This window comes from Sapajus apella, unplaced genomic scaffold (genome assembly GCF_009761245.1).
Source record: "Sapajus apella isolate SASKATOON/1434 unplaced genomic scaffold, GSC_monkey_1.0 scaffold36, whole genome shotgun sequence".
In the NCBI taxonomy this organism is placed as follows: Eukaryota; Metazoa; Chordata; class Mammalia; order Primates; family Cebidae; genus Sapajus; species Sapajus apella.
In genome coordinates, this window is record NW_022436976.1 from 29208275 (window position 1) to 29352453 (window position 144179).

A 144179-nucleotide genomic window follows, 5' to 3' on the forward strand; every position below is an offset into this window, starting at 1 on the left:
ATTACTGTTCAGTGACATCAAATGCATCACAATTATATGTGGAAAGGCTAGTAAGGATGCCAGCAACTTGCTTAAATGAAGTTTTTATAATTTTTAAAGCTCAAACATAAGTACATTTCAAAGTTTTATAAGGTTTGGGAGAAACTATCAAGCTAATAATTATTAGGTGTTTGTAAATTAGAACTATTCTCTATGAAAATATATCATCTACTATAAATACAAAATGAAAAATTATCAATCTGCATATGAAATTTAGATAAACCGAATTCAGATACTAGTCAAAAACTATAACAATTTAGGTCAGGGACTAGGACTAGATTTTTTTTTTTTTCAGACAAAGTCTTGTGCTGTCGCCCACGCGGGCATGCAGTGGCGCCATCTTTGTTATTGCAACCTCTGCCTCCCAGGTTCAAGAGATTCCTGTGCCTCAGCCTCAAGTAGCTGGGATTATAAATGGCCTGCCATCACACTGGCTAATTTTTGTATTTTTAGTAGAAATGAGGTTTCACCATGTTGGCCAGGCTGGTCTCGAACTCCTGACTCAGGTTATCCACCTGAGGATCCCAAAGTGCTGGGATTATAGGCATGAGCCACTACACCTGGCCTAGTATTCCTTTCTTAAAAATGATTGTGCTATGAGAATCACATAAAATTATAAGAAGAATCATGTCTTAAAGTTTCTTCAGTATTTTAAGCACCCTCAATAACTTAGAAATATTTATAAAAACCAATATGCTAACAAATACTTCAGATAATTACATCTCGTTAGTACAGTCAACTGGTTCAAATAATTAAACTAAAAACTATTTATTTAAGACTACTTTATGCCACTCTAAGACTTGAAAGCAATACATCTGTGTTTATTTTTATTACTCAACCACTCTGATGTTTTATTAATTCAGACGGTTCTTCCCCAGAGGAAAGGTGGTTTCCTATAAAGAGCAATTGATCACTGCTGAATGCCTGCATGGCGTTAAAGCTCTATGAACAGCTTTCTGGTCCTGCTTCCTCATCTGGAAATGGCAAATATGCTTTTTCTGGTTACCTCACAAACTTATTATAATATTAAACAATATGGAGGGTCTCTAGATCGAAAAATCATTATCAAAAATATATGTAACACTTTCATCACTCCAAATTTGTAATGCTTTGCTTCATGCCAAATGGACATGGTGTTTCACCACGTTTGGTTTTCTGGATGATTTTTTGCCATTTGCATTCCTCTGGCAGCTGTATTTAGAAAAATATTCAAGTATATATACCTTTGATATGCCTTACCAAATCAAAACAAACATTCACACTAGTATAAAAACTCTAAATATATAAAAAGTGAACACTAACACAATCATATGAAAAAGCAGAAAATAACTTTAAAGCTCAAAAGTACCTTAGAAGTGTTAAAATCTACCTCTCCCATTTTAGGAGTTATAAAAATGGGGCCAAACATAGGATGTGTCTTACCAACAGATTGCACGTATCCCTCATCCAGAGTTTTTAATAGAGTCTTCGAGAACTACTATTAAAATAAATTACATTCTCTATTTAAAAAGCTATAGGGTGACACAGGAGAACCAAGTACATAAATGCCGGATTGAAAATATTTGGGTCTTTAAAAACAAACAAAAACAGACAAAATTGTGAACGTATCTAGCAATTAGATACTGAGATTTTACAACCATTAATGGGATGTAAATTATTAACCAGTGAACAGACAAAGTGGTATCTGTGGCAGGCATGTTCCAGGTGTTTACATTTTATAAATGGAAGGTGAAGTGCCTACATTAACTCAGTACACTGCACATTATTAGATGGTACAGATAAATCCAAATAGAGCAAAAATCTATAATAGCTGTTTATGATTATTTTCTAAACTATGTCTCATTTAACAGTAAAAATCAATTTGTATTCCCTGAGTACAAACTGGCTAGGGAATAAAAAAAAGCAAACCCAGAATTATAAAGCTGTCCTGAAAAACGCATTTGCAGAAAATGGAGAATTGTTTGTGCTACATATAGCCAATACCCTGACATAGAAATACAATTATTTGATTAATTTAGGCTCCCGGATTCTCTTTACAGATATCTAGTATCAAGGAATGTAAACACTAGAGATTACAAAAGTGTCTCTTAAAAGGTTTGTTAATCAAAACAAAAACCCAACTTGCAAATGGTTTGCCCACTTCCCTCTCTGCATGTTCAGTCTGAGAAGGTATCTACCTATTCCTACATTGAAACATAACAGGAATTAGATCTTCATACGGTATCATAAAGTATTTAGAAAATGTTCACTGACTACACATTTTAAAAGAATCAGTGACTTTTTAAAAGTAAGAATAAGTGACTTCTTTTAAAAGTAAGAATCAGAATTTATCATCCACAGAGCCAATAAGCATGGGTCACTAGTCTCTCAGACTTTTTTAACAAGTAATCTTGTTACAGGCTTTTCAGTCACCCATCCATTAGAATAATGTTGCACTCAAAAAATAACACAAGCTGATTAAGAAAACCAAGATGTCATGCAACAAGTTGGAGACATAAAAATTCTATTTAGTCCAGCATTCACTCATGATGAACATGTCTGCAAGTTAAAACAAAATGACTCTAATTTTCAATCAGATTCTTCCCAACAACTGATAAAAGGAAGTGCTAACTTAATTATTAACTACCCTAATTATGGCATTCTGGGACAATACTTTCCTAAAAATGCATTGGATATTAAGTTTTTTAAAATGAAAAATTTGACAAAGCAAACTTCAATAAACTTATATCGTTTTCTTTTTTTCACAGAAAGACCTGTCAAAGTCTTTAATGCTTAAATCCATTGTCACCTTTGATGGGAAAATTGCATGCAACATTTTTCAAACTTAGTCCATGCAATCATTTTTTCTGTGGAGCATCTCACAGGATATACTTTGGGAAATGCAGTTCTCGAAGCACATGGAGTCCATTTCCATGATATAACCAAAGCCTTATCTGTAACCTAATAATAGAAGCTCTCCTCCAGAGTCTTAACTAGAGTAAATTATTCTTAGCCCACATCTACTTACCGCATCCATAGTTTAAAAGACTGAAATGTGGAAATTTTGGGTTAACAACTGATTCTTTCCCTATATCTGCCCACAAACAACAAAAAGGCTGCCGTAACAATGTTCTACCTCTTATTGTGCTGGACTATGTCTCCTGAAATATTCTTTAAAAACCAACCACCTAGATTCATGAAATAGCTGTTTTAAAAAGATGCACATAAAAGAACCCAAGCTGTGACCATTAGTTCTCCCAAAATTCAGTAAATATCAAACTACAGCTGTTCATAAATACTGGCAAGATTTAGAAAACGGTAAATAAATTAACTCTCAAAAAACATGACAATCATCCATATAAGGTAATTTTGATATGAACAAATTTTTAATATCTATTAGACCAATGGAGCTAAAACACCATTAGATTCCTTCTGCCTTCAGAATTTTTGTGTATTTTGTCATTAGGGTTAAGTAAGCTGATTAGTTCATTTTTTCTAAGTTAATTCCATTCATAACCAGGCAAATATTATGAGGTGGCCCTGTTTTTCCCAAAAGAGGTATGTACCCATTTGGAGAACCCAAAACTATCCCATATCTATAATGCACATCAGACTAACACAGCAGGACTGCTTTTCCCTATACAAATAATCACTTAGTTACCCTTTGGTGCCACAAGATGGCAATCTTTCAATAATTAAACCTTAAACTATCTCAAACTGCAATCTGCCCTCTTTCCCAAATTGCTGAATGATTCTCTTATTTTGATATTAAGAAGTTGAACTAATAAGTTATTTAACATCAGTTTTTAAAAGATCTGCAAAGTCATATGATGTGACACAATGCAAATTCCTGATTCAAAGAATGTTTAAAGACAGACACGCCTGTCTCACTAACACAGAAGAAACTAGGTCTAATATTGTCATTTGCCTCTTGGTAGAACATACATTATTTTTGGCAAAGAGAAATCTTTCAAGGTAATGTCATTTTTCTGTTTTCAAGAGCTTAATGTTTTTAGGGTAATTCAGGTAAATAAGATGGTTAAAATAACAAATGAATAAATACAAATTAGATAAATCACACATAATTTAAAAATATTTTAAAACAAAACATAATCAATAAACTATTATCTACCCTACTATATATAGCTTGTGTTTTTTAAATATGAAAAAAATATGCACAAAGCAAAAAGAAAAACTGTTTGGTTTTTGCTTAAAAGCACTGGTGTGTGAATACGTGTGTGTATATATATATATTTACTTATTTTAGAGAGAATTTTTTTCTTGATGTTCAAAGCTTCCCTGCCCCATCAGGTTCAACAGTAAAGGTCATAGCCTATCAAGCTTTGAAAGTGTACAAAAGCCCTTAGGTCCAGAACAGTGTTTTCAAACTTGAAACTAGAAAAAAATTCAAAAGCTGTATCATTCAACCACTGAGGATCACACAATAAACAAAGACAGTAGTGACTAGGATAGGTGGAGTGAAGGGAGTGGCTTCCAATGAAGAATCAGCATTGTGAGATGCACCAGGACCCTAAAACTTGACACACAAAGTAAAGATCAAAGAGAATTCTCATTTAAAGGACTGTTGATACTTTAACTATTTTATCACTGTTGGTGAAATGCAAAAATCAACAGAGCCATAAAGAATTTGCGAAAGGTAAGTTTTGAAGGCATTTTTTAAATGACGTAAGTTTATGTAAAAGACAAAAATTGTTGCAATTCCAGATGTTCCAATACTAATTTGAAACTTGAAGGCTCTTAAGCATATTATTCAGGGAAATCGCAAACTAAAACCCTGAGTTAGTTACAGCTGTTTTTAAGGAATCTGAAAATTGTGTTTACCTGTTACATGACCCCCGTCTTCCTGTTGAATATACTAGGCAGTATTTGTAAAAATACTGTCAGAGTTGGCTTCTGAAATCTTGAGGGCAGGTTTTTAAGATTTCAACATTTAAATAATATCTTACTAGTGGTTCTTTTACTTTTTAATCGTTTTTTGTTAAAAAAAAAATTGGGGGCATAAACACAGCAGAAAGCCTACTGAAATTTAGGAAGTAAACTAGATTTACCTACACTAAACAGTAAAGCAAGGAGGTGTTGCCAAACCACCTTTACATTGAGATGGTTCACCAGTGTGGTGTGTTAATCATCTGTAATGAACTCTTAATTGTAAATTTAAAATCCTCATCGATATTAACCTATTAAAGATACTGCCTATGTGAATTTATCATAGGCACAATAAAATTACAGATTTCTACAAGTAAATAAGATGTCAGATATTTTGTTTTCAGTAATTTCAATAGCATTGTGTGTCCCCTGGAGATAATTCATGTCTCTCAATTAGTATTGCAGCAGATGTTACCCAAAAGCAATACAAAAAATTTAAAGAATATATCTGATTTTCATAGAGCTATAACAGAAAGAAACTAGAGACAGATCATCAGCGGGCTAAAGTAGTGATCAGACTGGCACACATTTCAAAAAAATCCATGGTGTGACTGCCCAGGCGAGGTGAAACTGAAGACAATGTGCTTCCAGTCAAAGAGCCAGTGAGAGAGCCAGACAGTGAATGGCTCTCTGCAGTTGTGGAATCAAAACTTGATCTTGGTCTGTGTAAGCCAGCAGCAGAACAGGAACGCTGAGGTGTTGAGGAGCCAGACCTCTGCTCCACTACTTCATCTGAAATAGGCCAAAGAAGAGCAATTTATATTAAAAGCATATATGCCCAAACCCTTCCTATGAAATTATGATATCCAGAATATTAAGTAAACACATCTGAGTGAGGGCAACTTAATACTGAATGTCATGTTTCACTGTTTTAGGAGCACAGTCCTCTTCTTTCCAACAGTCTTAACAAACATCACTACCAATCACAACACTTGCACACAGTCAAAATGTGGTCCCTACGTCCTTCTTAAATTGGAGTATTTGATATTAGAATCAAACTGATATCTCTGCATGTGAAGAAAGTGTATTCTTGACAACTTATTTTCTTCTGGCATATCAACAAAAAAAAATCATTAAGGTAAAAATAAAAGTTACCATGATACATTGCCTTGGGAAGACAGGGTGCAAAGTGAGAGAAATCTTTTTAAAATTGCAGATTCAACGATTCCCAGGACCAGTCTCCAGAAACTCTGATGTAATAGGTCTGGAGTGGTTCCCAAGAATTTGCAATTTAATAATAACAACATGTAATTTCAATGGAAGGGGTCTGGGATCCATATAAACACTACCATACATAGTTGATGGTAGCTCAAGAGTAAAATTTAAATGCTTTGTTTAAAACAGCTTCCCTAACTCTAAACTCAGTTCCATTCTTGTTCCATCTATCACCTGACCCTTGGTTTATTCTGGTTTTATCCCACTTGGGCCTCTGAAATGAATAGTCACATTTAGTTTACTCAGGTTTAATCCTCGGCACACACTAAGTTCTTGGATGTGACAATTTTCCCTGACGCCTTTGGCTCCTTGATTACCATGGGTACCTAAATCCCAATAGAGACCTATTTGGCCATCCTGGCCACCCAGGATGAGGAAAGGTGATGAAGGGGAAAGTGTAGACATTACAATACGAACTAATAAAATATGAATGGAGAAATGTGACGAAGCCCTGACAAGTCAGTTAATTTAAAAGGTAAAGCCTGCCTCCCTGTTGTTCCTTACTTGTGCTCCACGGCCAATACTTCAAATGATTCTTTTATGCCATGGAGATACTTCTTGTGGAAAGATTCCAGGTAAGGGGTATTCAACATGTCTTTCATCCTTTTCACTTCACTTACATTTTGGTTAAGTCTAGATTACTTAAAAACCAGTGCAGGACCTACCCACCGGATGTCTTCGAGACGATTTTAACATCTGGTCAACTAGTGCCAAATTTTATCTTCTGAGAGCTCATGCATGCATAGCTTCCTTACCATCAATGCTTTTAAAGTCCAAAAGATAGCTCCTGTTATCAACCAGGTAAAGTTGTAAGCTCATTTTCACATAATTGCCAGTCACTGGATTTTTTCTTCTTACACGAAGATGGTATGCATTCACTACCTAAAGTGAAAAATTAATTAAAAATAATAAACTACAAAATATCTCCCTTTTCACTGCAAAAAATGGCAAAACAAGCAATTAATATGTGTGAGGTAGGAAAGGAATATCTGAATAATTTTCATATTACTGGTAATTTAGCATTTATTTAATCCCCACTAGTAGTACCAAATGGCAATTAAGATTTAAAGGAAAAATTACTTGAATAAATTTGGGGTACTGAAAAAAAAAAGAGAAAGATAAAGGAAACAAAGAGAACCCACAGATTGCATAAAGTCTAGCCTTCACTCTAGATAAACATCAACTCTAAAATATTGATTATAATTTGGTTGCCCAGTCTCTGCTTAAACATGTTCATGGATGATTATGGAGTAGAAGGAACAAAGAGAACCAAGCACAGTGGCTGATGCCTGTAATCCTAGCACTTTGGGAGGCAAAGGTGGGTGGATTGCCTGAGCCCAGGAGCTTGAGACCAGCCTAGGCAACTTGGTGAAACTCTGTCTCTACAAAAACATACAAAAAAACAAAACAAAACAAAAAAAAACCACTGCATCGAATATTCTGGATTTTCAAAACATCTGTGATACTAGTTTCAAAAATGTTTCAGTACAGAATTTCAAAGATGTTAACATCTCTTTTTAAACTAACTAAATAAAACTACTTCAAAACAAAGAGATCCGTTTTTTATATAATTTTAAGAAAATATTCATGTACAAATAATAAAATGAAAATGACTGATTTATTTGCACATGTCAAATCTATATTTATATGGTAAGTTGGAACATTTTTCTTCTTCCTTTAAAAGTTCATGATCCTCAGGAAAAGAACAAGAGTTAAAGGCATATCTGAAATGGAAAAATGCCCCTCCTCACACATATATTCAAACAGAACTAAAATGAAATTGAGTACTAATTTTTAAGAAAAGCAAACTGTGGGCTGAGAGTAAGGAAAATGACTATAAGCATTAAAAGCACTAGCCAAATAAGAGAGAATATCAGAACTTAGAGAAAAATGTTTATTGACTGAATAAATATGTGTGATGGTATAATTTGTATTGACTACTAGCTATTACAGCCACCTGCCTCTGTCCCCTAAAAAAGAAAAAAACCTCCCTAAAAAAAGAGGAAGTAAAAACATACTATCTTTGAAGACACTCATGATTTTCCATCGCTATGATGCATGCTGAAACCAGTAAGATGATTTCTAGTTGATTACTTGTTTTCTTGACCAAGAACACTATTCTATAAAGCAAAATATGTTGTTTTCCAGCATCAACTGGTTTTCATCCTTATAGAGGTTATTTTGTTTGTTTTTAATGTACATAGTATATTACTAGAAAAAATTGTGCTTAATACTCAACTCGGCAGTTCAGAACAGCTTATCATATAGAAAAAATGGCTTCTACACATGATCCTAATACATTATAATTTCCTACCTTCCATTCAAAATCCAGTTGCTTCATAGCTCGATAAACTTCAGCCATAATGTCATATGGTTTGCTCTGACTTCGGATTCCAAGATGCCACTTGGCTTTTTTCACAGCTAAAGATTTGGGCTTAGTCGTATTCAGTGCATCCAATGGACATCTTGCTTTGGGGCTGTCTGCTATAAGAGGTGGCATCCTTTCTGGATGAGGTTTCAGGCCTGGAGGAATATGCATGGCACTATCATCCATAAAAGAACCAGATGGAGGACTAGAGGCGAGGTAGAACTCACTGGCTTGGTTCATTATTCTCCGATTATCAATGATAAGATGATAAGCCACTGCAAGCTGGTCTTGAGGGTCACCACTATATAAACTGTTCATTACTTCTGATTCTGTACACTCAAATTTTTCACATACTTCTTTCACAGCCTCATCATCAATGACATTAGCATCATAGGAAGGGTCTTCAGGAAATAAGTAACTGGGCAAATCTTGTTTAAACCATTCATGCTCTCTAGGAAAAACACAATACACTATTGTAAGACATGCATTGGCAAGTCCAAATAATTTAGACATTGGGCAATACAACATAATAGAATCAAAAGATCTGGTCTCTAGACCTAGCTCTGCCACTTACTAGCTATGTGACCCTGAGCAAGTTAATTACCCACTACCCTTGAATAACTATGGTTATAAAGACTTGAGGATTTGGCTGACATTCTCTCAAAAATGAAAAAAGCAAGCCCATCACTTTAAGGAAAACAATCAGCAATATTTGTTGCCAATGACAAAATTCAAGCTTTCAAGCAAAACTTTAAAATTTTGTATTATTTGTATGAGTTTAACAGCTTCCCAATACTTAAAGACTTTCTGATAAAGTTGGTGTTAATAATAATAAATATGTTTTTCTTTTCCAACCACTTATCTGAGTGAAATCATATCTTCTTTACACACTTCAACTTATACAAAATAATGCAACAGATTGAATGAAGAAGGTATGAGAACCTAGCTGTCTTTGATATAAAATAATGTCTCTTCTCAGAATTTTTTTTTTGTTTTGGAAGATATGGTTATTTTTCATGAAAGATGTATTATTTAACATATAGTGGGTTTATAGTTATTTTTAAATGAATTAAATGTTTTCTTAATTTCTCAGTTTTAATTGTAATATAGTAAATATTTATAGATATAACCTACATTAAAATAAATCCCCCTTGAGGTCCTCAGTAATATTTCAGAGTTACAGGATTCTAAAATCAAAAAGTTTGAGAACTGCTTTCCTAAGCCATATTTTCTCACACTTCTGGGGGTTTGCACTTGATGTTACCACTGTTATCCTAGAATATTAAACCCTTTTCATCTAACACAAACTACTTCTTCAAGATTATTGCTACCTGGTGGAACTGGGCTTCCCCTAAGATAAGTGCAAATGAAGATATGTTTTGACTGAATGTCTTCTATTCGCTGACTATTTATAAATATTTACTGAGGAAAATACCATGGACAAAAAGAAACACTCTTCCTCGCAAAGATTATATTTTAGCTAAATAGAGATTAAACAAATATACATAGAAATATAGTTACAAATATGCAAATCCTGAGATACATATTGCAGTAGAAACTGCATAGAGTAAAATGAGAGTGTTTAATTTAGAATGAGAAGTGGGTGATCAGGGAAGCCACTCTGAGTAATATTTAAGCAGACACTAGAATGATCAGAAGTCAGCTATGCAAATAGTTGGGGAACAGATATTCCCAGCAAAAGAAACATTATGTGCAAAAACCATAAGACAAAAAAAGAGTTGTGCTGTGCTCTAGGAACTGGAAAGAGCTCAACATCATGAAGGCAGAATGAGTTGAGATGGAGTGCTAAATGAAATCAGGTACTTCTAAGAATCGAAGGCTATAAAAAGGAAATCTCACAATTTGAACTGGTGGCTGATGAAAATCATTGAAGGATTTTAAAGAGATGGGGTAACATAACCTAATTATCATTCTGTAAAGATCATTTTGTTTGTGGTATAAAAACTGAATTGAAAAGATAAAAATGATGATGATGATGATGCTAGTTGCAATAGTCCAAGTGAGAAATGATGGTGTGTCAGGCCCTGAGGATATGTACAAAGATAAAACTTCTATATCTACTAGATTTTTCGATCACAACACATTCTTATAGTTGTTTTTTTTCTTAATCTTGCCCACTAAACTGAGAGCTTCTTGAAATAGTGACCACAAGTTATTTAGCTCTATCCCACTACCTAGTGCAGAGTAAATGCTCAATAAATGCTGAATAAATACATGAGTTAGACAAAGTATGAACACAAAAATTCATTCATGTATTTATTTGCTATATAATAATATTAAGCACCTATTAACGTTTAGCAATAAAAATAACTGAGATAGAAAGTTTCTATTTTTTTGGTTTTTTAAGACAGAGTCTCACTCTGTTGCCCAGGCTGGAGTGCAGTGGTGTGATCTCGGCTCACTGCAACCTCCGCCCCCCCAGGTTCAAGTGATTCTCCTGCCTCATGGGATTACAAGTGTGCACCACCACACCCAGCTACAAAAGAAGTAACAAAAGACAAAAAAATTATGTTACTTGTCTAATATTTTTAAAATATCAATGACAAATAGAGAAGTTAAACACTTTCAAAATAAACTCGAAAAATCTATTATTTCATAAAACAAAATACCAGCAAAAACAGTCAAAGTCAACTTTTTCAGAATCCTGGAAATTAACCAAAGGCTTGTAACAATCTGAAGACTATCTATTCAAGAAAAATGGCCGAATTTCAGTAAGAAAGGTGAGATTTGTGGCTTTTTAAGTTGTCCTATGTCCGCTTCCCTTTGTCCAGTTCCATGGCAGCCTTGAAAACCAACAGCCTCATAATCACAGAGCTGCGAAAACCAGGAGCTTAACAACCACTGGGGCATTGGGGTGGGGAAAACAGACGAGCAGAATAGTATATAGCCGCCCAAAACTCCTACCATGAGAGAACTGTCATTATTTTACTTACCTAGCAGTTCTCTGGAAACCTCCCACTCACAAGCCTGGTTTTTACATGACCTGACTCAGAGCTTACTCTCACACAGCCTTCTCCCAGGGCATTTGTTAAAAAAAAAAAAAAAAAAATCAATGACAACTGTCTAACATCCTAACATGCCTGAAGCAGCAGTGAAAGTTGGGTAAATGAAAAGCTGACCAAGACACTTAAAAGGAAAAATCAGGAAATACAAGTTCCAGAGGGGTCTTTGGAAAGCTCTGATGTATTTCTGGGACTCAGGCCAGAAACAAATGCAGCGTTGTGTGTTTGCCTGAGAAAAAACTGAAAGGGCCCTCATTTGTCTTCACTGGTAGATTTTGAGGCTCTGCACAAGCAGGAAATGAAGGCTAAGGCAGAGTTACAAACTGCCTGTTGGAGCACTGAGGATATAGCCCAACATGCACACAGAGCCCATCAGCAAAGGATGGGAGACTTACTAGATCACGTTATTTAAGGAAATTTTTGTCTAAGCTGATCATTAAGCTAACCAAAGAGAGATTTCAGTAGCCATATAAAAAAAAGAATACAGATTTTGCAGAATCAGATCAGGAAATCACCAAACAAATAGGAGCAGCAGCAACAACATATGACAATTATAAACTCTAGGTATATACCCAAGAGAAATAAAAGCATAACCATACAAATTTTGTGTGTAAATGTTCAGGGCAACAGTAGTCATAAAAGCCACAAATTGGAAAAAACTCAATCTTCATCAACTAATGAACAAAATGTAGTATATTCATACAGCGGAATATTTTTCAAGCAAAAAAAAAAAAAATGAAGTACTAATACATGCTACAGTAGGAAAGTACTTTAAAAACATTTTGCTAAATGACAGAAGCCAGATACAAAAGACCACATGCAGTATGATTCCATTTATATGAAATGTCCAGAACAGGCACAAAGACAGAAAGTAGATTAGTGCTTGCTAGGGAGGAAAGGGAAATGGGGAAGGGATGACTATTACTGTGTATAGTTTCTTTCAGGGATGATAAAAAAAGTTCTGGAATTACATGGCTGTAATGATTGTGAAACTTTGTGAATATACTAAAAGCCAGTGAATTATACACTCTAAAGGGATAAATTTATAATATGTGAATTATATTTTTTAAATTAATTTTAAAAAACAATAAGGAAACATCTAAATTTTGATTTCTAATTCATTAATTTAGTCAAATGACCATAATTTCTTGTAACAACTGCCAATTTTAAAAGCTTTTAATTTTCAGGAGTCAGTTTCTGAACTAACTCTACAAAGTGATCAGTGACTAGGATGTTTATAGAAGTTCATCTGAGACAAAAGCAGTTCACTTCACATGGGTTATTATACAGGCATCAGAAATTATGTATTTCTATCACTACTACCTGAAATGTGAAATTGATATATGACTTAAGGTTAGATTATAAAGACTATCAAATTTTAGAAACCCTATGATATGCCCAAATTTCTTTTAAGTACAGCTAAAATGTTAATAGCTAACATTATGTTCTAGACATTGTTCTAAAGGTTCAATTATATTAAGTTGAATATTTGCACTTTCTGATATTCATTTTTAGACCTACTTAAATGGCAATTTCACATGGTTCAATCTATGACTACCTCCCCCAAATTCTAATGTATGTGGGAAGTAACTAAAGTGCTCATAGCTAATAAACAGAAGCACTGGGATTTGTGCTCAGTTGAACTTCAGACCTCTCACTTTAATTATAATAACATTAATACTATTACTAAGTTAAGGTGCCTGGGGACACAAAGATGTATTTTCTGTGAAGACAATATCTGTCTTGTTTACCACTATATTCCCAGCACCTAGCACAAGACCTTGCACAGAGCGGATGTGAAATATTGCTTGAATGAATTAAAGCAAAAATGGTTAAATAAGCAAATAAATACAGAGATATATTTTTCAACCTCCAATGGCTATCTTACAAGAAAATAATAGATGTACAAAATAATATTAAGATAGTAAGTATATAGTAGCATAAGATATAAATAAAATGATAGATTAACAGAAGGATAGATGTCATTGAATTGATGTAACAATCTGAAATAGTGGAAATAGCACAGGTTTTGAATTCAGTTTAAGTTCCAAGTTGAGCCCCAGTTATACTCCTAATTAGCTGTGTAATTTTCAACAAACACAGATTTACTCAACGTTTTAATATGTGCTAGATTTTGTGCATTTTGCTATGAATTAATAATTTGTTCCTAATTTAAAGTAATTTATAATTTAATAGGGGCAAACAGATACATAAATCATGACATAACCCTTCTGAGCTTCAGTTTCATGGTTTGTAAAATGGTTTATAGCTACCTATGAAAAGTCAATGCAATAACATAGTCAAGCCATACAGCAAAATGCTTGCTATTTTGTAATTTTTCAATAATTAGTAACTATTTTCTCTATTGAACTCTATTTTATCAAATCAAAAATTCCCCAACATTGGCCAGGTGTGGTGGCTCATGTCTGTAATCCTAGCACTTTGGGAGGCCGAGATGGGGAAATTGCTTGAGGCTGGGAGTTCAAGACCCCAGCTCTTAAAAAAAAAAATTTAAAAAAATAAAAAGAATCCGAAAACACTAAAAAACTGAATATAGATAAGTAGAAAAAAATGAAAACTATAGATTCAAGTTATATTAAAGTACAGAGATGAATGATAGTTTCATGCCGTCTACCTATGTACAAATTAACTCTTACCAGTAAACATATGACATTTTTCTTAGTCTATAAGTATACAAACACTGCTTTAAAGTAACAAATAAGTGTTATTACCACCTGACATTTTAAATAACTTTTTGTTTGTTTTTTTGAGACAGAGTCTCTCTCTGTCACCCAAGCTGGAATGCAGTGGCACAATCTCAGCTCACTGCAACCTCTGTCTCCAGGGTTCAAGCAATTCTACTGCCTCAGCCTCCTGAGTAGCTGGACTACAGTCCTGTGCCACCATACCTGGCTAACTTTTTGTCCTTTTGGTAGAGAAGGGGTTTCACTGTGTTAACCAGGAGAGTCTCGATCTCTTGACCCCATGATTCACCCACTTCGACCTCCCAAAGTGCTGGGATTACAGGCGTAAGCCACCAAGCTGGCAAAAAAAAAAAATTTAATATAGATGGGCTCTCACTATGTTGACCAGGCTTGTCTTGAGCTCCTGGGCTCAAGTGATCTTCCCATCTCAGCCTTGCAAAGTGTTGGGATTACAGCGGTGAGCCACTGCACCGAACCTATTACTATTCTAAATGTATATGCTGATACAAGCAGCTGCAAATACATCAGCATGTCTAATTTTCTTAAAAAATAGTCAATTCAGAGAACTATATATGCTAAAGAACTATAAACACAAAGGGCTTTATTTCCTCCTAAGTTCATTTTTATAATTAAATCTGATGGCTAATTTACACTTTTATATTTTTGTGCATGAGGTTTGGAACACTGAAGAAAGGCTGGAAAAAGAAAGTGATACATAAATGCAAAAGGAATCATCAGTCCTTGCTTGCAAGAAATCAGCAGCAGTCACATAAACAGCTACCGCAGCCATCATTTAAATATTCCAAAGGTTGGCTGGGCACTTTGGTTCATGCCTGTAATCCCAGCACTTTGGGAGGCTAAGGCGGGCAGATCACAAGGTCAGGAGTTTTATACCAGCCTGGCCAACACAGTGAAACCCTGTGTCTACTAAAAATACAAAAAAATTAGCTGGGTGTGGTGGTAGGTGCCTATAATCCCAGCTACTCGGGAGATTGAGGCAGAAGAATTGCTTGAACCCAGGAGGTGGAGGCTGCAGTGAGCCAAGACTATGCCATTGCACTCCAGCCCAGGCAACAGTGCAAGACTCCGTCTCAAAAAAAAAAAAAAAAAAAAAAAAAAGAAAGAAAGAAATTCCAAAGGTCAGAGGTCTCAAAAGAGTCTTTTCTGGGACTGGGTGCAGTGACTCACACCTGTAATTCCAGCACTTTGGGAGGGCAAGATGGGTGGATCGCTTGAGCCCAGGAGTTCAAGACCAGTCTGGGAAACATGGCAAAACCCCATTTCTACTAAAAATACAAAAAATAATTAGCTGGGTGTGGTGGCTTTCACCTATAGTCTCAGCTACTCAGGAGGCTGAAATGGGAAGATCATCTCAGCCTGGAAAGTTAAGGTTACAGTGAGCTGTGATCACACCAGTGCACTCCAGCCTGGGTGACAGAGTGAGACCCTGCCTCAAAAAAAAAAAAAAAAAAAAAGTCATTGCTGGCTAATGAAAAGAGGAAGAGTTCTGGAAAGATGTCAAAAGAATGTGTTTGTAAACAAACATGGATGAAATCTTAGCTAAGAACAAAAAACCTCTAAGAAACATGCCTTGATAAGTAATAAGCAGAATGCAATGAATCATCTTGCTACTATACAAAGGTATGTGATATACAAAGGTCATATTCATAGGTGCATTAGCAATGGCACTTTCCAAAGTTTCTCACGTGACACAAGAGCCTTCGCAGTAAGCCCACTAGCAGCTATTGAATTCAAAAACTTAGCAAAACTTTTTATGCTTTATGTTTTTAACCATATGTAAAATACATAAATCTCACTCTATTTATCCATTTGAAATTTTTTCAGGCATTTTCTAAACATACCATATTTCCAGGTCTTTTAGCATTGCATAGGCAAAGATGAATAAGATACACTCTTTAACCTAATATCATAATTTAAGAGAGAAAAAAAGACACACTGAGAAACAACTAGTTACAGGATGAGAATTAAATAAGAAAAGCATGAACAAAATGTTGATAAAATAGAAATGAAAGCACTTGTGCAACGTTAATGAATGAATGGAAGTCTATCAGGTCAAAAAAGAAAACAGAAAAGGCATCAAGGCAAAGAGAATAATATAAACAAAGATATGAAGACATAAAATCTATGTTAGGTTTAAGAAACAAGGACAAGTTCAATGTGGCTGAAGCACTGGTATTTCCCCTTCTCTTCGTTGGCTAGGGGTGAGGTGGCGAGGGCAGGAAATGAGACGTTAGGAGAATCATTCAATTAACATCATTATTATTCCTATGAGAAAATATACGTAAAAGAAACAAAAAGAATAATCACCTTATGTCTTTGATAGTTGCGCGTTTCAGTGGGTCAACCTGAAGCATATGCATCAGGAGAGTGGCGACAGAACGATTGAGATATTCTGGGATATAAAAGACACCACCTCGGATCTTCTTAAATAACGTAGGTACATGCTCATCATCAAATGGGAGGGTGCCACAAAGGAGGGCATACAAGATAACACCACAGCTCCAGATATCAACTTCAGGACCCGCATACAATCTAAGAAAAAAGATGACAACACAAACCTAAAATGCAAGTATCACTATTTCTCTCTATATGTATCCTACTTGTATATATAGGTAGTCTACCTTCAGTACATATTCATTTCCAAGGTCTTTATTGAAGTCCATGGCCACTCCCCAATATTCAATCGTTGCTCCTCAAAGGGAATAATTAGTCTAGCCAATTACTATTCAAGTCTGCCAAGTGAATAGGGTATTTTTATTTGTCACAAATTCATTTAACTGAAACATACTAATTAAAAAATATAATACTTTCTGTGGTTGATTTTTGAGGGAAACAAAAGTAGATGACCATAAACTTGAAAAAATACTATAGTGTATAGGTTAAATTTTTTTCTTAAAGAACTATTACAAGAAAATATACATATAATAGAATTTTTAGCCCTGGTACAGCTTTAAAGAATATTTAAGGCCAGTCACTGTAGCCCACAGCTGTAATTCTAGCACTTTGGGAGGCTGAGGTGGGTGGATTGCTTGAGGCTAGGAGTTTGAGGCCAGCCTGGGCAACATGGTGAAACCCTGTTTTTACTTAAAATATAAAATGTAGCCAGGGATGGTGGTGAACACTTGTAGTTCCAGCTACTCAGGAGGCTGAGGTGGGAGGATCACCTGAGCCTGGGAGGCGGTACAGTGAGATAAGATTGTCCACTGCACTCTAGCCTGGGTGACAAAGATGTTCTGCCTCAAAAAAAAAAAAAAAAAAAAAAAATTAAACATTAAAGTACTTAATTAGTACTGTGTAGACAGTATTTATCCTGTATCACATTATCCTGCGTATTTACCACTTGCACTCTCATCACTTCCTAGCTCATATGACTAAAATTAGCTTTGATCCAGATAACTTATGCTTATAGTGTTATTCCTTTTTTTCCCTCTTACCTTTCTACAGCATTACAGTTCTCATGACAGCATATTATCAAACTCAAACCTGGGTCTGGGGTAACAAAGTAAATCTCTACTATTCCAATAAAAAGGATATAATGTTTACATAAAAATGGCAATTGTTTACATCATTTGCTGTATTGTTCAAACTCTTTGCAATGGACTGAATGCTTACAGCCTCCCAAAATTCAAGTGTTGAAATCCTAACACCCAAGGGGATAGTATTAGGAGGTGGGAACTTTAGGGGTGTGATTAGGTCACTAGCGCAGAGTTCTACTGGTGCCCTTGTAAGAGCAACCCCAGAGAGATCCCCTCTCCCTTTCACCATGTGAAGTTACAGTGAGCATACAGTAGTCTATCAGGAAGCAGACCCTCACCCAGATACCAAATCTGATGGCACCTTGATCTTGGACTTCACAGCTTTCAGAACTGTGACAAATAAACTTCTGTTGTTTATAAGCCATCAACGTTATCGTATTTTTCTTACAGCAGGCCAAATGGACTAAGATAATACTGGATCTGCTATTTGCAATAATACTTTTACCAATTTTCTCTCATAGGATTCTGTTAACTTTTAAAAATCACACATTGATCACTGTAAAAAGACTTGAGATTACCATTGCAATCTGTATAAACATTTTTATAATGTACCAATGAATAAGTTATATGAGTAATTACACAATCTCTACTTGTGTAGTTTAATTTCATGAAACAATATTGTCCCCCAAAGTCTCGTTCTTCCAAAGACAAAATATAAAACAATGCTGTATACATTTTGAAAAATATGCAAGTTAAAGAACTGTATCTAATAAATAAATAATGACACTAGCTTATATTTTGCAAATTCTTACTTTCTTATCTGTACTTTTCTAAAATAAAAGAGATGTTAAATCAGGATGTACTTCAGCTATTTTTCAATGGGGAAAACTTCATAGGTATATTTATAATGATATCTAAATGAAATGTTTAAAATTTTTAATATAACCATTATCCCTTCAACGATTGAAAAATAAATGAACAATTCAGTTCTGCCATTTTAAAATCTTACCTTCCAAAGAGAATACATTATAATGAAATGTTATCAGAATGCACACAAGATTACAAAAAGTTTACACTTCACTGATTATTACCTGCCTGAGATGACTTCAGGTGCCGCATAATTTGGAGATCCACAACTAGTTCTTAGAAATTCACCATCTGACATCATATTAGATAATCCTAAAAATAAAAGTAATGTTTACCTGGTGCTAGATTTTTTTAAAAGTAAAGAAAGTCATATAAACAGGAGCAAAATTTCCAGTCCTTAACCCTCCACACATCGTTTATTAGTTGTTTTATTTTTTTAAAAAAGGCAGTGGAAAGCATTTGACTGAAGCAGATTATCTCAGAGTGCTTATACTATAACAAAAAAGCTAAAGAACATCTCACGTATGAGTAAAACTAAATTTCCTTTCCAAATAAAAATGTTGATTCCCTTCACAGAAGAGGTTATTCTGAAGCACATTAACTTTCCCAAACATGAAAACATCAAAATATTATTTATCTATTTCCATAGTTGAAAGAATAAAACAGAAACTACTACTTTTTTGTTCTACGCTTTCAAAAGCCTCTTTAAATTCTATAATTAGAAGCCAGATGGCCTCCAACTCATAAAGAGATTATGTTCCAAAAGTTTTTAATTTAGAAATATTTAATTCAACATAGAAAATATAATCTATTGAACCAAAAATCTAGTTGAGCGATAACACTAAATGAATTTCATGATTCAGAGAAGGAAGAGAAACTAGAGAAGTAGTTTCCTAGATTTTAGATTAAAGACAAGGTAAAGACCACAATAGGTAGCACTAGCCAGCACCTGAATATCTTTCTAATCTCTCACTTCCTAATCTTTTTCTCAAATACCCTATTAAGGCATCCTTTCCAGGTATGTTTAACCCAAAAAGTGTTTGAAGTATAAAAATTACATTTTATGTACCTTTTACCCCTGACAAAAACTATGCTCTAATTAAGTTATGTTACCCTAAGGACTCTTTGTGGATCAATTCAGAAGGGCTTTTTTCCAAAACTACATGCAAACTTTCAGATACCTCTGTTTATATGCATTCATCAGAGAAAGTGCTCATAATTTCATGAGATTTTCCAAAGAAGTTTGGGACTCCTCCCTTCTCTTCAAAAACAAAACAAAACAAAACAGTTATGCATCATTTTCCTAGGAGAAAATGTAGATTGAATGAATTTATCTTGATGACAGCCTTCTAACTTCTCTAGAGGTATCCACATTTTTAAAGTGTATTTAAATGAATAGAAAAAGCTACAAAGGAAATTTCAACTAATCCCTTTACATGGTACAGGATGCACAAGTTTGAAATGGAAAGTTCTTAGTTCTATAAGTTGTTATTGACATGCTTTAAAAGGTAGCTAGTACATTCCTAAACAACCTTGGAGTTACATACCAAAATCAGCTATCTTGGCATTCATATGTGCATCCAACAGGACATTCTCTGGTTTCAGGTCTCGGTGAACAACCATATGCCTATGACAGTAATCCACAGCAGACAGAATCTGCTGAAAGAGCCGCCTGGCTTCCATCTCTTCAACCTATCAAGCATAAAAGAAACTGCATTAAAATATCTGGGGCTGGGAGAGGTGGCTCATGCCTGTAATCCCAACATTCTGGGAGGCTGAGGCAGGTGAATCACCTGAGGTCAGGAATTTGAGACCAGTCTGACCAATGTGGTGAAACCCCATCACTACTAAAAATATAAAATTCAGCTGGGCATGGTGGCACGTGCCTATGGTCCCAGCTACTGGAGAGGCTGAGACAGAACTGCTTGCACCTGGGAGGTGGAGGCTGCAGTGAGCCTAGATCACACCACTGCACTCCAGCCTGGGCAACAGAGTCAGGCTCTGTCTCAAAATAATAATAATAATAACAATAATAATAATATTTGGGACATCTATTTAACAAGAGTTTTAATTTCATAATCAAGCTAAATAAAATTAAGCCAGCTAGAATTATGCTGGAATTCTCAACAAATCAGACAAAACATCCAACCAAAAGCTTGTCAAAGCTCAACATGTCAACAGACGAGTTTTTGTTTATTGCTAAGCAGTAATATTTAAATTTCAATTAATATCATTAAATGTGCACAATGTTTTGGGGAATTGACAGTAAAACAAACTAAAACAGAACATACGTGAAAGTGCCAAGAAAAGGAAATAACTGATCCTCAACATGATTTTATGAAACAGATTTTGAAATGCATCAGCATCATGTTGGCAATTAAGTGGAACATGTTTTCTAAAATCAGTATTTCAAAAGGTATACAAGAAATTTTGTCTAACACCGTATATGTTTAGTTGAGCATTATTATAGAAACAACTTTAACCTTGACGATATCTTTGCAGTGTGCTATTTCCCAATACTTTCCTCCTTATTAGTTTAGAGGTTTAGTGTACCAGATAGTATGTTACTCACCCGTCCATGCTTACAGATGTAGTCAAATAATTCGCCTCCAGACACATATTCCATTACCATAAAAAAATCTGTTGGAGTGCTGATCACCTGGTATCTTTTTGGTTAATAAAAAAAAATTAACAAAATATGTTACTTTGACCAAAATCAACCGGGCATTTCTACTCTGGCTACAATTTTATATTTCAATGTTTTATAATACTTTAAGATGACTTATATTATCAAAATAATCATAGAGCTATAAACATGGAGCATTACAAAATTATTCTACTTCTTGAGGCTCATGGCCATTCCTTCAGATCCTCCCTTTCATGTTTACTAATTTTTGAAATCTTTCCCTCTGAACAACTAAGTTAAGCATTAATTTTTCCATTTAAACAAAATTTGTTTACAGGCAAAGAAGATGAGGTATCACATATTTAAAGATAAGTAGAAAATATATTTGGGCCAGACATGGTGGCTCATCCCTTTAATCCCAGCACTTTGGAAGGCCGAGGTGGGAGGATCACTTGAGGTCAGGGCAATGTTTCGGGGAATTGACAGTAAAACAAACTAAAACAGAACATACATGAAAGTGCCAAGAAAAGAAAATAACTGATCTTCAACATGATTTTCTGGAACAGATTTTGAAAAGCATAGGCATCATGTTGGCAGTTCAGTGAAACATATCCTCTAAAGTCAGTATTTTACCAGCCTGGGCAACATAGCAAGACCTCATTTCTGTGAAACATGTATATATCATATATATTTTTTCCTGGACATGTAAAATGATACTACAGAGATATATTCAGCAAAATCCAGAAAGTGAAAAATGACCATTTCTTCAACAAACAAAATGCAAGAAAAAAAGGGAAAGGATAAACTATATGTTAAAAGTAACTCAAGAGACAATTTGACCAATTATACTATATAGACTTATTTTGATTCTTATTCAAACCAACTTTAAAAACCATTTATGAAATAATCAGGAAAGTCTACATGCTGATTAGGCGGTAGATAATGTTGTTAATTATTTTAATTAAGATGTGATAATGATGCTATGTTTATGTTATTTAGAATATAAAAAGTATTTTCTAGAGTAGCTACTGAAATGTTTACAGATTAAAAAGATAATGTTGAGATTTACTTCAAAATAATGTGGTGTAGGGGAAATGGGAGGGAAGCAGACAAAACAATGAATTGACTATTGTTGAAGCTAATAAAACATACGTGGGGTCTCACCGCTTTACTTTTGTAAATGTTAATTTCTCTCATGAAAAATTAACTCTGTGTGTGTGTCTGTCTGTGTTTCTAGGTACCCAAAGCTGGGCACATTAAGAAATAATTTTTAAATGTAGCTTTATTTGGTAAAATAAAATATTTTCCCAAAAACTACAACTTACACCCCTACACTCAATTTTACCAAACCAAGTTTTAAAGACTTTAAAATTAAATATAATATTAATTTTTATTTAATTTTGAAACAGACTCTTGCCCTGCCACCCAGGCTGGAGTGCAGTGGCAAGTTCTTAGCTCATGGCAACCTCCACCTCCTGGGTTCAAGCGATTTTCCTGTCTCAACTTCCAAGTAGCTGGGATCACAGACATGGATCGCCATGCCTGGCTAATTTTTATATTTTTAATAGAGATGGGGTTTCGCCATGTTGGCCAGGCTGGTCTCAAACTCCTGACCTCAAGTGATCTGCCTGCCTTGGCCTCCCAAAGTTCTGGGATTACAGGCATAAGCCACTGTACCCGGCCTATAATATTAATGTTTTAACTTAAGGTTGCATTAGATATTTACATAAATGAACAATTATGCTACTTTTTAAAATACGTTGTTTGCCTATAAAGGTTTATCTATCATCTGGTTGATTATGAGCAGTATCTAATTTATAATTAGTTACTACTTAGGGCCACTAACTATATAGCTGTGTCATTTTTGCATGGCTTAAAGGGCCCCAGCAGAAGGCCCAGATAGGAGCTGATGCTCTGCTTCAAGTAGTGTGTCATGACATAGGATGTGTCAGATACAGGAGAGCCTTTTGATAATTTGTCCAGCCAGATGGGGCACCTTGTATTAATGTACACAGATGCTGGTATGTGCTAGTTCATGGGCCTGGTTACTACTTCCCAATAAAGAGGAGGAGGAAATTGGCCAGAAAGTTGGTAATATAACTATATATTTTAAGAGAGCACATATCATGTATAAATTAATGCATGAAAAAAGCAAAGTATTAGAGCTATAATACTGAAAATAATTATAATTTTTCAGAATGAAAATATATATTCTTTTTTCTTTTTTTTTGAGGGCTGGAGTGCAGTGGTGCGACTTCGGCTCACTGCAACCTCTGCCTCCCAGGTTCAAGTAATTCTCTTGCCTCAGCCTCCCGAGTAGCTGAGATTAAAGGCACGGCCCCACCACACCCCTGCTAATTTTTTGTATCTTTAGTAGAGACAGGGTTTCACCACATTGGCCAGGGTGGTCTCGAACTCCTCACCTCGTGATCCACCTGCCTCAGCCTCCCAAAGTGCTGAGATTACAGGCGTGAACCACTGCACCCATCCAGAAGAAGTATTCTTAATAGCAATCATGAGTCTTTGGGAAGAAACATGGCAAGGTATCCTAATTTATGTAAAATAAATGAATATAACTAAAGAATAATTCAGATTATTTCAAATGAACTTTGGAAAGGTAATTATACCGAGAACTCTAGAAGAAATAGTGTGTGTGTGTCTGTGTGTGTGTGTGTGTGTGTGTCTGTGTGTGTGTGTGTGTGTGTGTGTGTGTGTGTGTGTGTGTAGGCTTTCATAGTTTTATAAAAGCTATCTTTATAGGCATCAAAGTGATCATGTAAACTGAATAGTGTAGGGCAGGTGCATCTGCTATCGCACCTCACTGTAGGCTGGTTTGATTTAGTAACAATTCTCAATCATTTCTGTGTTCTGTACATCCTAAATGGGGCACAAAAGAAGTGATAACATTCTAATAAATAAATTTGGCTATCATTTCTGAGTATATCATGGGTCTTCAATCGATATTCTTGGAAGAAATTATTTTATGAAACTTCTAAATCCTTAGCAGCCACTGTCTTACACTAAAGGCCAGTCTAGAACAATGAAAACTGTAATATTACTAAGCACTTACTGTCTACCAGACACTGAGCCATTATATGGTGATAGAACATTTATTGAGTACCTACTTGTATTGTACTTGGTGAGATCAAAAGCAGGTGCCTTTACTTGTGGAGCTTACAGTTTAGCCAGAAAGACAGACATTAAATAAACAGTCTCTTCAAATACAAATATGATCTCCAGTAGCCTCCCAATTTAGGATTCTCAGAGGTTTCCCATTGCTCTTAGGTCCTGAATAAATCAGGCCCTTGCCATCTCTATTGTTTGGTCTTAGCTTTGTGTCACAACACTGAGTCATACTACTTTTTTCAATGTTAGTCATGCTGTACCTCCTCCTGCTACAGCTCCTTTGTATAAGCTGTTTTCACTGACCTGAATCCTGTACTATGACCCAAGCCCTGATTAGATCTCAGCTTGAAAGTCACTTCCTAAGTCCAGGTGAGGTGCCTTTTTGCACTCACAGATCCGTTTTCCTGAGCTTCAAAATACACACTTCAGTTTGTAATTGTATGTCTTTATTATTACAATAATTTGATTAATGAATATGTACTTAGCAAAGTACCTATAACAAAGTAGGTATTTAAGTAAGTGCACAGGTTAGCACTTTTAAATAACGTGAGTGCTTGGAGCCAAAACCAGAGTAATCTGAAACTGAAAAGTCATACCAACATTATAGCAAAACTTCAACCAATAAAATTTCCTTTTGTCTCTATCCCTAAACAGAATGGGGTGGGGACAAAGGGAAACAAATTTCAGAAGAAAGAAGTCTGAAGAAGACAGTTTCACATTAAGGATTTAGAGGAAAAGGCAAATTCCAAGATTACGTTCTAAGACTGGCCTGAGTAAGTCAAATCTCTTGTGCTTTCTAAAATACAAGTATATTGAAGTATTTTAAGAAATTCAATCATGTATCACTCATATGTGTCAGTATTATTTTCTTAGTACAGCAGAGAAGTAAACTAATGTGCTTTTAAAATTTTTCAGAAACAGCATTTATAATTGGTAAAAAATTAATTATTCAGAAAAGTCCTATGCATTTTCCAATTGACCAAGTTATATGCATTTTTAGGCAATATCCACATAAAATAGTATATAAAAATTAAAAAAAAAACATCTTTCTAAAGTTAGCCAAAAATCAACAATCATGAGTACACCTTTGTGGTGGTCAAATCTATTAAGATTTTATAATATTATTTATGTATCTACATACATACAAGATTTTTCTTTAGTTAGAACTCAGTTACATAGAAATGTAGCAATCATCCTTGGTTCATGACACTTGTCTTCAGTAGTCCATGAATAACCTTTTATTTAATTACTATTTTTAATAAGGTAATACGGACAAACCCATCACTCAGACAAAAGGCCAAGACCTTGACAACAGCTCCATCTAATTCATACAAGGATCTGCATTCCCCATCCCATCAGTACATGTCAAGGAGAAAATCTGCTTCTCACCCAATGTAGCTGTCATCCTGAATGCTGTTTATCCTTTCCTTCCTACCTCTTTTATACCATTTATATAGGTACATATGTGTGTGTATCCCCTCTCTCTACATATGTATATTTCATATATAAGAATAACTCATATATATGTTACACTGGTCTTTGCTTTAAAAACTAGGTATCATGCTTTATGTAATATTCTAGTAGTTATTTTACTGAGATTCATCCATATTGTGTTTGCTATAGTTATCTGATTTGACCATTAATAAATACAATATCCTATTGTATTTATTCATCTACTCTACCACTAAAGAGTAGGTTGTTTCTACAATTTTGCTATTATTTGCTGCTGTGAACATTGGTATGGTTTATATGTTTGTCCCCTCCAAATCTCACGCTGAAATGTGATTCCCAATGTTGGACATGGGGACTGATGGGAGGTGATTGGATCATGGGTGCAGATCCATCCCTCGTGAATGGTTTAGCACTACTGGCTCAGTAATAAGTGAGTTCTTGCTCAGTTCATGAGAGAGCTGGTTGTTTAAAGGAGGCTGGCTCCTCCTTCTTCCTCTGTTGTTCCCCCTCTCACGATGTGACAGCTTGGCTCCCAGTTGCCTTCTGCCATGATTGTAAGCATCCTGAGACCCTTACTAGAAGCAAAAGCCAGCACCATGTTTCCTGTATGGCCTGCAGAATTGTGGGCCAATTAAACATCTTTTCTTTATAAATTACCCAGCCTTCAGTATTCTTTTATAGTAATGTAAAAATGGACTAAGACAAACATTCTTCTACATGGCTAGATTTTCTCCTTGACACATACTGGTGAGTCTAACTGCTGAGTCACAGTTATTGTGTATGTTCCAATTGAAAAGATAATGCCAACTGCTTTCCAAAGAAAGTTTGGCAATGCTAAAATCTTTAGAAAAGTGGTGAATTCATATATTCTTCAACACTTGCAAAACATCATATACATTTCTTCTTATAAAATGCTGTGTCTTTTGCCCATGTTTATTGAGTTGACAGTGCTTTTCTTATTTATGTATGGTCATATAGAATAACTCAAATTTTCTATAACAATCTAGAGTCTAAGTTAATTAATGCCTTGGTTATTAACTTTGTAAAAGTATGTTTTACACCATCATTTCACAATGAATTTGGCTTTCACTTCCTCTGTAAAGAAATCCATACATATCTCTAAAGGGTAACTTTAAAAAATGTGTGTATGCATGTGCGTGCACAATATGCAATACTGTTATCATGCATAAATTTTAAGACTCATGAATGTCATCAAATATCCAATCAGAAGATTTCATGATACAAACACATTCAATATATTGTAATTGGTTGATTTGTCTCTTATGTCTCTTCTAATGCATAGGTTGCTCCTCCATCTATTTTTTTTGTTGTTGAAGAAACCAGTTAGCTTGTGTTAAAGAGAATTCCAAAGTATTAGTTTTGTTTGTTTCCTTTCTAGCAGGAGAATGTACAACTTCTAACCCACTGTTAAATCTAGAGATTTAAGAGTGATCAGGTTTCGGTTTCATTTTTGCAATTTTTGTTTTCATTTGAAACACTAGGTAGTGTAGTGTAAATCCAGCCAAAATATATAATGTATCTCTTTTTCTGATACATTAGAAGCCATTGTTGGTCAGGGGCTAGATGCATTAATTCACATTAATTTAATGAAATGTTAAACGCTGGCAAATTTGCAAAGTCTAGTAATGAATGAATTCTGATCTAAAAGAAACTCTTACCCAAAACTTCCTCCCTCAAAAATCTCATTATCTCTGAAGTGCAGGCCATCAGATAATACCTCCTAATACCTTTTCACATTGTAGTCATCAATCAATCTTCTTACTAACTCCCTCTCATTCTGAATTAATGTCTTTTTCCCTATTGCTACTACTGTCACTGCTTTAGGTAAGTGATATCCTTATAGATCATCTATGATGTAAACATGTAAACAGACATGTTAACATGTCTAGAGTTCAGTCCTTGGACTTCTTGTTTATCTATACTCATATCTTTGGTAATCTCATCCAGTCTTAAGACTTTAAATATCTTAACATATGGCCTTTAAGTTATTTGAACACCTCATTTCTAATTATCTTTTCCCACACTATACACTGCCAACCACTCTATGGTCATATACTTTCGAAGACTAACTCCTCAAGCTATGCACTGGATTCTCTCCCACACTTACCAAAGGACTTGGCTTCTATAATTAGCCCCTCTTCCTTTTGTATCAATTCCTTCCTCTTGACCGAATCACTCCTTTTGGCATACCAGCATTCTATAGTATCTCCCATTTTAAAAAGCAAACCTTGTTTAGACTCCACATTCCCTTCTGGTTGCTACCTATGGTTATTATCTCTCCTTTTTTTAATCTCATATTCTCTCTTAAACCCTTTATATCAGGTTTTTGCCCTCATCATTCCAATGAAATGATTCGTTTCAAAGACAACAGCAACCTCCACATTGCAAAATCAAACAGTTAATTCTCTTCTTGTCTTACTCAATATTCACCAGTAAAAGGGACGGTCGGTGATTTTTCTTAAAACACTTTCTTCTCCTGGCTTCAAGATACCTGATTCTCCTAATTTTCCTCCCACCTCACTGACCATTTTCATTCCCTTTACTGGTTCCTTCTCATGTTTCAGACATGTTAGCATCATAGTATTTTAGTGCTCACTCCTTGGACTTCTTGTTTATCTATATTCATAACCTTGGTGATTTCATCCAGTCTTAGGCCTTTAAATATATTAAATAGAGTCTATCTGCTGATGGATTTCAAATTTCTCTCTCTAGCTTATACCTCTCCCCTGAACTCCTGATTTCACATATTCAACAGCCTACTTACATCTCTACTTGGATGCCTAATTAAGCATTTCAACTTCATAAAACCAAAATTAAATTGTTGAAACCACCCCCCTAACATCCCACCTCAAACCTGTTCCTCCTACAATCTTCTCCACTTCAGTTACTGGCAACTCCATCCTGGTTTTTTTTTTTTTTTTTTGCCGAGGCCAGATGCCTTGGAGTCATCCTTAACTTCTTTCCTCTCACAACCCACATTTTATCTTTTAGCAAATGCTGTTGACTCTACCTTGAAAGTACATACAAAACATGCTTACTTCTCAACACTTCCACACTGTGATCTATTTCAAACCAACGTTATCTACACAGATTACTGCAATTGACTCCTAACTGGTTTCCCTGCTTCAACTCTTGCTCAGCTACGGTCTAAACATATGTCAGATCACATCACACCTCTCATCAAAGACTTCCAATGGCTTCCCACCTTACTCAAGAGTAAAAGCCAAAGTTCTCACAATGCTCTATAATGCCCTACACAACTTGGCTTTATGTCTCTGACCTCATCTCTTACTCTAATCCTCCTAGATCATTCTGCTCCCTTGATCTCCGACCTGCAGGAATTTCCACTTTCCTTTGTATTTGCTGCTCCCTCCATGTGTAACGTTCCCCCTACAGATATCTACATGGCATATCCCCTCATCTCTTCACTGTCTAATATATGACATATTATATAATACGAGATTTATTGTCTATTTCCCCACTGCCCCTCCGCCACACACTAATACAACCTCCATTACAGCAAGGATTTTGTTGTTGCCTTTTTGTCTGCTGCTGTATCCCTAGTGCTTAAATGGTGCCATTCGTTAAATGAATGGATCAACAAACAACCTGTCTTTCTGGCCTTATTTTTCCACTTTCTTATATGTATTCTGTGAACCAGTCAAACAAGACTGTTTGTTCCCAATATATCACATTCCTTACATTTTCACTCTTTTGTTCTTGCTTGGGCTCCTAGAGCCATCAGAACCTTGTTGAAACTCTATATGGAGCTACAAGTAATTACTGAATACCTACTATTGTGCTAGATGCTGGAGAGATAAAGACAATATATGATGTCTCCATTACATGTCTAATGGGATTCTTAGCTTACCATGGCCAAAACAGTATCCTTCATGTTCACCCCTCTCTAATGTTTCTTTTCCATTCTTCCCATCTCAGAAAATGACACCACTACCTAGTTGCTCAAGCTGAAGCTCAAAATCCCAGTTGCTTATGCCAAAATAAATAAATTCCTTTCTTTCTCCTCCCTTATCTAACCCATCAGTAATTCATTAGTTCTCCCTCCAAAATACATATCAAATCCATCAATTTCTCTCCATCTAAACCAGGGCTGTTTAATAGAACGTCCTTCAGTGACAGAAATGTTTTTTTTTTATCTGCTCTGTCCAACATAGTGGCCACTAAACATATGCAGCTATTACGTGCTTCAAATCTGGCTAGTGTGACCACAGAACTAAATTTTTCATTTTAATTAATTCAAATTTACACAGCCACATGTGGCCAGTGGCTACTGTATTACACAACACAAATCTAGATTACCACTTTGGTTAAAGCCACCATAATCTCCCAGGTAGAGTACAGCAATAGCTTCCCAAATGGTCTGTCTGCTTCTACTTCTGCCACCATACTCATTCCATACTATACTTGTATATTGTCACTTCTCCAACTCTCTAAAAGTTCCCACTTAGAACACAATCAAGTCTCTCAGCAAGGTCTTCAAATCCCTTTGTTATCTGGTCCCCACCTGCTCTTTGAATTTCTGAACTACTTCTCTTCTCACTCCACTCCTGAGATTACATAATCTTCCTTTGCCTACGACACTTGAAGTTTGTTTCACCTCTTGGACGTTGCTCTTCCCCTGGCTTTGAAAATACTCTGTCCCCAGATTTTCAAATGTCCAGGTCTTTATCATACTTTAGGTCTTAGGTCAAACCTATCTTCTCAGTGAGGCTTCCTCATACCTAATCTAAATTAGCCCTTCTTCCTTCCTAGTCACACTCTGTGACAGCACCATGTTTCATTCTCTTCATGGCACTTATCTTTGCCTAAAGTGATCTTGTTAATTTGTTTACTTACTGTACAGAACATAAAAAACACAAGAAAGAGACTTTGTCTTTCACAATTATATCCCCTATGCCTAGAACAGCACCCATCCCATAGTAGGTGCTCAACAAAAATTTGAATAAAAGAAAACAAAACCATAATTCCTGCTCCTAAGTACTTCAGTTTTGTGGGAAATACCAACAAGAAAATGTGCTATTACAACACACTTTAAGGGTTTTGGAAAAGGTGAACATTGAGTGCTTTGGGAGCAGAGGAGTTAGAGCCTAATCCAGTCTTACTGGGTAAAGCAGGTTTTCAGGGGTACAGTTGATCCTCAGACAATGTGGGGGTTTGGGTGTCAACCCCTGTTCAGTCAAAAATCCATGTTTAACTTTTGACTCCTCCCCAGCTTAACTACTAATAACCTACTGTTGAGCAGAAGCCTTACAGATAACATAAATAATTAACACATATTGCATGTTAAATGTATTAGATATTGTATTCTTATAATAAAATAAGCTAGAGACAAGAAAATGTTATTAGGAAAATCATAAGAAAGAGAAAATATGCTGAATGCTCATTAAGTGGAAATGGATCACCATAAAGCCCTTATCTTTGTCATCTTCATATTGAGTAGACCAAGTAGGAAGAGAAAGAAGAGGGGTTGGTCTTGCTGTCTCAGGGCAGCAAAGGTGGAATAAAATCCACACATAAGTAGACCCATGTGGTCCAAACCCATACTGTTCAAGGGTAAAATGTAATTGCACTTAGACAAGTTGGAATTGGCAGCCTAGGGAGAGGGAGATGTGGATAAAGTATTCCAAGCAGAGGAAACAGTGAAGTACAACAAATAAAAGATGGTAACCTGACAGAGCAAAGAAAAATGGAGAAATTCAGAGGACGCTTAGGAAAAAGAAGTGTAGACCTTAATGATTTACTGTATGTAAGAAATAAGGGAAAAGAAGAAATTAAATATTATGCCCAAGTTTTGGGCTTGGGAAACTGCATGAATGGTATTTTCATTTACTTCCCTTCCACTCCCCTGTCCCCCAAAAATAGAGGAGGAGTAAGTGTGGAAGAGAGAGAAAAAGTTAGCTTCAGATGACTCAGTGACTTTAGAATGTGAACATCCAGAAGGCTGGGCGCGGTGGCTCAGGCATGGAATCCCAGCACTTTGAGAGTCCAAGGCGAGCGGATCACCTGAGGTTGGGAGTTCAAGACCAGCCTGATCAACATGGAGAAACCCCGTCTCTACTAAAAACACAAAATTAGCTGGGTGTAGTGGCATATGCCTGTAATCCCAGCTACTTGGGAGGCTGAGTCAGGAGAATCACAAGAGCCCAGGAGACAGAGTTTGCAGTGAGCCATATCACGCCATTGCACTCCAGCCTGGGCAACAAGAGCAAAACTCTGTCTCAAAAAAAAAAAAAAAAAAAAAAGTGAACATCCGATAAACGGTTTGATAAATGTGTTCAAAAATCAGGCGAAATATAAGGACTAGAAATCATAAAGATTTGGAAATCTTTAGCATAGAGATGACAAACAGCACCATGGTAGTAGATGAAATCATCAAAAGAGGGTTCACTAAGAAAATAAACTCAGTGTACTTAAATGCATCAATACTTAACAGCCAGGAAGATAAAGAGGGGCCTATAAAAGAAAGTTTTCAGAAGGAACAAGAATGAAAAAAAGAAAACAGAAGCCTGAGGTGTCATGGAAACCTAGAGACTACAACATTTCAAGGTGGTGGTTAATGTTGTTAAAAGCTGGCCATAGGTTAAATAAGACAGACTAAAAAGAATTAGACAGGCAAAATCTTTACCACCAGACCAGCAAGCATTCATCTTTCGATCAAGTAAAATCAAGTTGCATTAAGAACTATGAAGAAAAGAAAAACAGGGACAAAAGTCAATTCAACAAAGTCTACTTCATGGGAAAGTTTGGATTTTTCTTTAAATCCTATTTCTCCTCTTAACTTTCTACCACTGGGTTTTAGCCTATTCATATGTAATTATTTTCCCAATTTGGGTTAATAAAGAAACCATGCAATAAATATCCTTCATTCTTGGTATTCAGTGCTCAAACTTTCTTACTAATTCTAGAGGCTCGTTTTTTGCAACAAGAAAACTATTCCTGACAATTAGGCCAAGACTACATAAAAGAAAACCACTGAAAGGATACGGTTGCTCTCTCTGTTTAAATGACTAACACTATTAGAGACTATGTCAATAATTTGTTCTGTAGTAAGAATACATGCATTTTTTGTTTTAGATCAGATCTACAATTAAAGAGGCAATGTAGCTGAATAAATTAATCTCAAGTCTAGAAGCCAAAAGCTTTAAGCTGTAAATTCACCTCTGCCAATTAATTTCTGAGCAACTCTGACAATCTTCTATAATTCCTTCAGAAAACAGCAATTAAATAATTGCTATATACATCAGAATAATTGCTCCATATCAGAATGAGATAATTATCAAAAATAAAATGATTGAAAGTAAATATAGAAATGGAGGCAAGAAAACACTGATAAATATGACATCAAAAATAAGTCTTCGTGCCCAGGTGCAGTGGCTCGTGCCTGTAATCTCAGCATTTTGGGAGGCTGAGGCAGGCCAATCACTTTGAGACCAGCCTGGCGAAATGGCAGAAAGCCTGTCTCTACCAAAAATACAAAAATTAGCAGGGTGTGGTGTGGTGGCACATGCCTGTAGTCTCAGCTGCTTGGGAGGCTGAGGCACAAGAATCATTTGAACCTGGAAGGCAGAGGCTGCAGTGAGCCAAGACTGCACCACTGCACTCCAGCCTGAGCAACAGAGCTAGACTGTTTGAAACATAAAAAAAAAAAAAAAAAAAAAGGAAAAGCAGCCTTAGAATCCTCATGACAATTGCAACTGCTTATTAATAACATCTGATTTGTGTTTTTAGGAACTGTACAGATAGTAGGACTCATACCCAAATGGGTAAAATTTCCTGAGAGTCTTTCAGGGTTGGCATTGTAAAAGTGATGAGATCAGGTATAAGGCAAATACAGACAGATCTTTCCCTTCTCCACTTCCATTCTAGCCTATGACACTTTCAGTCTGGCCATTTCGCCTTTTTCTTCTCATAGGAAGTGGACACTTAGTGGGAAAGTGCAAAGAGATTTAGCTTAGATGTTACCTAGTAACTACAACAAAGTCATTAATAATATGGAGCTGAAGTCAGAGATGAACTGTTTCAGTTAAGTGAAAACCACTTAAAATAATGAAAGAGGACTGCAGTTAGTTTGTAAGTTGCTAATTCCTGCTGTGGGCCAATGCTCATTAAATACTAGGCATTACATCAATGCCAACACATTTAATCCTCAAATGAGGTGTCCCATTTTAAAGTCAAAGAAACAAAGGATAGGAGAGGTGAGTCACCAAGCTCATAGGTAGAATTTTAATTCTTACGATAATCTTTAAAAACCTCTATATACATACTCTGGACCATCTAATACATGGGTCCTAGATGATAACCTTATAAGCAAGTACTGCCATGCAATTTCAGGGACCTCAGTTTTTGTTTATGTTTACGACTGAGTGAATGTCAAGTGAAGACCATATGACATTGAAGCTTACTCTAAGAATGAAGGTTTCACAGCAGTGATATGAGAACTGAGTCATCACCGGTCATCCAATGGAATGCCAATTCCATAAAAGCCTACTCTGAACAATCAGTGGCATACTCATGCTGCCGGTAAGATGCATTGCATGGGTCCCTTCATTAAAAACACCAATTAGCCATAGTTCACTAATAATAAGTACAGCAGTAAAGACTAAATGAATGTTCCAAGTCTCAGCAATAATTGGACCAGCCACTTATTTAAGGATTTTAAGAATGATGCTGTATTAGTTTCCCATTGCTGCCATACTTCAAACTCAGTGGTTTAGAGCAACACAAATGTATTACCTTACAGTTCTTTATCTTAAAAGCTTGACATGTCTCAGTGGGCTAAAATCAAGGTGTCAGCAGAGCTGTGTTGCCTTCTGAAGGCTCTGGGACAGAATTTCTTTGCATTTCTCAGCTTGTAGAGACTGCCTGCATTCATTGACTCATGCTCCCCATTCTCCATCTTCAAAGGCACCAATGGCCAGTTGAGTCCTTCTCACATTTTATCATTCAGATGTTGTTTCCATGTTCAGGACTTTTTCTCTGACTCTTTTCTTCTACCCTTCTCCTTTACTTTTAAGAACCACTATGTTAATATTGGACCCACCTACATGATCCAGGATAATTTCACTAGTTTAAGGTCAGCTGGTTAGCAATGTTACCCTTTGCCATGCAACTTAATATATTCGCAATTTCCAGGAATTAGGAAATAGATATGGGAGTGCGGGTATTATTCTGCTTACCACACTTACAACGTTCCTCTTGTCATCAAGTAAACAACATAACTCCACAGGGTTATCAAGTTGTTCCCATTAATGCTGACATTCAAAGACTGCTCACTGACAAAGGTCAGCCTAAATATAATGTCTGATTAATGAACTATCAAAGAACATCTCAGAGATATTAATACTGCTTTTTTAATAGTATATATGAACACACTTTTTCTGTACCAATCTTATTTGAATCACAATATAAATTTAGTATTTGACCTCCTCCTCCTGTTTCTACTATTCAACTCACTAACAATGATTTGGTTGTTACAAAACACTACTATTTGTCACATTATACTATTGATACTGCTTTGAATTCCATTGATTACATTGTGTTTTTTTGTATTTAAGTTGTGAATTTCTTTTGGTTTCATAATTGTATTCAAACTACATACATATAAAGTTTAAACATAGGGCTTTGTTTCTAAACACTTAAGTAATGGTATATTAAAAAATAATTAAGTCAAAATCAGGGATCCATAAATTTATTTTTTCTTTAAAAGGAATTTATATAACTCTCAATTTTAAGAAAAACTGGAGTGCTGGAGCATTAACAGCATGGCATTTGAAATCTGGTTTGACCTCAACCACCAGCTCTGTGACTTACTAGCAGTGTGGCCTTGGATAAGTTACTACTACTTGTTAGATAATGCAGTTTCCTCGTCTATAAAGTAAGCCTACCTTAGACACTGATCATGAAGATGATATCAAGTTATATATGTAAAATGCTCCATACATTCAGCAGAAACTTGACAAAAAAAAAAAAAAAAAATGCTTGGTACAGTTCCTGGCCACTATCAGGTGCTCAATAAGTAAGAGCAATACTTATTTTATAAAACTGTATCCAAGCTTAAAGATAAATAAGACAATTTTCAGTAACATAGCATGTTACATTTTCTCAAGAAATACTAAACTGCAACTTCAAATGATTGAAAGAAACACATTATTGCATACTTAATATTTATATTTTCTAGAGTCTAGTCAATTTTAAAATGATTATTTATCTTTCAATTAATTATCTTATTTATCTCCAATTTACTTAACTTTTAAGTTTATAATATATCCCAAGAAGAAAAAAAACACATTTGCCTTTCTAAAAGCTTTATGATTATAGTACTACTTTCAGTTCTACAAGATACTATGTGAAATAATCTTTGACATATACTTTCTATATTTCCAAAGAGAAAATACCCTGGTATGTTAGTGAAAACTGACTAGAAAAAAATAAAAAATAAAAAAGAATCTAGAAATATCAAAGCCCTGAATGACATTTAAAATTGGATAAGAATCAACTTCTAAGGCTTCATTCATCACTTGAAAAGAGTACCAATTTAGAAACAATGCCTGTTCATTCTAACCAAGAGAATGCAAAAAATGATTGATAAAGGTTAAGTGAATTAATACTTGCTGAATATATAAAAAATCATAAAAGATTAACAATAAACAATTATAAAATCCTTAGAAATGTTTTAAGACAGGTGCCTCTTTGATATTATAACATACAAAAATACTTACAGTTTGATAATATGAGGATGACGAAAGAGTTTCAGATTTTGAATTTCTCGTTTTATTTTTCCAACAACATCCAAGCTGCGAATCTTCTGTCTATTTAAGATTTTAACTGCCACTTTATGGCCTGTTAATTGATGTTCTCCAACTAAAGGAAAGAAAAAGGAAAAAAATGTGCTGTCGTATCAACATAATCATTTATTCGTGCTTCCTTCCATTGTGCCCTAAATGTCTTTACTCATGTATACCACCTTTATGTCACTGTACAAAACTAAAGTTCTTTGTACTTCTATTTCTTCTATTAGATTATGCACTCTTTGACGACAAAAACTATATCTTAGTCATCTCTGTATCTTTTGCACCTAACAGAGATGTTCATATTTATGGAATATTTGTGAAAATGATTACTGAATTCTATATTGTAAAATATAATCAACTTGAGAACATCATTTGGACAGAAGAGAACTCACTGTTTCAATAATCTCTTCTCTTCTTCTGCTTAATGCCAGTCATTGTATTATAGAAGAATAAATAGTGTGATAAATCAAAAATTCACAATACAGTAATTACTATTTCAACAGAAAATTCATATTAGCCCTTTTTTGTGCCTTTTTCATAAAGTCCTCTTATTTTCCCTCTGTATGATGAAATCTCTATCTCTTTCAAACTGTTATAGTATGTTTATAAAACTCATGTCATTTACCATTTTTAATCTATTATAAACATTTGCGTTTGTGACAAATCATATGACCTAAGCTATTAGCTCATACTCTTCTTGGACAAGATGACCAGTGCTCATCTGAATCACCCTGGAAGTATAGGTGCAAAGTGCTTTGTACACAGAGATGCTAAATGAATATATGCTATGTTAAATATAGTCTTTCTGCTTTCTCATATAATACATTCATGGCATCCACACTAACAGGAATATCTTTCAATACTGTTCAGATGAAAAATCCCTCAGTCAGGAACAAATTTGTCAGCTACCTCTCCTATTTGCCTCAATTCTATTCTAAACTTTCACCATTCTCCCCAAAACATCTCTCTAACCCTCCTTTCAGTGACAAACACCCTTTTGATTTCTTTAGAGAACCTGAAGTCATTAGGAGTGACTTTTCCTATCTTTTTATGTATTTATTTATTCTGAGATAGGGTATTTTGTCATTCAGGCTTGAATGCAGTGGGTGTGAACATAGCTCACTGCAGCCTCAGCCTCCTGGGCTCAAGTGATCCTTCTGCCTCAGACTCCCCAGTAGCTGGGACTACAAGAATGCATCAGCCTCCCCTGCTAATTTTTCCTTAAATTTTTGTAGAGATGGGGTCTCACTATGTTGCTCAGGCTGATCTTGAATTCCTGAGCTCAAGTGATCTTCCCGCTTTGGCCTCCCAAAGTGCTGGGATTACAGGTTAACCCTAATTTCCTCTATCTTAAAGACTTACTTCTATCCATACCCCTCCTCCTGTTCAAGGCCAGTCTCATCAACTTTCACCTTTAACCCATCTTTTCTACACTCTCCTCATATTCAACTTTTTTTCTTTTCTAATAGCTCTTTCTCTTAAGGCTGCCCAAGTCGTATCTCTTCCAAAACTCTTCCATTGATCCTGTATCCTCCTCTAGTTTCCAACTTGTCTCATCAAAACTTCTCAAAAGAGTAGTTACAGTAGTTACATTTGTTGCCTTCTTTTCCTCCCTTATCACCATCCCTAAATTCACAGCTATCTGGTTTCTACCTCCACTCTAAGGACACCAAAGAGTCACAAAATACCATTATCAAGCCATGGATGCTTTTCAGTTCTCAGATTACTATAATCTCTGTTTCATCAGACACCATACCTCTTTTTGGTGATATTTCTCTCTTCTGTTTCTCCTACTAACTCTCAGATGGTCTCGTTTGTGTCCTCTGCCTGCTCTTTGAAGGTTAGTGTCCCCAGGTTTCAAACCTGGCCCAAGGTATACCCTTACATTATGTCATTCATCTTCCGTAGTTTTAATTATCACCCATATGCCAGTGACCTCTGTCTCTCCTTTAAATTCGTATTTCAAGATTAATATCCCACAAACACCTCAAATTCAACACACTTAAAACTAAATTCAAGGGCTGCACATGGCAGTTCATGCCTGTAATCCCAGAACTTTGGGAGGCTGAGGTGGGCTGTTCCCTTGAGCCCAGGAGTTCCATATCAGCCTGGGCAACATGGCAAAACCCCATCTCTACTCAAAATAAAAAATTATCTGGGTGTGGTGGCACATGCCTGTAGTCCCAGCTACTTGGGAGGGTGAGGCAGGAGGATCCCTTGAATCTGGGAGGCAGAGGTTGCAGTGACCCTAGATGGCGCCATTGCAATACAGCATGGGTGACAGAGTGAGACGCTGTTCCAAAAAAAGATAAACCAAAAACAAAACAAAAAAATTACATTCAGCATTCTCCTCCTTCTTCCTTGCCAAATCTGTGTCTTCTATTTCGCTTCATAGCACATAGCATATATGCTACAAATGAAAGAGTCGGCTGACATAATCTCCTAAATACTTCTTGGAGTCATATTTCAACTCGTTATGACAAAAACATTAATGAAAAAGGTGATCGTTAATGACACTTACTGTTTATTATGTACTAAGCTTTATTCTAAGTGGTAGCTGCCCTGCTCTCTCAACCCTACCACAATTCTATGAAATATTATCATCCAGTGTACAGATGAGAAACCTGAGGCACAGAGAAATCAAATAAGTCATCCGAGGTCACACAGCAAGTGGTGGCACAACATCTGACCTGGGCTGTCTGCTTTCACAGCCAGCATAACCACCACACAGTAATAACCCCAGTCAGAGTACTCCAAACATGTAATGCGATGATTTAGAAAGAACTGAGTTTCTGTCACTGGAGATTATTTTTATCTTAATAACTTTTGCAAACTGTAAATTATCTCAAAAAATTTAATGAATCTTGAAAATTACTTTCTCAGCATATAAAACAAACAAAATGAGACATATCAAGTTCAAGCAATGTAACTTACTAACACTCCGAAATATTTTTCCAGGACTCCAGAAAAACCTTATCGATTTCTAGGAACTTTCTATTAATTAAAATAAGCTAAACAGTTTATTTATGCCTGAGTAGTTTATTACTCATCTTTGGGAATTTTATAATACCCAAACACCTTGCCAGGGTGGTCTAACAAATCCATCTCTCTCCTCAAATCCCCGGTAGCCTCAATGAAATAACGAGAACTGAAATCCCTGCTATATAGAAGATTAAATTCCTCCTTTCCCACTTGACGATTAAGTTACTGACTACTGAGAACATATGTGATCTTTCCTGATCAAAGAAGTAAGACCAAGGACTCTAATAGCCAAGCAGATGGGTGTTTTGTTTTTTTAATGACATGTGGTTAATCTGGAGAACATGCAAACAAAACAGTAAGTGAATTCACTTAGAAAATAATGATAAAGTACTGCTTTGCCTATGATAGTTGAGGAAATAATTGACTCATTTAGCTTTATACATGAAAAAAATTTTCTTTATGAAGCAGTGAAAAAAAATGACATTTTCCCTTGAAACAGTTAAGCATACTGATAAGCTAATCAGGTATCTGAGGTTGAAAAAGCCAAGTGCATTAAGAATCCCCCTTTTTTGCTGAATTATACTAGCCTTTTTTGCCTATTAACACCATAATTGGTACTTAAGCATAATTAAATCCAAACTTAACCACATTCCACCTGAAAGCTGAATGAATATTCCTGAAAATCTTGTAACAAATACAGATATAAGGTCAAGAATTTCCTCTATACACATTTTATAGACATAAACTCTTCTTTGTGTAAATCGAAACAAAAATAAAAAATAAAAGAAAAGGCTTGGATGCCTCAATGTTTTATTCCCATTCATTTATTCAATCTAAAAACATTTGCTAAGCATATGCCAGAAATGTTGATCATAGACACATGAAAAGAGATTTTTTTTAACACACCTCCAAGTTTTAGGTGGGGGAAAAAAACAGTAATAAATGAACTGAAGTAAATCTTGTACAGCGTTACATCTGCCTGAAGATTGTCAGATACACCACATTCATAAAGAATAGATGAAAAATAAAATTCTAAAAACACTAAGAATAAATAATCTTGCCATTATGTATCATCTGTATAAGTAAATATCCTGATCAATACCTACTTTGACAGGAGAAATTAGAAACATTCATCCATTGAACAACTATTTAATGAATGCCTACTCAGGTAAGTAGCTGTACTAATGACATTACACTGCTAGTTGTCTTCCAATATCTTCTGCACCTTTCTTTCTCCCTGACATGAAACTCCCAAATTACAACTGGGTACATGGCTACCCAGCATACAGCCTGCATCTTAGTCTCTCTTGCAACTGTTAATAGATGTGGCCATATGAGTATGTTCCAGTCAATGACATACAAAGCAGAAATGTCCCTGGCAACTTCTTCCTCATCCCTTCCTTCATCCTGAAGCCTGGAATATCAAAGCCACCATTGGTACCTTGAGACCAGACTTCAGAAGGGGAAAGCAACAGGAAAGAGAAAACCATATTTTTGTCACCATCAGGTATGACAACAGTCTACATCACCTGCTCAGACTTTTATAAGACAGCAAAATACTTCTGTTTAAGCCACTCTTATTTTGAAGATTTTTGTCACTCAAAGCTGAATCTAAATAATACACTATTTAGAATATTTAAAATTCAAATGGTTTGGAATCTACTTCAAATTTTCAATTTTGCTGAGTAACCATATTTGAGTTGATGGAAATAAATTGTAATTTATAGTCTACACAATTTTTAGATTAAAAAATTAATCGAGAGAGATCCAAGATGGCTGATCACTAGCAGCTCGGGATTGTAGCTCCCACTGAAAGCGCAGAGAACGAGAGGACGCCACACTTTCAGACCAATTTTTGTTGCTCATGCACCAGGAGATTCCCAGTGGAGGAGCCCCACGTGTGTCTCCAGCGCAACTCTTGAGGCTGGTAAGGCAGTTTTGCCGCTGCCTTGGAGCAGAAAAGCACCATCAATCTTAAAGCCGCTGTTTTGACCGGCACAGTGGGTTGCTTAGATTCTAGTGCCGGGAATCAACAAGTTGGACGTCCATTCAGAAACCCAACTATAAAGACGGTAATTATAAAGACCACAGATGGATAAATATATAAAGAAAGGAAGAAAACAGCCTAAAAAGGCTGAGAATACCCAAACTCAGAATGCCTCTCCCTCCACAGGGGATCACAGTTCCTCATCAGCAACAGAACAAGGCCTGATGGAGAAAGACTGTGTTCCATTAGCAGAAGCTGGCTTTAAAAAGTGGATGATAAGAAACTTCTGGGAATTAAAAGAACTTGTTCTAACCCAATGCAAAGAAACTAAGAACTTTGAAAAAAGGTTTGAAGAAATGTTAAAAATAACACATAATTTAGAGAGGAATATAAGTGAATTAATGGAGCTGAAAAATACAACACGAGAACTTCGCGAACTATGCACAAGTTTTAACAGCCGAATTGATCAAGCAGAAGAAAAGATATTAGAGGTCGAAGACCAACTTCATGAAATAAAACAAAAAGACAAGATTAGAGAAAAAAGGATAAAAAAGAACGAGCAAAGTCTCCAAGAAATATGGGACTATGTGAAAAGACCTAATCTACGTTTGATAGGTGTACCTGAATGTGACGAAGAGAATCAATCCAAACTGGAAAATACGCTTCAGGATATTATTCAGGAAAACTTTCCCAGCCTAGCAAGGCAGGACAATATTCAACTCCAGGAAATACAGAGAACACCACAAAGATATTCCTCAAGAAGACCAACCTCAAGGCACATAATCGCCAGATTCACCAGGGTTGAAATGAAAGAGAAAATACTGAGGGCAGCCAGAAAGGTCAGGTTACCCATAAAGGGAAGCCCATCAGACTCACAGCAGATCTCTCAGCAGAAACCCTACAAGACAGAAGAGAGTAGGGGCCAATATTCAACATCCTTAAAGAAAAGAACTTTCAACCCAGAATTTTACATCCAGCCAAACTAAGCTTCATAAGCGAAGGCAAAATAAAATCTTTTGTGAACAAGCAAGCACTCAGAGATTTCATCACCACCAGGCCTGCTTTACAAGAGCTTCTGAAAGAACCACTACAAATAGAAAGGAACAACCAGTATCAGCCTTTCTAAAAAAATGCCAAAAAATAAAGAACATCAACATAATCAAGAAATTGCATCAATTAACTGGCAAAACAGCCAGCCAACATTAAATGACAGCATCAAACTCATATATATTGATATTAATTCTAAATTTAAATCGACTAAATCCCCCAATCCAAAGACACAGACAGGCAAAAAAAAGCCAAGACCCATTGGTATGCTACATCCAGATCCATCTTACATGCAAGGATACGCAAAGACTCAAAACAAAGGGATGGAGAAAAATTTACCAACCAAATGGAGAGCAAAAATAAATAAATACAAAGTAGGAGTTGCAATTTTTGCTGATAAAATAGACTTCAAAGCAATAAAGATCAAAAGAAGCAAAGAAGGATATTACATAAAAGGATCAATGTAACAAGAAGAGCTAAAGATCCCAAATATATATGCACCCAATACAAAAATACCCAGATATATAAGACTTATAAAGAGACTTGGACTCCCACACAATAATAGTGGGAGACTTACAGATCAATGAGACAGAAAGTTAACATCGATATTCAGGACTTGAACTCAGATCCAGAACAAGTAGACTTAATTAACATTCATAGAACTCTCCACTTTAAATACACAAAACATACACTCTTATCAGTACTACATCACATGTATTTACAGGTTTAAATGAAATATTGGTTGGCTGCTTGTTAATTATTTTCTTCCTGTCTCTATTATTAAACATAATTACAGGCATACCCATTTTTAGACTGCATTTTAGCCCGGGCAATAAAGCAACACCCCTGTTCTCTCTCCCTCTTCCTCTTCCTCTTTCTTCCTTTCCTTTATTCTTTTTTTTCTTTTTCTTTTTTTTTTTTAATTCTTTTTCTTTCTTTCTCTCTTTCTTCCTCAAAAAAAAAAAAAATGTTCAATTTGTTTCTGCTCCAATTTCCTGCTGCTGTTTAGGAGGAGGTGGACAGAAAAGAATTGATCATATTCAAGAATATAATAACAATGAACATATATTTATCAGTGCAGGACTTTAAGACTTTAGGTCTGGTCTTCTTCCTTTCTCTGCTTTTCAGTCTCTGGCAACAATGGCAGGGAGTTGGGGCAGACAAATTGAACATTCCTTTTCATGCTATTCACATTAAAACTGATCAACTAAAGATTTAAAGAAGTGAAAAAAAATGGTAAATAAAGCATTACACAACATAAAAGTATAAAGATTCTTAAAGCTGTACATGTTTTCATATATTGGAGTTTTTATTTGTATTGGGGTTTGTAGGTCCTTACCTCTATTCTAAATCTATACTAATTGCTCTACCTCTTTGAATTTTTTCTGTTTATGTTTGACATTCAAAAATTTTGCAAATAAAGCAAAGATACCAATCAGGAGGGGCTCTAGTCAGAGAATTGACATAGTCTCTGGAGGTGAAATGTGTTAGTCCTGTATTTGACGGATCCTGAGAAGTCTGAGTTAGGAGGTGGTTCTCAGTGTCTTTAAAGTTTTCCCTAAAGCAGAGTAGCCAGGTGGTAGGGACAGGACATTGTGGCAAATTTGAAAGCAGCGAATGCAAAGTAGCCATATTATACTGGTAGGTCCACAAATGTCGCTTCTTACTGGTAGATAAAAAAAAAAAAAAAAAAAGTTAAAGAGCTCTACAAAATTATCACCCATTAGTGGTTCATTTTGTGTTTCCCAAATTTTAGACAAAATACACAAAATACTCTCTAAAGCTATGGAATTTTAAGGGGGAAAAATTCAAGTTCACCAAAACTATACCTTTTATATTTTATATTTGATAAGGTGTAGAGTTGTCACACAGAAGGAATTAAACTGATTTATATGGTTCTAGAAGGCAGAACTGGGAATAGTCAATAGATTCTCCTTCAACTAACAGACTTGTCTGATCCATGAAGCCTCCTCTAAAGTTCCTTTTCACCACTCTGGTCCACACTGAAATTTTCATTTTTTAAAGGTAACTACTGTATGCTGAATATACTTTTTTTTTCTACCAGATGTATAACACTAATATTTGCTTGATTCTCAGTTCAACTCTCAATACTAGATGGGAGGGGGTCAGAGGTTAGGTCCCTTGGGTCAGGGACACAGGTGCTGGCAATAATAAGACAGGACATGGAGCTGATTAAAAATTTGCAGAGAGGTTAAGAATTTGCCCATGGTCACTCAGCTAGTAGGTGAATGGCCATGGCAGACCCCAGTAGCCAGGGCTAGGATTTGAACCCAAGCAGCATGTCCCCAAAAACAGCACTTTTTTTTTTTTTGAGACAGTTTGCTCTGTCACCCAGGCTGGAGTGTAGTGGCACCATCTCAGCTCACTATAACCTCTGCCAACCAAGTTCAAGCAATTCTCCTGCCTCAGCCTCCTAAGTAGCTGGAATTGTAGGCATGCACCACCAGGCCTGGCTAATTTTTGTATTTTTAGTAGAGATGGGGTTTCATCATGTTGGCCAGCCTGATCTGGAACTCCTGACCTCAGATGATCCACCTGCCTTGGCCTCCCAAAGTGCTAGCATTACAGGCGTGTGAGCCACCGTGCCCTGCCAAAATCAGCACTCTTAATGCACCATTCAGTATTCAAAGAGGGGAAGCTCAGCCATTTATCAGGATTATCATAAGATAAATCCCTGCATTAAATAACAGGTTGGAGTAGATCAAGGCTAATTCCCCTTCCAACTCTGACTTTTCTAATGATATCCCTGAGGATCATTCCACAGTGAAGGATACAAAGCTTTTTAGCTACTCCCACCTCTTGATGACTTTAGTTGCCACTTTCTGGATGTTTTTCAGTTTTGACACATTTTCCTTATATGCAAGACAGAACTTCACACAGCTGTGTTATATAGGTATAAATACGCAACTGTTTTACACAAAGATCATAAGTTTTCAAATTTCCAATATCATTCCCATATGAAGTCCAGCATTTTTTACCACAGGCAAGACCCTATAGTTTTATAAGGCATAGTTCGGAACACTTCTGTATCTGTACATCATCCCATAGTAATTCATATCAAATATATCTTCATTCTATTTTAATAACCAGTTTAGAATATTATCATATCTAATGAAACAATCAAAAGGAACAATTAAAAAATAATTATTTTAGGCCTAAATTATAATCTATTTTCCCACTAGGATCAAACAAAGAGTTGCCAAAATCTAAAAGCTATGGGAATACTGCATAATAATTTGAACTATGCCAAATAAAGCTTTAGCCCACACACACACAAAAAAAAAAAAGAATCTAAGTACTTAATTTCACATGCTCCACTGAACAAGGAGCTGAATGTGGTATTTCTTACACCTCTAAAGACTCCCTGATTGGTGTACAGCATTGGTTTGTAAGGCACTTTTTTGGTGCTTAAAAAGTTTTTCTTCTCTCTGGAATTGTGGCAATCATAGTGCTCCCAGAAAATTATCAGCCTATATAATAAGTAGAATCAAGTCTATCATCATATTTTATCTATATAAATAAAATCAAGTCCACCATTGTATTACCATAGCTAAAAAAGTTTCTTAGAATTTTTGGGACATCTTGGGGGTGATCTGACTTAAAATCTAGACTAAAAAAATGTGCACTAAATCCTTCAGGAGGGTCTCCAAGTGAAGGCACAAGAGAGACTACCAAGAAATGGACATCATCCTTCAGGGTGTCTACAGGAATCAATTTATAACCCAGGTTTGTAGCAGGGGCTATTTAATGACAATTATTCTTTCTCACAAATCTGTGAGGGACACCTAACAGGTGTGTATCTATATGTGTATACACATGTTTAATATTTTACATTGCTTCATTTTAAACTTTTAATGACCCTATGAGGAAATTTTATAGATGTGGAAACCAAGGCTTAGAGAAATTCAAACTGACTAGGAATGAACAAAATCAGTATTTAAATCCAGATCTGATTCTAAAGCCTTTGTTCATAATGATCATACTACCCTTCAATCTATGGTTACGCAAATAAAAGATTTAACTCATAATGTCTAAAATAATACTTTTACATTAAAAGTGTTACAGAATGTATTAATATACGCCATGTGTAATAATTTGGGTTTGGGAAAAGTGACATTCAGAATTCCAAGTTTAGATGCTACAGACATAGCCTTCCAGTGAGAGTGGTATTTTTGCCCACCAGTTACAACGTTCCCCTCATGATCCTAAACAGTCTGAGGACTAGACCTTTAAATTGACCCTAAGTTTAAGAAATGGAAGAAAAAAAAAGTTGGGAGCAAGAATGAATGATATGAGTAACAAGCATGGATAAGTTGTGGCTCTGAAGGAAGGCATGTGTATCAGTCCTCAGCCAGCTCCACTATCTCCTTTTCTGTAAACCCCAGGATTAGAAATATCTCTTTCCACTAATTGCTTTTGACCAAAATGTCCATACCTTATGAAATACTTTATTAGTAAAAAAGATTAGTCTTCTGTACACCCTCTAATTACTGATAAAGCAAGCTGACTAAATAAAAAGCAAGGGGAAGATTCAAGAATTTTGTATGATGATGTTAGATAGAAGCTCTGGGGGTCAAGACAAATTATGGTACCATACAGAATGGAGGCTCCACTGATGTTGGGAAATTGAAACCCATTCTACACTTAGAGCATATTACACACCTAATTGGAAAATTGGGATAAGAAGGTAATCAGAATGAACTTCATATCGTGTTATAAACACATAGTATTTACATTTATATACATCTGCCTGTCTTTCCTGTATCATCGTTCACCATTCCCTCACCTCAACTGTTGTATTTCAGTCATTTAGAACTATTTGGAACTTCCCATAACGACTCTGCGTTTCTCATTTCCAGAACCATCGCATGCCCACTTTATGGTAAACATTCAGCAAATTTCAGTGGAATTGTATTCAGTGGAATAAATGAATGCCATTAAATATGTGAATCATTTAAATTCCCATTCACCAAATCTCCAATGCATCACATGTCTATGTGTCATTTGTCTTTCAAAATTCAGCTGAAGTACCATCTTTCAGTAAGTATTCCCTAACTAACACCCCAATCCCTAACTCAACAGTCTGAATTAAGTGATGCTCTAATGTATTCCCACAGCTCCTCTCCCTGGTGGCACTTAACATCAAGTGCTGTAATTACCTACTCTGTTGTTGTTACTGATCTCCTTTACAGTGGCCAGCTACTTCAGAACAGCGTCTGTGTCTCATTTATCATTGATCCTTAGCATCTGGCACAATATCTGACATATAACTAACAGTAACTATTTACTGTATGGAAAAAATGTATGACTAACGCTAATATGGGGTACATGAATATATGATATAGGCCTAATAATCTACCGGTATCGTTGCTTTAGAATATGAGGCATATGTAAGTTGGGTGTGCTACACTCTCATATCTGAGCAAACCAACAAATATCTATTAAAGGAAAGTCATCTATATATTCCAAGTCCCAAGGAATGGTATGTAGTGCTGCATTCCAGAAGCTCCTAAATATGGAAAAGAATTGATAGAAAAAAACAATAACCATCAGCACCAGAACTACAATTTACTCAAGGTCCAGGCATTACAAAAGAAGGTATATGTCTCACAGGAAAACGGATTTTGAAAAAGGGAAATCTAGATGATCAATAAACTAGAAAAGGTGCTCAATATCATAAGTCATCAGAAAAAAGTGAATTAAGACCACAATGCAGTACAATACCATAATATACCCACCAGAACAGCACAATAAAAAAGACAAACAATGCCATGTATCTGTCAAGATATAGAGCAACTGGAAGTTTTATATGTTGCTGCAGGAACGTAAATTAGTGCAAACACTTGGGAAAACAATATATTGACGCAAATTACATAATAACTACTAAAACTATATACTCTATGACTCAGTGATTCCACTCCCAAGTATTATAACCTCCAGAAATGCATAAATTAAAAGTGTTCAAGTCCTTTGAGGTATTTATAAGCAGTTTTCAACGCTGCTAATCTATGGACTTAAACTTTATGTAGTAAAGATCTAAGAAATGGAAAGAAAAGTACTTATACGCTGTACTTTAGAAAGGAACTTGCTAGGCCGGGTGCAGTGGTTCACGCCTATAATCCCAACACTTAGGGAGACCAAGGTGGGCAAATCACTAGAGGTCAGGAGTTTGAGACCAGCCTGACAAACATGGCAAACCCCATCTCTACTAAAAATACAAAAACTAGTTGGGTGTGGTGGTGGGCGCCTGTAATCCCAGCTACTTGGGAGGCTGAGGCAGGAGAATCATTTGAACCTGGCAGGTGGAGGTTGCAACGAGCCGAGATTGTGCCACTGTACTCCAGCCTGGACGACAGAGCAAGACTCCGTCTCAAAAAAAAAAAAAAAAAAAAAAAGAAAAAGAAAAAGAAAGAAAGGAACTAGAGTGGGTATTAGGCAGGAAAGACCAGACAATTCTGGGGCCTAAAAGATAAAGTAATTGAGGAAAGGTGGTTACGATATCAATAAAAAATAGGTAATTCTGAAAGGCAGATATTAATAATGGTAATGTGTGTCTCATACATACCAGGTTGTTGGTATGTATGTGTGTGTGTAGACATATACATATGCACATGTGTTTGTATATCTCCATTAGCACTTTATATCTTTTTATTTAAACTCTACAAGAGTTCTTGTAGAAGAGAAAATCCAGACTCACAGAGTTTAGAAACTTACCCAAAATTCACATAAGCAATCAGTTTTAGAGCTGTGATTAAAACCTATATCTTACTATCTCCAAAGCAATCCTCAATGGGAAAATGGTTGCTCTCTTTGCATTTCCTAAGAGTCCTGAACAGTCCTATTGCTACTGTTAAAAACAGACAATACAAACTATACTACAAGGCTACAGTAATCAAAACAGAAAAAAATAAATAAAATAAATAAAAAAATAAAAAAAGAGTAAATTGTACACACAAACATGCATGAAAAAAAGATAAAATATTTTTTAAAGTTAAAAATAACTTATTAAATATAAATAAGTAAATAATAGACCAGAAACAACATTTGAACTAAAAAGAGAAAAAAATTCAAAGCATTCATGGAAATGCATATTATGAAAAAACTATTCATGGATATCAAAAAACTTTTGTGCTAAAATAAACGATTACATGTTTAAACAGGACCTAGTTTGAGGCACTGAGAATAAGACATCAGTTGGAAGAGTCCCTATTAAAGCAACATGAATTCTGCTAATGTTAAAGCAAAAACAAACATCAAATTCATATTGAAGCTTTAATGGAAGTACGGTGAAATCATTGAGGTCTTCTGAAAAGTTTACGGGAACAATGACTCAAAGAAATCAGCAGTTTACAAATGGGTAATTCGTTTTAGGAAGGGACAAGAACAGTTTTTTGTTTTGTTTTGTTTTGAGGCAGCGTCTCACAACTGCCCACGCTGGAAGGCAGTGATGCAATCACCACTCCCTGCAACCCCGACCTTCTGCATCAAGTGATTCTCCCACCTCAGCCTCCAGAGAAGCCGTAACTATAGGCGTGCAGCACTATGTCCAGCTCATTTTTTATTTTTTGTCTTGCTATGTTGCCAAGGCTGGTCTCAAACTCCTGGGCTCAAGCAATCTTCCTGCCTCTGCCTCTTAAAGTGCTGGAATTACAGGGGTGAGCCACCACACCTGGCTGACAAGATGATTTTGAAGATGAAGCCCACAGCAGCAGACCACCCACATTGGTTTGTAAGAAAAAAAAAAAAAAAAAAACGAATCTTGTTCATGCCTTAATTGAAAAGGACTGACAATTACCAGCAGAAATGATAGCCATAGCCAACATCATAGACATCTCAGTCGATTCAGTTTGACACAACTCTGGCTAAAAAATTAAAGTTGAGCAAACTTTCCACTCAATGAGTATCAAAACTGTTGAACTCAGATCAGCTACAAACAAGAGCAGTGCTCTCAATGGAAACTTTTAATAGGTAGCATCAATATCCTGAAGCATTTCTTTGAAGAGTTGTAACAGGAGATGAAACATAGCTTTTCCAATATGATCCTGAAGACAAGGCACAGGCTAAACAACGGCTACCAAGAGGTGGAAGTGGTCCAGTTAAAGAAGTGTACTGGTGAAGAGGAAAGGTGGGCTGGGCGCAGTGGCTCACACCTGTAATCCCAACACTTTGGGAGATGGAGGCGAGAGGACTGCTTGAGCCCAGGGGGTCGAGACCAGCCTGGCAACATAGCAAGACCCTGTCTCTTCAAAAAAATTGTTTCAAATTAGCCACGTTTGGTGGTACAGGCCTATAGTCTCAGCTACTCAGGAGGCTGAGACAGGAGGATCACTTAAGTTCCAGGCTGCAGTGAGCTGATTGCTCCACTGCACTCCAGCCTTGGTGACACAAAGACCTTGTCTCTTAAAAAACAACAAACAAACAAACAAAAAACAAAGCAAAGTTCATGGCAACAGTTTTTTGGGATCCTCACGCATTTTGTTTATTGACTCTCTGGTGGGCCAAGGAACACAATATCTGATTGTGAGAGTGTTTGGGGAAAGTTAGCCAAAGCTTTAGCAGAAAAACTCCCAGGAAAGCTTCACGAAAGAGTCCTTCTCCACCATGAAATGCTCCTGCTCATTCCTCTCATCAAACAAGGACAATCTTCATGAATTTTCAAAAAAAATCATTAGGCATACGCCTTACAGTTCTGATTTGGCACCTTCTGACTTTGTTTCCTAATCTAAAAAAACAAACAAACAAACAAACAAAAAAAACGCTTTAGAAGAAACCCATTTTCTTTTAGTTAGTAATGTAAAAGAGACTACACTGACATGGTTAAATTCTCAGGACCCTCAGTTTGGGCATGGTGGTTCATGCCTGTAATCAATCCTAGCACTTTGGGAAGCCAAGTTGGGAAGATCAGATGAGCTCAGGAGTTTGAGACCAGCCTGATGAGACCTTATAGGTATTTAATTTTTAAAAAAATCATCCCTAATTAATTTTAAAGATGAAATTAAAATTATTTTTATCTTTATCTTTATCTTTTAATTCCATTTTTCCACGAATTTTTTGAAGTGCTGTCAGATCTTTTTCTCAAAGGTAAATAGTCCCAAACATAACCTAATGGTTCTTTTCTTCATCAAAAGTTAAACTTCAGTAAAAAAGGGATTCTTCCTAAGTTCAAGTTCTCATAAATCTTTCATCTTAAGAAGACACTTTCTAAATTATTTTGAACAACCAATGACTGTATGTAAGACACACTTGCCTAACAAATGTATCAGTCTTTACTACATGGGAGAAAACTTCTGATGGAATCAGTAACAACAAAAACCTAACATATCAAGGATATGGCAGTATAATTACCCCTGAAGAATGATTTCACACTTACAAATGTAGAGTATCATTCTAAATAAATCTTTTAAAGCTCCTTTAAAAATTAGTATACTAAGTGGTTACAGGATAGTGAAGCTTATAACTCAAAAAGACAAGTGAAAAAAACTCTAGCTGTAATGTTATATTAGCAGGTACCTGTTACAGTATTGTATATGCATTCAAAAGTATTGGATCTCAAACAAATAAAAATAAATATGGTAATCTAAAGAGCCATGGTAGATAACTGAAAAAATACTCCTAGTAATGACAAGACTCTGAAATGTGAGAGCAGATAAAACATTATTTTTAAAATAACTTTTACATATATGATTTCAAATTCATGTATTTCTAAAATAATAAAAATAGAAAAAAGACATATACAGGAATGTGTAAAACAGCATTAATCATAATAACCAAGATGTAAAAACCACCCCAGATGCCCACGAATAATAGAATGGATAAATAATAGTATGGTCTTAATGCAATACTATATAGCAATGAGAATGAATTACAACTACATGCAATGACACAGATAGATCTCAGAAACATAAAATAGATCTCACAAGCCAGATACAGTAGCATTCTGTCTCTTTAAGTTCAAAAACAGGTGAAATTATCCATGGATAGTAGCTCCCGTTGGTGGTGTGGAAGATGGAAATAGTAGCTGATATGGGACACGAGAGGACTGCTGGGATACTGGTCATTTTCTATGTCTTGATCTAAGTGGTGGTTACATGGGTGTGTTCAGTTTGTGAAAATTTATTGATGATTTACGTAAAAGATGCCAGTACATTTTTGTATATGGAGTACAATAAAAAAGTTAAGAACATTTGGAGGACACTATATACCTAAGCTGTGACGAGCCAAGAGATTAAACATGTAACAGCCAGTTGAGCCTCATGCAGTGGTCAGCAACGTTTACTCACTTATGTCAAGAGCCGTAACTCTGGCGGTCAGTAGCGTTATATAATACACATATGTTCTGACCCCTACCATCCCCAGACTCCTGCCAGAACGACACAAGGCTCGTTTCTTCTTTGTCCATGGTGAAACAAAACAATCTCATTGCTCTTCTCCAAATTTCCTTTCCCTGAAAATCCTTTAAAGTTCTCTAGGCTGGAGAGGCAGCTTCTCCGCTCTTGGAATCTCCACCCAGTTCAGCCCACCTGGCTCCACTCCTACCTCCACCATGTCCATCAGGGTGACCCAGAAGTCCTACAATGTGTCCACCTCTGGCGCCCAGGCCTTCAGCAGCTGCTCCTACAAGAGTGGGCCCAGTGCTTGCATCAGCTCTTCAAGCTTCTCCTGAGTGGGCAGCAGCAGCTTCTGGGGTGGCCTGGGCGCAGGCTATGGTGGGGCCAGCAGCATGGGCATGGGAAGCATCACCACTGTCACAGTCAACCAGAGCCTGCTGAGCCCCCTTTACCTGGAGGTGGACCCCAACATCCAGGCCGTGCACACCCAGAAGAAGGAGCAGATAATGACCCTCAACAAGAAGTTTGCCTCCTTCATCGACAAGGTACAGTTCCTGGAGCAGCAGAACAAGATGCTGGAGACCAAGTGGAGCCTCCTGCAGCAGCAGAAGATGGCTCAGAGCAACATGGACAACACGTTCGAGAGCTACATCAACAACCTTCAGTGGCAGCTGGAGACTCTGGGCCAGGAGAAGCTGAAGCTGGAGGCGGAGCTTGGCAACATGCAGGGGCTGGAGAAAAAGTATGAGGATGAGATCAATAAGTGTACAGAGATGGAGAATGAATTTGTCCTTATCAAGAAGGATGTAGATGAAGCTTACATAAACAAAGTGGAGCTGGAGTCTCGCCTGGAAGGGCTGACTGACGAGATCAACTTCCTCAGGCAGCTGCATGAAGAGGAGACCTGGGAGCTGCAGTCCCAGATCTCAGACGGGTCTGTGGTGCTGTCCATGGACAACAGCGCTTCCTGGACATGGACAGCATCATTGCTGTACGAGGACGTCGCCAACCATAGCTGGGTTGAGGCAAACATGTACCAGATCAAGTATGAGGAGCTGCAGGCGCAGGCTGGGAGGCATGGGAATGACTTGCGGCATACAAAGACTGACATCTCTGAGATGAACCAGAACATTAGCCGGCTCCAGGCTGAAATTGAGGGCCTCAAGGGCTAGAGAGCTTCCCTGGAGGCCACTATTGCAGATGCCGAGCAGTGTGGGGAGCTGGCCCTTAAGGATGCCAACGCCAAGCTATCTGAGCTGGAGGTTGCCCTGCAGCAGGCCAAGCAGGACATGGCGCGGCAGCTGCGTGAGTACCAGGAGCTGATGAACGTCAAGCTGGCCCTGGACATTGAGATCGCCACCTACAGGAAGCTGTTGGAGGGCGAGGAGAGCCGGCTGGAGTCTGGGATGCAGAGCATGAGTAGCCTTATGAAGACCATCAGTGGCTAGGCAGGTGGGCTGAGCTCGGTCTATGGGGGCCTCACAAGCTGCAGCCTCAGCTACAGCCTGGGCTCCAGCTTTGGCTCTGGGACAGGCTCCAGCTCCCTCAGCCACACCAGTTCCACCAAGGTTGTGTTTGTGAAGAAGACTAAGACCCACGATGGGAGGCTGGTGTCTGAGTTCTCTGACATCCTGCCCAAGTGAACAGCTGCAGCAGCCCCTCCCAGCCTGCCCTTCGTTTGGCTGCCCTGCAGCCTCAGAGGGAGGCCGCTATGCAGGGAAGCACGGGGAACAGGAGACCCACCTGATGCTCAGCCCTAGCCCTGAGCTCAACCACTGGGGAGTTTACTCCCTGGAGACCTCCCTTGCCCATGCCTCCAGCTGCAAAACAACTCAATTGTTTTTTTTGTTGTTTGTTTGTTTGGTTTTTCGGTCCAAAATAAAACCTCAACTAGTTCTGCAAAAAAATAAATAAATAAATAAGTTCTCTAGGCTAGGCACGGTGACTCATGCCTATACTCCCAGCACTTTGGGAGGCCGAGGCGGGTGGATCACGAGGTCAGGAGCTCAAGACCAGCCTGGCCAAGATGGTGAAGCCCTGTTTCTACTAAAATACAAAAATTAGCCAGACATGGTTTGGGGCACCTGTAATCCCAGCTACAGGAGGCTGAGGCAGAGAATTGCTTGAACCTGTGAGGCAGAGGTTGCAGGGAGCTGAGATTGTGCCAGTGCCCTCCAGCCTGGGTAACAGAGTGAGACTCCATCTTAACAAAAATAAAGTTCTCTAAAGGATGGTTCTGACAAGGAAGCAAGAGGCTTCCTTTCCTTTTGATCTATGACTTATCAAATAAGTACCATATTTATTAAATAGCACTTTACATACACATTTATTTCCCCAAACTCCTGCAAGGTAAATATTATTATGCCCTATTTACAAGTGAGCAAACTGGAAATTAGAAATCAGTGAGTGACAGGATGGTGTGTCTGCCTCTAACATCCAAGCTCAAAATTCAGCAATTTTACCCTTCAGTAATCAGGCTTCCTTGGTTACAATGTATCAAGGGTGCTCACTTGCATGCTTAAGAGGATAAACATTATCTCTGGCACTAGCTTTGAGAAAGGAGGTCACAGTGAAGGGATAGAGTCTAGTAGTGACAGGCTAAGGAGGGAGGAACAATGCATGAGAATAATCAAGTATGGAGAATTGCTGTGTTCAGTTAGAGAGTAAGACTGGGGTTGGGCTGTGGCCTTTGTATGGATCAGATATACTAAAGTTGTTCATCAAGAGATGCTGTAAAGACAAGAAAATAACCCATGGACTGAAAGTCTTAAGAGTCTCTAAATCTCCTAATAAACTGTGTAAAATGAACTTAAATTTTATTAAAAGAGTGAACTTGTATATCCTTGAAGACTTTTTTTTCTCCTAATTGTTCTTACCCCATTAGTCTAGACATTCATTTGCTCATTCATTCAACAAATATGTTCTGAGTGTCTGATCTGTACTAGGCGTTGCCTTGAATTGTGAAAAAAAAATGGAACTTGCATTCTGGTGGAGAACATAAATAATAAATGTATAACATTATAGTTGTTCTTGGTGTGTTAGAAGGCAAAAAATAAGAAAATTTCCTAAAAGAAGAAACATAATGATGTAAAGATGATACATGAAGAAAGCAGAGTGACAAGGTGACAGGAAAATGGCTATTTTAAATAGATCAGGAAAGACCTATGGAGATGATTTTTTTAGTAAAGACTTGCGCTATACCTAACTTCTTTAATTACATGATATGCTGTATTCTGCTTTATTTATTTATTTAGAGACAGGGTCTCTCTGTGTCATACAGGCTGGAATACAGTGGCATGCTCACAGCTCACTGCAACCTCAACCTCACAGGCCTAAGCAATCCTCCCCCAAGTTGACCAAGTTGCTGGGACTACATGCAGATGTTGCAGTGAGCCAAGATCATGCCATTGCATTCACGCCTGGGGGACAGAGCAAGACTGTTTCTCAAAAAATAATAATAACAACAAAATAAAGAGGAGGCAGGAGGATCACTTGAGCCCCAGAGTTTGAGATTACAGTGAGCTACGATCGCACCACTGTACTCCAGCCTGGGAGACAGAGTGAGACCCTGCCTCAAAAAAAAAAAAAAGAAAGAAAGAAAGAAAAGAAAAGAAAAAGAGGGGAAGAAAGCTTACCAGTACAAATTTTTTAACACTGTTGACAATGTATTAGCGTTCAGTAGACTCTGCCAGCAACACTTATCCCAAAGCTTCATAAACCATGCCCTCTCTCATGTCTTTCCTACTCTAGTCTTTATGTGTCTATTTTCCTTCATATTCCACATGCTTCATCTCCTTCTTATTCATCCTCCTTTATTTTCCTGTCTTCAAATGACTCCCCTTTCATTCTCATTAACTGCCTCTGAATGTTTCTTTGTTGACTACGTAATTTTATATTCCATAAAATTTCTTTTTAAAGTAGAGTTGTGGAATGAGTTAGAATTCTCTCCAAAACAAAATGAGAAACATGACCCGTGTTTTTTTTCTCTAGAGCCTCAAGTTTCATTTTAATGGCTACCCCAGATATTACAACATGCATCCTTAACTTACCTCAGTCTAACAAAAATTTGTGTTTTTACATTTCCCAAACAAAGCAAGGACTTTAGAATACCATAACACTATTTTTTCTCATACCTTTTCTGTTCTTGCATTTCATTCCTACATATTTTCAATCTCACAAGATGATATTATTTGGTATAGCTAGTAGCTATTTAGCTACCCACATACTTAGACTTTCCAACACCCTTCATTTATTTTTGCATTTCTTGCTTCCACCTGGGATCACTTTCTTTCTTCCTGAAGAATTTCCTTTGGTGTTCCCTTTACTATGTCTTCTGTTGACAAACTGTCTCAATTTATGTTTGCATAAAAATGCATTTTGCCTTTATTTTTAAAGAACATTTTTGCTGAGCATAAAATTATAGGCTGGCAATTTGTTTCTTTTACCTCTTTGAAGGTATCATTCCATTTTTTTTTCTTGTTTTCATTGTTTTATTTGAGAAGTCAACTTATTATTGTTCCTATGAAGATAATGTACTCCTTTTTTCCCCTCTGGCTGCTTTTAAGATATTCTCAACTTCTTCCCCCCATTTCTACAAGGATAGATAGAGTTTACACCAGCATAAGTGAGACTCAAGGAAAGCGAATTTGTTACAAGCAATTTCACAATGATATCTCTAGGGATGGTTTTCTTATATTTATTCTGCTTGGGACTTCTGAATCTGTGGCTTGAGGCATTTAATCAGTTTTAGAATACTTTCTGCCATTTTCTCTTCAAATGCTGCCTTTGCCCCATTCCCTTTGTCCTCTTGTTCTGGAATTGTGAGTTACCTACCTCTGTATGACCATCAGTGGTCTTTGATTCAAGATAACATTCATACTCCAGGACACAAAAGGTGGTAATGTTACATCAGTTTTACTTAGCTTTTTATAAGAATTTAGTACAGAAACACAGAATGTCAGGATGGCATAATCAAAAACATCTTCATTGGGAATCCTTAAAACATTCAGATGCTACTTCCACGCCTCCTCATCACACAGGGGTACACAAAGTTGTGAAGCCGATATGAGTGGATACAGTACACTCCAGCATACACAAGCCTCAAACTGGAAATACATCCTATAATAAGCCCATTCTTGGAGCTTCTAAGCATCCCACCAGGAGGTGCTTGAATTTGGAGAGACACCTTAAAGGGAAACTGAAGGTCTGTTTCCCTGTAAGTTTTATGGTGGTAGAAACGGTAAATCCAGTTCAGATGCAGTTAACCAATCACAGGTCATTTTTACAATATTGCTGTTTGGCAATAGAACTGATAAATCACATTCATCTCGGTATATGTCCAGAGAAACTGTATTGAAAGAAGGTAAACCTGAGGTTATCGTTTTATAGAAAAAAAAAATGGAGGCCAGCAATTAACTTTTTCTATATGGGTTCCAATAATACCTGTGTTAGACTTTTTATTGTGTTCCCATATATGCCTTCTACTTTCTTTCTATCCTTTTGTCTCTCTGTCCTTCAGTCTAGATATTTTCTTCTGACCTATCGTCCAATTCACTAATCCTCTCTTCAATGGAATCTAATCTGGTATTAAAACATCTAAAGAGCTCTAATTCAATTATTGTATTTCTCAGTCCTAGAATTTCCTTTATTTTTTATAGATTCCAGTCCTCTGCTAAAATTCTCCACTTTAAACAAAAGTATCAGTAACTTGAAATTCCGTGCCTGATATATTTACTATCTGCATCCCCTACAAACCTGTTTCTGTTATCTTTGCCCTGTCTCTTGGAATGATGAGCATTATGTGTGAAAATCTGTAGAGGCTCTGACCGTTCTACTTTTCCCCAGAGAAGAAAGGTAAGAGGCAAATAAATCTGGGATTAAGCTTATTCTAAGCAGCATATCAGTCTTTAGAGGGTTGCAACGAAAAACCCAACTGTTTATCAGACTCTCCTCGAAACTGTGAACTCCAACTGTTGTCTCCCAAGACTTAAACTCTGCTTTGTTCTTCTGCCTTATAGCCACTTCACATAGTCTGAATATTTGTCCTATCCAAATCTCCCGTTGAAATTTGATCTCCAGTGTTGGAGATGGGGCCTAATGGGAGATGTTTGGGTCATAGGAGCAGATCTTTCATGAATAGATGAACACTGATAAAAATATTTTGCTTAAAATCTAATGTGGCTAAACACAGCAAATATATATATGGATTGCATTATTCTATTAATTAAGGCTGGAAAAACAGAAATCAATTATGGAATACCATGTAGTCCCAATTTATACTCAAACATATTTAAAAAAAAAAAAAAAAAGAGCTGGGCATGGTGGCTCATGTCTGTAATCCCAGCACTCTGGGAGGCAAAGGTGGGTGGATCACTTGAGCCCAGGAGTTTGAGAACAACCTGAACAACATAGTGAGACCCTATCTCTACAAAAGGAGAAATAACAAACAAACAAAAAAGTGTGTATCTGCAGTTAGAAACAGTAAAATAAATTTTAAAAAAAGAAAATGAAAATAACTTACACTGATCATATTGCCCAAGAAAAAATGTATGGGCCAGGCACAGTGGCTCACACATGGAATCCCAGCAGTTTGGGAAGCTGAGGCAGCCGGATCACAAGGTCAGTAGAAAGAGACCAACCTGGCCAACATGGTAAAACCCCAACTCTACTAAAAAAAATACAAAAATTAGCTGGGTGGGGTGGTGCACACCTGTAGCCCCAGCTACTCAGGAGGCCGAGGCAGAAGAATCACTTGAACCCAGGAGTCAGAGCTGCAGTGAGCCGAGATCATGCCACTGCACTCCAGCCTGGTAACAGAGTGAGACTCTGTCTTAAAAAAAAAAAAAAAAGAAAAGAAAAAGAAAAAAAGTATGGTATATTTAAAATTTTTAGCTCTATTATGACAGCCAGTTTTAACTTACCTTATAATTCATTTATAATTTAGAAACTGAGATATTGAATAAGAACATACTGTTCATCATGTTTTTAATAGTATGTAAAAATATAATTTGAAGAGAAATGGCTCTGAAAAAACAAAGGATATTAATAATATACTAACATTTAGAGTAAGAGACATAGCAAAATTTTATGTTATCTTTATTCATATAAAGGGCTGTTTAAAAAGACCTAACAGCAGATTAAAAAGAGAATTATGAATACTTTAAAAACAAAGGTATCACCCAAAGAAATACACAAAATTTATCAGAGGCAAACACTGTCAAATATAAGACACCACTTAAGCAAGATTACTGTTCCCTTGCAGGGGTGAAGAAGCCTTCTATTATTAGCAGAGATAACTGCCTGAAATTCCTTCCTTAATAACACCATACTAAAAATAAAAAGGTTCATCATATTTCAAAATAAACACATTGCTTTTCATATGCATTTCAATCACTTCAATAACAGATAAAAATATAAGCCTGATTTAAGGTTTACATTTCTTATATTTGTAGCTGATAAATACACTAGGTAGATTTGCTGTCATTTTTATAACCTATTCAATGTTTTAAGGGCCTATGCCAGCCACTTACTCATTATCTCTTTAAGGATTTGAGATTAGATCTTCCTGCTAGGTCAAATTAAATTATTTGCTTGGCTTCGAAAATTATTAATACTTCCTCTACAAAATATTTTCCCTATCATTAAGGAAACCACAGGGATCTCAGAAGAATAAATGGGGTGGTATTATTACTACAGAGCAGTACCAAATGCTTTCAAGAAAACTAACATGGACCATAAGATAAGCGGACATTTTGAAATGTTTTTACAAAAAGCAGCAAGATAAAGCAGGGTTGTGTCAGCATGAAAAAGGGAGAAAGTTCATAGAACTGAGGTAATTACCTCAATATATGATCAAACTATAAAAACCTTTCTAGGCTAGCCTCAGTGATTCACACCTATAATCCCAGCACTTTGGGGGGCCAAAGTGGATGGACCACTTGAGGTCAGGAGTTTGAGACCAGCGTGGCCAACATAATGAAACCCCGTCTCTACTAAAAATACAAAAACTTAGCAGGGCGTGGTGGAGGGTGCCTGTAATCCCAGCTACTCCAGAGGCTGAGGCAAGAGAATCGCTTCAATCTGGGAGGCAGAGGTTGCAGAGTGAGCTGCACTCTAGCCTGGGCGAAAGAGCGAAACTCCATCTTAAAAAAAAAAAAAAAAAAAAAAAAACTTTCTAATTTACATGGATATGTTAAGAAAAAGTTTGGCAGAAAGGCATTTTTAGCTCAGAGTGTAGTCTCTGTATTGAAAACATATATATAGCCTTAATTTGGTTCTATTGCAAGTAGACTACGACTTTAAAATGACCCATTCATACTAAATGCCATCTGCTGCCCACACTTTACCCCTTCCCAGCATATGCCTCTTTCCTCCAAGAGTTTCTATGATGGATACCATGGGATCTGGAAGATATATATATACACACACACATAATGTGTGTGTGTATATATATGCCTTCCAAGTGCTGTCCAGGAGGGTGAAAAGTGAGCAGCTTCTACAGAATTAGAGGTTTCTGAACATAATCATTTGCAGAAAAAAGACCTGAGTAAAACAAGACAGGAGGTAGTCAATTCTTCCCTCTCTCTCATCAATAAATTTCTAGTCTCCGAACCAGATCACAGATTATTCTCACAGTTCAGCTAATTGTAGGTTTAAGCACATAACGGTGTCTACATACACAAAAGTACATAAGTACTTCTGAGTGCTTTTTCATCTATGTACATTTTGTCATGTACTACTCACAACACTAGAAGAGAACATATGGTATTATTCTCTTTTTTATAGATTGTTTGGCCACATAGCTGGTTTATGACAGAACAAAGGTTCCACACCAGGTCTTCTAAGTTCAATATACTACAGAGTACATACATATGCTACATTATGTTGCCTTTGTGGACATACTCTGAAACTAGGTATCATTTATAACATTGTTTCCTTTGAAAGTCAATCAACTGATTACACCAAATGAACAAAATCTATTCAGATATTAACGACACAATTACCTATGTCAAAATCATGTAAAAAAATTATATATATATATATATAATATATCAGCAAAAGAAGTCTAAATAGCACATAATTCATTTGCCTAATTGAGAGAATAATTCAACCAATTTTAATTCAATCACTAATCTAGTATTTGAGAAAAAACATAGTTTCATTATTTAGAACCAATATTTAACATTTGTTTAAATTTGTATAATTTCAAAAGTAAAATCAATTTACCCAATAACCTGTTATGTACATTCACTTTTATTTCACTATTACTTCCATTTCATTCTTATTTTATTGATCTTCCATACTTGTGAAAAAACAAATTATATGACTTAGTTATAAAGGTTATTGTTTTTAATATAAACAATGAGTATCCTAAACATTAATAATAATAAAGCACAGATAAAGTAGTCATTAAGAACTTTCCTCAATCTAAGAAATCACAAAATAGGGGCAGATTACCACAGCTCTGTCTCAATGTTGGTGTGAGAACTGAAGGCATTTCAGTGGAAAGTAAATACTTCCGAACACAGGGTGCAGACTTTACCTACAATTGCCATGCATCTCATCATCTCCACAACAGTCTCATCTATCTGTATAGCATTTTATCTTTTCCAAAGCCATTTTATGTTCCTCAATTCATTTGACCTTCATAACTATTCTAGAAGGTAGGCAGGCCAAGTGTTATCATTGGCATATTACAAAGGAGGAAACAAAGGCTCAGAGTTTCATGGTTTTTCCCAGAGGTCAACTAGCAGAAGAAATGGAATTAAATTCCACAGCTAATACCTTCTTATAGCAATGTTTTTTCTAGAACATCAAATCATTTGTACAAGTTCTCTTTAGTTCGGTTACTAAAAGTTACTGGCAATCTTTAGTCAAGACTACTTTTATATGAGTAAACACACTGAAATCATTAATATTTCTAAGAAACATGGATTAAAAATGGCAGAATTCAGCAGATTTACAATAAGAAATGAAACAGATCGAGGCATCCAAGTAAATGTTGGAAAAATAAAAATATAAATTTTAATCATCTATATACGGCATTTCAAAAAACATTATCTCTAAATATGGACTAAAAGACATTTAAATCTTTCTCAATTCTGATAAATATGAGCAGACATAGAAAATTATATCCTTATAGGTTTGAAACTCAGAACATACTAGGCATTTTCACTTTAAATACCATAGAGTAGAGACTTTGCAGTCTGAGAACTCTGAATTTGATTGCTAGTTCTACCACTTAATAGCACTGGAACCCTGGACAAGTTACTTAAAGTATCTGATTCTCAATTTCTTCATTTGTTAAATGGAGATAATACCAACCTTGGAGGATTACTCTGGGAGTAATGGAGATAATAACAAACTTGGAGGATTACTCTGGGAGTAATGGAGATAATAACAAACTTGGAGGATTACTCTGGGAGTAATGGAGATAATAACAAACTTGGAGGATTACTCAAGTGCATATACAGTATAGTGTTTAGAATATAGTAACAACTTAATCAAATTGTAGCTTTCATCACTGAAGTGTTACAAATATGTTTCCTTTTCCTCTGTTCTACAATACATCTACATTTCAGCTTCAGGAATTCAAATATTCATTAACCAGGATGCATAATTAAATACATCCATTTTTTGGAATTAAATCTTTCAAAAATCAATTTAATAATAGCACTGTAAAGGACCTCACAGATTGGGTGCCTGTAATCCAAGCACTTCGGAGCCCAAGGAGGACGGGCCACCTGAGGTTGGGAGTTCAAGACCAGCCTGACCAACATGGTGAAACCCCATCTTTAAAAAAAAAAAAAAAAGAAAGAAAAGAAAAAAGGAGGGGAAGAAAACAAGGCCTAGGGAGTTTAAATTGTTCAGGGTTTCCACATTAGCATGCAAGTCAAAAACAAATCCTAGCGACGGACCAAAATACCATAGGCATAACTTTTAGTTCCGTCAATTGAAGGGACAGTTGTGCGAAATTTGATTTATTGTCTAGGACTTGATATTACATTTCAAAATAAGGTAATGCTTTTTGTGTTTTTGTTTCTTTTTTAAGTTTTGGTTTATCCTTCCTGTTATCTCAAAAATACGTGGGGAATTAGTAAAATATTTACTTAAATTCTTGAAAGCAATCTGTAGGCCACTCAGGTAACTATTTAAAAAATAGAAAGGGTCATTTCTTGGTGAGACTTTTCTGACAAGAAAGAACTTAAGTATCCCTTGGTGTACAATTCCAACGAAGAATAATGATTTCATAAACCACATATGGATAAACGTATTTCTGGAGTAAAAATTTGAAAAAAAATTGTTTAAATCATAAACCACATACATACCACTCCTTACCTTGAAAATGCAGGCTTCTTTTTAAATAAACAATTGGCATTGTAATTTTTTTTCAACCAGTCTTTATATAACACAAACAACAGAACCATTCTTCTAGAATTTCTATCACCTTTAGAGAAGTTAGGTAAGAACTGAGCAAGTCTAATTATGAGAGCTCTCTAACAGGATTTCTACCCTATCCAGAGTGAGACCTTAAACAACCAATACAGAGAAAAATTTTAAATATGTAAAAAACATTACTGGGGAAACCATTCCCCCAGTAATCTAATAATACAATAGACTAATGAAGGAGAAAATTTAAATATTTTAAATAAGGCTTTAATTATTAACAAATAGAAAGATTTCCATATACCTAAAAAAAAAAAAACCTAAAACCAAAACTACTGCTATTAAAACTATGCCATTTTCAATTTTTCCTTTTTATACTTAACTTTGGTCCATAAATTGATATATCAACAAATGAAGTTAAAATTGACCCTCCTTCTTCCTTTCCCTTTCTTCTTTCCTTCTTTCCTTCCTTTTTGCCTTCTTTCCTTCATTCCTTCCTTCCTTCTCTCCCTCCCTCCCTCTCTCTCTTTCTTTCTCTTTCTCTCCTGGAGTCTCACTGTGTCACCCAGGCTGGAGTGCGGTGGCACGGTATCGGCCCACTGCAACTTTCTTCTTTTCTTTTCTCCTTCCTTCTCTCCTTCCTTCCTTCCTTCTTTCCTTCCTTCCTCCCTCCCTCCCTCTCCCCCCTCTTTCTTTCTTTCTTTCCTGGAATCTCACTCTGTCACCCAGGCTGGAGTTCAGTGGCACTATATCGGCCCACTGCAACTTCAGCATCCTGGGTCCAAGCGACTCAAATTGCGAAGTAGCTGAGACTACAGGTGCACACCAACACGCCTGGCTAATTTTTGTATTTTCAGTAGACAGGGGTTTCACCATGTTGCCCAGGTTGGTCTCAAACTCCTGACCTAAAGTGATCCACCCACCTCGGCCTCTCAAAGTGCTGGGATTACAGGCGTGAGCCACTGTGCCTGGCCTAAAATTTCTAAATCTATAATTAGCATAACAGTCAAAGCTGTGCATGGTGAGACACACTTGTAATCCCAATACTGTGAGGCTGAGGTCAGCAGATTGCTTAAGGCCAGAAGTTCAAGATGAGTCTGGCCAACACAGTCTCTAAAAAATGAAAATAAACAAAGAAAAAGGAAAAAAGTCAAGAGAGAAAGCATATAAAATGCTCCTCACTTCTCCACTTCCATGTTTTTATAACCATTTATCTATCTGTCTGTCTGTCTGCCTGCCTATCTGTCTGTCTATATGTCTATCCATCTAAGACAGGGTCTCCCTATGCTGCCCAGGCTGGTCTTGAACTTCTGGGCTCAAAGGATCCTCCTGCCTTGTCTCCCAAAGTGCTAGGATTACAGGCATGAATCACCACACCTGGCCAACCTTTTAAAATTAAATAATCTACTATTAAGTTTTTTAGTAGAAATTCAATTTGCAATGTCTTAAATCTACAACAATTAAAAAGGCACCTGCTTTCAACAAAAACTGCTGGGACATTTGGTTATCCACATGCAAAAAGTTAACCTTAGAACCTCATCTCACACCATAAACAAGAATTCAAAATAGATCACAGAATTAAAGAGCTAAAATAATAAAACATTTACAAGAAAACATAAAAGAAAACATTTGAGACTTGGGCTAGGCAAAGATTTCTTACCTATGACACCAAGAACATAGTCCATAAAATAATTTTAAAAACTAACAAATTGGGCCTCATGAAAATTCAAAACTTTTATACTTCAAAAGACACAAGAAAATGAAAATACACACAGACTGGAAGAAAATATTTGCAAAGCATGGCCATTAAAGGATCTGTATCCAGAATTCACAAAGAATTCTCATAACTCAACTTATAAGATGACAAGTAAACCAATTAGAAAATGAGCAAGAGATACAAACAGACATTTCATCAATGAAAATATATAAATGACTAGAAATTACATGAGACGATTGTTCAGCATCATTAGTCCTTAGGAATATGCAAAGCTAATGCCTCAAGGAGATATTATTTCACACCCACTGGAATGGCTATAATAAATCAGACAGACAATAACAAATGCTGGCAAAGATACAGAGAAAAGGGAATTACCATACATCATTGATAGAACTGTTATAAAATAGTGTGACCATTTTGGAAAAGCATGGAAGCTTCTCAAAGAGTAAAACATAAAACTATGATATGACCCAGCAATTCTACTTCTAGGCATCTACCCAAGGTATATGAAAATGTATGTCTACACAAAGACTTACATGTGAATATTCATAGTTCCTTATTTGTAATAACCCAAAACTTGGAACCATGACCATCAACTGGTTTTGTATAAACAAAATGTGGCATATTCACACAATGGAATATTATTCAACTATAAAAAGGAATGAACCTAATGGCACATGCTATGCCATGCATGAACCTCAAAAGCATTGTTAAAGAACAAAGGTCTTTTTAGACCTTTAGACAAAGGTCGGGTGCAGTGGCTCACGCCTGTAATCCCAACGCTTTGGGAGGCCCAGGTGGGTGGATCACAAGGTCAGAAGATCAAGACCATCCTGGCCAATACGGTGAAACCCAGTCTCTACTAAAAATACAAAAATTAGCTGAGTATGGTGGTAAGCGCCTGTAGTCCCAGCTACTCGGGAGGCTGAGGCAGGAGAATTCCTTTAACCAGGGAGTCGGAGGTTGCAGTGAGTTGAGATCGTGCCACTGCACTCCACCCTAAAGACAGAGGGAGACTGTCTCAAAACAAATAAATCAAAATAAAAAGCTAGACACAAAAGATGATATATTGAATGATCACGTTTATGAAGAAGTACCTAGAAAAAGCAAACTTATACGGGTAGAAAACAGATTCGTGATTTCCTGGGACTGAGAGCAGGAAAGAGATTAACTGTAATGGGTATAAGGAATCTTACTGTGGTGCTCTCAAACATCCTAAAACTGATCTATAATGATAGTTGCAACATTTGGTAAAATTCGTAAAAATCACTAAATTGTACACTTAGAATGGATGAATTTTATATGTAAAATATACCTAAATAAAGCTGTTTACTTTTTTTTTTTTTTTGAGACAGAGTCTTGCTCTGTCGCCCAGGCTGGAGTGTAGTGGCACAATCTCAGCTCACTGCAACTTCTGCCTCCCAGGTTCAAGCAATTCTCCTGCCTCAGCCTCATCAGTAGCTGGGATTACAGGCACCTGCCACCACATCTGGCTAATTTTTGCATTTTTAGCAGAGACAGGATTTTACCATGTGCTGGTCTCAAACTCCTGACCTCAAGTGACCCACCTGCCTCAGCCTCCCAAAGTGCTGGGATTAACAGGCATGAGCCACTGTGCCAGGGCAATAAAGCTGTTCTCTTTATAAAAAAAAAAAAAAAAAAAAAATGGCTTTTTGTTTCACCTGTCCCTTGAAGAATTAAATGAGTAACTGTAGACTGTAGCAGTTTCTGTAATTTTTATTAAACAATTGTACTGATCCTAATCTTGGATAGGAAGCCACAGTATCACTTTTGAGAGGATCTAGCACAGTGTTAGGAAAACTCCTTCAACTCGTTCACTGGACAGAGGTTTTCCAGGAAAAGGATTTCTCATAAAGTTCCTTCTGTTCATTTATATTTTAAGAAGCCAGTGCCTGGAGACAGCTCAAAAGTATACACAAGAGATTTGTCTTTGACAATGGGCTTACTGATCTCATGGGTATTCTACTCTACCTTCATATTACAAAACAAGAACTTAAAAAGACAAGTAAAAAGTTTTAACACAATTTTAAAGGACATAGGGTTAAGTTATATAACTTTGAGAGTGTACATGTCCAAATGCCAAAGGCACTGTTTGCTTGTGCAACTGTATAAAGTTGTAACACAATAGTCCTTAGTAATGATATTAAATGACAAATAACATTACAGGCGTTAATCCAATCCCTGGATCTTCCTGTATTCATCCTAAACACCTTCTAAGTGTCCACTCGACTTATAAGGTCTTTCAAAAATAACCCAGGACTTCATAACCCTCACAGAACGACAAATAATTTTGCAAACTTTTTACTTCTTTGCAAAAATACCACCTTGTCTGACCACCTTAGTGAAAACTGCCAATCTCACAAAACTCCCTATCTTCCCTTCCCTGATTCATTTTTCTCAATAAAACTAAACATACCTTTTACATATATTCTGATTACTGTCTTCTCCTACTAGGATGTAAGTTCCAAGTAAAGATTTGCTTTTTTCCTTGCTGTATCCTCATTGCCTAGAACAGTGCCTACCACGTTGCAGGTGCTCTTGAACAAATGAATGGGTATTAAATATATGCAAGAAAACAGGAGCTGATCCTTACCACAGGAATGAACAATGAGTCTCTTCTACTTATTCAACAGCCTTGACTTGGGTTTAAAACATGAATTTTACAAGGAAACAGAGACCTCCGAATACAACTTCCAGACTGCCTACCCAGCATTTCTTCAGCAAAGAGAGAGTAAAAAAAAAAAAGCCAATGTTTCACTTATAATTCTGGATTTGCAACAATCAGAGTATTTTTAATAGACTGTCTCTATTCTGTAGAGAGGGCAGGTTAATTAAATCCCATGTGACTAATTAATGGAAAAAAAAATGAAGGTTCAATACTTAACTATCCTTTTTATTACTTAACTCTAATAAAGTATAACATTTCAAAGACAGCCTGTTTTTCTACACCCAAAACGGGATCCTATCTTCATGAAGACATACCTTAGCAAAACGACCTCCTCAGCCTCAAAACCGCCAAACACCAAGGAAGCTTTTTCTCTCCCTTATCCCAGAAGTCTTCCCCATAGCCATTTTACAAACACAACCACCTTCAGACCTCTTTCTAATTAACCTGTGATTCAATCCAGCTGCATTCCAGCGTTTAACAACACCCCGAGAAGAAAGACTCACAACCTCAGGCCCTGGAGCATCCCCTAAGCAGTCACCCCCACCAACCGAGAGCCCTGGAACAAGAAGGAATCTGGGGATGGCAGGGACCTTCCAGCAAGACCAGAATTGGAGGACATCTTAGACTTCACCCTGGCACTGCCCATTTCTGTGTGACCTTGGGCATGTTACTACACCTCTAGGGGTCCTAGTTTTCCCACCGTTAGGGTGAGGACATGTTGACCAAGTCACTGCAAAGATTCAATGACATCCCATGCAAAGCACCCAACAGGGCACCCGGCACGAAGCGGCGCCTCAGTCCTCAGTAGCACGGATGATCCCCGGCCCTCCGCCTACAGTCTCCGAGCTGGGAGGCGCCTCGCGGACCCAGCTCTGAGAGGACAGGTGGGCACTGAGGTCCAGAGAAGACAGAAGTGCCCCGCTCCGACCTCCAGAAAGGCAGATGGGCGCAGGACCTGGAACCCAGGACGCCCGTCCTCAGCCCACACTCCCCCACCTTCCCCGGATTCTGCGGGGCCCGGACGCCCGTGCCGGACGAGGCGGTGCGCGCCGCCCTCCCGGGGCCCCAGCTCCGCGCGGCTGGGGCCGCTCCACCTGCCGCCGAGCCCCGCGCCCGCCCGCGGCCCGGGGCTCCCGCCGCTCCACCCGGCCTCCCGCGAGCCACGCAGCGCCGCGCGGCGGGCCGGAGCGCGTACTCAACTCTTCACTTTGCCGAAGGTGCCGACGCCCAGCGTGTCGCCCAGCACGTAGTGTCCGATCTTCACCCGCCCGTCGTGCTTCTGCTTCTCAGCCATCTTCGGCGCGCGCGGCCTCGCTCCGCCGCCTGCCGCTCCGCGCCGCCGCCGCCGCCGCCGCCGCCGCCTACCCACAGTGCAGCGGGCCCTGGGGCGGGGGGGGCCAGCGCGCGCGGAGCCGCGAGGGGCGCGGGGTCCCGGGAGGGGGCGCTGGGCTAGCCAGGCCCAGGTGGGAAGCGCCGGGCGAGCGGCCGGCGGGGCGGGGCCGAGAGGGGGAGCGCGGAGAGCCTGCGGCGGAGCCCGAGACGGCGACGGCGGGGGACGGCAACGCGGGGCGCTGGGCGGGAGTGCGGGAGGGGCCGCGCCAGGTGCGCGGGGTCCGAGTGAGGGGAAGAAGCGGCAGGTGCTGCGAGGGGGTGGGCCGGGGCCGCGACGGAGGCAGGGAGCCCTTTTTGAGGAAAACCGAAGGGAGTAAATGGGAAGGTGACACTGGGGCCCGATCCTAGGAAATGGAAAGACGTGGAAGTCGAACTGGAAGAAGAGAGACCGGCCTTGGGTGTGGGGAGCGAGGGGCTGTAAAAGGGAAAAGGCGGGAGGGGAGGCGGCGGGAAGGGCCCTGGTCAAAGGGCAGGAAAGCCTGCAGGAAGCTCCTCCAGTCTCGTCTGAGGCTTTTGGATACAGGTCGCGGCGCAGGGAGAATGCACACAGCTCCGTGCTCTCTTGAATTGCCCTCCTGTACTGACTCTGCAATTCCCAATTATTTTGTCCTGTAGAAGAAAGAGCCCCTCTCCTCCAGAGCTCTCAATTTTAACTAATTTGCCCACGGTTTTCCAAAAAACCTCAGTCACGGTATTTGCTCTAGTGCATTTTAGCACATGCTTATATACATATGTAGTTTTACCTCGCGCTTACATAAACATATAGTACCCAAATGTGGTAGAGCTGCACGAGAGGGAAATGGGAAAGACATGAAAAGGTAAACAATATTCTGCCCCCAGAAAGTAAAATACGTGAGTGACAGTGGAATTGTGAAGGGCGAGGGCAATACAAGGTCACATTTTAAAGGAAGAATAAATGTGATATAGAAGTGAAAAGAATGATAAGAGGAAATTAGAAGCATGATGCCTAGGCAGTGTGTTAAGAGACTGACCTCCCCTCCTCCCCTAAAAAGAAAAAAGACTGGCAAGGAATTTGGTAATAAAGTGATTATCTCTGCCTCACTTCCTTGTTTCCTACCCTTCCTTCCCTCCTTTCCTTCCTTCCTTTAATTTGTTGTCCATTCTTTAATGTTATTCTTTCAGTGATTAAAGTTTATTTGCTTCTCAACACACACACAAAAAGATTAGTAGGTAATATGTGTGTTAATTAGCTTGACTTACAGCCATTCCGCAATATATATATTTCAAAACATATACATACTAAATATAATTTTTGTTTGCCAATGAAATAAAAATTTTAAAACAGTAAAATATTGCTGTTTGGGGATAAGTAATTAAGGATTAGTCAAACATTTATAGCATTGCATGCCAATAGAGTTTCAAGGTCACATTCCTCAAACATGAAGTCTGTTGAACCCTGTTTATATGTAAATTAAAATGTATTGATCAAAAAGAATAGGACGCAACAAAACTTTGTTTTCTGAGAAGTACTAAATATAGAAATTTCAAACATTCTCATCTAGATATCAAGACAATCTGATGAGAGATGTTCACAGCTTATAAATTATAGATATCACAGCTGTTAAACAGAGGCTATTTTTGTTCATTCTTCAGATCATTTTTCTTGCTGACAAGAAGTATCATTTAGGAATCACTCTACCTAGCTGGCAATTTTGAGAAAATAGCCAGTTATTTTTGTGCTGAGCTTTCATTTGGTTAAGGGTCATTCCTTCAGTATTCAAGTGAGTGAGAAAAGACCTATTCTGCTTTTGAGATATGAGATATATATGTCTCCTAATATCCCCTTAAAGATGTTGAAAAGTCTTCACTTTTAAGTTAGATTGCTTTCTTGAAGCTACATGAAGACTAATGTAAATTGAGATTTTAAAGCATTTCGTACTGTCTTAACTATTGGTTTATAAATACTATAAATTATTATATACTTAATAACTATGATTCTTACATAGCTACTGTGGACTACCTTAATAGTTTTATTATTATGTGAAACGTCTATGGTACTTTGTTGGTTAAGAAGTTCATGTAAACACAATTATCTCATTTAATGGTCATAAAAGAAAGATAGAAAGATTATTATTCCCATTTTATAGATGATAAAACTTAGTTTTTCCTTTTCTGATTTGCCCAAGGCTAAAATGTGGCAGTCAAAACTCATATCCAGTTCTGACTTGTCCTTCAGTCTCCCTACTATACCACAGCTGCCTATACAAAAAGAATGTATGGTGCTTTAAGAAAATTAAAAATTGTCATAGTTGTGGTTTCATTTTCATATTTTTATTATTTATTGGGCAGTCCAATAATGTCGCCTATAAACTTGTAAGTATTTAAACTACTTTTTGTTATTTTTCTGGCTTTTATTTAAAGGAAATGTTGAATGCTAAATGGATAAGAACAACTCTTGGTGGCAGCACTTAGCCTTCTCTTGTCCTGGACACCAGATATGGTTCCATATTTGCCTTATCCTAATCAGCAATAGAAAATCCAACAGTTAATCAGACTAGATCTCCTTAAGAGTCATGCCCCTTGGAGGTCTCACCCCTAAAGATGTTCTGGTAAATGCAATGTTCCCATTTTATTATCTTCCAATGAAGGTTTCACCCCCCTATAGTTTAGTACCAATCTCTAAGACTGGTGCCCCAGGCAGGTGTTCAGTTCTTAGCTCTGATCCAACTATTACTGCTTTACCTTCCTACTACTGAAATTTTGGGGTTGTTTTACTTCAAATGTTCTAGAATAAGGCCTGAATAGGACATTAATGCAGGACCACTAAACTCACATACTGTATTAGACACCCTTGGTATTATGAGCAACCAGTTCTTTCATGTCATTGCTCACAGACACCTTCTTGGTGAAGCCTACCCTGGCCACCCTATTTAAGTTGCAGTTTCATATTATTTTTTTTTTTTGTAATTAAATTTTTTTTTTTTTTTTATAGACAGAGTCTCACTATTACCCAGGCAGGTCTCAAACTCCTGGACTCAAGTGATTCTCCTGCATCAGCCTCCCAAATTACTGGGATTTATAGGCATGAACCACTTCGCCAGGCCTAAATTGCTGTTTTATCTCACTCATGCTCCCTGCATTGTGCTCTCCATCCCCGACCCTCCTTAACTTTTTTACATAGCACTAGCCTTCTGACATACTATTTATGTGCTTATCATATTTTTGTTTTGTCTGTTCTCCCAATTGGAATCTAAACTTCATAAAAGAAGAGAGGGGTTTTTTCTCCATTTTGTTCACTGATATATATCCTTAGCTCTGGGGACAGTGCCAGGCAAAATTTATACATCCAAGCAGATTCAGATAATATGGCAGCTGAAGTTTATACAATGTGGGGGAACCTGTTAAGGAAAAAAAAAAATGAAAAATTGGGTATGAAAGTGAGCGTTTGTTTGAAATGAAAAACAACTATCTACAAATTTATAAAAGCTGACAAATGCCACAAATATCCCCAAATCCAGAGAAATAACAGTATTTTTTATAAATTAATCATCCAGCATACGTCTATAATACCTGTTTTCTACATTTTTTTGGCTGTATTCTCTGATTACCTCTTCATATTTTATAAATTTTTAAATAGAATACAAAGATAATTCTGACATTAAGCATAATTCATCAAGTTTTTCATTATATGTTTCTTTTTAGATTTTCCATTGTACATGTTTAATATAGCTAATATAGCATTTATCAATTCTATTATCATATACATCATACATACATGTTGATATATACATATATGTATTTTTATTTAAATGTAATATATGCAAATGATATGTTCATACCCCACCTGCTGTTCTTGGAGCCTAGTGAAACCTGGTATATCAAAATATTTGCTAAATTGAATTTTAAAAAGGGTTAGTTACTAAGCTAGAGAATCAAGTAACAACAATACAGGGAAGAGTGCAGTTTTATTTTATGTATGCACATATTAAATGCAAAGCATAATTTTAAATCTCAGCGCAGCAGTCATTAGCGAGGTTAGAGAGGCAAGGGTTAGCATCTTAGAAATATATAGATTCATTTTATAGGGCTTCTATGGTTGTCTCCAATTTAAAATAAAAAAGTTGGACACTTGATGAGTAATGAAGCATGCTTATGGTATTTTACAGGAAGTACAAACTCAATAATTACATTTTTTTAAATTTCATATGAAAAACTTCAAACATACACAAAAGTAGAGTAGCATAAATAACCCTAGCATCTGTGATAATTAACACTGTCAGCATTTACCAATCTATCTCTGCACTTTTAAAATTTATTTTCTGGAGGATTTTTTGTTTTATTTTTTTTGAGACAGATTCTTGCTCTTTCACCCAGGCTGGAGTACAGTGGCACAATCTCGGCTCACTGCAGCCTCTGTCCCCTGGGTTCCAACGATTTTCCTGCCTCAGCATCCTGGGTAGCTGGGATTACAGGTGTACGCCACCACACCCAACTAATTCTTGTATTTTTAGTAGAGACAGGGTTTTGCCATGTTGGCCAGGCTGGTCTCGAACACCTGACCTCAGGTGAGCCAACCACCTCAGCCTCCCAAAGTGCTGGGATTACAGGCGTGAGCCACTGTGCCCTGCCCCTGGAGTATTTTAAAGTAAATAAACAGATTATTTTGCTGGTAAATACTTCATTACATAGGTCTAACAGATAAGCATTTCTTTTTAGCACAAGCATATCATAGCTAACAAAATTAACACTAATTACTTACCGTTATGAAATAGCCACTCTGTGCTGAATATCCCTTGATTGTCTCAGGCATGTAGTTTTACAATTGGCTTATGCTAATCAGGACCAAAAAAGTCACACTTACCATTTTGTTGATACATCTCTTTTAATCTAGAGTGATTTTTCCTCCCACTCTTTTTTAAAAAATGTCATCTATTTGTTGAAACATCCAATCATTTTAACTGTTGAATATTCCAGTCTTGTTGGATTTATCTCAATAATTATTCATGATTACAAGAGGTAGTAGAGAAAGCTTACTATTTAGAGAAAGCTCAGTATTTAGAATAAAAAATCACGACCTGGTGTAGTGGCTCACACCTGAAATCCAAACACTTTGGGAAGCCAAGGCAGGCAGATCTCTTAAGTCCAGGAGCTTGAAACCAGCCAGGGCAACATAGTGAAAACCTGTCTCTACAAAAAATAGCCAGGCTGATGGTGTGCACCTGTAGTCCCAGCTACTAAGGAGGCTGAGATGGGAGGATCACCTGAGCCTGGGAGACAGAAGTTGCAGTGAGCCAAGATCACAGCACTGCATTCCAGCCTGGGCAACAGAGCAAGACCCTGTCTCAAAATTATATATATAATTACACAGGTATGTAAGTATGCATATACACACATGTCTGTGTGTGTGTACATATATATATATATACTGAGTTAATGTTCCATCTTAGATTCGTAGCAATGTGTCCTTAAACAGATCATTTCACTTCTTATTTGTAAAACTAATAATGTTAACTAAACTATAAAGTACTAAAGTACTTTTCAGTTGTTGGGACTTTCAACTCCCAAACTCCACTCACTGTTTTAGAGTTAAACGATCGAAGGAAAAAGATAGAGGAATTACTGTAAAGTATTGTAGGTCACCATCCAAAGTGTCTCAGCAAACTAATCTTGCCACATTATTTTCCCTATACACAGTTTACCTCCTGATATTTATCATCATTGGTGTGTAAGGTTGAGAGAATACTATCATGGGCCTAGCCCCCTTCAAAGAGATAAGGAGAGACATGTGACAATACTTAAAACCCTTTAAAGGAAATGTAATATATAATTTTGAGATGTTATTTTTAGCAGGTACCCTAGTAACAAATATTATACTTAACATAATCCATTTTCATTTTGTTGCTGAGTACATTTCTAAATTGCTTCAATATGAGTCAACATTATAATTTTCAGTGCAGCTGAGAAAAAATAAAACATTTTGGATCAGACATCCTTCATGAGCAGATGCATTAATTGGAATAACAAAGGTTGTTTGCTTTGCTGTATAAACATTATGGATCTGACAGCACTTTTAGAATCTTGCTTTCATGTGTGTGTTGACAGCTTGTCTGAAAAAGGCTCAAACACACTTTTAGATCAGTTAAATCAATTATTTTCCTCCTGGCATAGATTCAGTGACTATCTGTACTTTTGAACTGGAGAAGTTTGAGTAAGGAGATACCAATGTCACCTTGAGTTGATTATCATCTCTGTTATGGCTGTCCATTGGAATTAAAACAACCCTTGACAAAACTATATAATATTCGTATTATTTGAAGCCTTTTATAATACTCTCTTAATGACCTCAAGTGGGTGTTAATGCTTTGGCTGTTGGCACAATCCTGTTAACTACTAAGCTTTGACATGATTAATGCCAGCTTAAGATAAATTAGCTAATTTTAAGTTCTAAATGCTCTGTAAATAATAAACTAATTCTCCTTCCAAGAATAAAGGCATTTAAAAATAATCAGATAATTCAATTTCTTTTTTTAATTTGGATGTAGGCTTAGACTAGGTACACTTTCAAGACTCTGGGGTTTCGATTCTGTAAAATTCTGTTAATAATTTTTTAAAGCATTAATTAATAAACTTTTCACCCTCTACTTTTAAAAGGTTGAAATGTTTTTAAATTGTTACACAACAAGCTATTCCACAGATTAAACGTTTCTAGATTCTCTGAGTATATCATTGTTTTGTTCTAAGTACATTCATTCATTGATCGAAGATATATTGAACGCCTACTGAGTGCACACTACTATTCTAGGCAAAAGGAACGTAGCAATGAACAAAACAGATAGTATAACCTATCTTATTTACCACTTATAATGGTAGTATTTGTTAAAAAATAAAGAATATTCATCACACTTATTAAGACAGTAAGGCAGACTTTGTTTGGGTCTATTGTGATAGGCATAGGGCCTCCTGCAATGAGGTTTTGCAGTAGGAGACAGAGCTTGGGCTCAACTCCAAATACAACAAAGAAAAGTAGAGATTTATAGCCAAGGAGGAGGGATGACATGTGTTGATGAATGGAAAATTACTAGGAGGGTGGGGTAATTCTTTGCTAAACTGACCTAACAGGATTCTTGCTGAAGGCAGGCCAGGGTGATCAGCCATTAGCCAGGAAATGGTTCAGGGGCGAGAAATTTGGTTAGATATCAAGAGCAATCAGGTAGTGAGGGTGGGGAATTTTGGCCAAATTGGCTTAGCAGAATTCTTGCTCAAACTGGGCTCTTGAAGACATGCCCAAGGACAGGACCTACTGGGCTCAGAGGAGTCTGACTAAAGTCAAAAAAGAGTGTTTTGCCACATTCTGCTGAAAGAACCAGAAAATAAAGAGTCAAATAAATATATGATGTAAGGTTAGTGATAAGTGCTATGAAGGAAAGGCAGAATAAATGAATACAGAGATGAAAGCTGGGATCGGGGAGGGTTGGGCACACATTTTATATAGATTGTCAAAAAGTCTTTCTGGGGATGTAGCATCTGAGAATTATGTACAGGAAGGAGCCATTGAAGTAGCTGGGATAGCAAGTGCAAAGGTCCTGAGACAGTGAAAAAAGCATATTGGTGGAATAGCAAGAAGGTCAATGTGTCCAGAGTGGTGCGTACAAGGAGGAGAATTGGGAGTTTGTGGTTAGAATGCCTATAGCCAGATTATGCTGGGTAAGCTGTATTAAAACCTTCAGGCTTAAAAAAAGTCATGGTCAGATATAGTCTGAGAATTTTTGAACAGGAGAGTGACATGATATGAATTACAAACAAAGACGACTCCAGATGGCTGTGTGGAAAAGAGTCTAAAGCATCAAAAGTGTAAGCAAAATAACGAATTTAGGGACTATTGAAGTAGACCAGATGAATGCTGATAGTAGCTTACGCTAGGATGTTGACAGTGAAAATGGTGAGAGGTATTCAGATTTGGCATAAAGATTTTGAAGTTAGCACCAAGAGAATTTGCTGGTGGTTGGATTAGAAGTATGAGAGGAATCAAAAAAGAGAAATAAAAGACTTGGATTTTTTGTTTCATACAGTGAGATGAACAAGAACGCCACTGGAATATCAAAGATTTATGATAAATAAGTTGGGGGAAAGAAGCGAGGTTGAGGGACAAAATTCTGATCTGTCCATGCTAAGTTGAGTTTCTTAATAGCAATCCCAAAGGACACGCCAAGTAGGTAGTTTGTGATCAAAGTGAAGAGGCCCAGACTCAAAAATATAAGTTTCAAAATCGTCAGCATTCAGGAAGAGGCCCAAACTCAAAATGTAAGTTTCAAAATCATCATCATATATCCCACAGGACTGGAGATCCCTTAGGAAGTGAATGTAGACAGCAAAAGGAAGAGACTCCAGGACTGAACCATCCCAGATTTAAGAGACCTATTAAAGGAAGAGGAGCCAGCAAAGGATCCCGAAAAGAAATATCCCCTAAGCCAATGGGAAACTTAAGAGAATATTTTCAGCTATTTTATGACATTATTATTCACTGTATCCAGTGCTACTCAAAGGTCAAGATGCGGATGAAGAGTTAACTACTGGATCTGATGATTGTGACAAGTGACTTTGTAGTGGAGTGATGGAGATGAAAGAGTGAAGTGAGTTTATGAAAAAATTGAAGTGAAGAAATAGAGAAAGTGGTTCTATACAATTATTTTAAGTTTTGCTATGAAGGGAATAGTAGCAAATGGAGGATATGGAAACAAACGTAGATTTTTTAAGATGGGGAAAAATATAGCATGTTTGTATGCGACGTATATGATTCATAGAAAAGGACAAACTGATGCGTGAGAGAGAATGAATAACTGAAGAACATTTAGCAGGGAATCCTAATGACAGTCTTTCAGGACCTTCCACATCAGTTTTCCAGGAACTTGTACCCTAATGGAAAACATATATACTTCAGAAATACATTTCAGCTGGGCACGTAGCTCACGCACGTAATCCCAGAGACTTGGGAGGTTGAGGCAGGAGGACCACTTGAGGCCTAGAGTTTGAGACCAGTCTGGGCAACAAAGTGAGGCTGTGTCTCTAAAAACAATTTTTTTAAAAATTCATTGGGCATGGTGGCAAATAGCTATAGTCCCAGCAACTTGGGAGGCTGAGGCAGAGAGATCCCTTGAGCCCAGGAGTTCGGGGCTGCAGTGAGCTATGATTATGCCACTGCACTCCAGCCTGAGTGACAGAGTGAGACCCTGTTAAAAAAAAAAAAAGGAAAAAATATGTAATAAATTTCAAAATAGTGCAAGAAGTGATATGACAAAGTTATGCATAGGATTGACTAAAGACTATTGAGCAGTAAGTTAAAGGCTCTTTTATTTGACAAGGGGAAAAATGATGAGGACCTGAGCCACTTAAAGTCCCAGTAAGGAAGGAAGGGAAAGAATGGATTTGAGGATTGTTTAGGAGAAAGAATGAATAGGATTTAGCAACTCCTTAGTTATTAATTAGAACAGTGAAGCAATTCGGGATGACTTCCAGATTTCTGGAATAGTACAGAAATCTTGTGGATTGATTGATCATCCAAAAACAGTTCTTAGCTTATCACCTCCTTCCTTAAAAGTGTTCAATAATTTTACATAGCCTAAAGATTAGTGTTTAAAACTCTTTAGCCTAGCGTTCACAGCCCCCCAAAAGTCGGCCTTTTTGGCATGCTCTTTACCTTCTGTATTAGTCTGTTCCCACAACGCTAATAAAGACATACCTGAGGTGAGGTAATTTATAAAGGAAAAAGGTTTAATGAACTCACAGTTCCACATAGCTGGGGAGGCCTCCCAATCATGGTGGAAGGCAAAGGAGGAGCAAAGTTATGTTTTGCGTGGCAGCAGGTAAGAGAGAGCGTGTGCGGGAGAGCTCCTCTTCCTAAAACCATCAGTGTCATGAGACTTATTCACTATCACGAGAACAGCATGGGAAACACCCACTTTGATGATTCAATTACCTCCCACCAGGTACTTCCCACAACACGAGAGAATTATGGCAGCTACAATCAGAGCTCTTCTGTGAGGACACAGGGAAATCATATCACCTTCCTAATGAACCTCCTTGAAACTCAAGGAGGTAGTGGAATCTAGTTTAGAAATTGCTGGTCTACAGAGAAAAATCAAAGTCCTTAACTCTGGATTCAAGGCTCTCTACAATCTGGTTCCTACCAACCTGGTTTCTTGCCTCATCTTTGTTATCCAAAGCTCTAGTCATGTCAAATTTCTGTCAGTCCTGTGTGTACACCAAGCTGGAGCAGGCCACTGCACCTTTACTTCCACTCCTACTGACTGGAACTTCCTTTATCCTTGATATTCCCCATCTCAATCAGCCTAACAAATACTTCCACATCTTTAAAAACTCATCTCCTCTATGAAGCTTTTCCTTACCGTCCCACACACATTTGATCTCCCTGTCTTTAGTAATGCTGTGCACCTTGTGTATTTAATTAAATCCATCATTGTACTTATCTGTTTACATGTCTGTCTGTTCCACCAGTTGACTATTAATCCCTTGAGAGCAAGCACTGTGAACGTAATAGGCACTTAATGCATGTTAGTTAAATTAATGATTAACAAGTGAATGAAATCTCGGTTCAGAAATAACTTTATCTTGGCCCAACGCGTTAGCTCACACCTGTAATCCCAGCACTTTGGGAGGCCGAGGTGGGTGGAACATGAGGTCAGGAGTTCCAGACCAGCCTGGCCAACATGATGAAAGCCCATTTCTACTAAAAATGTAAAAATCAGCCAGGCGCGGTGGCAGGCACCTGTAATCCCAGCTACTGGGGAGACTGAGGCAGGAGAATTGCTCGAACCTGAGCAGCAGAGGTTGCAGTGGAGACCACAGGTATTCACCATCATAACAGCTAATTTTTTGTATTTTTAGTAGACAGGGTTTCACCATGTTGGCCGGGCTGGTCTCGAACTCCTGACCTCTAGTGATCCCCACCCTCAGCCTCTAAAGTGCTGGGATTACAGGTGTGAGCCACCCTGCCTGGCCTCAGAAATAACTTTATCATAATTTACATATCCCTTCCCAGGTAGCACTGAAGGCTTCTTCCTATTTATTCTTCTGAGGCCCTGTATCACCTCTGCTCTAGCACTGCATTGTGGCATGACACTGTATTTGTTCCATGACATTATTTTTCTTTCTTTTTTTATGGGGGGGGGGTGTGTCCCCTGCCGAAAGTATTCAAGGGCATGGATTTTATCCTGTTTATCTTTATATTCCCAGCACCTGGGTACCCAGTGTCTTAAGACTATATTATTTGACAATTGAAGAGCCACCTTACCCTTTAAAGTCAGTACGTAATCATGCTCAGCTTTTTCCACTTTCATGAATAATTTTCTAATCATTCTTGGCTGGAGTTAATCTTTCTCTCTGACATTCTATTACCTGTAGCTTTGTCTCTTTTGTGTAATTATCACTTTCTAGCACAGTTCTTGAGTGTCTAGAAAAGCCCAAGGACAAGAAAACTTTTATTCTTTGCTGTATTCCTGTACAGCTGTGATTCTGAACTCTTCTTTTTTGTGTACTGCTGTGCTTGATTAGCACACAGCCCTACGAATTCCTGGAGTGCTCAGCATAATTCTACCCTTTCCCACTGGAAGAGGTATAAAGGCAACACCCTTGAATCTGATATGATTTATTTTATTAAACAATAAGCTACTGCATTTGCTCCATTATTTGTATCTATTTATAACAACCTCTTGCCCCACTGAGAATGTCCACATTATAGTCATTCTTTAAGTAGTGATGAATGAATTCTAAAAAGGAAGGAATGTTATTTCCATTGTCATACCCAGAGGGAAGTCAGACCATGCCTTTTAGGCAAAACTGGTTTGCTCATTTAATATATTACTACATGGCCAGACATGATTTATTTGTGTAGGCTAGAGGAACATAATATTGTCCTTCATAAACTAAATCCCAAATAAAATAACTTTACTTTGAAAAATTATCTTTTCTCAGGCCATACTAGCCTTGGAGATAAACAGAAATGCTACAGGAACTGATTTTCCCTGTTGTTTTACAAAATTCTGCTCTCTGTTCTCTATGGAACCCAAGTGACCCATATTCATTTCCATTTCTCTTTGTTCTTCAGCTGTCATTGCGTGTCACACAATTTGCTGTCATTTCGAGCCCCAAAATTTAGAAGGGATTTTGTTTTCTCTTCATAGTGGCTACAACCCTTTACCAATTGAAAAGCGGATTTTGAGTCAGGCGTAGTGGCTCATGCCTGTAATCCCAGCACTTTAGGGGGCCAAGGCAGGTGGCTAGTTTAAGATCAGGAATTTGAGACCAGCCTGGACAACATGGTGAAACCCCTTCGCTATGAAAAACAACAAAAAAATTTAAGAGAAAAGAAAAGATTATTTTTATTCCTGTCTTTTACAGCCTTTTACAATGCAGGATGTGCAACAAATTTCTCAGGAAATGGGCTGAGCAAAACATGAGGGACGTCACCCACAAATAGTCATGAGCGATTGTCCTTGCAAAACATAATTGAGTCGCCTGAGTCTAGTGTACCTTTCTTCTTTCTTTTACCGCTTGGGTAATTCTTACCTTCTCAGGGAACGTCTTCCATTTTCGCCCAAATGGGTGGCAGCTTTTATTTCCCCCAATTTGCTTTTCTTCTTTGTGTCATCATGAGTGCCCCAGAAAGCTTCTCCTACAGGAGGCAGGGGGAGAACAAAGCATGTTTCGAGGAGGTCCCCATGCAAATTTGATACTTTGATACCCTTCCCAGTGTTCCAGAGTGACCATGCAATGGCACTGCCACCATAATCCTGTTCTTTTTTTTGAGGCGGAGTCTCATACTGTCGCCCAGGCTGAAGTGCAGTGGTGCAATCTCAGCTCACTGCAACCTCCACCTCCCAGGTTCAAGTGATTCTCATGCCTCACCCTTCATTACAGGTGTCTGCCACCATGCCCAGCTAATTTCTGTATTTTTTGCAGAGACAGGGTTTCACCATGTGGGCCAGGCTAGTCTCAAACTCCTGGGCTCAAGTGATCTGCCCAGTTCAGCCTCCCAAAGTGCTGGGATTACAGGCACAAGCTACCACACCTACACCATAATCCTGTTCTTAAATTTGTTAATTATTTAGTTTACTTGATTACTCACATAGATTACTTAATAAATTGTGTAGAATTTCAGGCACACTTAGGAAAATAATAAAAAATTATAATGTAATAATGAGAAGCTTATCACAGCATCTCTCATGAGTTTTTCCAGGAAACAAAAAAATAGAGGTCAAAACTATCTTCAACTGTATTCTCCTAAGTTGGGCTTTAAAATGCCCTCATGAAGAATAAAAAGAAATCATCCTATCTTCCTCTGTTTTTTTAAATGTATATTTAAAGGCTTTTCTAATATTTCTCAAATGTTTTGGGAACAATGAAAAAAATAAATTTAGAAGTATTCTCTTTTTTGTACTGATTCTAAGTCGCTTTTATAAAACATCTACTTCTTCAAATATGCTTTATTCAGTTAATTATAATTTGGTTTGCTATAAAGTTTACCCATTAGGGAAACATTTTTCAGTCAATTAAATGCTAGTTTTTCAGAATGTCATTCAAGCCTCGAGAATATTTTAATGCCTAACATGCAAGATACAAAAGAATTATCCTATGAACAATGCCCTCAAGGCTTTTACCTTCTCAAGGAGAAGATTTGTACCCACGAAATAATTTAAAAACACATTACTTACTTTTTAATTCATGAATTTAAATGACACCTCATTAAATGTCTTTCACCAAGTTCTCTTTAGTTATACAGGAAAGAAGTTAACTGGATTTTGCTACCTATTTTCATTGACTATTACAGTACACTTGGAAACATAGACTTGTAAAAAAGAGTGATTATACACCCTTTATGCCCTTTTCTTTACTACCCCATTCTAAAATCTAATGGTATCTTTATGATGCCTGCAGGGCAAAAGCTAAATCCTGTGGTAATTGCTTAATGAAAACAACCTGAAAGACAAGGAGAGCTGTTTTTTCTTTGAGATAGAATTAATCAAACCTGTCTTTAATAAATGTCATGTTTCTAAGTCCCAACATTGGACTATGTTCCTTGAATCTAAACTCAGCTTCCATTCTGAATTATTGCTGCAAAGGCTCTCTGCATTGGTTGTAGAGACACACCTGCTGTTAACTCTTATCACTCGCCTCTTACTTTGCCTCTTTGTTTACTGGTTAAGTCTATTCTGCATTCTTGATACTTAGCCCTGTTTTCCATTTCTACTTTATTCAACGTCTGAAAAGCTCAACAACCTCTTGATCATCCCCCATATGCCCAAAACTCATTCTATAAAATTTGGACTCACCCTAGCAAACTCCAGGCTTTCACCTGAAAAAAGTTGGCATAATATCAGATAAACCAGGAACATACCACTCTGGCAAGTTTCTTGATCACAAGTAACCCTTAATCTGGTCATCACCTAGCATTTATCAACATTAAAAATAGAGATTTCTCTTTCCTCTTTCTTGAAAGAGGGTGCCATAAACACTTATTCTTGGACTATTTAAAGACTAATCTATTGAGAGGAATCATTTGAAGAGATAACGTGGATAGGTTGTAGAGGAAATAAATAGCTTTTATGAATTGGTGATATGAATTCCTAGTTTGGTTAAAAGCATATTCTATACCTTATTTCCTGTTCAATAAATGGAGCATTTTCGTGGAACCAAGCCAAAAGTTTTATGAATAGTCTCTTACTTTTTCCCATCTGTTAGGAACATTTTTCAAATACAAATTAAAAATAAATCCCTACAAGAATTTGTATGTTCTCACTCCTTTGCTGTTAGGAGCTCTATATTATTTGTGTCACGAGTCTTAGCCTAGATTGCATTGGATGGAATCCTTCAACTAGATGTAATAATCAGATAAAAAGAACTTGATCTTACTAAATTCCAAGTATTTTTCTGCACTAAACAAAGATTTTGAGAATTCCAATATTAACTATTTTTAATCATTTTTACTATTTCTTCCATAATATGTCTAAGATATTAAATTTAAACTTTCTGAGTATTCATTACAAATCTGATATTTTATGAAACAAGCTAGCCTTTTTGTCAATTTTTGGATAATTCATCTAGTCTCTATACTGTTATCCCATTTTGACCTATAAGGAAAAAAGCCAACATCACTTAAACACTAGACTAAGAAATCATATCCATCTGATTCCTCAAAAATTTTGTCATGAACAATTAAGTGTCAAGATCTCTTTTCCTTTTGTCTAGCCACATTAAAATAGTATTTTCTACTTTTGATACATGCTTAGTCTATCTATAACTACAGATTGTAAAGTCTTGGTTTGGAGGAGCAAGGGGAATTGTAGAGATGATGTCTCTATACTATTTCTGGAAGACTTGCAAAGATGCAGTTTTGTATGAACTTCATTTTAAAGTACTTCATGACTTCAGTGTGAAGTTTAAATCATAAAAAATACACAATTGAACCAAGTGAATTTAGCAATAATTTTATAGAAATAGAAATGTTTATTATATGTGTTGAATCAGAATAGAACAGTTTGCATTCTACTATTTCCATTTTTTTTTAATTAACATCAGCTTTGTCATTCTTTTCTATTGTCTACTATTTACTGTGAAGGCACTGCATTATAGAACCTATCTGAAATGCTTTTAACAGCGTTAGTATAGTAACCGTCCTCCTGACAGTCTCATAACTACAGGATGTCAATCTCTGAAGGTTTTCCCAGTATGCGTATCACAAAAGAAAGAAATGTAGAAAGAACTGATTCAAGAACTGATTTTCATAAGCAGTATAGTAAATGAATAGTAAGTATCCCAGTGATATTTTCTAAATGCATAAAAATTGTTTGCACAGATCTCTGTCTCTCTTACACACACACACACACACACACACACACACGCACACATACCACAAACACAGAGAGAGAGAAAGAGACAGAGAGAGAGAGAGAGAGAGAGAATTTAGCAGGAAAGTACTTTAGTATATAACAAACAGAATGTTCAACTTCATTTCTTTAAAATAACCTCATTGAGAGAAGGAAAAATGAAAAGTCTCAGGTAGAAAAAGAAAAGGGGGAGGAGAAAACCAAGTACAGTATGTTAGTTCTCCCATGTTACATAATATAAATAATTTTACCACTGAAAAGGAATAGTAAGAATAATATATTCTGGATTACGTATGCATGCATTCATTTAGTCATTCAACAAACATTCATTGAGTGCCCACTCTGTGCTAAGGATTTTACTAGGCTTTGGCTATACGAAGATTAAAAAAAAGAAAAAGAGGAAAGAAAAAGCTTTATCTTCAGAAATGAAAAATTGGAAAGTATAATGACAAGTAAAATGATAGAGGTAAGCACAAGGTACCAAGGAAACCCAGAAGAGGCATAAATATTCTCTAGTTTTATGCTTTCTTACATTTAATTAATGTATTAGATTTCTTTCTCTAACTTTCCACTCTGGCTTCCAAGCAATCATGTTCTTTGCGAGGAGTTGTCCAAAGAAATATTTAAAATTTCCTTAAATTTACAATGACATTTTAGTATTTAGCTCTTTTTGTCACTCAGGCATATGATTTAGCTTTTTAATCTGTAGTCATAGTTGATTGTGTTATTTTTCAACTAATATTTTCTCTCCTGTATCCTTGCCCACCCCATGGGAAGAATGTATGTCACTACATCAACAAGAAGCTTGGCCATGTGGCTTTCTTTAGCCAATGGAATGTCAGCAGATGTAATTCACCACATCCTTACAGAGGTTTTAAATGTGCCTGCATGAATTGGCTTGTTCTCTTGAGCTTACCTCTGCCGGAAGAAGCACTTTCCTCAGACAGTCCAGGACTGCAAAAACACATACAACCCAACAAAACTGTAGCCAATGAAAAGACCTGCAAGCATGATATAAATCTATATTATTATAAGCCACTGACATCTTGGGGTTTTTTGTTACTATAGCAAACACTGACTAATACAAGAGTTGACTTTATAAGCACACTTATGTGAAAAGCCACAAGCAACATAAACAAAAAGCAGGATATTTGAATTTACTTTCAAGACAAAAAGAAGCTAATGTTATACACAGATTATGGAATATGCTTAGCACAGCTACCTTTTCACATTTTAGTACCAGAGTGTATGCATAAGATGCAAATATTCAGGCAGTAACCTATGGGTATGTCTGTGTGTTTGTATATTTGTGTGATTAATAGCTGTGGATCTGTCATGATTCTTCTTATATTATAAAATTTAAAAGGACAGTGAGTCATTTTTATAATAAAATCTATTGCCATCATTCTAATTCAATGCAAATAATTTTCATGAGACAGAAACTCTGTTTTACCCTAATAAAATAGAACTTAAGGCTTAGTAAATGCTTCAGAGTCTTCTGTAGTACACGTGACCACGAAAAACAAAATAAAATAAAAAAGTATTATATGACTACAATGTTACATAACTATACACCAAGGATATTGTGATAACAAAAAGAACAAGAATACCAAACATGAGTAATTTCCCTCATTTGTAGCAAGATTCTGGTTCAAACAGTGAGAAAGATTTCTTGTTCAATATTGTACATTCGTAATGCATCCCCAAATTTCTAAAGCATCTGTGACTAACATTTATCCTGGATATATTTATGCTATTCTCACTACACTATATTTGCAATATGATAGGCAGTTGGCTGTCTCAAAGCAGGCTAGCTGCTCTAAAATTAATTATAATGTTGAAGATTTGTATGTGTGAGGGGAGAAAACATAATTGTATAAACCAAGATGATGTTACGCCATTCCCAGGGTGGCTAGTTTTATATACTCTGAAATCATGCAAGAAAGCCTACTTTTATAAATTGAGAAAGGTTTTATAAGTACCAGTGGGATATAAACTTCTTTCCACAAAGACATATACTCATTCCTCAAGTATCTGGTATTTGTGATCCAAATGAAAAGTATTTTTACAGCTGACTTTTTGCAACAGTTTTTCATTGTACCCTGCAGATGTATTAAAGTGTTTTTATCATGTTGACACCTTATTATAAACAAATCCATTTTATGTTAAACTTAGGTGTTTCTGCCTTGCATGTATTAAGAGGAAGTTAGGGGTTAATTTGCATCAAGGAAGCATCTAATAGTTCCTCCAGGAGTCCCTGTAGATGGTTTTGTTCTTTTTTTTTACCAGCCTGAGACCAAATATTTGAGGGGGAGGCGGTCGGAATATAATAATCTAAAATGAAAACAAAACTTTTTTTCCTAACGTTCTCTGAATCAAAAAGAAAATAATATGTTTAGGATACACTACACAAATGTATTTGAATTCCTTTGCCAATTCCAAGTGAACCCATAGCCAAACAAATGAAACTTATGGTTGCACAGCTGGAGACTTACTACTTCTTCATTTTATAAAAATAAAACCACAGGTGATTGTGAACCAGTTGGTCTGAATTTACACTTACAGCAAATAAGTATGAATTACTTCCTCTACTTTCTCTAGGTACTGAATGGAAGCATTTGTCATAAATTCATACAGTGAATGTATGAGACTGAATATTAAGCCTGAAAATACCCTTTTAAGAGGTCATTTTTGCCCATTCATTCCTTGATTTGTTCCTTTATCCTTTATTTATTCAGTCATTTAGGGATAAATATTTATTGAGCTCTTTCTGTGAAGTAGGCACTGTGCTAAGTTCTGGGAATACAGTGGTAAATAAACACAGGAGGAGCTCCAAAGACAATTCCAGATCTTTCTCAGATTTACTCATCCATTTATTCCTGCTTATTTCCAACACATAGTACAATGAAAACAGTCAAACAGACAAGAATTTAATTTGCATTTCATCTTGGGCGAGATGTTTAAATTCTCAGAACCTCAGCTTTTATATCTCCTATCTACTGCAAAGAATGACGGAGAGTGAATTACAAAGATAACATATAAAACTGCTTGACATTTTGTTCTTCATCCCTGCCCCCAAAATTGCTGTTCCCTACATATGTTGGCTCCTGGGTGTATAAATGGATAGGACACAGTTTCTAGCACTGTGCTTAATTGTAGCTAAGAATATAGAGAAAAAACAAATGATGTTCCTACCTTCTGGAAAATTAAATTTATGATAATAATGACTAACATTTGACATATACCAAACACTGTTCTGAGCACTACAAATGGATGAACTTACATATCCTTACAGTAATGTACGAGACAGGAATTGTAGGCATCATATTTTCTGAATGGGGAAACAGAAGCACAGAAAGTTAACTTTACCAAAGTCACAAAAATAGTGAGTTGTAGGGTAGAAGCCAAACCTAGTCTCCCATCTCTGAAACTTGTGTTCTCAATTACCATGCCTCACTGCCTCCCAAGGTGAGGCTAATTAAGTACAAGAAAATGACTGACTGATAACTGTTTTGTGAATAGTTTAAGCAGTCAGTGAATGAGAGAAGAAAAATCAGGGGATTTAGTCCATAACCTGAGAAACTAATCACATTTTAATAGAAAGAAATGTAATGATGAAGAGAAAAATACTACAGGGCATTTCGGGAAGGTTTTATCACTCTAGAAAATGATTCTTTCATACATATAGCCCAAATATATTATGTTGGACCTTAAATTATTCCATTTAGTGGAGATACAGAACATACATTTAGAAAAATAACTAAAAATGTTATCATTTCTGATTTATAAATGTAATACATGCTAATAATAGAAAAATTAACACAAATAGCAAAGTATAAAGCAAAACATTTTTTAAAACCACTCCTAATTTCATAATTCAGAAAAGATAATAACTTTAATATTTAGATATGCTACTGGTCTGTTTTCACATTGCTATAAAATACTACCGGACACTAGGTAATTTATGAAGGAAAGAGGTTTAATTGACTTACACTTCTGCACGGATGGGAAAGCCTCAGGAAACTTACAATCATGGTAGGAGGCAAAGGAGAAGCAAAGCACATTTTACATGGTAGCAGCAGAGGGAGAGAGCGTGCAGGGGAAACTGCCAGATCTCATGAGAACTCCCTCACTATCATGAGAAAAGCATAGGGGAAACTACAAACATTACTGATAAAGATAAGAGACAGGATTATTGAATACAAACATCAAGAAGGAAAACTAAGAAACAGAAAGAAATAACTTCATCATCAACAAAAAGGACGTCCAGAGACTCCATCTGAAAGCCACCAACTACAAAGACCACAGGTAGATAAATCCACAAAGATGGGAAGAAACTAGCACAAAAAGGATGAAAACACCCAAAACCAGAACGCCTCTCCTCCTCCAAGGGATCGCAACTCCTCACCAGCAAGGGAACAAGGCTGGATGGAGAATGATGAATTGACAGAAACAGGCTTCAGAAGGTGGGTAATAAGAAACCTCTTTGAGCTAAAAGAACATGTTATAACCAATGCAAAGAAACTAAGAACCTTGAAAAAATATTTGATGAAATGCTAATGAGAATAAACAGCTTAGAGAGGACTATAAATGAATTGATGGAGTTGAAAATCACAACATGAGAACTTCAGGAAGCATACCCAAGTTTCAATAGCCAAATCAACCAAGCAGAAGAAAGGATATCAGAGATTGAAGATCAACTCAATGAAATAAAACGAGAAGGCAAGATTCGAGAAAAAACAGTAAAAAGAAATGAACAAAGCCTCCAAGAAATATAGGATTATGTGAAAAGACCTAATCTACATTTGATAGGTGTACCTGAATGGGATGGAGAGAATGAATCCAAGCTGGAAAACACTCTTCAGGATATTATCCAGGAGAACTTCCCCAATCTAGCAAACCAGGCCACCATTCAAGTCCAGGAAATACAGAGAATGCCACAAAGATATTCCTCAAGAAGAGCAACCTCAAGGCACATAATCATCAGATTCACCAGGGTTGAAATGAAGGAAAAAATGCTAAGGCAGCTAGAGAGAAAGGTCAGGTTACCCAAAAAGGGAAGCCCATCAGACTCACAGCAGATCTCTCAGCACAAACCATACAAGCCAGAAGAGAGTGGGGGCCAATATTCGACATCCTTTAAGAAAAAAACCTTCAACCTAGAATTTCATATCCAATTACACTAAGCTTCACAAGCGAAGGAGAAATAAAATCCTTTATGAACAAGCAATTGCTGAGAGATTTCATCACTACCAGGCCTGCTTTACAAGCAATCCTGAAAAAAGCACTAAACATAGAAAGGAACAAACAGTGCCAGCCACTCCAAAAACATACCAAATGGTAAAGAGCATCAACACAATGAAGAAACTGTGTCAACTAATGGGCAAAACAACTAGCTAGCATCAAAATGTCAGGATGAAATTCACACATAACAATATTAACCTTATCAGCTAAATTCCCCAATCAAAAAACACAGACTGGCAAATTGGATAAAAAGTCAAAACCCATTGGTGTGCTGTATTCAGGAAACCCATCTCACATGCAAGGATACACATAGGCTCAAAATAAAGGGATGGAGGAAGGTTTACCAAGCAAATGGAGAACAAAAAAATCATCAGGAGTTGCAATCCTAATCTCTGATAAAATAAACTTTAAAGCAACAAAGATCAAAAGAGACAAAGAAGGTCATTACATAATGGTAAAAGGATCAATGCAACAAGAACAGCTAACGACCCTAAATATATACACATCTCAAAATAATAAAAGTTATTTACAACAAACCCACAGTCAATATTATACTGAATGGGCAAAAGGTGGAAGCATTCCCCTTGAAATTTGGCACTAGACAAGGATGCCCTCTCTCACCACTCCTATTCAATATAGTATTGGAATTTCTAGCCAGAGCAATCAGGCAAGAAAAAGAAATAAAGGGTATTCACTTAGGAAAGGAGGAAGTCAAAATTGTCTCTATTTGCAGATGACATGATTGTATATTTAGAAGACCCCATTGTCTCAGCCCCAAATCTCCTGAAACTGATAAGCAACTTCAGCCAAGTCTTGGGATACAAAATCAATGTGCAAAAATCACAAGCATTCCTATACACCAATAGCAGACTTAAAGAGAGCCAAATCAAGAACAAACTGCCATTCACAATTGCTACGAAGAGAATAAAATACCTAGGAATACAATTAACAAGGAACATAAAGGACCTCTTCAAGGAGAACTACAAACCACTGCTCAATGAAATAAGAGAGGACACAAATAGATGGAGAAACATTCCATGCTCATGGTTAAGAAGAATCAATATTATGAAAATGGCCATACTGCCCAAAGTAATTTATAGAATCAATGCTATCCCCATCAAGCGACCAATGACCTTCTTCACAGAACTGGAAAAATCCACCTTAAATTTCATGTGGAACCAAAAAAGAGCCCACATAACCAAGTCAATTCTAAGCAAGAAGAGCAAAGCTGGAGGCATCACACTACCTGACTTCAAACTATAGTACAAAGTGACAGTAATCAAAACAGCATGGTACTGGTACCAAAACAGAGATGCAGACCATTGGAACAGAACAGAGGCCTCGGCGGCAACATTACACATCTACAGCCATCTGATCTTTGACAAACCTGACAAAAACAAGCAATGGGGAAAGGTTTCCTTGTTTAATAAATGGTGTTGGGTAAACTGGCTAGCAGTGTGCAGAAAGCAGGAACTGGACCCCTTCCTGACACCTTACACTAAAATTAACTCCAGATGGATTAAAGACTTAAACATAAGACCTAACACCATAAAATCCTTAGAAGAAAACCTAGGCAAAGCCATTCAAAACGTAGGCACAAGCAAGGACTTCATGACTAAAACACCGAAAGCATTGGCAAAAGCCAAAATAGACAAATTGGATCTAATTAAACTCCAGAGTTTCTACACAGCAAAATAAATAGTCATTAGAGCGAACCGGGAACCAACAGAATGGGAAAACATTTTTGCAACCTACCCATCTGACAAAGGACCTATATGCAGAATCTACAAAGAACTAAAACAGATTTACAAGAAAAAAACAAACAAACCCATTCAAAAGTGGGCAAAGGATATGGACAGACACTTTTCAAAAGAAGACATATATGAATTGGTCATTAGAGAAATGTAAATCAAAACTATATTGAGGTACCATCTCACGCCAGTTAGAATGGCAATCATTAAAAAGTCTGGAGACAACAGATGCTGGAGAGGATGTGGAGAAATAGGAACACTTTTACATTGTTGGTGGGACTGTAAACTAATTCAACCATTGTGGAAGACACTGTGGCAATTCCTCAAGGACCAAGAAATAGAAATTCCATTTGACCCAGGAATCCCATTACTGGATATATATCCAAAGGATTATAAATGGTTCTATTATAAAGACATATGCACATGTATGTTCATTGCAGCACTATTTACAATAGCAAAGACTTGGAACCAACCTAAATGCCCATTGATGATAGACTGGACAGGGAAAATGTGGAAAATATATACCATGGAATACTATGCAGCTATAAAAATCTATGAGTTCATGTACTTTGTAGGGACATTGATGAACCTGGAAACCATCATTCTCAGCAAACTGACACAAGAACAGAAAATCAAACACTACATGTTCTCACTCATAGGCAGGTGTTGAACAATGAGAACACATGGACACAGGGAGGGGAGCATCACACACTGGGATCTGTTGGGGGGGACTACGGAAGGGACAGTGTGGGGTGGGGAGTTGGGGAGGGATAACATGTGGAGAAATGCCAGATATAGGTAATGGGGATGGAGGCAGCAAACCACAGTGCCATGTATGTACCTATGCAACAATCCTGCATGTTCTTCACATGTACCCCAGAATCTAAAGTGCAATAAAATATATGTGTGTATATATATATATATATATATATATATATAAGAAGTCTTGGCATGGTGGCTCATGCTTGCAATTCCAGAACTTTGGGAGGCTGAGATGGGAGAATTGCTTGAACCGAGGAGTTCAAGACCAACCGTCTCTATAACAAATGGAAAAAAATAGCTGGACGTGGTGACGTGTGCCTATATGGACCAGTTACTTGGGAGGCCAAAGCGGGAGGATTGCTTGAGCCAGAGAAGTGGAGGCTGCAGTGAGTTGCTGGGATTGCACCACTGTACTCTAGCCTTGGCAACAGTTCTCTCATCTTTAAAAGGCCTCCCTTAATCTCATATTCTCCTCTAGCTATTTCTACACTTCTGTATTTCCTTTCCCAGTTAAACACCTCTGATGGGAAAGCTGTCTCTATGTTCTCATCTTCTATTTTCTCCTCAACTCACTTTGAGACCCTGTCCCACAAAAGAACAAAAAGGAAAAAATAAAGGAAAAGAAAAGCAAAAAACCATTAAGAAACCATGAGACATTTCTGGCCTGCTAAGATACTAATTTTAAAATTGTTTCCTGCATGTCTGTCCAAATGAAATCTGAAATTCACCTGCTATGTAGAAAATGTTTTTAAATCTCTGATCAGCTCACCAGCCAGATAAAGAGATGTCTGTTAATGACTTTAGAAATAGATGAGCTGATTTCCATTTTATCTGTGTTTCTAAAGTATTACTCAACTTTCGTCAAATCAGGCAAGCCATATTCCTGGTTGTAAATTGTATCAGATATTTCTTTGGATGTAGATGTTCTTTGTCCTTTCGAAGGCCTAAGTTGAAAGCAGGTTTCTGCTGGCTGTTCCTTATACCTGTCTCCATTCATCTCCCTTGCCTTGCAGCCCGTTCTAGTACCTAGTACAGGCAAGCATCCAGATACGTGCAACCTGGAAGCCCAATAGGTGAACTTCCGATCTCATAGATCACAACCAACGGATAACATCTTCCTCTTTTCTACTGCCTTCCCTCTAAGTCGGCAGTCCTGAGATGCCGTGTGTTCTGGTTCTTAAGAGCATATCACTTGGCAGCAACTCCCATGACCTCCTCACTTTGACTCTTCCTCCTTCCTTGTTTCACTGTACTTGTCCTTAACAATTCTTTCTTGGGATTGTACTCCCTAATAAAATAAAAGAACATAAACTCACTGCTTCAGACTATGCTATTGGAAGATCTAGGCTAAGAGATATGTGAAGTCTTCACTTTGTTATTTCAGACCTATCTCTTGCAGAGATCAATTTGGATTAATTTACAACACAGGATGTTAAGTACATAAGAACAATCCTATTGCCTACTGGCAAGTAAAATGAGCCATCAGCACTGTCCAACCAACATACAACATTTCTCCTATAAGCTCACTTTCCTATTCATTGATATACCTGCTTCACAGAATCTCTATCTCCGTCCCTATTACATTCAACTGACAACCTCTTTTCAAATTAAATTGAGAAAGTAGAAACCATCAGATGGGCACAGTCTCCTAATCTTATCACTAGATCTATGAACCCATCTGTATCTGCCATCACCTTCTTTCCTGTTTCACCTGATGATGTGTTCTTTCTCTTATGTCTGGCCAGTTCTTCAGTATATGTCTAAGTCCCTTTGCCCTCCTCAGGGGGTTGGTTCTTTGTTGTTTTCCACTTTTTCTCTCACCCTCTTACTCCATTGAATTGTTCCCATCTGTATTCAAATACTCTCTCACCTGTAAAAGACCTCCCTTAATCTCACATTCTCCTCCAGCTCTACAACAAAATGGAAAAAAAAAAAAAAATACCCGGATGTGCTGACGTGTGCCCGTACATCCCAGCTACAGTATTTCTAAACTTCTGTATTTCCTATCCCAGTTAAACTTCTCCGAAGGAAAAGCTCTACCCACTCTCTCACCTCACTTCCTATTTACCCCTCAATTCACTTTAATTAGGCATCTGCCTCCATCACTTCACTGAAACTACCCTTGTTGAAGTTACTAATGACTTCTCTGTTGCTCAATCTAATGGTAATATTTTATGGCTTCATTTTAACTCAGCCTCAAGCAGCAATCAACACAATGATGCACTGTCTCGTTTGTATACTTCCTTTCGCTGCCTTCCTTTTCACCCCACTCACACTCACGTGCTGTTATTTCTGTCTCCTTTGTGTGCCCCTCCTCTACTTTCTATTGCTTGCCTTGTCAGTCCTTGAGGCTTGGCCTCTCCTGTCCTCATTACATACTTAAGCATTCTCATATACACCCATGACTTCAAATTACACCATTTGCAGATGACTCACAAATGTATGGCAACAACTGAGACCTCTCCCCTGACCTTTATTTCCATCTAGTGCTTACTAACTTATCTTTGAATATCAAATGCACCTCAGTCTCAGCATGTCTAAAAAGCCAACTCAACCCAGGCAACAGAGGGAGACCCTGTCTCTACAAAAATAAAAAAGTTAGCTGGGCCTGGCGGCACATGCCTGTAATCCTAGCTATACAAGAGGCTGAGGCGGGAGGATTGCTTGAGCCTGGGAAGTCAGGGTTGCACTGAGCCGTGATCACACCACTGCACTCCAGCCTGGGTGACAGAGTGAAACCCTATCTCAAAAGATTTGAAAAAAAAAATTAAAAAGCCAACTTGGCCAGGCGTGGTGGCTCATGCCTGTAATCCCTGCACTTTGGGAGGCCAGGAAGGGCACATAACCTGAGGTCAGGAGTTCTAGACCAGACTAGCCAACATGATGAAACCCCATTTCTACTAAAAATACAAAAATTAGCCAGGCGTGGTGGTACGCACCTATTATTCCCAGCTACTCGGGAGGCCAAGTCAAGAGAATCCCTTGAACTTGAGTCAGGAAAATCACTTGAACTTGGGAGGCATAGGTAGCAGTGAGCTGAGATCGTGCCCTTGCACTCCAGCCTGGGCAACGGAGTGAGACTCCAACTCAAAAAAAAAAAAAAAAAAAAAAGAATTATTGAATGGTTTTGACCAAAATGCTGATAATGATATGGACAATAAAATCCAGGCTGAGGTAGTCTCAGATGGAGATGAGGAACTTGTTGGGAACTGGAGCAAACGTGACTCCTGTTATGTTTTAGCAAAGGGACTTGTAGCATTTTGCCTCTGCCCTAAAGATTTGTGGAACTTTGAACTTGAGAGAGATAATTTAAGGTATCTTGCAGAAGAAATTTCTAAGCAGCAAAGCATTCAATAGGTGACTTGGGTGCTGTTAGAGGCATTCAGTTTTATAAGTAAAGCAGAGGATAGAGGTTCAGGAAATCTGCAGCCTAATAGTGCAATAGAAAAGAAAACCCCATTTTCTGAGGAGAAATTCAAGCTGGCTGCAGAAATTTGCATAAGTAATGAGGAACCGAATATTAAGCCCCAAGACAATGGGGAAAATGTCTCCAAGTCATGACAGAGATCTTCACAACAGCCCCTCCCATCACAGGCCTGGAAGCCTAGGAGGAAAAAGTGGTTACACGGGATGGACCCAGGGTCCACATGCTGTGTACAGCCTAGGGACTTCATGCCTTGCAACTCAACTACTATAGCAGTGGCTAAAAGGGGCCAATGTAGCACTCAGGCCATGGTTTCAGAGGGTGTAATCCCCAAGCCTTGGCAGCTTCCACGTGGCATTAAGCCTGTGAGTGCACAGAAGTCAAGAATTGGGGTTTGGGAACCTCCGCCTGTATTTCAGAAGTTGTGTGGAAATATCTGGATGCCTGGGTAGAAGTTTGCTGTAGGGGTGGGGCCCTCATGGAGAAGCTCTGCTAGGGCAGTGCAGAAGGGTAATGTGGCATCAGAGCCCCCACACAGAGTCCCTTCTGGGACACTGCCTAGTGGAACTGTGAGAAGAGGGTCACCATCCTCCAGACCCCAGAATGGTAGATCCACTGACAGCTTGCATCATTTGCCTGGAAAAGCCACAGACACTCAATGTCAGTCCATAAAGGTAGCCAAAAGGGAGTCTGTACCCTGCAAAGCCACAGGGGCAGAACTGCCCAAGGCTGTGGGAACCCACGTCTTGCCTCAGCGTAAACTCAATTTGAGACATAAAGTCAAAGGAGATTTGACTGCCCTGCTGAATTTCAGACTTGCATGGGGTCTGTAGACCCTTTGTTTTGGCCAATTTCTCCCATTTGGGATAGCTGTATTTACCTAATGCCTGTGCCCTCATTGTATCTAGGAAATAACTAACTTAGCTTTGATTTCATAAGCTCATAGGCAGAAGGGACTTGCCTTATCTTGGATGAGACTTTGGACTATGAACTTTTGCATTAATGCTGAAATGAGTTGAAACTTTGAGGAACTTGTTGGGAAGGCATGACTGGTTTTGAAATGTTAGGACATAAGAGTTGGGTGGGGCCAGGGACAGAATTATATGGTTTGGCTGTGTCCCCACCCAAATCTCATCTTGAATTCCCACATGTTGTGGGAGGTACCCAGCGGGACATAATTGAATAATAGGGGCAGGTCCTTTTCATGCTATTCTTATGATAGTAAGTCTCACAAAATCTGATGGTTCTATATGGGGGAGTTTCCCTGCACAAGCTCACTCTTTGCCTGTTGCCATCTATGTAAGATGTGACTTCCTCCTCCTTGCCTTCTGCCATGATTTCGAGACCCCCCCACCCCAGCCACACGGATCTGTGAGTTCTCTGTTAAACCTCTTTCCTTTGTAAATTGCCCAGAGTTGGATATGTCTTTATCAACAGTGTGAAAATGGACTAATACAGGCTCCATCTAAAATAAATGAGATGATGGCAAAACACTGAAAACAACACAATGTCCTCAATAGGGGATCAGAGAAAATGCTATGGCACATTGATGTAATAGAGTACCTCACTGATATTTTTTAAAAGAATAAAAATGTATCTATATTACCATGCAGTTATCTCCAGGATATATTGATAAGTGTAAAAAATAAAATGAAGAACATGTATATATGCAGAGCTGAGCCTAGAACAACTTGAGGATTAGGGGTGCTGACTTCCTGCACAGTCAAAAATCTGCATATAACTCCTGACTCCCCAAAAGCTTAACTACTAATAGCCCACTGTTGATCCAAAACCTTGTTGATAACATAAACAGCCAATTAACACATATTTTGTATGTTATATGTATTATATACTATACTCTTATAATAAAGTAAGCTAGAGAAAATAAAATGTTACTAAGAACATCAAAAGGAAGAGAAATAATTTATTATTCACTAGGTGAAAGTGGATCATCATAAAGGCTTTCATCCTGTTCATCTTCACTTTGAGCAGGCTGAGGAGGAAGAGGAAGAGTTGGTCTTGCTATCCAGTGTTGGCAGAGGCAGAAGAAAATCCATGTATAAGTGGACCCACACAGTTTAAATCCATGTTGCTCAAGGGTCAAAGGTAGTATGTTACTATCTACATAAGAAAAGAAGAGGAGGATTCAAAATATATTAGTATTTGGTCACATTACAAAAATGAAATACCAAACCATAGACATTTTGAAGGATTACCAATATAGGGAGGGTGTATGACTGCAATGTAGGACTGACAAAGTTTTAACCAACCTAATGGGGAGCTCTAGAGTGAAGATTAAGAGTCCTGATTGAGTATTAACTGGCCAGATTATAGTATACTAACTTAGTCTGTTTGGACTGCTGTAAGAAAATACCATACACTGGGCAGCTTAAACAAGAGAAATGTACTTTCTTACAGTTTTGAAGGTTGGAAAGTTCAAGATTGAGGTCCAGCAGGACTCATTTCCTGGTGAGGGCCCTCCTTCTGGTTTACAGACACCCACCTTCTCGCTTCATCCTCACACGGTCTCTCCTTTGTACTCACTCTGAGACAGAGCCATATCTCCAAACACATTCACAGTTTTGGTAGATATAGAATGAGTAACTACAGGACACTAAGTGCCCGGGTGGTAAAAGCAATCCATCATGACCTGGCTCTGTTGGATGCCCCCAAGTCATAAAGGGGGGGTCTACCAAATTTTATGACCCAAGTAGCAGAGCTGCTTGGGAGCCCTGACACATTAGGACTTTAACATATGAATTTTGGGGGAATACAAACATTCAGTCCAATACGTACATACACTATGTTTAGTCATTTACTTGAGATTGCCTGGAAAAAGCAAAGTCTTGGTTCAAAATCCAAAGTGAATCCTAAAGGTGCTAAAACAGGAGACTGTCAACTGACTTTACTCTTTGCAGCTACAGCTGAACAGCAACCTCTTTCTTGAAGGGAGAGCTGAGTGGTGCACCTTTATGACCACTACAATCTACCCCTTGTACCACGCAGTCCATTTCTCTTGAGAAAGTATCTCCTCCAGGGTTCTTTAGGAGTTTGAGATATCTGATTATACAATTTACTTGTGCCCTCTGATCTGGCTTGTCCTTGATCCCAGGTGTAATATTTTCCATCATATGATGGATTGCCGCTGGGACTGCCCAACTTCATGACTTGGGGGTCTCACAGAGCCAGCTCGTGATGGACTGTTCTTACCACCTGGTCACTTAGTGCCCTGTAATTACTCATTCTATATCTATGAGGACCCTGTAACATGCCAGGAACTGTTTTTTTCAAAAAGCACACAATTCTTTGCTGTAGATGCAATTTCTTTGGTCCAGAAGCCCAACCACCTGAATTGTGATTCTTCTACTAGATCACAAACTCTACACAATCGTTTCCACAATTGGTTCTTCCAACACCATAGGGTTTGCAAAAGTGTATGACCCAAGTAGCAGAGCTGCTTGCATCACAGCCTGGATCTGCTGCGGGGCCCTTTTCCTATTCCAGGCTCCACTCCAAGCTGACAGACTTTCATGATACCCCATATGTGATCAGTATTTCTAGGTGTGAAATGTATTGCCTTCAGAACCTGAGGAAGCCTACTAGGCATTGTGCTTCCATATTTATGAAAAGATGCAAGATGCATCAATTTGCGTTTTGCTTTGGAGGACATGTTCTGAAATATGCCTGACCACTGGAGCTCTAAAGACCTTACTGAGGCCGGGTGTGGTGGCTCACACCTGTAATCCCAGCACTTGGGAGGCCGAGGCGGGTGGATCAACTGAGGTCAGGGGTTTGAGACCAGCCTGACTAACATCGTGAAACCCTGTCTGTACTAGAAATTCAAAAATTAGCCTAGTGTAGTGGCAGATGCCGGTAATCCCAGCTACTTGTGAGGCTGAGGCAGGAGAATCGCTTGAACCCAGGAGGTGGAGGTTGCAGTCAGCCGAAATCACACCAGTGCACTCCAGGCTAGGTGACACATGGAGACCCTGTTTCAAAAAAAAAAAGATTTTATTAAAATAGCAAGCCCCTGAATTATCATAGGTTTTATCACCCACCCACTGAAGTACACATACCATATCAAGGCTTCCAATGTGATAGCCACTTCTTGCTCATCCCTCCAAATCAATATGATGTTATCGCAGATTGATGTGATGTTTTGCAGAACATCCAGGAAGTTCAAATCTCTTTGGACTGTTAATATTCAATAGCAGAAGATAATAACCATGGGGGAAAAACTGTGAATGTATATAGTTGTCCATTTCATGTGAATAGATTCTGATCCTTTTTCTTGATTGGGGTAGAAAATAGTACATCCTTCAAGGTAATGGATACATGCCATGCACCTGAATCTCCTTTAATAAAGATACCATGTCCAGCATTTCAATTGCAATTGGGACTGTTACTTGGTTGTGCTTGCAGTGGTCTGTCGTCTTTCTCCAGGATCTATCATCTGGTTTCTGCAGTGGCCAGACTAGCTGGATGAATGGAGATATAAGGATCATTACCTCTGCATCCTTAAGGTCCTTAAGGATGCTACAAGTCCATTCGATCCTCCTCACGATATAGTGTTATTATATTGACATTGAGGATAAGAGGAGCAATTTTAGAGACTTCCACTTGGCCTTTCTTACTATTACATTTCTTCACGTTTCTTTTTTTTTTTTGTGAGATAGAGTCTCACTCTGTCACCCAAGCTGGAATGCAGTGGCAGGATCTCAGCTCACTGCAACCTCGGCCTCCAGTCAACTGATTCTCCTGCTTCAGCCTCCCCAGTAGCTGGGATTACAGGTACCCACTACAACACCTGGCTAATTTTTGCATTTTTTAGTAGAGATGGGGTTTCATGATGTTGGCCAGGTTGATCTTGAACTCCTGACCTCAAGTGATTTGCCTGTCTTGGCCTTCCAAAGTGCGGGGATTACAGGTGTGAGCCACCACGTCTGGTCTATGGGTCATCTTTTCCTTCTTCCTTGTATGCCCAGACATTTTGATTGGACATTAGACCTTGTGATTTTATGATCTCCAATATCTAAATTTTGATGTCTTTGTAAAAAGAATGCTAAGCTGTTTTAAGATCAGCTTGATACTTTTGAGGCTTGTTTTAAGTTTTATTAGGGTAAACCCTGTACTCTGTAGCCTTTACTCTAGGACTAGTTGAGTTCTACTACTATGGTATGAGCCTCTTACTACTGTGGTGTGAGCCTTCCCAGGGTTCTACAGTATGCTATAGGTGTTTAATAATATCTCTGTTCTTTAGCCTGTGGTTACTTGAATATCTCTCCACTCTTCTGTGGGTTTTGAGAATCGTTCAGCTTGCAGTTCTTCAGTTATTGTTTTCCAGCCTTATGGAGTTTTACTTTATGTATTGACAACTTAGTATTAAACAACAGACTCAGTTGGTTCCCATGCAGTTTACTAAAAATCTTTTTCTGTGTGGCCCCCTCTGCCTTTAGTACTCTGCTGTGAAACTTCCAGCCAGCTCAGCCTTCCTAACTTTCTATCTCTTTCTCTCTTCAATTCAATGAGACATCTGTGCTCTTTCTCTCTGCATCACAGTCTGTAGAGTGCCTCCAAGTAAAAAAAATGGGGCAATCATAGGGCTTTTCTCATTTGTTACCCTCTCCTTAGGGGTCAGAGATTTGTTATGCTTATTGTCAAAATTCTGAAGATAATTGTTTCACATATTTTGTCTATTTTTCTAATTTTTTTAATGACAGAAGGGCAAGCCCAATACTAGTTATCCCATTATGATGGAAGTAGAAGTTTTGCATAGTAAGTGTTTTGATAGATATAGGCAAATAATCCAACCACAGAGTTCTTAGAGCAGTCTTGCAAATAATACTTTCCAGAGAAAAGAATGTCTCCTCTAAAATAGAGGCCAAAAGGAAAGGGGAAAAGGATATTTTAGGACATTTCAGATAAGGAAATAGCATGCACAGAGGCAAAGAGGTATTCTAGAAGTATCAAAAATATAGCTGAAGCCTACAGTAAGACTTGCAGAGAAAGGGGGAGAGGAATAAAGAGATTCTTTAGGAGGAAATCAATCATGAATGTTTTCCTTGGTATTTAATATAGCAAAGAGGACTAAAAAAGGATGCTTAATTAATTAAGATACAGGCACTGATTTGCACATTGTCATTATCTTAATCACATTGGAATTGTAAAGTGATGGTTATGAAAATCATATAGTAGTGAAGGATATTTATAATATGTTAAATTAAAATGTCAGAATATAAACATTTGTATATATACTAATATAATTATTTTTAAAAATCAGATGCAGAGGAAATAATATCATAAGGAAAAGTACTAAAAAATAATTGTACAAATGTGGAAGAGTATGAATAATGGTTGGCCAGGAGTGGGCATGGTGGTGTGTGCCTGTGATCCTAGCTGATTGAAAGGCTAAGGTGGAAAGATCACTTGAGCCCAGGGGGCAGAGTTTGCAGTGAACTGAAATTGCACTACTGCACTACAGCCTGGGTGACAGAGCAAGACCCTGTCTCAAAATAAAATAAAATAAAGAATAATGGATAGTGAATATCCACTAAAATAAATAGAATAAAAATAAAGAATAATTGATAATGGTATGATCCTTCTCAGGAAAGAGCACAGACAAAGCACTGAAGTTTCATTGAATTGAAAAGAGAAAGAAGTCAGAAGTTAGGGACGCTGAGCCAGCTGGAATTTTCAGAGCAGAGTACCAAAGCAGAGGGAGCTACACAGAAAACGATTTTCCCTCACTTTTTAATGTTTCAGATACAGACACACTTTGGAGATATTGTAGATCACTACATTAAAGCTAGATCTCATTAAGGCAAGACACACAAATTGCTTTTCAGTTATGTTTAGACTATCTGGTAGTCTATTAAGTGTGCAATAGTATAATGTCTAAAAAAGGCATACCTTACTTTAAAAATACTTTATTGCTAAAATCTGCTAATGATCATCTGAGACTTCAGCAAGTTATAATCGTTTTGCTTATGGAGGGTCTTGCCTCAGTGTCAATGGTTGCTGACTGACCAGAGTGGTGGTTGTTGAAGGGTGGGGTGGCTGTGGCCATTTCTTAAAGGGAGACCAGAATGAATTTTACTGCAGTGGTTGACTCTTCTTTTCATGAAAGATTTCTCTATAGCATGTTATATTATTTGATAGCATTTTACCCACAGAAGAACTTTAAAAAAAATTGGCAAGATGGCAAGCTATAGTCTCATAAAATGTATTTCTTAAGTAAGACTTCAAGTCAAAATTACCTCTTAATCCATGGACTGCAGCCTGGATATTGTATTAGCAGGCATGAAATCAGTGTTCATCTTCTTATACATCTCCATCAGAGCTCTGGGGTGACTACATGCATTGTCAATGAGAGTAATATTTAGAAAGATTTTTTTTTCTTTCTGAGCAGTAGGTCTTAACAGTGGGCTTAAAATATTCAGTAAGCCATGCTATAAACAGATATGCTGTCAATTAGCCTTCGTTTTTCCACTTATGGAGCACAAGCAGAGTAGATGTAACATAAATTTTAAGGGCCTTAGGATTTTTTGAATGATAAATGAGCATTGGCTTCAACTTAAAGATATCAGCTGCATTAGCCTCTAATGAGAGAGCCAAGCTGTCCTGAGAAGCTTTGACACCAGACATTGACTTTTCTTCTTTAGCTAGAAAACTCTTAGATGGCACCTTCTTTCAATAGAAGACTGTTTTATCTACATTGAAAATCTGTCATTTGGTATAGCCACCTTCATCAATGATCTTAGCTAGATTTTCTGAGTAATTTGTATAGCTTCTCCATTAGCACTTGCTGTTTCACCTTGCACTTTTATGTTATGGAGAAAGCTTTTTCCTTAAACCTCATCAACCAACCTCTGCTAGCTTTCTAATTTTCTGCAGTTTTCTTACTTCTCTCAACCTTCAAAGACTTAAAGAGAGTTAGGGTCCTGTTCTAGATTAGGCTTTGGGTCAAGGGAATGTTGGAGTTGATTTCCTATTTAGATCACTGAAATGTTTCCTATATCAGCAATAAGGCTATTTTGCTTTTGTAACCTCCGTGTGTTCCTTGGAACGGCACTTACAATTTCCTTTACGAGCTTTTCTTTTGCATTTACAACTTGGCCAGGTGTTTGGTGCAAGAGGCCTCACTGTCAGCCTATCTCGCTTTTTGCCTTGCCTTCCTCATTAAGCTTAATCATATCTACCTTTTGATTTAAAGTGAGAGACATATGACTCTTCCTTTTACTTGAACACTTAGAGGCAATTGTAGGGTTATTAACTGGCCTAATTTCAACATCGTTGTGTCTCAAAGAATAGGGAGGCCAGAAGAGAAGGGGAGAGGAGAGGCAAATGGCTAGAAACTGGAGCAGTCAGAACATAATGTTAACATTTATGAAGTTTGCTATCTTATATGGGAATGGTTTGTGGTGGTCCCAAAATAATTACAATAGCAACATCAAAGATCACTGATCACAGATCATCTTAACAGGTAATAGTAATGAAAACATTTGAGATGTCATTAGAATACCAAAATGTTACATGAAGACACAAAGTGGGGGCATGCAGTTGGAAAAATGACAGTGATAGGCTTGCCTCCTAGAGGGTTGCCACAAAGCTTCCATTGTAAAAGTGTACTATACGTGAAGAACAATAAAGTGAAGTGCATTAAATTAGGTATGCCTGTATTCTGTGCTTTGGTATTAAAAAGGAGGGATTTGAGGAAAATGCTAGTGCATACACATATGTGCATATCTACATTCATACAGGCCTTCCCCTCAGTGCTTCGATTTTCTACTCTGTAATGTGGAAATTGATAGCATGTCTCTTATTCAGTATGTGAATTAAATGGGATATAATGTATTTATATAAGCATTTAGCAGCACAATCCCTAAACCATATTCAGGGTGTATATTTGTCCATTTTCACACTGCTGATAAAGACATACTTGAGACTGGGTAATTTATAAAGAAAAAAAAGTTTAATGGACTCACAGTTCCACGTGGCTGGAGAGGCCTCACAATCATGGCAGAAGGTGAGAGGCCTCACAGTCATGGCAGAAGGTGAAAGGCAGTCCTACATGGCAACAGACAAGAGAGAACGAAAGCCAATCGAAAGGGGAAACTCTTTATAAAACCATCAGATCTCGTGAGACTTACTACCATGAGAACAGTATGGGGAAAACTAGCCCTATGATTCAATTATCTCCCACTGGGTTCCTCCCACAACGTGTGGGAATTATGGGAGCTACAATTCAAGATGAGATTTAGGTAGGGACACAGTTGACCCATATCAGTGTGTCATTTTTTTTTTCAACAGGACCACTGTTGTATTCATGTGGAATATTTATTATGCTGTATTATGCAGTATTCCTGGGTCCCAATCACTAGGTACATGTAGTAACCCCCAGTCATAGTGACTATGAAAAAATGTTATCACACACTTCCAATGTTTTTGGTTGAAAACCACATGTGAAAGAGTTATGAATTAGAAAGTATAGGAATAGATGTATGAAGGTAAGTGTTGTTTCTTGTTCCCAATTCTCATGTAAAACAGAATCCTTCACATGCAAATCGAGACAAAAACAATGTGGTGGGGTGGAAGATGCACAGAACTGGGAATGAGACGACCTGGGATCTTGGTTTTTCTCTGTCGTAAGCAAATTCCTTCGTCTCTCTGGGTTAATTTCCTTCTTGTAGAATGAGGGTGTGGTCCAAGCTGCCACCAAGAGTTTTTCTAGCTCCAAGAGTGGATTACTTTTATGCATTGAAGGAATAATTTTTCTGAGGTGCCTTTTTTCTATGTGGCAAAGCTGGACATTCAGACCAGTTTTGCAACTTGTAAGTCACAGAGGGGAGGAATTTAGATTCTATCACCCTTCCTCGAATTTAGATGCAATCAAATAATCCAGAAGTCAACATGACAAAACCTAGGAAGAATTTAAAACCCTCTTGAACTTTCAGTTTCGTGTTTTCCTCTTTAGCCCTTTCTGTTTGAATAAATATATTTCCCTGAGATAGATGCTACACTTCTTTTCTCATCTGTCTGTATTTCAGAAATTTGAGCTTTTTTTTTTTTTTTTTTTTGAGACGGAGTTTCGCTCTTGTTACCCAGGCTGGAGTGCAATGGCGCGATCTCGGCTCACCGCAACCTCCACCTCCTGGGTTCAGGCAATTCTCCTGCCTCAGCCTCCTGAGTAGCTGGGACTACAGGCACGCGCCACCATGCCCAGCTAATTTTTTGTAATTTTAGTAGAGACGGGGTTTCACCATGTTGACCAGGATGGTCTCGATCTCTTGACCTCGTGATCCACCCGCCTAGGCCTCCCAAAGTGCTGGGATTACAGGCTTGAGCCACCGCGCCCGGCCAAATTTGAGCTTTTTAAATAGCTACCAAACTTGAAGAGTTAATCTTTCATTACAGAATAACATTCCTAAACAGTAGTCAGTCCCATTACATTGCTGAAATATAAAACACTTACCAAAATGGAGCATTTTATTTAAAACGTTATATGCATTATTTAATCTGCACAGTAACACTGTAAAACAAATAGTGCTCTCCTCATCTAACAGATGGGGAAACTCAGGGGCAGGGAGCTGAAGTACCTTGCCCACAGTTATCCATGTTAGTAAGCGGTAAAGTCTGTCTGACTCCAAATTCTTAACTGTAACAAGGTCAAGATTAATCAAATGAATCAGTTAGGTACTTCAAGGAGGACAGCCACTTCCTTACAATAGAGAATTAAAAAACATGCCTATTAAATGTGAAGAAATGGCTAATGTCCTCAAGTATTTTTTCTCCTCTCTCTCTCTCTTTCCTTCTTTCTCTTTCTTTCTTTCTTTTGTTTTCTTTCTTTTTTTTTCTTTCTTTCTTTTGTTTCTTTCCTTCCTTCCTTCCTTCTTTCTTTCTTTCTTTCTTTCTTTCTTTTCTTTCTTTTTCTTTCTTTCTTTCTTTCTTTCTTTCTTTCTTTCTTTCTTTCTTTCTTTCTTTCTTTCTTTCTTTCCTCAGCCTCCTAAGTAGCTGGTAAGTAACTGAGACCACAGGCACACATCACCCTCCCAGCTAATTTTGGTAGAGATGGGGTTTCACCATGTTGCCCAATCTGGTCTCGAGCTCTACCCACATTGGTCTCCCAAACTGCTGAGATTACAGTCGTAACCCACTGTGTCTGGCCAAGATGCAGACCTATGTTAATAAAATGACATGAAGAACGTAGGTCAAGGAGGGATGACTCCATATATATAGGTATCGCTCTGTCTGTATCTAGTTAGCTGTGCCCTCTCAACTCAATCTCTTTGGGCAACCTACAGAATGGGAGAAAACTTTTGCAATCTGTCCATCTGACATAGGGATAATATCCAGAATCTACAAAGAACTTAAACAAACTGTTTCAGATCACACATTGTATAACTCCATTTACATGAAATGTCCAGAATAGGGAAATCCATGGAGACATAAAGTAGATTAGGAGCTACCTAGGGCTAGAGGGGTTGGAGGAAACAGGGAATGACTGCTAATTGGTACAGCAGTCACTGTGAGTTTTTTTTAGGGATGATTAAAGTGTTCTAAAATGAGTTGTGGTGATGGTACGCTCTCTGTGCATATACTAAAATGATTGAATTGTATACTATAAGTGGGTGTATTTTATGATATCTGAATTACATTTCTATGTTACATAGCTATAAATCTGTTTTTTAAAGAAGAGAGTAAGGTAATAGAAAGGAGGGGAAAAGTCTGGGTGCAGTGGCTCACGCGTATAATCCCAGCACTTTGGGAGGCAAAGGTGGACCGATCACAAGGTCAGAAGATGGAGACCATTCTGGCCAACATGGTGAAACCCCATCTCTACTAAAAATACAAAAATTAGCTGAGCATGGTGGCATGCACCTGTAGTCCCAGCTACCTGGGGGGCTGAGGCAGGAGAATTGCTTGAATTGGGAGGCAGAGGTTGCAGTGAGCTGAGATCGCCCCACTGCACTCCAGCCTGGGAGACAGAATGAGACTTTGTCTCAAAAAGAAAAAAAAAAAAAAAAAAAGAAAGGAGGGAAAAAACACAATAAATGAAGTAGTGTATGTTAAGGCCCCATATTGGGAAGGAACTTAATGTCAATGAGTTGATAGATATCATAGTACTTATGATATTAGGGAGAAGGCCAATATCCTTAAGGTGGATTAAAAAGTTGGAAAATAAGCTGCAGTTAGACAAGGCCACAGTATGAGGATTTTAAATGTTATCAGAAGCCCACCCCCCCGAAAAAGATTTAGAGGGATTTAAGCTAACAAATGACATAATCCAATTTCCATTAAAAAAAAATTCTATGGCTGGTGTGGGGAGAATTAGAAGTGGGAAAGTGTAGAGACTGGGAGGGCAATTAAAAGTTATTGCAGTGGACTAGGAAGAAAGGATGTTTGAGATGAAGGCAGATATAAGAGATGGACTTTGGTGTCTATTTTGGAAAAAGAATCAGTGAAAGTTTGCAGACTGAGTGGATGTAGGGCATGAAGGATATGAACAGATGGAGAGATCCCACTTACTTAGATTGAGAAACCCTGGGGAAGAGTCATTTTGGGCGTAGTTCTGGATAAGCTAAATTTGAGATGTGTTTGAAAATAACCAATTAGACACATACATCGATAGTCTGATATATGGTTTAGATTGGGCTTAAATATTGGCGCTGCCATTTACTAGCTATGTGACATTGAAAACCATTACGATTTTTCCTGATTCCGTCATCTGTAAGATGGAGATAACATAACTTACAGTAGCCAACTAATCATCTACTGGCTTATCACAGCTTGTTGGTTAAAGGCACAGACTCTGAACCTCTAGCTGCCTGCATTTGGAGACTGGTTCTGTCCTGAGCATAGTTGTATGATCTTGAACAAGTTACTTAATCTCTTTAAGTCTCATTTTCTTAATCCCAAAATGGGGATGATAATAATAGCACCTATCTCACACGGTTGTTAAATAAGATACGCATTAACTAATATATGCAAACTGCTTGGGGCTGGCACATAGCAAACAGACGTAAGTGGTAGTTAATGCTATTATCTCACTGAGTTGATATGAAGAGATAGTACATATGAAAGGAACCAGCATGTATTAGATATTCAAAGAATGTTACTAAGGTTTCCTTCCTTATTTTTCACCTGAATTTTGTCTTAATTAAACTTTTCACTTTCATTTGAACTAGGTTAACCTGGACATTTTCTAAGTATGGTAAAGCCCAGTAAATTGCCCACCGGTGGGCAGTGCGTGGTGGCTCATGCCTGTAATACAAGCACTTTGGAGGCCAAGGCGGGCGGATCAACCTGAGGTCGGGAGTTCAAGACCAGCCTGATCAACATGGTGAAACCCCGTCTTAAAAAAAAAAAAAAAAGAAAAGAAAAAAATTGCCCACCAGTTTAAGATGCAAGATAAAAGCCAGTGAATATTGCCACAGGAGGGGAGAATGGAGAAAAGAATGTCTAAGTGGGGAGGGACAATCCAGGTTGGGGAGACAGAAAGCAATCAGCAAATATGAACAGTGAACCAGGCTGTGTAATTCCTGAGAACAGTGGGGTTGGTTTGGAACATGGGCTGCTATGAGGTGAACCCCCCACAGCCATCTGTTTTATCTAATGAATAACAATGAAGCAGCACTCCTCAAATAAGGACACAAATTCAGCAGTATCTAAAATCATCATGCACTCTGCCTGAGACCTTTGTGTGTGTGCCATCCCCATGAGTCCTTGATTCATTCACTCACTTGCTCATTTATTTATTTTCTAATTTATTCAACAAATATTTACCAAGCACCAAGCATCAGGGAGAAAGAAGGGCGGAAAAGACGAATGTACTTAGCTCAGCAGAGTGTGAAAGAGAGTGGGGGAAGACAGGAAAGAAACAAACAAGTAGATGTACAGTGTCAGATAAATTCTATGGAGAAAAATAAAGCAAGGGCGTCAGGGGAGATGCAGACACGGTGAGCATAGTAAAGGTCTGAAGAAGGGGAGCATGCCAACAGAGGGAACATTTCGTGCAAAGGCCCCGCTTATTATGTCTGCGTCATTCTCGATTTCATTTCCCATCCTGCAAAATTTAAGGAAACAGAAACGTTTCACTGGGCTGAGGAAGATAATGTTCTTAGTATTAATTTCTAGGGCTGCTGCAACAAAGTACCACAAATTAGGTAACTTACAACAACGGAAATATGTTCACTTACAGTTCTCAAGGCCAGCAGTCCAAAATCCAGCAGGGCTACATTCCGTCAGGAAGCTGCTGGAACGGGCCCATTCCTTGCCTCTTTCAGCTTCTGGGGGTTGTATCAGCATTTCTTGATGCATTTCCTCAATCTCTGCCTCTGTCTTCACATGGTCTTCTCTGGGTGTCCATGTCTTCTCTTCTGTCTCTTACAAGGACATTTATCCTTGGGTTTAGGGCCCGTCTGAGTAATTCAGGATGATCTAAAGACCCTTAATGTAATTACATCTGCCAGGACTCCTTTTCAAACAAGGTCACAGTCACAGATTCTGGCCATTAGGATATAAACATATCATTTTGGGGGCTACCATTCAATCCACTACACTTAATAAAGGTGTTTTAGTTCTTGTTTGTCCATGTTATGAGCTTTCTCACATTCCTCATCTTTTTTATCCAAGTTGAAAAGTTGTCTTTCAGATGTGTTTTTTCTTTTCTTTTCCTTTCTTTTTTTCTCTCTCTACCTTCCTTCCTCCCTCTCTCTCTTTCTCTTTTTTGGAATGTCTATACAGGCACAAGTGAAGTAGACGACTGAGAATTATCTGAGACAGGAACATTCACATAGCCATAGCCATTAATGCAGTTCAAGGGCAAAATCATGCTGGCATGTTTGGGAACTGCAATGAGTAAGTAGGTTAAAATTTCAGAATAATTAGTTATTTCTCTGTTGGCCAAACAGCAAATGGATAAATATAACTGATGTTCACAATTTGGAAAATTGAAGAAATTCATCTATTTACCTCTTTTCCCATTCATATTATACGTAGTTAAATTGCCATTCTTGTGCATACTTTCATGTATATTTTTTCTGCTTTTTGACAGTTTTTAAGTCTTTGTTGCAGTATAACATATGTGCAATAGGTGCAAAAGCTTTTTGTTCACATATATTTTTACATATCTGTATACTCATGTAACCATCACACAAATCAGACATTCAGAAGGCTTCTTCCCAGTTAACAATCCCCTCCCCAAAGGTGATCACTATTCTATCTAGCTCTATCACCATAGACAAGTTACCTGTGTTTGAACTTCTAAAGTGATATAGTATGCACTCTTGTGTGAATTTTTTTTTTGGACATATGTCTGAAAGATGCATCCAAGCTCTTCTGTGTGGTTGTGGTTTATTTTCTCAGTACTGCGTACTATTTCACTGTGTATGATACATATTTATTCTAATTTGTGCTGTTTCCATTCGTGTGTTATCATGAATAAAGCTGCTATGGACCTTACTGTACAAGTCTTTTGGTAGACATACGTCCTCATTTTTGCAAGGCATGCCCCTAGGAGTGGAATTGTTGGGCCATCAGATAGACATAGGTTTAGTTTTAGTAGATTTTATCCAAGAGTTTTCCAAAGGAGCTATGACTATTATCTCTCCGGTTGGCCCATATCCTCACTATTTGATATTGTCAAGCTTCTAACTTTCGGCCATTCTGGTGGGTATATAGTGGTATGGAGTGGTATTTCATTGTGGTTTTAATTTGCATTTCCCTAATGACTAATGATGTTGAACATTTTGCCATTGTGTATTGGTCATTTGTATATCCTCTATTGTTAACTGCCTATTCAAGAATTTTGCCCCCCAGCCTTTTTTTAAAAAACACCACCACCACCACATTTTTGGTTGTCTGTCTTTTTCTTATTGATTTGTAGGAGTTTTTTTTATGTGCTCTGGATATATGTTCTTTTAGTGAATATGTGTATTGTTCCAATTTGTGGCTTACCTTTTCATTTTCTTAATTTTATGTTTTAGGAGTCAGCAAATTTTTTTTGTAAAGGGCCAAATAATAAATATTTCAGGTTTTTCAGGTCATGTGTTCTCTATCGCAACTACTCAGCTATGCCATTGTTGTGCAAAAGCAGCTATAGACAATATGTTACTGAGTAAACATGGCTGTATTCCACTCAAACTTTATTTATGAACACTAAAATTTGAATTTTATATACATTTCACATATCATGAAATATCATTCTTCTTTTGACTGTTTTTCAACCATGTAAAAATTTAAGAATTATTCTTAGTGCACAGATTGTACAAAGAGACTTGACAGGCTGGATTAAGTTTATAGTTTGATATGGTTGGGCAGTGTCCCTACCCAAATCTCATCATGAATTGTAATTCCCATAACCCCCATGTGTCATGGGATGGACCAGGTGGAAATAATTAAATTATGGAGGCAGTTTCCTCTGACCTGGTCTCATGATAGTGAGTTAGTTCTCACAAGGTCTGATGGTTTTATAAGGAGGTTCACCAGGCCCCCACTCGATCTGTACTTCTCCTTGCTGCCACCACGTGAAGAAGGATGTGTCTGCTTCCCCTTCAGCCATAATTGTAACTCTCCTGAGGCCTCCCCATCACTGTGGAACTGTGAGTCAATTAAACCTCTTTCCCTTATAAATTACTCAGTCTTGGGTATGTCCTTATAACAGTGGGAGAACAGACTAATACAAAGTCCATAGTTTGGCAGCTCTGGTGTATTTTATAAATACAAATTATGAATTTTAATAAATTTCAGTGTATCAATCTCTTCTTTGTCATCAATGCTTTTTTATTCCTATTTAAGAAATGTTTGCCTATCCCAAAATCATGAATATATTATCCTTCATCTTACTCTAGAAGTTTCATTTTATTGTTAATGCTTATGTCTATGATCCATCTGGGATTATGTTTTATGAATCATGTAAAATAGAGGTTTCACACATCTGTTTCCATGTACGTAAGTTATTACGCATCTTTTTCAACTTTGTTATGCAACTATGACTTTTCTGTTCATTGAAGCTTTCCCTGATACCCTTACCTTGAGCTTGCAACTTTCCTCTAGTCATTTTTTCAACAACTACTGTTTGAAGCCTTATTATGTAACATGTTAGGCACATGGTGTGGTTTGTGCCTGAAGGAAATTACAGGTTTTTTAAAGAAAACAATTTAAACTTTACAATGAAATATGATAATATTGCAAGTATTTGTTCACGTTTTTCTAAAAATTAGTTATACAGGTCATAGCATTAATTTGATTATCTCTAGTACCTAGCATAAATCCTAGCATAGAGAAAAGGTGATTATGAAATTTGATGAATGATTAAATGAGCAAATAGATACACACACATATACACTGAATAAATATACACATATGCATAGAGTGTGTGTGTATATATATATATATATATGCATATCACACACACAAACAACCTTCCACTCTTTCCTCCCAGATGCACACAATTAAAGTACCACTTCAGAAACCCCTAATCTTTCTCCTGTGCGCCTTAAACCAGGTGTCCCCAACCCCCAGGCCCCAGATCAATAGTGTAGCCTGTTAGGAACTGGGCTGCATAGCAGGGGGTGAGACACCAGCCAGCAAACAAAGCTTCGTCTGTCTTTACAGCTGCTCCCAAGGGCTTGTATTACTCCCTGAGCTCCGCCTCCCGTCAGATCATCCATGGCATCAGATCCTCATAAGAGCACAAACCCTACAGTGAACTATGCTTGCAAGGAGGAGAATCTAATGCCTGATGATCTGTCACTGTCTCCTATCACTCCCAAATGGGATTGTCTACTCACAGGAAAACAAGCTCAGGGTTCCCAATGCATAATAATAGAAATAAAGCACACAATAAATGTAATGTGTTTGAATTATCCTGAAACCATTCCCCAGCCCCTTCCCTGGTCCATGAAAAATTGCCTTCCAAAAAACCAGTCCCTGGTGCCAAAAAGGTTGGGGGCTGCTGCCTTAGACAAAGTTTATTCAGTATAGATTAAGGACTAACGTCTTAGCCTTTTCACAAGATGGTGCTGAAGATGAAGAAGGAAGCTTTTGCCTCTCCTAAAGCTGATGCCAAAGCAAAGGCTTTGGCCACAAAAAAAAGGAGATCCATACGTCACCCTCTTTCTGGTAACCCAAGGCGCTGTAGTTCTGGAAGCAGCCCAAATGTCCTTGAATGAGCGGTCCCAGGAGAAACAAGCTTACTCACTCTGTCTCATCAGTTCCACTGATGGGCAAGAAAAAGATAGAAAACAACCTCACAATCAAGATGGATTGATGCATAACATGATGGATATGTGCTCAAACAAGTATAATAGGGCCGGACACAGTGGCTCATGCCTGTAATCCAGCACTTTGGGAGGCCGAGGAGGGCAGATCATATCAGGAGATCGAGACTATCCTGGTTAACATGACAGTGAAACTCCGTCTCTACTAAAAATACAAAAGATTAGCCAGGCGTGGTGGCACATGCCTATAGTCCCAGCTACTCGGGAGAATCGGGCAGACGTTGCAGTGAACTGAGATTATGCCACTGCACTCCAGCCTGGGTGACAGAGTGAGACTCCGTCTCAAAAAAAAAAAAAAAGTATAATAAAGTATTAATGGTGGCTTCTAGAGAGTGGGCATATGAATGCTCATGGTAAATTATTTTCAACTTTTCTGTATACTTGAAAGTCTTCATAATAAATTATAAAGGAAGTAATGTGTAAACAGAAAAAAAGAAAACAATGATACACTTGGGTTCATTGTGGATGTCAAAGCCAAAACCAGCACCACATCAAACTGGCTATGAAGGAGCTCTATGACACTGATGTGGCCAAGGTCCACATCCTGATCAGGCCTGGTGGAGAGAAGAAGGCATATGTTCAATTGCCTCCTGATTTACAATGCTTCGGATGTTACCAACAGAACTGGGATCATCTATGCTAAGTCCAGCTAGCTAATTCTAAATATTCACCAGAAAGATAATAATTTTAAAATAACAATAATAGGCTGGGCACAGTGGCTCATGCCTGTAATCCCAGCGCTTTGGGAGGCCAAGGCAGCCATATCACCTGAGGTCGGGAGTTTGAGACCCGCCTGACCAATATGGAGAACCCCCATCTCTACTAAAAATACAGAATTAGCCTGGCATGGTGGTGCACGCCTGTAATCCCAGCTCCTGCTGAGGCAGGAGAACAGCTTGAACCAGGGAGGTGGAGTTTACAGTGAGCTGAGTTCATGTTATTGCACTCCAGCCTGGGCAACAAGAGCAAAGCTCCATCTCAAAATAATAATATAATAATAATAATAATAATAATAAAAGACCTGATGGCTCTATCTCAGACTGCCTGTGTTCAAATCACCTGCCTAGGCTCTGTCACCTAGCAGTTAAACAGTTACTTAACTTTGCTGTGCCCCAGTAGCCTCATCTGTAAAATGGAAAAACCTTCCTCACAGGGTTGTTTGGAATTCTAATGGAGTTAACGCTTATAAAATAATTAACATGTAAAGGTTCATCGAGTACACGAATTTTTTGTTTTATTCACTGCCTTATCCCTAGCTTATAGAAGAGTGGTACATAGCAGATGCTGAATACATTTCTATTGAATGAATAACCGATATGTGGATAGTCAAAATCTACTAACTGTTGGCTATTATTTTATGTATGCTATAAAAGTTTTTTTTTTTTTTTTTTGAGACCGAGTCTTGCTCTGTCGCCAGGCACCAGGCTTGAGTGCAGTGGCACAATCGCGGCTCACTGCAATCTCTCCTCCTGGGTTCGAGCAATTCTCCTGCCTCAGCCTCTCAAGTAGCTGGGACTACAGGTGCACGCCACCACGCCCAGCTAATTTTTGTATTTTTTGGTACAGACGGGGTTTCACCATGTTGCCCAGGATAGTCTCGATCTCCTGACCTCGTGATCCTCCCGCCTCAGCCTCCCAAAGTGCTGCAATTACAGGCGTGAGCACTGCACCTGGCCTATAAAAGTTCTTAATTCTCATTTCAGTCATTCTCCATCCCCCAATTACTGCTATTTTCACTTTGGGAGCCATGGCATTTTCCTATATTGACACAAGGTGGCAGCATGAGTCTCCTTTTAAGTTATCAGCCAAGCTCTAGTTTGACCAGTTTTGGAGCTTCTCTGAATCATCTTTATTTGCAAGTTCCTCCATCCATTCTAGATTCTTCTTTTTTTTTTTTTTTTTTTAATGAACAACATTCTCTGTTTGAATTGCCATAAGATTAGCTCTTAACTGCTCTAATTTCTAGCTAAGAGAAGATTACTACTTGTAAAAAGGTAAAAAATGCTGCCATGAACCCAAGACTGCTTTTCAGTACCGCTACAATTGTGTGTTCTTAAAGCTCCCTTTCTGCAACAAAAAACTGCTTGACAAATTATGAAACTAAATGTGTTTCAGAGACACAAGGTGCAACAATATTGTTCCCTTCCAAGCTTGTAAGAAATTAAAAACAAAATACAACTTCCTCTCTGTCTCTTCACTAAAGATATGAAGCTAATTCTTCAGTCCTTCTAAGTTACTCTGTGAATTCACTGTTCAACAGCAGAAATTTCTGAGCACCTTGAGTGTGAGACCTTGTGGGGTAAAGAAAAGAATCGTAGTTTAGAAATTAAGAGACCTGGATTCTAGTGGTTCTTGAGGAACCTTCTCACTTCCAACTTTAATCAAATCTCCTATCTTTCCAAGATTCAGTTTCCTTATTTCAGGGATAATAATCTCCGCCTTACCTATTCGAAAATGAGATCAGTGAATGTAAATAGCATTATAAACTGTAAGAAGTATAACTGTATCATAAAATTATAAACTGTAAAGCATTATACACTTAACCCTGCATGACCTAATGGCAGAATCATTTTCATTTTACCTATGGGGAAAACCAGTTCTATCCAGTTAAATGAGCTTGCCTCAGTTTTCTCATCTGTAAAATGGGACTAATGATAGCAACTCCACCTACTTCAGTGAGTTGTAAGGATAAAATGAGATAATAGATGTGAAAGTGCTTTTAAAATGAAAGTACTCTCACAAGATTATTAGCTTAAGCAAATTGCTTTTCTTGGATTTCACAAACAATTCTGAAGAAAACCAGGTATAAGTAAATCATTCAAGTAAATAAGCATTTTTAGTTATTACTTTCTGAAACCTCATGAAATTGCATATTTTTAAAAGACAGGAGTTGAGAGGCTGAAGATGGTATTTTATTTAGGGAGGGGTGACTACAATTAAATGGTATATTCAAGGTGATACTTGATACATGCTTTTTAAATAGCTGTATTTAAATGAGGTCTTTTGTAGAAATAAAGTGTTCATTGAAAATACTACCATTCAACTTGGCCAGATGCAGTGGTTCACACCTGTAATCCCAGGACTTTGGGAGGCCAAGGTGGGCAAACTGATTGAGGCCAGGAGTTCAAGACCAGCTTGTGCAACATAGTGAAACCCCATCTTTACTAAAAATACAAAAATTAGCCAGGCGTGGTGGCCATGCTTGTAATTCCATCTACTCAGGTGGCTGAGGCACGAGAATCATCTGAACCCAGGAGGGTTGCCTTGAGCCGAGACTGCACCACTGCCTTCCAGCCTGGATGACAGAACAAGACTGCCTCTAAGAAAAAACAAAATTAACATTCAAATAATATTTATTAATTGCCTATTGTGTACCAGGCATTTTCAAATGTATTATTTCATTTTATAATTTTTAACCTGCCTCAGAACTAAAGAAAAATGTTAGCCCCATTCAAAAGTTGCGGAAACTGAGGTTCAGGGAGGTTACGCAGCTTGCCTCCGGCCAAACAGCAGAACCAAGATTTTCCAACCTCCAAACCCCTGCCCTTTCCTGCCTTTTCTCAGGAGTATTACTGTAGATATCTCTATTCAGTCCTCTGGAAGCACTCGTGATATCAAATCCAATACTTGTAGCAGCAAGCTAGTAATTTTTGTTTAGTAAAAACCAGAGGTGGAATGCATATAAAACAGTTCGGAAGAATCTGGATAAACAGACACTTCTTAGCCAAAACATCTATGTCTTCTTAAGTTAATTTTAAAGGCTTAAGAAATGTGGACTCTTACGTTTTGACTATACAATTTTATATAAAGGGACTCAGCAACTTTTCTTGCCTTCCTTTTTTTTTCTTAAGACGGTGTTTCACCATGTTGGTCAGGCTGATCTTGAACTCCCGACCTCAGGTGATCGCCCACCTTGGCCTCCCAAAGCGCTGAGATTACAGGCCTGAACCACAACACCCAGCCTTCAGCTACTTTTCTCTTAAATATTTTCAGAACGAATTCATACCTTTTCAAAAATAAAAATTATTAATTATTAAATGTTAGGAGTCAAAAGGAGAGAGGAAGAAAATTATGAGGGAACAAGAGATCTTAGAAATGAAGGTCATTTAAATCTGTTGGGAGTTATCAGTTATTTAAGAATGATGTGCTGTAGTTGCCACACATAATAAGTTATCTTAAAAAGGCATTTATCCCTGCTGATGTTGTAGTGTTTATACAGACCAATTTAATCACTGGATGTCATTTTAATGTGTGAATTTTGGTAAGTTTGTTTGCCAGAAATTCTAATTACTTAATTACCTTGAAATGACACCATTCTAAATTATCAAGTCTGTTCTGTTGCATTTTATTTGGTGGCAAGATTATGCAAGTTTAGGGTTTAAGGCGAAGAAGCCTTCAAATTTATACGTCTGGTTAGGCTGCTTTATTTCCCTTTATCTAAAGAATGATATTGACACTATATTTTATTACTTGCTCAAATCAGTTTTATAATAACAAGTACTTGTAACAGTCCCTTGAAGAGTTATCAAAATATAATACCTGTTTGCATAGAACTACATAAATCAATTAACACCATGATCTTTTAGTTTAAATCAATTAACACTATGATCTTTTTAGCCCACAGAGCCTTATAAATAGAAATATAAACTCTTATTTAAAGATTCATTTATTTTCTCTTTTATCTGCTTTTAAAATAACAGACATTTTGAGACAGTCTCCCTCTGTTGCTCAGACTGGAGTGCAGTGTTGTGATTTGGGTTCACTGCAACATCTGTTTTCCCAGTTCAAGTGATTCTCGTGTCTCAGCCTCTGGGAGTAGCTGGGACTATGGGTCTGCGCCACCACACCCATATTTTTAGTAGAGGTGAGGTTTCACCATGTTGGCCAGGCTGGTCTCAGAGTCCTGGCCTGTCTCGGCCTCCCAAAGAGCTGGGATTATAGGCATGAGCCACCGCGCCCAGCCAGTCTGACCTTTAAAAATATGTTTATTCTTAAACTAGTAAAAGTCACTTCACAGATAAGGAAAAGCAGACAGGAAAGATACAGGGAGGTACCTATACAATTCATGTAGTCACTATGTCTTTCTTTGGCTTAGGGTTTCACCACTATTTCTTTTTTTTTTTGAGACGGAGTTTCCCTCTTGTTACCCAGGCTGGAGTGCAATGGCGCGATCTCAGCTCACCGCAACCTCCGCCTCCTGGGTTCAGGCAATTCTCCTGCCTCAACCTCCTGAGTAGCTGGGATTACAGGCACGTGCCATCATGCCCAGCTAATGTTTTGTATTTTTAGTAGAGACGGGGTTTCACCACGTTGACCAGGATGGTCTCGATCTCTTGACCTCGTGATCCACCCGCCTCGGCCTCGCAAAGTGCTGGGATTACAGGCTTGAGCCACCACGCCCGGCTGGTTTCATCACTATTTCTTACAGTACCAGGGTCAAGGCTCTCCCCTCAAGGAGTTAACAATCTTTGAGGGACAAATGATGACTACTTGCAAGTAAGAAGAGCCACTATATTCCACTGCACATGGCCCTGTCTCATTATTTCACTTTGCAAGTAGTTTCATTATTTGCAAAGTGAATTAATAAAATAGGGTTGTGTCCAGTGGATATAGTGGCCATCGGAATGGCACAGACGCTCAAGGTCTCTTAGTGTTCAAAAGAGGAAAAGATCAGTGAGGCCTGAAGTTTCAAGAAAGCTTGTTTTTACATTGGAATTCCAAAAGCATGGTTTGGTGACTAAGAATTTCAAGGTTGATTATAATTACACAGAGGGTTGAGCAGGCAAAGACCCTGGAATCCTGAATTCCTCTTAGAATGTCAATAATTATGACATGGGCCTTGTTTTGTTTCTGCTCTTTTAACATTTCAAGAGAATATGTTTCCCAGTAAAAAGTTATCTCAAGAATCTGTCTTCTGAACTACCCTGGCTTTTACCTGTGCTATTTGAATTGGGAGTGCTGTGTCTGATTTGCGATGCTTCAGCTCCAAAACTGATTGGGAGAGTCCGATCTTCTTGCTTCCAGAAGATAGCGATGTTGTCCTTCTTCACAAGCCCCACTTACTAACCCGTCCCACCTTGACTTGATTCAGTACACAGCATATCCTGTGCTATATACTAAAGAGATGCCGTGGTGCTGGTAACCTACACAGCTTGCTGGTTTTTACCATCTAACACCAAATCAGACTGAGATAAGTGTTACAAAAGAGTTACAAGCAAAGTGTTGACAATGAAGTTAATTCCATGCAGGAGTCAAGAAAGGACTCTGAGTGGACGTGACATTTCAGAAGATACAAAAGTAAGGTAAGCATTTCTCTAACTAGAGGAGGAAAGGGTATGCATTATAGGTTGAGTGTGTAGGAGAGGAGGGGCGTGGGGTGTGGAGTGTGAAAGGATTGTACCAAAAAGGGCAAGTGGTTGATGGTGGCTGTATATAGCTATCAAGACCCAAACAAGTCAGTGTAAAGGAACATGATTCATGTGATGTATCAAAAACCTACAACTATTTCCATTTCTGGATGCACACAAAGAGATATCCTGAAAAAAAATCCATTTATTGTCCACTGTGCCCAGCTCCATGCTAGGCACTATAGAAGATACAAGGGAAGGCCCTTGCCCTGGAAATGTTTATTCTCTATCTGGAAGAAAGATTAACTCACAAACAATAATTAAAAATAAGATGCCAGCCTCTAAGGAAAAATGTTAGATTGTCTGAAACTCAAGCAGGGAGCATTTTGGCTGCCCTGGAATTCTCCATAGTAGTACAAGTACTCTTGGGGCCAGCAGAGGGGATGGATGGCCTGGGACTTCTTCACCCAGAAAAAAGGTAATGGTTAACCCTCATGGTGCACTTTCTATGTACTGGGCACTGTTCCAGGAGCTTACACAGATTAACTAATTAAGTTTTCACAGCCACCCTATATGGGAAGGAACAGTGATTATCTCTATTTATATATGGGGAAACTGAGGCACAGAGTCACAGGATTCAATTCCAGGAGAAGTGGTTCCACAATTGTGCAGTCTTTTTCATTTTAGTATTCTCAAAATCTAGTACAGTACTGGGTGTTAAGATCTTAAACAAACATACAAACAAAAAACCAGTTTCCCTTGAAAATTATATTTTCAGAGGTCCGGCGCCGAGGCTCACTCCTGTAATCCCAGAACTTTGGGAGGCCGAGGCGGGCGGATCACAATGTCAAGAGATCAAGACCATCCTGGCCAACATGGTGAAACCTCGTCTCTACTAAAATACAAAAATTAGCTGGGCGTGGTGGCATGCGCCTGTAGTCCCAGCGACTAAGGACGCTGAGGCAGGAGAATCGCTTGAACCCCAGAGTCGGAGGTTGTAGTGAGCCGAGATCGCGCCACTGCACTCCAGCCTGGAGAGTAAGACTCTGCCTCAAAAAAAAAAAAAAAAAAAAAAAAAAAAAGAAAAGAAAAAGAAAATGATTTTTTCAGGATAATATAATTCAAGTCACAATAAAGACCTGAAAGCCTCAGTTTGTAAGGGAGAAAAAATGCATTTTAGCTGTACAGCCCTAACTTTTGCTTGACCCAAGGCCAGCAAGAAATGTTTCTTTTTATTTATATAGTTTTTTCCTTTTGTGACAATTTGGTGTTTCTGAACGCTAGGGGCTCCCGGATTCTCTGGTTTGAGAGTAACTTTTCCTTTTAGGACCTTTTTTCTTTTTTTTTTTTTAAGGGGGTGGGGGAAAATGTGGCCTTATTTATCCTACGTCTTAGGCAGCTTAAGGAAGGGGCTGTGCTTTCTGAATCCATCCGAGCCAAGTAAGGAGGTCCCTCTCTCTCTCTGCCCACCCCACGTCTTCTCTTTTTAAAGGACCTCGTGAAATAAAAGTGCAGAAAACAAACCCAGGCGATCACAGCAGCAGCCGCCGCGGCAACAGCACCAACAGCAGGAGGAGCAGGCGGATCGGGAGGAGGAGAAGGAGGAGGAGGAGGAGAAGGAGGAGGAGGAGGAAAAGTTGGAGTTAGGGCAGGCGCTCCGGAGTTGCTGGACTCAGCGCAGCTCCCATTCATTAAGGAACCAGCTGCGGAGGAAGGTGGCGGAGCCCCCGCGCTGCCCACTCGCGCGCTCGCGCACTCAGACGCGCGCCAGCCCAGCGCGTCCCAAGCAGCGCAGCTCTGCAAAAGTTTCTGCTCGGGATCTGGCTCTCTTCCCCTTGGACTTTCGAACGATTTAGGGTTGAGAGGAAAGCAGAGGCGCGCAGCAGGAGCAGAAAATACCACCTTCTGCAGTTGGAGGCAGGCAGCCAGGGCTGCACTCTCGCCGCCGCGCCCGGAGCCGGGGCCCACCCGCCACTCTCCGCAGCAGCCTCGGGCGCCTGGGTGTGTGGCTGCTGTTGCGGGACGCGAGGCTCGCGCCGCAGCCAGCGCCATGCAAAACTACAAGTACGACAAGGCGATCGTCCCGGAGAGCAAGAACGGCGGCAGCCCGGCGCTCAACAACAACCCGAGAAGGAGCGGCAGCAAGAGGGTGCTGCTCATCTGCCTCGACCTCTTCTGCCTCTTCATGGGTGAGCCCAGCTCCGCTGTCCCTCGGCCCCTCGGCCCTCGGCCCTCGGCGCGCGTCCCAGCCCAGCCCGGGGCCGCGCCGCGCTGTCAGCTCCGCAGGGCCCCCGCACCCTTCCTGGGGAGCCTCCGCGCCGCCTGTGCCCGAGGCCCCCACCCTCCCCGATCCCACTGACTTCCAGGCCTGTATTTGAGTGGGTCTGGGCGTGCTTATTCGTTCGCGGGCAACTGTAAACCAGCTCCGTAAAAGTCATCTCCAGGCTGGAACCCCGGGCGGAAACCCGAGGAAGGTGTGGGTTCGTCCTTTTAGCGTAAGGGAAGTTGGTTGCGCCGTGCTCTGGAGCCAGCTTACAGCTGGTCGCCCTCCATCCGAGTGAAATGGATCTCCCGGAGAGCCCGGCTCCTGCCGGGAGCCGAGCTGCCTTCCCGCAGCTCTATGTAAACATCCAACCCTTCCGCCTTTGCTGCCCAGGCTAGCCAGACTGGCAAGCCGGCCTTGTCACTTGCTTCCCTCGTGGAGGTGCTCTCCCCGGGCTTGGTGCTGGGCACGGCTTCAGCAATCACTTGAGTGCCTACTGTGTGCCAGGTGGTAGGCTGTTTCACGGGCATCAATTTTAGCTCGCCCACCCCCTGACTCGGTGCAGCAGGGATGAGAAGCCCCATTTCCCTGATGGGCACACCAAGACACAGGAAAAGCCAGTGCGATCTTGTTTGGGGACCACACATTTAATTGCACTCCCACAAAGTTGAGGCGATGGTCCACTTCTGTTTTCCAAAGTCGTTGAAGCCACAGCTGGAACAGCGGTGGGAGTTAAAGGAATTGGAGTGGGAGAGTAAGGAGGATTTACGAACTCAGTAGGGGAGGGAGAAAGCGCTTCACCCGAATGAACAGGACTTCCAAGGTTGGAGTCAGTTTAGGATTTTTTTTTTAAGTGAATCATGGTGTAATGGAAAGCGCACAGTACTTGTCATCAGAACACTACCACTCTTGCCACTTGCTGGGTGTGCCACCTAGCTGCCTCAGGGTACTCAGTTTCCTCAGCAGTTGAATGAGTGGGTTGAAGTAGATGCTCTCTAAGGCCCCTTCCTGCATTAAGAACTCGGATTTGGTCCAGGAGCTATTCTGCCAGCTCTGCTAACTGAAGAAACATCTGTGTTCCCAATTCAGTTCCCTTAAAAATAGAACTCCTGCACGGAGACTTAAATCCCCTTTGAACTGGATTTGCCCATGCAGATTTTGCAGACCAGAGACTTCTTAGACTGGAGTTATACCTCCCTAGTGTTCATGACTCTTTCTGTAGCACTGTCTGTACTGTGCAGTGTCCTCTTGACGGTCCATAGCAAAGAAAGATAGGATTCTTAGAGATTAAAAATCAATAAGAATGCCCCTTTCAGATAAGGAGAGACAACTGAAAGTATAATTGTGCTCTGTGGAAGGGAAGAAAGGTCACTACAGGTGGCACATCCCATTTGCACGTCTCTCAGTAGTAATTCAACAGTAAGATGCTATGTAAAGGAATTGTCACTGGGGGGCCTACCTTCCTGAAAGCAGCTGGCTTATTATCATGCGCAGTGGGACAGATTCGTACTTAAAGTCTTGTAACTAAGCTGTTGAATTTTTAAAAGACCTTCCCTGGTCCTAGGAGAGTACAAGGAAGCACTAAACACATGGAAGTTGTTTGCTGTAAACTTGCCTGAAACTCCCAGTGTTTACTCAGTGTGTTTTGTTGGTGGCAGGGTCTTTCTAGACTTTCTAGACTGCCTGTACAGGGTACACTCCTACCTCCTACTTTGTGATTAAGAAAGCAGAGCTAGAACATGCTTGACAGCCTTTGTACAATTTCCTTTCCACCCTTGTGATTTCAGAAGGCAGTCCCAAGAGATGATGTCTTATGAAAGTGAAAAGGAAAGAGATGTAAAGGAATTTGCAAGAAGACACACCCATCAGCTATAGTTTAGCCAGGGATGTAAAAACCCAGGATACTCTGTTGTACATTGAAGGTGTAAATAAGGGGTGTGTATGTGTGTGCGTGTTTGCATGTGTGTGCACACGCATGTTTCAGTTCTTCATTTGCCCCAACTATCCCGTCTCCCCAAAGCTAGTATTCTAACCTGTTTATTATATTTATTCACTGCCAGTCTTACGTTTGAACAAAATGATTTTGTTTATCTCAGAAGAGCAATATGCTGTCAGGACCATGCATTTTATTATAGATGCACATTACTACTTGTTTTAAGGGGTGCCTTGACATTAAAACCGTGGCAACAGTCATTTTCAAAGTGACTCATTGATCAGTGTCTCCCCTGCGCATAGGCCAGATTACAATATCACTAATTAAATGTCTCTCAAACACCTTTAATAGGAAAAGTTTTTTTGTAGGAGAAATATTTAGGTGAAGTATTTATGCATGAGAACTCTATTTGGCTTCCAAAAGAAAAATTAATAGCACGACATGTGATTTTAATATTCCATACACCACAGTCCTAAAAAAATTGTTTCTACTTTTTGCCTAAGACTGTCAGTATGATTTAATTTTTATATAGTTTATTGATCATATGGTCTGGATTACAGGGCATTAATATATTTAGAAGAGAGACAGTTTTCTGTTTATTCTCCCACAGGAATATATACCAAGCTTCATCTAGTATCTGGAAAAAATAAAAGCTGATGTGCTGTCAGTGTTATGTAAGTGGAAATATGCAAGTAGTCGAACTTGTTTCACATACCTTTTTAGAATGTTACATTCTTGGTGAAAAAAACAAAGGTCCACTCTTGTTTGAAACCAAGAGTCTGGCATTAAATAACACCAGTGGGAGCTTACCTTTCACAGGACAGCTATTTTTGCCAATTAATTGCTTTTAAATACAGTTACGATCTTTGGTGATAGTTTTTCTGAAATTGATTTTGTTTTCCTTTCAATTAAATAATGTTTATCACCTCCTGGTTTTTGTGCATTGATTGTGGTATGTGGGGTTGTGGGAGAGGGACAGACAATTCCCAGGTAAGAAGGGAGGAATAACTATTGTCTTTCTAAGCTCTGTTAGACTCTTTTTAATGTAAAGTTATGCATGCACTCTTTAATGCAACCCCCATGAATAGATTATCTCCATTTTATAAACCAGAAAACCACGTCTCAGAACAGGGAAGACTAGATTAACACTGAAGTTGATTTGAGTTGATCCCCAGTTCTCAGTTTAGCATGAGTAGGGTCCTTTCCCCACCTGAAGAATCTTGAAATTCAGGCTTTCATCAGAAAATTCTGAAGCTCAGTTTGCAGACAGTTCTGCCTCTCCGGATTTCCCAGTTACCCATTTTCACCAAAGCAGATAAATAAAGTTGGTCCCAGTGTTCTGGTCAGTGATACAGAATGTAGGTGGTCAGCAACCATGCTATCTAATTTGGTTGCTCCACCACGTTTTGGGATGTTTTTTGACTTCCAATTAAGTGGTTGAGGTATAATTCTAGAACTGGTTCTACATTTGGGATACATAGAGTCATCATTTATTATTATTTACTTTTAATAGTGAGAGAGGGGCAGCATGGTATAGTGAAAAGAGACAGTTAGAGTCAGAAGCTTCAGGTTCCAGGTTGGCTAGTGCCACTGTCTAGTTGCATTGTGTGGATGAATTGGTTTTCTGTTGGCCTCAGTTTTTTTCCAACTGCAAAATGACTGATTGTATGGGATTGTGTCTAATGTTGCCATTAAACATGCAGCGACCGATTTCTAGTAGAGGCTTGATATTAGAGACTTGACATATGCTGAATGTCTACCTTATGCATCTGCTCTTCTAAGCTCTTCATTACATATTGGCTCTGTGAATCATCACAACTAGAGATGGGAATTATAGTCTTGTACGACCATTGCACTGTACAGCTTTGGAGAAATTAATTTGAGTTTTCTGAGTCTCAGTTTCTTTACCATTGCAAAAAAGGGAAGGAACTAGATCATCTTTCAGTGTCCTTCTAGCTCTAACAATTTTATAAGTCTGGGCTAGCAGATATTGTGATGTGGAAACCTACTCACTGCCTCTCTTGGACTATTTATCATTAATTGAATTGTTATATATGTATGACCAAACAATTAATGTTGAAAATTAGCTTGATTTGGTGTTAATTCTCCAGATGAGGTAAGCACTGCTTTGACTAAGGTTAAGGCAATGGATTGAGAAACTGACTAGATTTTCCTTGGCTGGATGTGTCCACTCACCTGCTTCTTGAAATTTACATATTTTCATTAATCAACTGGTGAACTGCCTAGCCAACCATCCTTAATTAAACTAAAGAAGAGGGCCTCAGTTGGGTGCAGTGGCTCACTCCTATAATCCCAGCACTTTGGGAGGCGGAGGCTGGAGGATTGCTTGAGCTCAGGAGTTCAAGATCAGCTTGGGCAGTATAGTGAGACCTTGTCTCTACAAAAAAATAAAAAATTAACTGGGTGTGGTGGTGCAACCCTGTAGCTGTAGCCCAGCTTCTTGGGAGGCTGAGGAAGGAGGATATCTTGAGACTAGGAATTGGAGGCTGCAGCGAGCCATGATTGTGTCACTGCACTCCAGCCTGGGATCATTTAGTAGGTAAGCCCTGTTTACTTTTCTAATATGGTTAAAAACTTCTATTTCTTTATTGTCCAAAATGGCTAGGGTTTTTTCTTGTTTTTTTCCTTCTTCATCTTCTTTTTAGCTCTTTTTTCTATCTTCCTTAACTTTCTTTTATACTTAAGAGATATACCATGTGAGTAGCTAGCTGCCTTTGTGGGAGACTGCTAGGTCAGAATTGATGGCTTTTTCTGCTTTTAACTCTTGATTATCTGTCAATTTTAGATTCTTCCTTTACCTTTTCTGTGCAGTTGTTTGAGCTAAGAAGCCCAGTTGGTCACAGCGTGATACTAATGAGACCATAGTCAAGGGCTTCTTCCCTGGGTAGGCAGTTATATTTATGGGGATCCCTGTGCTGTGTGTCAGTTCAATCCAGTACACATTATTTAAGGAATAATACTTTTTTGGGGGTGTTGCCTACTTTGCCAGTATTTCATAAACTTACCTAACATGGGTCCTATCTGGAATGAAATACAGATTCTAGGACTCCTCTCCAGGATATTCAGATTCAGCTGGCTTTGAGCCAGGACCTGTGATTCCGTATTTTATAAAGACTGCTGGTGATTCTTATCATGCCAGTTTTAGAATCACTGTGTTGGTTAACAGCTGATGTCTTAAGGGCAATTTAATTATGTAATGGGCTTTCGTCCCTGCACTGAATGTTTTGGCAGTTTCTGCATTGTGAGGTTGTGAGGTTGTCTGTATTTTTGTTTGTGACTGGTGCACCTGTCTTTTTCAGTTAAGATAATCAAGTTTGCTAGAATTCCTTCAAACGGAAAATTACTTCTGGGCGCAGACCTGAAAGTGTCCTGTGACTTTCAGTGCGAAGACTTAGTGTTATTTCTAATGCCATATTTATGTATTTTCTGTTTTTAAACTGAATTCTATGTAGTTGAAGTTGCCAGCCATGTGACCCCCTTTGGATAAATAAAGTGTTAATTCTAAATACTTTTGAGACACTAAAGTTTGTGCATGAGTGCAAGGTAAAGCAGGAATAAATTAAATTCCTGGAGAGAGCCCTTAAAAGATGAAATAAGCTTGGCAAATTAGTGTGGAAACAATACAAGCTTTGGATTTCCCCAAATCTGTGTTTGAATCCTGACATAAAGCTAACAGCCACCTTTTGCCAAGGTGTGATTTGGGCAAAAATTATTTAACCTCCTCCAGGCTTCAGTTTCCTCATCTGTAAAATAAGCAAACCTGGTAACACCTGTTTGTTGTGAATCTCAGGCGAGATAAAGAATCTGAAAGCACTCTGAAAAGTTCAAAAGCACATTATTATCAGGTAGGAATTATGTTGGTATTGTTCTTCATGTAAGAGTGGAATTTTCACTTTCTTTCCAGTTTTCTTACTCCTCAATGGTTTTATAAAATCATCTTTTTATTTATTGGCCGCAAAGTTGCCTGAACTATATTAAGGAAAAGATCCTGAGAAGAATTCCAAGAAAAAACCTAGCAGAGTGGACACAAATGTTTTCCATTAGCTAAAGACAAGCAGTGGCAGGTTTTCTGACCCTTTCTGAGAAAGTCGAAGTGCCGGAACTCAATAGGCTTTGGTGGTTGGATTCTCCGCCTTTGAAAGGGAGAAGGCCATATCATCTTGAGTGAAAGACAAATATGCCTTAGGAAGGGTGGGAGAGAATTTAGAAAGATGGCCTGTTTTAGGGTCAACTCTTACTTCGTGTCGTTCAACAGCTCAGAGGAAAACCTAGCTAAAAAGAACAGCAAGGCCAGGCACTGTGGCTCAGCCTGTAATCCTAGCACTTTGGGAGGCTGAGATGGGCGGATCACCTGAGGTCAGGAGTTCGAGACCAGCCTGGCCAATGTGGTAAAACCCTGTCTGTACTAAAAATGCAAAAATTAGCTGGGCATGGTGGCGCATGCCTGTGATCTCAGCTACTCCAGAGGTTAAGGCAGGAGAATTGCTGGAACCCGGTTAGCAAAGGCTGCAGTGAGCCAAGGTCCTGCCATTGCACTCTAGGCCTGGGTGACAGAGCAAGACTCTGTTTCAAAAAAGAACAGCAATGATTGGGCATGATCAAAACGCTGGCCATCTAGGGGACCCTAATGTATCTGCTAAGGAAGGAAGGTACTGTGCTAGGCCACCATATTTATTATGCAGGCCAATCATGTGGTATTGAGACTGGATCCATTTTATAGATGAGGGAACTGTAGCTCAGAGATGTTAAGTAACTTGCACAAGGGTACCCAGCTAGAAAGCGGTCATCAACTTTTCCAGAGCACATGCCAGTTTACCTTGCTGCCCCACTTTTCAATGCAATTAATGCAATCAAGTCGGTCTTTTTCATTTCTTTCCATTTCATTAATTTCAGAGTCTTAAGGATATTATTGGGCAGTAGACAGAGCAAAACAGCTTAAAGCATGATGAATAAGCTTCTCTGTAGACATAATAAAGAAAATACCATTGGAGCAATTCCTCATTGCCTAGATTCATGGAATCTTTAGAATTTGGAAGTACCTTGGAGTTTTCATTATCAACAATATCAAGGTCATTTTTTAATGTCAGTTAGAAAAATAGGCCATTCTGAGCTGGCAGAAGGGTGAGAGGTGTGAGGGGAATAGCACAGGCCTTGGAGTCATAATGGAGTTTGCTCACTATTATTAGCCACAGAAACTTAGGCAAGTTTACTTAATCTCTGTGAGGCCTCAGTTTCCTCATCTGTGACATGAGGTTCTGTATGCACTGTGATATGGTGGGGACATGCCTGGTACAACGTCTGGCTCATAGAGACACTCAAGAAGTGGTTGCTGCTGTCATTATTGTCACCACATCCTGGTCAGTGCCCTTGGTTCACAAACGGGAACTGGAGGCCTTGGTTGGCTAGTAATTGTCCAGTGATAGTGAAAGAGCAGGACCTGGAACCAAGGTCTTGCCTTTCTACCATTCTGCTTTTTGGATGCGTATTGTTGGTTTGAAATTTGATATTATTCGTGAAATAGAGTTCTCCGGAGAGCTCTATTCTCTCTCTCTTGCCTAAGTCAGTAGAAAAAGGAATAAGCCAAACAGGTTTAACTTTTAATCCAAATCAGTGGATGTTAGCTGACTGAGGCCAAAGATACATAGGGCAAATGTGAAGGACTAGGCAGTGTTTTGATACATTACTTTTCTTCAAACTGATATTTATTTGTGGAAGTGCTTATTACCAAGATCACTGCTGAATGATTTGAGTTGGGACAGGTGACTTTTTCAAATGATGATGTATCTCAGGGGAGAAGAAAGAGAATCCATGTTTTCGAAGTTTTTGCTTTTTATTCTATCTATGTATTTTTGCTTTTTAAAAGCCTTGCAACAAACTCTCATGTGTCTGAGGATGAAAGTCTCAGATTAAACAGGTTTGTCGATGGCATGCATTAATTGTCAGTGCCAATGTTCAAAAGAAGGCTAGGTAAGGTTCTTGAACATCCTTGTGAAACTATTCTTCCCTTAAGTCTAGGTTAAATGATAAATTATGATCTGCACTAAAATTCCCAAATTTAAAACAAACCAAACAAAACAACACACATAAGACTCTTTTGGAAACCTTTGAAAGGAACTTGATTTCTGTGTGCTTTGAAAGTATATATTGCAATCAGGGTATTGGTGGTACGTGTGTTTTTGAGGTTTGTCACAAATTAACAAAATTATATGCCTAAAAAGTTTTTCAGAGAAATGCAAATCAGTGTAAGCGCCTTGTCATAATAAGCAGTGTGCTTTGGTTCCTGTTTATGCATCCCTAAAACACATAATGCACATGATTACATTGACACGAAGGAAGCCATTCTCACTGATGCTTTCTTTATATCTGCCCCCCCAAATTAGTGTATGGTATCAATCAGTATAATTTCTAGAGAGCTTATTTAATTAAGTCTGTTTGTACCTGTCTTTCACAGATAAGCCTTGCCTTCTGCAGATGAGCACCTACTATGTGCCAGGCCCCAGAGTTTCCATGGCCTTAAGGCATTCCCAGGCTGGTGAAAGGGAAACAGACTTTTGCCTAATGACAAACACTATGTAAGTGATGACTTTGGAGCCGTAAGGGAGGGCCTACTCTAGCAGCACAGTGAAGGGTGGTGAAGCTTGCCTGAAGATGTGGAGCTGGGTCTTGCAAAATAAATAATAGCTCACAGGCCAGGAAGCGGGAGAAGGGAATGCAGCAGAGTGAAGCACAGGTGCTGAGACTTGGAAGCGGGAACCCATTGGGAAGGGTGAGTAGCTGGAGGCTGGAATGTAAATGTGTTTGCATTGTAGGGCGTAGAAAGGGAGGCTGTTGGAGATGAGGCTGGAGAGATAGGTTAGAGCTAGATTATGAAAGGGGACTGGGTATGGCAGGCAGCTAAGGAATTTGAGCTTTATTTTGGCAGACCAGGAGAACAAATGGAGTTTTGTTTTTGTTTTTCTTTTTGTTTTGGGAGATTTCAAAGAGAAGTCTCCCACCTAGGAGTAAAATTGCTGGGTCCTATGGTAACTCCGTTTACCTTTTTGAGGAACTGCCAGACTGTTTTTTATAGTGGCTGCACCATTTTAGAAATATCTAAAGGCAGCCAGGCGCAGTGGCTCACTCCTGTAATCCCAGCACTTTGGGAGGCCGAGGCGGGAGGGTCATAAGGTCAAGAGTTTGAGACCAGCCCGACCAACATAGTGAAACCCTGTCTCTACTAAAAATACAAAAAATTATCCAAGTGTGGTGTCAGGTGCCTGCAATCCCAGCTACTCAGGAGGCTGAAGCAGGAGAATCACTTGAACCTGGGAGGCAGAGGTTGCAGTGAGCGGAGATTGCGCCATTGCACTGAGTGACAGTGCAAGACTCCATCTCGAAAAAAAATAATCTAAAGCTAGTTAAAATATGTAAGAAAAATACAAGAGTTTTATAAAAGATCTTTGGAAGGGACATATTCATGAAAAGATTGGAGGAGGGAATTAATCTATTCTTATTCAGGTTTGGGACAGATGACTGGACCTGAGAGTAGGTAAACTGGAGGCAGAGGAGCAAAACACACGTGGGGCGGCAAATACAAGCCGAACCAAGGGTACTGCGGCGGGAGCAGAGAGGGCTGGGTCAGGCCATGACAGGTACTTCCTGAACTCCAGTTCTGAACTGTGGTGAGGCCAGTCCTTCCAGAAACACTTTAAATGCAGGATTTATAGGAGATTTACAAAATCCATATAAGATTAGTAAATGCTTCTTTATGTGCATAGCCTTATTTTGAAGATAAGGCTATGAGTTATATTCTTTTGTTGTTGTTCTGGAATTTTTTTTTTTTTTTTTTATCTAAGACGAGGTTTCACCATGTTGGTCAGGCTGGTCTCCAACTCTCGACCTCAGGTGATCCACCCACCTTGGCCTCCAAAGAGCTTGGATTACAGGCATGAGCCACCATGCCTGGCCTGTTCTGGAATTTTTAAATTTCTCTAATGCCCTTTAAAATAAGTGGGCTATAAATCCTCTAGGTTTAGAGAAAGGATTTTTCCTGGGTTGCGATGGTATTATTTTTTTAAAGATCTTTATTGAGATATTCACATACCATGCAATTCATATATTTAAAGCACACGATTCATTGGTTTTTAGTATCTTCACAGTTAGGTAACCATCATCACAACCAATTTTAGAACATTTGTTACTGCAAAAAGAAATGATACCCACCAGCAATCACTCCCCATTTTTCCTCCACCTTCCCACATCTTACAGCAACCACAAATTAAATTTCTTTCTCCATAGATTTGCCTGTTCTGAATATTTTATATAAGTATAATCACATAATATGTGGTCTTTCATGACTGTCTTCTTCTGCCTGGCATACTGTTTTTAAGGTTCATTCATATTGTAGCATGTATCCTTCATTTCTTTTTATTGTTAAATAATATTCCATTATATAGATATACCACATTTCATTTATACCTTCATCACTTGATGCACATTTGGGTGATTTCCACTTTTTAGCCATTATGAATAGTGCTGCTGTGAATATCCATATAAATGTTTTCAGTTCTCTTGGGACTGTATACTTAGGAGTGGAATTCCTGGATCATATAGTAACTGTATGTTTACTTTTTTGAGGAACTGCCAATCTGTTTTCCATAGTGGTTGCACTGTTTTAGAAATATCTTAAAATTAATACAAATATGTAAGGGAAACAATGCCAAAATTTTCCTGAAGATTTGGAATTCACGTATTCACAAAACCACTATAGCGTCACTTTGTTTTAAGAGGGATTTTTCACAAAGAAACACATTTTTCATCAGTTTAGTGGTGCTACTGGGTTTAAGACGAGTGAGCAGAGAATAAGCTGACTGGGAAATAGATGCTGGGTGGTCAGCTGGACCTGCTCACCCACTGTGTAGCACTTCCACAAAGCAGGCTGTGACCTACAGACTCTTGTCTCAGCAGAATGAAGAATGGATCTTCAGAGTACCTCAAAAACAGTTAAAAGTGCAAATAGTAAAACCTATATATCCCTAGGATCTGCTTTACAATTTTTTTTTTTTTTTTTTTTTTGAGATGGAGTCTAGCTCTGTCACCCAGGCTAGAATGAAGCAGGGTGATCTCGGCTCACTGCAACCTCCGCCTCCTGGGTTCAAGTGATTTTCCTGCCTCAGCCTCCCGAGTAGCTGGGATTACAGGCGCTGTACAGGCCGAGCTAATTTTTGTATTTTTAGTAGCGATGGGGTTTCACTGTGTTGACCAGGCTGATCTTAAATTCCTGACCTCATGATCCGCCTGCCTCGGCCTACCAAAGTACTGGGATTACGAGCATGAGCCACTACGCCTGGCCGTGCTTTATAACATTTTAAAGGCATGAAATAGAAACCCATCTATTCAGTTTCTGATAAGGCTGATTTTTCACCCCTTTACCCCCTCTGGATGTGTGGTGTGTATCTATAGTTATCATCTTAGGAGCTAGAATTACCAGGTATCTTTTAGACTCATGTGCTGGATGCCAACAAATATAAAAAATATAAGACACAAATGCAAATCTTAAATCATTAGTTGAGCTACAAATGCACTAAAAAATCAAGCTGTAAGTGTGTGAAAATTAAACCTCAAATATCATAAAAGTGTGGGGAAAAAGAGTCCACATTTATTATTAGGTGCTTCACATATCTCACTTAAACCTTTTAATAACAGAATAAGGGATATACTTAAAACCTGGTTTTGCAGCTCAAAGAAGGTAAATGATTTGCCCAAGTTTTTACAGCTGATGTGTATCGGGGCTGGAATTTGGACTTAATCTTGATTAAAGGGTGACCATTGCTGACATTTATTGAGTACTGGCTAGGTACCTCTCACCAGGTTAAGCAGTGTGTGCACATTCTCTTATTTAATCCTCCCAATAAGCCCGTGAAGTATTTGTTACTGTTATCTCCATTTCACAGAGTTGAGGTAAGAGAGGTGAAAAATAACTTACCAAAGGTGGTGCAGTGAGTTTGAGAGGTGGGGTCAGACATCTACCTGGTGAGGTCATTCTTTACTACTAGTCCCTACTGCCTGTGTTCTCCACGTGTTCCTGAAGCCCACACTTTTCTCCATTACTCCATGCTGGCTTTCACATTGTCAACCCCTGAAGCGTCCCCCAAAATGAGTTGGTCTGATGATTCCTACCCTGGGTTCTCTGGACCTGTGAAGGTCTGTCAGGTCAATCATGGGGCATTCTCTGTTATTTTCAGTACTTCAAAAATATCTAGGCATACTGAACTTTCACCAGTGATTAACTTGTCAAGTCTAACTCACAGCATCAGCCTCTGGCTAGACTAGTCAAAATATCAGCATGCTGTGTTTGTGATGTGAATGACAGCTGTGAGTTTACTCTGGTCTTGTTTATTTCTGCGTATCATGAGATGAGACTGACACTTTTTGTGCTTTGATTAGCAAAAATAAAGACACGATGTGAAATATAGTTCCCTTGGTAAGTACAGATGTCTTCTAGATGTGTCACAGAGGGGTAGAATTAACCATGAGGGATCTTTGTTGGCGAAAAGGCTGGATGCCCTAGAATGGACTATCGGCTCTGAATTTTGAGACAAGGAAGACCACTGGGTCCTGGATTCCACAGAAGGCTTTCTAAAGAAAGCACGGACTTTAGCTAGGCCTTTTGTCATTCACATCAGGCAGTGGTAATGGGTCACTCTGTTAGTGACTCTTTTTGTACCTTTGGCTTGAGCTACTGTTTTTGTGGTTTGGGGTAACCTTTGGGTCACATTGAAAGATTTTGAGTTTCTCTGGTTAGTGGCTGCGGATGCAGCTCCTTCATTAAATGCAGTTCATGGAACTCTACTAGTAGCCTCTTCCCCACAAATGACCCACATTGTTGTAAAGTTAGCAACCACCAACAGGAAGTGGCAGAATGCATCGCAGCCACACAGCAGATTTCATTAGACACTCTCCCAAAGAAGCTGCCTGGGTCAATTTGGCCCCTGTAGAATTCTAGAGAAGAATGGCCTAGTCCATTATTTCTCATCGTGACATTTGCCTTGCCGTCACCTTGGCCTTAATGGATGTTTTGATTAGAAGCACAGTGTCTTCCTTGGAAGCAACTGCACATATGATCAGAGAGGAACTTCCAGCAAGCTGAGATTTTGAAGATATTTCCAAAGCTGTTGCCAACTTACTGGAGAATCGTTTGTTTAGTGGGGTTGTCATTTAAGCCTGTCTGAAGAGTAGCAGCTCCAGTGATGCCACAGGAGGGATGGTAGGCTCCACTCACCTTTGTGACGGATTGCTTTGAAAGGTCAGCTGTGCAGATGCTATATGAAAGCAGAATTCCTAGGGACTGGCTGGAAAATACTTCTTGAGTCGAAACATTCAAAATACGGGAGTTTCAATCTGAGGGAAATAATCAAATCAAACCTGTCTTGATTTTAGGTTTAATTTTCCTAAGGGTATTAATGGAGTTGAGGGACTTTTAATTATAATTTTGCCATAAATTTGTTGTTTGCAGTTGTGCTTGCCCTAGGTTTGAAATCCAAGGATTTAATCAATAATCCCTTTTACTGAACAATTCTACCAAATGATAATGTTTGCATCTGAGAGTTTGAATTTATATATTATTTTTTTTCCTTTTTTTTGAGATGGAGTTTCACTCTTGTTCACCAGGCTGAAATGCAATGGTGTGATCTCAGCTCACTGCACCGCAACCTCAGCCTCCTGGGTTCAAGTGATTCTCCTGCCTCAGCCTCCCAAGTAGCTGGGATAACAGGCATGTGCCACCACACCTGTCTAATTTTTTATTTTTATTTTGTATTTTTAGTAGAGACAGGCTTCTTCATGTTTGTCAGGCTGGTCTTGAACTCCTGACCTCAAGTGATCTGCCCATCTCTGACTCCCAATGTCCTGGGATTACAGGCGTGAGCCATCATGCCTGACCTGAATTTATATATTCTTCCTTGCCTCAATTAATTTTTCTCATGGTAGATCTCCAGTTACCTAGCCCCTCAAAGCAAGCAAAACATCAATACCACAACATACAAAATATTATTGTTCACATGTCAGTTGGAAAAAAGCTGAGAAACAAACATTTTGAGCACTGACAGTGTAGTCAGGCACATTTACGAATCTCCTCAAATCATACAAGCCTGAAGGGGAGCTGTTCTTCAAACTGATTTTATAGATGAGACAATTGTTGTGCAGAGCAATGGAGGGGCTTGCTCAGGATCTTGGTACTAGAAAATGGAGCTTGTGGGGCATGAACCCACCCACATCTATGCTCCTTCCTCCAAGAATCAAGATTGCCATTTGACTTTTCACTCTTAGTTTCAAGAATGAGCACATGAAGAAAGCAAGCAAGCCAGAAAATTTTAAAATGAAATGATCACGCCTTGTAAAGTGTTCAGATTTGCCTTCAAGTTTAAAGTCTTTTGCCCACTTCAGTATTTCCTCTTTCTTTTTAAATCCCTGGAGGATAGAAGTAAACTCCAAACCTTGACACTGGAAGGGAGAGGCATGAACTTTACTGAATACTTTATATGTGTCAGGCAGTGAGCTAGGGGCTTTTCATATATTATTAACTTGCTTGAATATCACAACAACACTATGAAGGAGGAGGTTGAACTTCATTTTGCTTTTTTTCAGAACTTGGTGAGCAATATCTATAGCAATCCTCATTGATGGGTTGGTGACACTCTATTAATAATTCAGCTAATCAGTAGCAGAGGTCATTTACTAGCGTTTTAGGGAAAATGCTTTTCTAGAATCTGCTTTGAGTGGTCACTTGGGCCATGCATCCACTTTTACTGAAAATTTATCAGTGAGAATCTCAGTTCCAGTTCGGTAGAGTCTTAGAAGAAAAGGTCAGAAGCCACAGTAGGAGAATAGTTGGCCAGTTTTCTACAGAAATGGAGTATCTTTTCTGCAGAGGGATAGCAGTATCAGATTGTATTGTTAATTCTTCTTATCAGCGTTCTCCAAAGGAGTTAAAAAGCCAGGGAAATAAAACATTTTGAGTGAAGGAGCCTGCACTTTGGAAAATGCTCCGTGTATTTCCCAGGCTATTGTAGGGCCCCTATTCAGTTGGGATTTCAATGGTGGTGTGATTAGCATGAAAGCAAGTGTATAAAGTAGGTCTTTTCTCCTTTTCCGAAAAGAAGTTTTGTGGCATTTCTTTTTCTGAAAGAGTTGCCATGAAGCTTTGACAAACACAGACCCATGGAAAAGTTAAATAGGACTTAGAGCGGGTCCATTTTGTACAGATCCTTCACACTTAGAATGCAGAGCGGCAAAGCAGCTGGCAAGAGGCCCCTCAGACCGTAGGAATCATAGCAAGGGCTCTTCCTCCACTGCAGACCAAGGATGAATAGGAAATACCCCCAAGACCAATGGGAAAGCACAGCCTAGGCTGTTGATCATTTTCTCTGTTACCAGAAAATGACAGATAAGCACACGCCTGGGAGTCTGCTGCCTATCTTATCTTTCTCCCAGTATTTGTGGAGATACATACAACGTGCTGAGGGAAAGTCTAAGAAATATAAGAGGTGGAACCTGCCCTCAGGAAGCAGGTGACAAGATGAGAAGATGGGTGCACAGATGGAAAAAAAACATGGCCAGGTGTCTTGAGCTGAAAATTAAATGAGATTTTAAAAATACAAAGTCTAAGAGCTTGATGCTGACCTGGGCTCCAGTCCCAGCTTTGCTGTATTAGCTGAGCGACCTTGGGCAAAAGTCTCCTACTTTACGAATGATAAAATGGGGATGATGGTTTGTTCCCTGCCTACCTCACAGAGCTGTTGAGACCAAATGGCATGGTATTCCAGAGGTACAGAAGAATACTTTACAACTGCAAACTCATCCTTGTATAATGAATATGATTTTTCTTTTTGTTTCTGGATGCGCTGTCTGTTCTCCATCCTTCCCAATTCGACCCCATTTTAGGCACATGCTATCATTTACCCAGATCCGAAAAATGTCTTTACAGATTTTATTTCTAGGGTGATAGTCTCTCCTCCCCAATGTATTCTTTATGCAGTGAGTATACATGGTCATTTGTTACAACTACAATCCCAATCACATAGGCCTGTCTCTTCAGAACAATACTTTCTGCCCTCTTCTTGACTGCAGAATCCATTTCTCAGTGCATTTGAGACCCTTCAGAATCTAACACCACCAAACCTTTCCATTTCTTGCTTCTCATCTCCTCTACCCCATCCTCCCCTCACCCCTTCATACCTTTCTCCACTCTGGGGCTATTCCAAGTGCTTTTCTACCATGCCATTCTTTCTCTTTGCCTGGTGTGTGCTACTCACCTCTCAATAGTCTCTTCAAATCCTGCCTGCCTCCTCCCTGAAGACTTTCCTGATTTCCTCTGGACAGATTTAGTACCTCTTTGGGTTTCCATAGCACTTTGTGTTGACCTGTAATGTAAAAATTTTTGGTTATAGTTTTATACGGTTCTGTCTTAATAGATTTTGAACTCCTTGTATGTAATCGGTGCTGAAAAATTTTTATTGAGAAAAAGTATAAACAAGAAGTAAGAAAAATAAAAATTTTGTTGCCTATGATAACATAATCCTGAGGTAGCCACTGGTACAGTTTATCTTTTCTATAAATAGCTGAATTATTATTAAGTATAATTATAAAGCTAAATGCTGGGTGCTTAAGGCCTGCTTCCTGTCAGTCAGTGTGATGAAATGGAAAAACCCTTTACTTGCTAGAGTTTGTAACAGTCAATAATAAAGTATTAACTAGCCTGAGAGAAGTGGGAATGTGTAACTAACTTAAAACAACAGCTAGGTATTTTACGTTCGATTTTGCATTTATGTAGTATTTTGAACTTGGTTAACAAATAAAATTTGTGCTAACCATGAGAGCTTCTATTAAAAAAAATTTTTTTTTAATACAGGTAGGGCTGTATTTAGAAGGCGTGACTTTTTCATCCTCCTCTCTTGCCTTCAAGAGGGCTCTGAACAGGGAGAGGAAAACTTCTGAAGGGAAAACATAGGCAAGCTGGGAGACAAGAAATCTGAGTTTATGTCTTAACTTTGTTACTAACTGTTGTGGTCTGAATGTCTATGTTCCTCCAAAATTCATATCCTGAAATCTAATCACCGAGGTGATAGAAGGTGGGGGCTTTAAGAGGTGATTAGGTCATGAGGGCAGAATACTCATGAATGGGAATAGTGCCCTTATAAAATAGGCCTGAGGGAGCTTTTTAGCCCTTCTGCCCTTCCGTCATGTGAGAACATAGCTAGAAGGTGCCATCTTTGAAATAGAAAGCAAGTCCTTACCAGACACTGAATCTACTGGCATCTTGATCTTGGACTTCCCAGCCTCCAGAACTGTGAGAAATAAGTTTCCGTTGTTTATAAATTTCAGTCAGATGTTTTGTGTTAGCATGAACAGACTAAAACATGACTTTACTGTATCACCTTGGCCACATAACTCTCTCTCTGTGACTTTGTTGCCTCATCTGTGAAATGTGACAGTGAAATCTTCTAACATGAAAAATTATTTAGTTTTCTTGTGCAGCGGGACCTGAAATCTCTGTTCCTTAGAATAAGTTGAAACCAAAAGGGAGAAAGGGAATGATTTTCTTTTTAAACGTTTGCTGTTTGACCTTCTGTTACTTCAAATGTATTTGGTCTCATTGCTTTTGGCTACTGGAAAACCCTTCAAAAATAATCCCATGGTATGCAGGTTTGTATACTCACCTTTTTAGATATTTATCTGGGTCAGTCTTGCTTCTCACAGTTGTGAGAGGGCTGATATTAAAATATCAAAATATCTGATTCAGAAGAGAAAATAACTAATATAGAGTATCTAATGTGTTCTTGATGTTTCACATGTTTTATTCAAACCCTGCCATAATGCCATGGAATGGGTATATCACTCCAGTTTTACAAGTGATAAAACTGGGGCATAGAGGTATTAGAAATTAACCCCAGATCTGTTCTTATTTTAAAACTCAGGTTCTATAGTCATTTAATCAACCCTCCCACTTTCATCCTCATCTTGAGGGTACAATCCCTCTAGACCATCTTTTGTTGGTTAATATCAAGCCTTGGCTTATTACTTTCAGCGACGGTGAGTGTATTCCATGGAGGCAGTTCTAATTGTTCAAAAGGCTGTGTTGATATAAAATCAACCTTCCCATAATTTTAACCCAGCATCAACTACGTTTGGTACAGTTTTGGTAATTAGTAGCATTAATAATAGTATCTATCAATTTTACAATTGAAAGTACCTGAATAAATGATGGTGATGAGTCATTTCAACAAATAGGCATTGAACACCTTTAATGCACCAGGTACTGTGCAGGGTGTTGAGGCCTAATGATGAATGAGGAGTGGTTTCAGTCCTTGAATCTTCTGGAGTAGATGTTGGGCAGGTGCAGTTCTAGAAATACAATGTATACACTGTACAGAGGTAGCCAAGTTGAAGGGATTATTAACCCTTTGTTTGAGGAGCGCTGGGGGAAGGCTTCTGAAAGTGGTAACATCACCGTTGTTTGGACGGGCAAATTAGGAGAATGGTTTTAGGCCGCATTGTCAAGGAAGGGACTGCACTGAAGAATTCCCTTTAGCAGAGTGGTTTCTTTGCCTCAGCTCTGCCCAGTACCAATGACCATTGTTTAGAATAATTTTAGAATGCAGGGGATGGAGGGACCAAGCATCAAAAGTTTTCCCTTTCTCATCCCCGTTTTCCAGATGAGAAAACTAGGCTCAGACAAATGAACTGTCTTAGAAAATGGGTAAAATCTAGAGAAAACAAAACTTGCCTTGTGCAGGTTCAAGTTTAAATCCAGTAAATATCATAATTTAAAGCATCCCTTTTCACAGTGTATTTGGTTCTTTTGCAAATCAGATGTTAGCCCTATGTGTGAGTAATCTACAAAGTCATTTAAATCTTGACATAACATTCCAAAGCACAGTAATATATTCTTAGTATTTAAAAAGAAATTCAAGCCTGGGTGTGCTGGCTCGCACCTCTAATACCAGCATCTTGGGAGGCTGAGGTGGGAGGATCACTTGAGCTCAGGAGTTCAAGACCAGCTTGGGCAACATAGTAAGACCTAGACTCTTCAAATAAATAAATAAATAAATAACCATATGATTATATTAAAAGGGAATAACCCCTTGCTTACTGTTCCTCCAAATTCCACTCCCAGAGGTATCTACCGTTAACAGTTTTTGGTTCCTGCCATCCTTATTTTGAATGCACAGGTCTTCTCATTGACATCCACCTTTATCCATACAGGTCTCCTTAGTTCCTGGAAACAACACACAGAAATCTGTATTCTGGCCTTTGTTCGTGCTCTTTCCTCTGCTAAAGCATCCTCTCCTTCTCTGCCTGTACAAAGAGGATCCATTCTTTAAGCTGGGTTCTGCTCACGCTACCCCTCACTACTCCAACCTGAGGTAATTTCACCTCCTAATCTCAGCCATTCCAGCTCTGGCAGTAGTTAGTGACCTTAAACAAGTCACTTGCACTCTGTTGGTTTACATTTTCTTCCTTAGATAATGAGGCAGTTGATTAAATGGTCTTTCAGAGCTGCAGAGGCGTCAAGCATAAAAGACTCTAGGACAGTGCCTGATCTTCAGAGGTCTTGACTGTGTTGAATTCACCCTGTCACGAGGTGCAAATAGGAGGAAAGATGGAGAGATTTAACACCACGAGTGACCACAATTTTAACCCAGAATCAAACTTTTTAAAGTTTAGGAGACAGTGGAACATAGTGGAAAGCGGGTATGTCTTAGGGCCAGACAGTTCTGTGTTGCAGGCAGCCCCATCACTTGCTAGCTTACAACCTGTGGCAAGCGTTGTAGTAAACTTCAGTTTCCTCACCTGTAAAATAATAATTTTACTTTACAGGTGATAATAATTTCTACTTTACAGGGTGTCTGAAGATGAAAAAAAAAAAAAAAAAACTCACAGACAGTAGGCACTTTGACATGAATATACCCTGACCCTTAAGTGTTTAGAAACGTACCTGTCATAAATAATTGGCAAGCTTTGGAACAAATAAATGCATAAGAGAATGCTACCTGGATTTATAAACTATGTAAGTACAAAACATGAATTAGACAT

General features: G+C 38.3%; 2 protein-coding genes across 2 annotated transcripts in view; one reads left to right on the plus strand and one right to left on the minus strand.

Moving 5' to 3' along the window:
• Positions 1-4271: 4271 nt before the first annotated feature.
• On the minus strand, positions 4272-70216 carry PRKAA2 (protein kinase AMP-activated catalytic subunit alpha 2). Its single transcript, XM_032296861.1, has 9 exons — positions 70033-70216; positions 36605-36746; positions 21213-21306; positions 20188-20332; positions 18865-18952; positions 16605-16829; positions 8495-8999; positions 6936-7062; positions 4272-5697 (listed from the first exon to the last, which is right to left on the minus strand). The coding sequence occupies exons 1-9, from the start codon at positions 70124-70126 to the stop codon at positions 5459-5461; spliced, it is 1659 nt and encodes a 552-aa protein (XP_032152752.1). The 5' UTR covers positions 70127-70216; the 3' UTR covers positions 4272-5458.
• Positions 70217-123409: 53193 nt separating this feature from the next.
• Positions 123410-144179, plus strand: part of PLPP3 (phospholipid phosphatase 3) — an 87146-nt gene continuing 66376 nt past the window's right edge. The window contains exon 1 of the mRNA XM_032296862.1: positions 123410-124079. Coding sequence (XP_032152753.1) covers positions 123941-124079 — 139 coding nt within the window. The 5' untranslated portion in view covers positions 123410-123940. The remainder of the gene's footprint in view (positions 124080-144179) is intronic.

Excerpts from the sequence above, each read along its gene's own strand:
- PRKAA2 (XM_032296861.1), bottom strand. The coding sequence starts at position 70,126 with ATGGCTGAGAAGCAGAAGCACGACGGGCGGGTGAAGATCGGACACTAC. Across the intron at positions 21,307-36,604 it reads CATCCTCATATTATCAAACT|ATACCAGGTGATCAGCACTC; the intron begins GTAAGTATTTTT and ends TTAACCAAAAAG. Across the intron at positions 7,063-8,494 it reads AACTGGATTTTGAATGGAAG|GTAGTGAATGCATACCATCT; the intron begins GTAGGAAATTAT and ends TTTTCACTTTAG.